The sequence below is a fragment of the Dichotomopilus funicola genome, assembly GCF_033296635.1.
Source record: "Dichotomopilus funicola strain CBS 141.50 unplaced genomic scaffold C8A04scaffold_31, whole genome shotgun sequence".
In the NCBI taxonomy this organism is placed as follows: Eukaryota; Fungi; Ascomycota; class Sordariomycetes; order Sordariales; family Chaetomiaceae; genus Dichotomopilus; species Dichotomopilus funicola.
This window is the reverse complement of record NW_026944052.1, coordinates 251525-363670: the sequence shown is the minus strand read 5'-3', so window position 1 is coordinate 363670 and position 112146 is coordinate 251525. Positions and strand designations below refer to the sequence as shown.

Sequence of the window (112146 nt, the reverse complement as noted above, 5' to 3'; positions counted from 1 at the left end):
CCCGCGGTGGGGTTGAGAGCCGTTTTGTTGTTGTGGTCTTTTTTTTTTTTTTTTTGCCCAGAGAACCATTTATTTTCATAATGACTGTATGCTGTGGAGATGGCTTGGCTCCGTGTATGACTATCTTGTCCGTTCTTGTGGTGTTTTTTGTCTTTATCCACCCCCTATGTTTTCGGACTTGGTCTGTTTGTTTACCCCCCTGGCTTAGGAGGACGGCTCGTGGGAAAGTAGGAAAGAGAACAGGGTTGCTTTTGCCTTATTTGACGATACCTAGATCAGACGGGGAATGAAAATAGCAAGATTTTGAGAGAGTGTTTTTTCCACGTTGACAGTTGGCACTTTATTTCAAGGGTGGTCGGTAATGAGAGGGTTTAGTACGTAGATGTGAACCACATGCTTGTAATCCGTAATGTGCATTTCAGAAACCACGTTACAATTCCGCGTTGACCTAATTTCTCTTGTGGTAAGTTATTTGGGTATCTCTGTATCCTTGAAATCTTCGTCGCCTTCTTTTGTTTTCAATATTCCTCCATGGCTGCCAATGGGTCAGGCTTTCTGGAGCGCCCATAGATAATCAGCTATCGTGTAAGCCACCACCGCCCATGGTCGACACCTTGTTTCCAACGCTGCGAGCAACCACACTATACGCTTCCGTCAGGACACAGTGCCCGGAAGGTTATAGCAAAGCCATCCTTTAGCGTGTCTGTCCTAGGCCGAGGAGCGTGTCCCACAAACAGCAGCAGTTGCGACCGAGGGTTTGGTTCATATCTCTCATGCAAACCGCATACCTGCCCTTGACCCTGGAGAAGCACGTTTCCCCTTGAGCTTTCGTATTGCGTCTCGCATACCTCTCACATCAGTCCTCGGACAAACTGGTCAAGTCCTAGCTCAAATAGCTCGTTCTTCACACCGGCACCAGCCTTGTGCTCGACCGGCGAGAGAGGATTCTTGACCACTGGTAACCAACCAATGTTAGCTTTCTGCCTCTCAACTCCACCCCCATCATCAATGTCCTAAGCCGAGAAACGTACCATATTCCACCCACAAGTTGATATATATCTGATGCAGCACATTCCGCATGCTCAACGTCGCCGTGTCCGTCAACATGACCAGACGCAGACTGCTGGCCGTCTCGTAGAAATGCAGCTTGTAGTGTGCGGTGCGGTACGATACGAAGGCGTCATCATCGCCCCCGAGCTTGCGCACCATGTTACGTAGCGAGAAGACGGTACCGAAGATGAGCTTGGCGTCGTCGGCTGTTGATGCCCGGAGCTGGTGTGACGCGCCGGTGGCCTGAGGATCATGCGCTGTGGCGGTGGTTGGAAGCCAGGTCTTGGAGTAGATGCATTCCGCTAGAGAGAGGGTGCATGGTCGTGGTTAGTCTTGGCTTTTTTGGTGGGTTTTGTTTTTGGATTCGGGGGGAAGGGAGACGCACTATGCCGGTCGAAGATGTAGAATGAATAGACGACCATGATGGCGGGTTAGGTCGGGGGGAGGTTCCCCCCTGGCGCGGAACGACTTTGCAACTGGCGACGACGTGTTTGAACGAAACAGCGAGATGGACGGCAGGCCGGCAAGACGGCAAGATACGGGGAAGGATGGGGGCGTGCGATGTTGTCGCCAAGGAGATTGGCAGTCGGGCTTGTTGAGGGACCGCTCGGCGCGTCGTCGGGTTTCTTCAAATCGGAGCGGCGTCGCGATAGATGCCCTGATTAACCTCCGGACCACGGGATGGAGGTTACGGTAACGTTTGCGGGAGCTGTTGCTGGCAGCTGATTGATCAGTGGTGCGAGGTGTGTTGCCGAACCCCTGTTTTCGGGTTTCTGCGCTAGTGTACGGGTGTTTCCACCCAATAAGGTCCGTGCGCTATCCCTATGAGGCTCTGAGTCTGCGGGGTCGCGAGTGCTGTAGTGGGGTACCTCTGCTGTTAGAGGGGTGTGACCGAACCCTCGACGGGACGCTCCATGCCCGGCAGGCGCCTGCTGAATGTCGGGTATCGGATAACCCAACACGCTGGAAAAAGTTAAAACGCAGCAGGCGGGTCAAATCGCTCGATAGGTACCGGCCTAGATCTTGAACTGATGCAGCCCGGTCTACGTGGTTCTTTGGGTACATAATTACTTTACTTGACACTCCTCTTTCGCTCATTTCTTGGTAAAAGGCCCCTGAAACCCGACCCCAACACGCCGGTGCAGTGGTGTTACTTCGTACCCTACAGAATTTCCTCTTGGCCTCTCGTTTGGTGGCCACTCCGCGGCCACCGCTGCGTTCTAAGTTTAGCAGCGCTGCAGATTCGATCGAAGATCGTGCCTAACGGAAAGACTCCGACCTTCTCTTGAAGACGCGGATCGAACAAAATTCATTTTTTGAATCTATCATCCACCACCCACCCCCTCGTTCCCAGCCACACGCCAAACGCCACCACCTCGGGGTTGCTGAATTCTCGGTATCGCAAGACCGCTAGCTCTGTCAACTCCGAGACGTCTTGGATATCAAAAGCCCGGACTCGTTGTACCAGTGAACCACCCCCGCGCCATGGTAGAGTCTTGGAAGACGGATATATGTGTTTGAAGACCCCTGCCGTTTTCTCATCCCGACTTTCACCTCCAGTCTTATCTGCGCAGTGATCTGGATCAAATCTATCATGGCGGAACCGAACGATTCTCGGATTCGAGAGACTACCGTGACTCTGCCTCCACGCCCACGGCCGGCCGGCGACAGTGAAACGACTCCCGCGATCCATACCGCCATGCCCGCGGGCGTGCTCTCACCAGGGATTCAGGTTGAACTATATGGCGATCACCATGACAGGCCGTCTCCAATTCATCCCCGGTGGGTTCAGTTCCCTCCACACCTGAGGCTTGACAAGGCTAACAATATCCTCTCAGCTCGGCGCCAGCAACTGTGCAAAGTTTCTCAAGCCCCATGAGACACCATAAAAGGACCCCTTCGGCTCACCGCGAGATCAAGGTATGTTATAGCTACGGAGAACTCCTCCCCCTGAATACAATACAAAGCAAGCACACACTTACCTCAACCCTTCTAGGAAACCCTTAACGCGCGATCTGAATACACCAATGAAGACGCCGAGGGCCGCTCGCATCACCACCTCAACCAGTACGTTATCAAAGACGAGATTGGCCGGGGCTCCTACGGCGCAGTCTACTTGGCCAACGACCAGTTCGGTACTGAATACGTGAGTTCTTACCTCCTTTTCTGGGCAACTTAGAGGACTACCCACTCACTCACCTTCTTCCAGGCTGTCAAAGCGTTCTCCAAAACTCGCCTCCGAAAGCGTGCCCAGTCCGATGTACTCCGCCGCGGCCCACGACAAATTGGGCGCTTCCACCGGGCTGGTTTTGGCGCCCCTGATGCCCCCGTTGCGGGCTTCACGGCCCAGCAAGCTAAGGAGGCGAAAGATGCCCTTTTTCTGATCCGCGCCGAAATCGCCATCATGAAGAAGTTGAATCACCCCAACCTCGTCCAGTTGATCGAAGTTTTGGACGACCCCGATGACGACACCTTATACATGGTGCTCGAGATGTGTAAGAAAGGGGTCGTCATGAAGGTAGGCCTCAGTGAGGCTGCAACGCCCTATGAAGAGGAGCAATGCAGGCACTGGTTCCGAGATCTTATCCTCGGTATTGAGTATTGTAAGTCCTTTCTCACGGACTCGCATTATTCGCACTGGAAATGCTCACGCCCACCGCAGTGCACTCTCAGGGGGTTGTCCACCGTGACATCAAGCCTGAAAATCTTTTGCTCACCGAGGACGACGTCCTGAAAATCGTCGATTTTGGCGTGTCTGAGATGTTTGAGAAACCTGGTCAGATGCGGACCGCCAAATCGGCAGGCTCGCCGGCTTTTCTCCCGCCCGAACTGTGTATGGCCAAGCATGGGGACATCTCGGGCAAGGCAGCCGATATTTGGTCCATGGGGGTGTCCCTGTACTGTCTTCGTTACGGCAGAATCCCTTTCAATCGGGACGGTGTGCTCGAGATGTATGAGGCCATTAAAACGGAGACGCCTAAGCTGCCCCCAGACGAAAACCCGGATTTTGTTGATTTGATGGGGAAAATGCTTGAGAAGGACCCCGAGAAGAGGATAGAAATGGCCGACCTGAGGGTAAGTGTTTTCGAATCCCAAGCTGTCCATTATACAAACCACTCACCTCGCCCTAGGAACATCCATGGGTGACGAAACAAGGGACGGACCCCCTTCTCAGCACTGAAGAGAACTGCTGTGACCCGCTCACCTCACCCAACTCTCTTGAACTCAACCACGCCTTCACTCGCAAGATGAGCCACCTCATCTGTGTGGTATGTTCTTTTCCGGGCTCTCGATCGCACACGCCCCGCCATCCCACGTTTTTGACTAACGACTTCGTTAGATGAAAGCCATCCACAAGTTCAAGAGCCTCCTTGCCCCACGCCAAGTCCGCAAACCCCCAAACACCCTCCACCCAAACAGTATCACTCTCACTCCTCCGTCTTCTCCGCCTGGCGAGAAAGCGCGGCCCGAACCAGCCATCTCCAACGCAGACCTCGCTGCCCAACTGCTCCGCCAGCGTCGAGAATTCCACGCCAAAGGCGGTAAAGCCAGCTTCGATCTGCTGCTCGGCCAGCCTCTAACCGCCTCGCCATCCCTGATCTCAACCGGCTTCACGTCAGCCACCGCGACCGCGACCGCGACCACGGCCACCGGCACCAGTACAGCATCTCCACAGTTACCATCGGCCAATCATGACAGTAGCCAGATCCAAGCCAACGAACAACACCCAGCAACGGGCGCTCCAGCGCATCCACCTCCGCACCTAGGCATCGGAACAGGCGGCATTGATGACTTCCCCAGTCCCAACGGCGCCCCACACCCCTCATCAGCCAAAGACAATAACACCACCAACAACAACAACACCACTACTAACAGCAGCGAGGACGCAGCCACCTACGTCGTCTCCGACTCCCCCACAGTCGTCGACTTCAACGTCTACGACCGCGCCTTCGAAGCCGAGGTCGAACGCATCAAGCGATCGACAAGCCGGCGGGGTAGGGGGGGTAGAGGGTTCCCTCAAAGAGGCGCCGCCTCATCGGTACCTGTGCCAGGGCGGGGGCCTGGGCAAGGCCGGGATCATGATAGCCAGTGTGATGGCGCCGGCAATGCGGGGCCGGAGGAAACGGAGGAGGAGGTTGGGGCGGGCGTGATTTACCAGACGAAATTTAGTGAACGCGGTAGAGGTAGTAAGTACGGCGGCGGCGGCGGCAGCACGGGGAACGTGGGTCGCCCGTGGGGTCTTGGTCTCGGCGGTAGTCTCGGTGGTGGTTTCGGTGGACGAGAAGGGGTAGGAAGGGGGCCGGGGCCGAGGAATGGTCTCGGGATGGGCCTGGCGGAACTTGTTGCCAAGGCTGTGGCTGCTAATGCTGAGGGAAATAAGCAGGAGAGTGGGAGTGGGAATATCGCGGAGGAGGTTAAGAATGACGGCGATGTTGACATGGAAATTCAGTAGAGTATGGGGGGGGGGGGTATTACAAGTTAGGTAATGGACCGAACATGCCAAGGATGAAGAGAGGCGGGCTATGGAATGAGACATGAGAATCAGGATATGGAGTACACTACACAATCCGTGTACTTCGTATGGGGTCCAACAAATGTCGTGATGGTGGTTTCATGGGTAGGTCGGATGAAGAGAAGTAAGAATTCTCGGGTAAACCCGGAAGTGGGCAAAGTGTCAACTGTCAAATGACAGAACTTGGAGCGTGAGATATGACGAAAGAGATCATCCCAAAGGCTGCAGCGAAGCATTCAGGGTCTCTCTCAAGTGGGAGAAAGGAGGTGTTGATCTTTCCTAGCCTCTTACATCTCTCTCTGTTGTCGCATTCCCCCCCTCCCCCGCATTTTAGTCTGTGGTTAGCGTGACTTTTGACCAAGATTTTTTAAGGTTTGCTCAAGCCGAAATGCCGCATTCCGGAATGGAATTCCTACCGAATACACTAGTGTAGACGAGGGAGGGCTTCCCTGCTTCCCTTCTTTTTTTTCTTTTTTTTTTTAAAAAAAAAGGAGAAGTCATTTTTAATGGCCACTGAGACTTGTTCCGAGGTTAGGTGATCTGAATTACACTAGACTCTGCGCTATGTCGATATCGTTAGCCCGATATGGACAACTCCGGACGGCGTACACTACATTGCAACCCCAGCCTTCAATCAAGTATACCATGGTGGTCGGCGTGGGGGGATCTGAGAAGAGGTTCCGCCACCCTACGGATACACTACAGTAGCTCTATTCCCGCCTCGTTTCTTCCCCTGAGGAAGCAAGCCACTCATGCCGCTCTCTTTTTTGGGATTGCGGTTCGGTAAGCAACGGATCAGATAAAGAAAAGAAGGCGCCATGTCTGCACTGTTGCAATGGACCCTGCCCCCACCATATCTATCTCATTGTTCCCTGGACGCTTTACCGCGCACTTGGCGTCTCGTTTGAACGAGCATCAGGGGGGTTATCTAGAGGCTACTGAATGGTGTTTATGGGGAGGGTTTTCCGTCGAATCCGAGTGGACGGACAAGAAAAGCTCTGGGTGTCTCTCGAGAACCCATATCTTCTCGGTGCCCGGTGTGCTTTTCAACTCCCTCTACTAATTAGCTCGAGTTGGAGGTTTCAACACGGAGCCACTTAAACCAAGACCAGTATCAGCCCCACCATCCAATTGACATCAGTTGATAATACCTGATATTACCGAGCCTCGCTATGGCCAAAAAAAGCGGCAGACCAAGTCCCTGGATAACTTACTTTGCTACAAAAGTGAAAAAAGACAAAATGAAGAAACCAAAAAAAAGTGAAAGAAGACAAAAAAGAATAAATCTAGAGAGTGACAAAAGACAAAAAAGAGTAAATCAATCAAGATTTACCATGATTTGATCGAATGTTAATGGATTGGACTTGAGCTGTCTGTTCGCTTTTTTTGGCCACAGCGAACGAGCCGAGCCGCTGGAAATCTTTCCGCCGCACCTGAAAGGGGTTTTACTGCAGTGTAAGCGTCTTATTGCAGGCTTATATTTCCCCACTGATCCCGGATATGGAGGTTGCGATTTCACATCATTGACCAAGCAACTGATTAACTGACCAACTGTCTGGCCCACTCCTCGGGATGTCGGCATGTCTCACTTCGGGAGTGAGGCAAGAGGTTGTGAAACAGCCATCTTCCGCATCTTGCGGTGTACACGCCTCCCAAAATATCAACAATGTCTTGAATATTCCCGAGCCCAGGCCCTCTTAGCTGAGACAGTCGACGAGTGAACACTTAGGGATCTAGAAGCCGGGTCGAGACTCTCTTGGATGAGACAACTCGGGAATATTCTTGGAGGCTCGGAGAGTGAAGATACAGTAAAAGGCCTAAAATTGGAGGAAGCTGGTTGCACGGTAGGGGGACGCGAGTGACAGAAGACCTTTTCGTGTGTATCACCAGGCGTTGAAGGGTCTAGCCGCTCGGCCCAAAGGTATATCTCAAGACGGGGTTTAACAACATGGAATAATACCGCCGCTCGGCAATGCCGCCCCCGACTCATTCTTCAACCGAAAAGTCTCGGCGAACGAGGAAGGGGAGAAAGTGAATGAGAGCCAAAACCCCATCGACTCGGTGTGCCTGCCCCTTCACCTGGCGGCCGCCACAGTCTTGGCAAAAGCTTATCTGGGGTGGAAAAGAATCGATGAGAACCACAAAAAAAAAGAAAACAACTCAGGGCCAGCAAGTAGAAGCAAGGTCTATGCAAGGCCCCATAGCCGGAAGTCTGATGTGTTTTCCGCGGCCGCAAGCCAAGGCTGAAACAAGCCTGTGGCGTCACCCCGCGCGCGGTTCAATATCGGAGACATGGCGAATGTGCGACAGTGAGGTACACAGTCCCTTCGGCGGAGGGGAGGATCTGCATCAATTATCACGAGCGACGTCGTCGAGTTTGAACGTGTGCTTCGACCACGTGTGAGCAATATTCCGCACCTCACCTCGTTCCCGAAAAGCAGGGTTTAAGACAAGGATTTGAGGCTCCTGCGGCCTCATTTGGGCCGGCGCATGTGTAGTCCGGAGTTTGTCTGCACGTCTGGCGACCGTCTACACCGGCCATCTCTTTCCCAAAGTTGGGGTTTGACCGAGGACTGCCAGTTGTCAACTTGTCATTGCGGGCATGCGGCTCGGGCCACATCCTCGATCATGTCAATATCCGAACCGGACTGGTGGGCATCGCCGCGCCTGGTTTCGGGCGTTTGCAGACAGCGGCCAAAGCTGCGGTGAAACGGCCTGGTGTGGTCATTTAGCGGCCGCCCCTGCTAGGCCCAGGTATGTGGTGACTCGGCCGAGGGGAAAAAAACAGGGCGGAGGACTCTGCCCAGGACCGCACGACGTGACGGTTGGCGGTCGCGACGGGAGGACGGCACCAGTATGGTGGAAACTGGCGGCGTCAACACGGCTGACAAGACACGGCCAAGCCGGAGCGAGAGAACTTTCTCAGTAACCACATCGGATATCAACAGGCGGCGGCGGTGACAAGCGGGACATGTTCCAAGGACTGCATATGTATGCGCTTTCGCGTTGTTGAGCTCTTGGCGGTCCTGGCATGTTCTCGCTGGTGTGTTGGAAGTTAGCCAATGGAGGAGTAGGCGGGTGAGATTGTGCGGTGCTGCAGCGACAATCGCCGAATGGAATCCATGTGTGTCCCCATCTGCGCCTGCGTCTGCGCCGAGTGGTGTGGCATGAAACGAGAATCAAGTCAAGTTGTCAACCCGATAGGAGCAACAAACCATGGGGAAAACAAGCAGTCAGGAAAATGCCTCATAGCAAAACCAACGGCTGATCCTGAACTCCAAGAGTGGCGGCGGGTTGCTGCACGACACTCGTCGACCTGCGCTTGTCCAAATGTGCAGTCCCAGCTACCAGCAGCCCAGAGGGCTTTGACCATTTGGGCTAAGAGAGCCATGGGAGCCGTAGTTATTTTGCAGATTGCGTCTGCAATGCACTCTGCAACAAGGATGCTTGGTACGAAGGGACGGGGAGGGAGCAGGAGAGCGGTGTTGGATTGTTGTGAGCGGGGTGGATTTCTTGGCCAATTGCAAGCCAATGGAAGCAGAATTAGTGAAGCAACCCTCCTTCAGCAGTTGTGTGAGAAGCTCCGGCTCACTGCACCAACCCAGCTGGTAGTTTCGGCGGTCAGCTCGTGATACGGTTGCGGTTCGGGAGCGTAAAATGGTTGGGTTCTTGACACAGCGCCCTGTTCCGTGTGATGCTGGTAAAAGGAGACTTCAAACCGATTGTTAAAGGACAGGAAACAGTTTCACGACGTTGGGTTCTCACAGCCCTTGGATCCTAACACCGGAAGCCGACGGGCAGCTTCGGACTCTTCGCCGGTCCAAACACGGGCTGGCTGGCCGTGCCCCGGGAGGCCGCCAACGCCGTGACCGGGGAGAAATCGCACGATGGGGCCGGTGGAAACAAAGCCTCCAGCGAACGGCCGCAGTGGGGACAAAACGGGGGTAATCTGCAAACGAACGCTGGCCTGCCAAGACAAGGCTAGTACAGAGTACATGCAATGTCGTGCTGCTGTCGTGGCTTCTGCCCAGAGCGTTTCGCTCTGTTGTTGTTTTCTAGTTTCCCGTTTGTAGAATCGAAGAGGTCGAGGTGCCGACTATCCTGGCATTCCTCCTCGCAACCATTCCGAATGGAATAAACGTCTATTGTGGGATACAGTGGCGGCCAATCCAGCGCGTGCGAGAACTCATGGGCTGCCGAGCCGACAAAGAAACGGAAGAAACAAAGGGCGAAGCCGACAATAGCAGCGAAGAAGGTTTTCGATGGAATTTTGCCAACGGTGACGTTGGTGGGTGGGAAGTTGTGCGACATTCCGAGGAGCAAGCAACTCGAATGAGGAAACGCGCGGTGTCTCGGAAAGGCAACCGCCAAGTTGTGCCGAGGCCAAAACCAGCTGGCTGGGGCTCCGGCAGCTGGCAGTGAGACAACTGAGACAGCAAAAGAAGGAACCCCCAGAGCCTCAGGCCCTAACCTTACCCTGAGACCTTGGGCCGTTTCGCCCTGGGCCTGCGTGCGCAAACCCGTGAGGTTCCGAGCTCCCTTGACCACAGCCGGGCTGGTAATGGAATAGTCTCTGGTTCACTTTCTTTCGGTGTATTTTGCTGGCTCCTTTGAACAACAAAACCGAAGGGTCGTCGACAGGGGCACAATCATGCTGCAGCAACACACTGCAGCAAGATCGGGGGTTGGGAGAACCCGCATACTGGATCCATCTGATGGGCGTGGATGACATGCAACCTCGAGACATATTTGTCAGTTCCCGATTCCGTATGATGCATGTGGTGCTCCGGTTAGGCGGTACATACATTACACCCATGAATATTACATAAACCCCAGCCACGGTCTGCGCTTCCATCTTGCAGCGTCTCAACCTGTCACCTGTCTCAACGCTCGAATCTTCGTGAAAGGGCCCGCCGTAGCGAGAAGAAACCCGGCCTCCGCGCCCGCAGTCGTATCAGGAACCACAACCCGGCTCGCCTGGGAAGTGGTTCTCTGCAGATCGGCCGCCTCCATCCCATTACCTAACCCTCGCAATTCCTTTGGGGGTTGCGTACCTGCTATTGTTAATGACCATCCATCCATCCATTTGTGCCATTCCGCTTTCCGCCACTCACGGGCCCTCTTTGTGGTTCCCTGTTTGGTACTCTGGTACATGAACCCTGAGCCCTCGACTCCCCTCCCGAGGTCGTTGTGCTGACGTCTCCTAGGCCCTTTGGGCCTATTCAGCCCTGTTTCCCCCGCCCCCCCCAAACCTCAACACGGTACATACGGGCACCTCAGCCCAGGTTCACACTTGAGGCCGTCCCAGCAGGTTAGTCCACTCAGAACCGTGCGGGCTTGTCTGTTTGTGGCCGCGGGGGCGGTCCTGCCCGGGCTGCCCTGGCTTGCCCGGGCCAACGGTTGCGCCCGTTTTCCGACTTGCCAAGTGCTTGCTCTTTCCCTTCTTAAGTTGTGTTGTTTGTACCGACGCTTTCCACCTAGCGTTTTCTTCGCGCTTGGGGTGCACAGCCAAGTCACACACAAAAACGGGCACGCGGCAGTGCTGCAAGAGAGCCCTGTGCTCTGGTCAAACAAACACTGGGGCTCCCCACCGCCATCTCCGTCATTCTTTCCCTCTACGATCAGCAGACGTTTTTTCGCCTCTAACTGAGTCGCCCCGTGCCGTGGCCTAGCACTTTCCTCGGCAACAAGATTTCTTTTCTCACAACCTGATACTACCGTAAACGGCAATCAGCCACCAATTCCTGCGATCGGCACCTACAGGGCCTCCACTGCCTTAGCTTGCCAATACACACCAGTCCTTCTGTAATCCATTTTATCAACAAAAGGGCCCGCTCGCGATACAAGTACCTCTGTAATCGACACTCGGACATCATCCCATTCCCTCTTCACTTTTGCACCATGTCGAGACGCCGCCTGACTACGCAGAATTCCGCTCTCGGCTGCCGCTACTAGCAGCTGCAGGATCCGCCCGCTCGCCTCCCCAGGTAGAGTGTAAGAGAAAAATAAATAATTATACAACAAAAAGAAAGACAGAGGAGAAGACGAATAGAAATCGAGATCTCGAACCGGACCAAATTTTGGAAAGGGAGGAACAATATCCATCCGCCTTCCCAATCCCCCAAGCTCCACTCCCCTCCACCCCACTTGGCTCACCCTCCAAGCGTCTGGATTTTTCTCCCACCTTTAAGTCGAGCCCTTTTTCCGGCCGATTTTTCCTCCTCTTTTTTTCTCCCCTTTTTTCTTTAAACAGAGACCTAAGGATCTCTTCAACACCGGACAACAGCCGTTTTGTGATCGGTTCAGGCAACACCCCGGGCTTTTGCCCACTTTCCAAGGCGTTCCTCGCCGCCAAGCTCGCTGTTGCTTGCATAAGCGCAGTGACTTAAACCACCCACGGCTCGCTTGCCTCGCCTCGCCTGCGCTGCACGGCTCAACCGCAGTGACCCAACCCTTGCATCATCGACATTTCCGAACCATCAGCCCTCTGCACCACCGCGAAAGCCGCTCCTGGATTCCGAATTTGCCAAACCGCCTCTTCGTCGCACTCCCTTCCTTCTCTCCGAGGCCGTTCCGATCCTACCAGCCTCTAGCCCCTATAATTGTAGCTTCGCCCGCCATGACGTCCTCCGCGCAGTCCATGGTATCGACCTCCCCGCGGCCGTCGCCGCGGGCCTCACCACACTCGTCGCAGCCCCCGTCGATCCGATCCGTTGAGGCCCCCACTAAATCGCCCAAGTTGAACGGCCAGAACGGCATCCCGCCTATTCCCGGTGGTGTAGCCGAAGCGCTGCAAAAACCACCTAGCGAGAAGGGCTCTATGAAGGACCGACTGACTCGCATGTTCTCGACAAAAGAAGCTGCCCACCGCGCCGTGGCAGCCGACGCCAACGGCACCTCGGCGGTCAAGAAAGGATCTCAAGATGTGACTCCGGCCACGGCCTCCCCACCACCCGTCAAGCCGGTCACCGCTAAGGAGCCGCCGGGACGTTTTGTCCTCAACCTGGAGGCTCAGGGCGGCCACGAGCATCATCTCAAATCGAGCCGTCGCCAGGAAAAGCTCGTGGACCTGATCAAGAACTTCCTCGGTAGGAAGCCAGAACAAGCGCCTGAGCACGACCTTTCGCTTGTATCGAATTGGGTCGACAATCTGAGGAAGGAGAAGGATGCGACTTTGCCAGACAAGAAAATGGCCTCCAATCCGTCGGCGACGTTGGTTGAGAAGTATGGCAAGTGCCAGGAGATCGTCGGACGCGGCGCTTTCGGCATTGTGAGGATATCACACAAGAAGTTGGAAAACGGCTTGGGCGAGAAGCTATATGCAGTCAAGGAGTTTCGCCGGCGGCCTGAAGAGACGGAGAAGCGGTACAGCAAACGCCTGACGGCCGAGTTCTGCATCTCGTCGTCGCTCCGACACCCCAACGTCATCCACACGCTCGACCTTCTCAAGGATTCCAAGGGCGACTACTGTGAGGTGATGGAATTTTGCGCGGGTGGTGACCTATACACGCTTGTCCTCTCGGCCACCAAACTCGAAGTCCAAGAAGCCGACTGCTTTTTCAAGCAGATGATGCGTGGAGTAGAGTACATGCACGAGATGGGTGTCGCGCATCGCGACCTGAAACCCGAGAACCTGCTCTTGACCACGCATGGCGCGCTCAAGATCACCGACTTCGGCAACGGCGAGTGCTTCCGTATGGCTTGGGAGAACGACGCCCACATGGTGTCCGGTCTATGCGGCTCGGCTCCGTACATTGCCCCCGAAGAGTATACCGCCAAGGAATTCGATGCCCGTGCAGTTGATGTGTGGGCATGTGGTGTAATTTACATGGCGATGCGGACGGGTCGCCACCTATGGCGAGTCGCGCGAAAGGACGAAGACGAGTTTTATAAGCGGTATCTCGATGGTCGTCGAGATGAGGAGGGCTACGCGCCGATCGAGGCGTTGCATCGGGTAAGTTGTCTCGGACACGGCATAAGCGAAGAGATCGGCTGCCGATCCGTAACGATGATATTGACTCACGACTCTCAGGCTCGTTGCAGGAATGTCATTTACTCCATTCTGGACCCCAACCCGTCTCGAAGAATTACTGCATCGCAGGTTCTCAAGTCCGAGTGGGGCCGCGAGATACAACTTTGCAAAGCTGGCGAAGAGGGCCTCTAACACACGTCCCGCCAGATGGCTAGCTGATGTGTAACACCCCTTCTCTCCATTTAATGGGGAGTAATGGATGTGAACCATCGGAAACCGTCTGGCGGAACATTATATGAGCTCCGTTCAGGTTGACATGTTTGCCGCCACGCCCGGTCCATTTGACGGGCCCTGACGGAGCTTAGCACAGTATATCCAGCATGACCAGCACAGGTCGCTCGCTCACAAGAAGAGTACCTTGACCTTTTATGAATACCCTCGCAACGCCCTGCCCAACGACAACAGGACTCAACGCCAGTGCAGGGACAACGATGATCTAACATCTATCACGACACGGAGTCCCTTGGTTGGGACGAGCATAGGAGTTTGGGAGTTTTTCTTATCGCAGTTCATTCTCTCGCTTTTCCTCCATTTCTTTCACTTCTCGGTACCCGGTTTTGTTTGTAATAGTGGGCGGCTTTTGTGCTATTTATCCTATGTTTAGTTATAACCACGGTTTCTTCGCCGTCCCTTTCACTCGGGATGTGACGAGGACAGACGGCGGGATGGACGGACACAATGGCTGGCAATCTGCTTTTCTAGAGCGATAGGTGGGGTGGCCTAGATACATTTTAAACGTACAGCATTCGTTCAGCGACTCCCTGTTCCTCTTTAATGCTCCTTATCTATCTCTTATATGCTATATACCCGCCTCATTGCTTGCCCTCCTTGGGGCTGTCGCCAACTGGGCCGCCTAAACATCGTTTAGTTCTATTGGCTAGTATCATCTACCCTCGTCGATACTTACATAACCCATGAACAATTCAACATGATCTCCCTCTCCCCGTTTGACATTGTCAAGTTTGTAAGCCATAACTTCTTTTTTACACACCACCGTCTTTCTCGAGGCGTCAATTCCATACCTTGAAGGAGTTTTAGACCTTTACCACTTCCCCTGCTGCAAACAACACAGGAGAGGTGTGTCAGTGTAACGATCAAAGTCACAAATAAGAACGCTTGTTGTTTCCGTCTGTGATATTTTGTGTTCTTCGGAAATCGAGAACAGACATGAAGAAACGAGAACGGAAGAACGACAAAAGAGGGTGGGGGGGGTTATGGGATTTCGTGGTTGCCTTCTCCTTTGGCCTTCGTACCTTCCCTTCCTCTCTCGGGGGCTGTCAATCTCGTTAGCAGCTTCAAAAGTAAGGAACAAGGAAGCAAAAGTCAGGCCATGGTTTGACTTCTATCTTACGGGTTCCTGGGCGGGGCCTCGACTTTGAGGGTAGGAGGGTAAGAGGGTAGGGCAGGGTTCTGGGTGTAGGTGGTGACTTCCCCATGGTTTGCGTCCTCCTCATGGCTTTTGTCATTTTACACTCTCCTTCACGCCTCTGCCTCCTTTACACGTGGGGGCTCGTTAGGAGTTAAGGCGAGTCCAGGGCCGTACCTACCTAGAAGCAACGGGGAGTGGTAGGTCGAGGACGGCTGTTCGTCTCCGTCTGTTAGATGTGTAACGATCAAGACAATCGCTCTAACCATAATGTTGCCTCGATCGTTCTTTCTTCTGGTACAGCAGCAGCAGCAGCTCAAGTTACATCTCGCCTCACATCCTTTCCAACACATCAAATGGGGAGGGGACCCAACCAAGCCAAATATGAACCACGCCCAGCACACCCGCACCTTCCCTCCATCCCAAGAATATAACCCCCCCTCCCACTGCTCCAGTCACCATCTCCTCCCAATTCGCCAAACAGCGGTGTTTGGCGCAGCGGTCTTGGGAGGAGCGCTGGCCCCGCCAATTCCGTCGTAAATCGAAATGGCTCTGGGTTCAATCCCCAAGTCAGCGAAGAAAAAACCACCGGGTTTTTCGTAACTGCCCAACGTCTATCCCTCCGGATGGGGATAGGCCTTGGCTGTGAGCTTTATGGAATTTGGATTTTCTGGAGGTTTCTTCTTATCTTTCTCTCTTCCTTTTTCCCTTTTGTTATTTCTTGCTTGTTTTCTTCCTTGAGAACACAAAGGGGACCCGAATGGTTTGCGGGGGTCGCGACGGAAATCTCCAACTTGATGAGTGTGGTGGAGGTTATTGTGCAATCAGTACCTGGGGAGACCACGACATGATGTAAAACGGAAGGCGAAAGGCAGTACAGGCAAAGTGTCACACGGTTTATAGGGGCCCAATCTGCTGCGGCAATAGACGATTGTCTTTTGCCCTACAGAGGATATCCATTCACATTATCGATGTCAACACACCGAGGGGCAGCCGACCCAACCCTTCCCTTGCTTACTGAGAGAGATTCTTCTGTTACTCCCCAAAGATTGGCCCCCACGAGAAAGGAGGTCAGGAACAGCAGACAGTTACAACAGCACGGAAGCTTATGAAAAAAGTGGTGTGTTGTGACCTGAGACCTAGATACATACGTATATATATATCCCCCCATACCATTCATTCCTTGACGCCATCCTCCCATCCTAAACCAAACCCAGCAACAAACGACCAAATCCCAATAACACAAAGAGCCATCCCGTCCCCCCATCACAGCCTCAGACTGTGACCTAACCAACCAACCGTAGTCCCCTGTTCCATCACCTCCTCAACACCCATCACCTCTCCGCCCGACCATCTCCTAAGACCGCCGCCCGCGAAGTCATACTCAAAAGTCAGACACAGTCAGCCAGTCCGTCACAGGCTTGTCATCTTCCCGATACAAGTTATTCTCTCATGCCCGTTATTCTCAAGAGTTTGCTCTTTTTTTTTTCATCTTTTTTTCTTTCCACTTTTTTTACATGTCCACAATCAATACTATTTGTGACAACTCGAATCAATATGAACATCGCGTTCTCTTCGCGTCTCCTTTTTTTTCAAGACCCGCTTGGAACTACCCCCTTCTCAACTGTTATTTCCACCGGTATTTCCTTCCAATAAGGAGAATAATATACTATCCATCACCATATTCATCTCCTCCCATCCTCCCTCGCCTAAAATGCACGGGTGCAAATACCTGGCGACCCGAGAGACCGCCTTACAGGGCCTGTTTCATCCCACCGTGGACGCTCACGAGTGAATTAGATCCCATGCCCTAGCACACAGCGCCAAGAACTCTTCCTTCTTCGCCTCGATTGTCTCGGGACTGTCGCGACCTTCGCCAAAAAAGCCCCTCCGTGCACCTTGAGGGGCGCCAAAAGGAGGTAGCGGCATAGCTGATGAGGACGGACCGGGTACATGATGTTGTTGCTGCTGTGGCTGGGGCTGCTGCTGGTGTGGGTGCTGTTGGTGTGGCTGTTGCGCGTGTTGGTGATGGTGTGTCGGTGCCGGAGGGGGCGGACGCGCGCCGTTCCCTAGTGGTGGGCTGCCACCGTCTTCGTACTCGGCGCGTCGGCGCTTGTTGTTCCCGCCGCTGGGGCCAGGGCCCGGGGGCGGGGCGGGGTGACTGTTGCTTAGGCTTCGGCTGCTGGTTGCGGCGAGGGTTGAGTCAGCATGGTTTGGCTGGGATGGCCTGGGGTGGCTCTGGTGGTTATGGTGGTGATGGTGATGGTGATGATGGGCATCACTTCCACTACTGTGATGGCTGGGCTGGTGGTCCTGAGGGGCTTGCTGGTGCGGAGGGGATGGTGGCGTCGGGGGTTGGTGCCCACCGTAGCGTACTAACTTTGGTAGGAGTTCGGGCCGGCCACCGGCCAGCTCCGCTTGTGCTTCCTCGGCTGACTTGTACTCGCGCGCACGCGCAGATTGGGGAGGCGGAGGGTGGTGTGGCGACGGGAGAGGCGCCCGGCTTTGGTTAGCAAACATGGCATGACCGCTCGACTCGGGATGGCCCGAAAGATTTTGACCAAAAACATCAGCGATCGGGGGGAGTCGGTTGTTTGTCTGTGTCGCAGGCACATGGTGGATGTGCGATGTGCTGGCCAGGTTCGAGGGTTGGTTGGTGATATGCCGAGTTAGCGGATGCGGGTTGTGCCTCCCAGTAAATGTCTGGCCGAGGGGCGCCGATTGGATTACCCTCTCGTTCGCAAATTGTTCGTGGGACGGGGCGACGATGCTGAGACCTGGCGGAGCGCCACGCTTGCGCGCGAGCCCTGGTGTTTTAGCAGCGAACGAACCCGGCTCCCTCTCTCCCCCAGGTCCGTCTCCTAGCTTCGCTGATTGTTGTTGCAGCCTCGCCTCGATGATTTGTCTCTGGTGTTCCCTAACACTCATGCTACGGTTCAACTGCTCTTGCTCGGTCGCATCTTTTGGCACGAACCCCGGCGACAGGCATGCGATGCCCACCTCCTGAATTACGAGACCATCCCTTGCCGTCATAGGGCGGCCAGTGGCGGGAGACACGACATTGGTGTTTTTGGATAAATCCAGTTTCCTCGGCCGGTGCCGTGCTGTTTGCATTCCGGGTGAGCCGGGTTCCTTCTTCACAATTATTTTTGGTCCGCCAGCGTTGCGAGATCTGTGTGCCAATAAATTAGCTCAGAGTCCAAAATCAAAGAAACAAACAACCCCGAAAGCGCGAGAAAAGCGGCTGGCTAGGGTTCACTTACGCGCTCGGTGGCGAAGACTTATGAGGGTTCGCTGTCGCGCCGGTTCCCTTCGGACTGCTGCTACCGGATCGCGGTTGCGAACCAGACCCTGTGGGGGGAGGGGGCGGAGGGGCGGCTGCGGTTCGCTGTGCGCTGGGTGAAGTCGAGCTCGGAGGCGGAGGAGGAGGGAGGTCAGAGCCGTAGGACGGCCGGTCGTGGGGAGCGGGCGAGAGAGCCATCGCAACTGCGGTGCTCATGATCGGGATGGTGTTTCCAGAATTACGAGATTAGTGCCGTCGATGCGCTGCCAGGAAAAAAATAATGAGAAATCCGGTGGGATTCGATTTTGAAGCTGGTTGCTCGAAAGCTCGGATAAAATTAGGAAGCGGGATTGTGTCGGGAGACGGGAGAAGGCTGCCACGCCACTTTTGATGGAGGTGTGCCTGCAAACGAGCGGCTGAAGCGAGGGTTGCGGCGGCGGGAATGGAAAGGGGGCGTTGGTGTGCCGGAATGTTGGGCCGGAAACCTGAGAATTCTTCAGAGCGTTTTGTTTTCTTTTGGCCGCGTGCTGTCCCGAAAACTGTGTTGTTGCTCTGGCCTGGACAGGGCGTTCTCTCTCTCACACACTCTTTCAAAACGTCACTAGCTTCGGGGTGCGTGTGGGAAATTTTATGGAGGAAAGGAAATCGACGGCGCGCGAAAGTCGAGCGATCTGCGCTGGTTGGCGTTGATGAATCGTGTTGGTCTGAGATCCTCGGACAGAACCCAGGTCAGAGAAGCGTCTGGGCTGGGCTTGCTGCTGCTGCTGTGCTTGCGGGCCGGTTCCGGGTGGTGCCCTGCTTCTCTGGCTGCTGCTGCGGTCCGGGCGCTTCCACGGACTGCAAGAGGCTGGTGTCACAGTGCGAGGGCGCAGCACCGAAATGGATGTTGCTGATGGCCACCTGCCGCACTTGCCCCTTTTCGGCAGATGCAGGTGGAGGCCTGGAGACAGAAAGACTCGCGATGCCCCACGTTTCCTGGCGAGTCTGGGCTGGCGCTTGCTGCACCTCCTGGTCGGGTACTTGCTGCGCCGTTCAAAAAAAAATACTGTACACGAATGGCGTTGCAGTGGGCTGAATTCGAGGTCGGCGGGAGCGTTGGTCGTGGCGATGGAAAACGGTTGGAACACCACTGCAAACCAAAACTAGCACGTTTGACTCCTTTTTGTGATACTGATCCCAAGTGCCTCGAAAGGAGCTGCTTTCCTTCCTGGAGGGGCGGTCGGCGTCTCGGGTGGACGGTCGGTGACGTTCGTGTGACTGTGATGGGCGAAAAGGCTGGGCGATCCTGGCACGCGGAGGCGAGTGTTCGGATATACGTGCCGCAAAACTGGGGAGCCCTTTTTTCTCCGGCAAGGACCCAAGCAAAAACGACAACAGCAACGACAGAGGGAGAGGGAAAACCCAAAACCTAAGCTCTCCGCGCAAGAGGAGATGGCGGAAATATTTAACAAACGAGCGACTCGACAGACAAAAACACTCTTGCAGGCCAAGAAGGGGCAGAGAGGGGGTTCGTCAGAAGGGGTTACCAGGGGTCAAATAAGGATGAGGGGCTGTTGGTGAGACGCGGGAACCTGAACCTTTTTTTAGGGGGTCAACGCACACACAAGCGCCCACACACATGGCAACCTACGCTAGTCACGGCTAGTGTACACGACATTCATGGGAACTCAACTTCTTCGACCTGGCCTCTGACGACCGAGGACGGTTGCGGAAGTTCCTACCTAATTACCGGAACGCTTTGCTGCGTTTCCGTCGACTCTGTGTGAGCCCTCGGGATTTCACACGTCCGCATCCGGCTCTTGGCTTCTTTTACTTCTCACGCTCCCGTCTGTCGTTTTAAGAGAGAACTAACGACCAGTGTTTGAGGTTCACAGTGATGGAGCGACGAGGTGGAGGCCTGGACGCCTTGGCCGGCACCCACGTCCGCTGCAAGCTCCGCAACCGAAGAAACCCCTGGAGCGATCCATGTTTCCTGATGGCGGGTCCCAAGCTAGGAAACGGCTGGCGTTCAAGCTCGATTTTCCTGTGCCCGCCCGCCTCTTCAAAATTCTTGCCTCTTTGCCAGCGAGGTCTGCTGTGCCCCACGACACGACGCGGCGCTGTTCTGTGCTGCTGGGGCACGAGGACATATCGAAACAATCCTGACAATCTCGAAGTTCCTGTGACTGCTGGAGAAAGAAGGGAATAAAATGTGACTTGTTGCAAGGATGGCCGCGGGGTGTTCTTCACGTTTTGAATTGAGGTTGCTCTTCTGTGTCATTGGCCAGGCTGCTCAATCTCCCGTTTCTTCGACCCATGCTTCCCCATGCCCGGCCAGGTTCAAAGCAACCCAGCGCTCTCAGCTGAAACTCGCCTGTGCGCCAGAAGCGGGAGACAGGGAGGGGCGCGGACGTTCATGAGAAAGACGCGATCCACGCGATATCCAATTGGCGGTAATGGTGTTTGAAAAAAGTTGTCGCTTGAGAACTTGAGAAGCATTTCATCTCGAGGAGGTATTGTCTCGAGGCTATATCGAGACGAGGTCTAATTCTGGTCTTTTGTCGTGTTGGGACGGCATGGCTGCTTTGCAGGCGGCTGTGGACCTCTGGCTGGGGTAAATGCTGTCTCGTGGACATTATAAATCTGAATCGTTCAGCATTTCGGCCAAGACAGTTAGTCCAATAGAGGGGTTCGTTCTTTGCTTGATGACTGTCTCTTTTTTTCTCATCGTTAAGAAGTGGCTAGCCCGGCATCATGTTCCATATCGTCGATAGGGAAACCACTGTTGCCGTCCCCTGAAGCAATTTAAGGTTGAAACGGCTTTGTCAGTCCTTAGGGTATGGCATTGGCCGCCTTGTGCTTGGGCCCCTAATATCTCGACTTGCATCGCCATGGCCATGTGTCGCGACTGATGACATTTGTGGTGCATGAACGTGCCGGGTAGTCGTGCCAAGTGCATGTACAGTAATTCATCCTCTCAGTACACTAGAAACATGGAGTGGGGGTTGACATCACTTCAAAATACGAGAAAGGAGATCGGCTTGACTCTCTTGACTCTTGAGGTTGACAGCCCTTTTCCTTGCTCCCTTGCGTCATGATGTCGGGGAGGTCGGGGATGGTGTTCTGGAGCCAAGCCCCGAAACGACCAGGCAGCCAAACCCCTGGTTTATCGAATCGCACAGTATAACTATATTTCACACACGGTAAGCGCCAATCTTTCTGGTCCACGGGTACCACCAGAAGCACCATGAAATTCTGAAACCAGCCTAGATGATTTGGTAGGTTAACGTTCAACGGAGCTACCAAGGAAACCAAGGAACGAGGAGCTTATCGCTGTCGCGAAAGTCAAGAGACGAGCATGCTGTACTATGGTAGTTGACCTCTAACAACAAAGCGCGGACTAGCTCCTTCCTAGGCTGGCAAAAGCCACGTGGTTTTATGGTCGGATGGATGTATAGAAGTTTCTGCGCCTTCTGGCTCTCAACAATGTTGAAGTATTTTCTTGATCTGGTCAATCAATTGCTAGCGCTTTGGCCGCACCGCCCAGACCTTCCAAGCCCAGGCTCGACCCTCTCAACGGCGAAACAAGGGCCGGCCAATCAACGGCCCGCTGTCGCCCTGTGGTTGGTTCCCCTGAGACGGGCGGTGACGGTGAGCTGCAATTGGTGTTTTGTATTTCCCGAGAATCGATGAGGGCAACACAAAGTTTACCGATGTTCCCCAAACTGGAACCGTCACCTTAAAAATAGCCCAGGCCGTACAAAAGCCGGCAATGAGCCCGTGACATTTCCCATCCAGGAACCTCTTTTTTACCCGGAATGGCAAATCACATTTTTGCACTCCCCACAACAGACAAGACGCCAGCAGTGCCAAAAAGGGTTCCGTTGAGCCCACAAGAGAAACCCAGGCCGAGACTACAAGTATGATCGCCATGCCATGGACATCCCAATCACTCAACACGACGGTTTGGCATCGGGTAAAACTAGTATCGGTACCTACGGACCAGGAACAATTTTCAGCACATCCAATAATGCCAACAGTTTTCTGCCAGACGCCCAAATGATATAAATTGACTGTAACTATACTCGGCCTGAGGACATTTTACCAGGTGAACCGGAAACCTGGATGGTAGTCACCAAGGTTATTAAGCCTTTCAGTAGGCCATGAAAGCCTCTCGTCTCGCTCTCCGCGGTCTCGCTTCCGGTTCTCAATCCACATCCCCACCATCATGATCGTTGGGGCAAGGCCGGCAACACACGCCATAGCGAGGCCGACGGTGTAACCCGTCCGATAGTCAGGCTTCTCGCGCTCCATGAAGATCAGCGAGCCCATGAGACCCGCAATCCCGCCAAAACTGACCTGCACGGCAGACCCAACGGCCCGCTTCCAGTGCCCCGACAAGTTGTTCGACAGCAGGACGATGCACAGAGGGCCTCCGGCAAGACCCCCGCCAGCGATGAGGAAGCAGCCTGCATACTTGGCGCCGCGCGAGAGGTGTTCTTGGTTCAGGGCCATGCCGTAACCCACAACAGTGAGCAAGAAACAAAACATGATGAAGCTGTAACGATGCTTGAGGGCGTCGGAGGCCCATGAGAGGCCCAGGGTTAAGGCGACCGCAACCAAGTAAACCGGAACCGTGTGTACCTGCGCATCGGTGGAGGCCCAACCAAAATCGTTCAGAACGGTCGGCAGGAAGAATGACATGGCCAACCCGCTCGTCGTAAAGCCCATGTAACCGAGAGCGCTGCAGGCCGAGGGTTAGCAGCCGAGATACGCTGAACTTCCAATACTTTCACAACACCAGCATGATCAGGCATCAGGGGAGCAGAAGAGGGGAGCAGAAAGGGGGGCTACGTACCCCAACCAGATCTTCCAATCCAAGATGATCCTCTTCACTCCAAAACTGTCGAGCTTGTCCATGCGGAACTCGCCGCCGTCGTCGCGCAGTCGGTTGCGGATCAGATCCTTCTCATCCTGATTCAGATGGCGACACTGGTCTGGCCAGTCCACGACGATGAACGGTGACACCAACCCGATGAAGGCAGTGAGAGCTCCCTCGATGATGAAGATCCATCTCCATCCGGCATAACCCTGCTGGCCGCCGAGGTGTGCAATGCCGTAGGCGAGCAACTGTCCATTTTTGATTAGATTCAACTTCTGTTCGCCCAAAAAGTACGTCCAGGAAGCCCACTTACACCGCCAAATGCGCCACCAATGGAAGTAGCGACAAACATCAGACTCAATCGCTTCTGATACTCATGCCTGCGGTAGTACATCGAGGTAACGTAGATGACACCTGGTACGAGACCCGCCTCGAAGATTCCGAGCAGCACTCGAAGGACATAGAGGGTTTTGTAGGACTGGACGAAGCCGGTGCACATGTTGATGATACCTGACAGAATAGAATCGTTAGCCACAGGCAACCTAATCCAGCTTCAATTTATATCCGGGAGGGTAGACTCACCCCAGAAGAACACCAGGCCCGGCAGGAACAGCGACGGCCGGACATGCTTCAGCAGCATATTGCTCGGGATTTCAAGCACAATGTAGATGGGGAAGAACAGCTGAGAAATCCGGTCAGTCTCTAATTATCGATAACTCCCCACTCACGTCATAAGAACCCAAAAAAAACAGGACCCAATGCTACGAGCGTGTACCTACGAGAAGGGCAATATTGTATCGATTGTCCACATTCAGCTCGAGCTCCTTGTCCATCCCCTGAATCCGGGCATTGCCAATGTTGACCCGGTCAAGGTACGACATCATGTAAAACAAAAACAGGATGGGCAGGATCAGGAGGTCGAGCTTCCATAGCAGCTTCTTTTCGGCGACCTTGTCGATTTCGATTTCTGTATGGATGCCGCTGCCGCTGCCGCTTTCCGAGTCTTCGGCGCCGGTCGCGGACACTTTGAACTCGGCGGCGTTAGAAACCGAGAGGTTTCCCTTCTCGTCGTCGGCCATTGTGGCGGGTGCACAGCGGCGTGGTGTGAGAAGGAACTGGGGGAATTCGAAGATCGGAAAATGGGAGAGAGAGAGGGAGAGCGAGGTGATCAACTCGTATGGCACACCAAGTCAATGAACGAGCTCACTGGCAAAAGGGAACCGACCCGCAACGAGCGGAATAGTCGTTTTCCGAGACGGTCATTTTGACGCTCCTCCGATAATCTTATGGAAGAATATTCTTCATCCCCAGCCGCATCTAGCCACTGCCGGAGAAGCTCCCGAAAATCGGAATTGCATTCCTACCCCGCAAACCGTTGTGGTGGTACCCCGGTCTCAGCTGATGGCTGATGGCTGATGGCAACTTCCTCTGGGGTTCAAAAATTCAAAATAGTCTCCAGAGGCTTGCCTCAAGGGAGAGTGCGGAAAGTCGCCGGTTGGGCGGGCTGACTGGTGCTTGCAGGGGCGGACATGCATGTAACCTTGCTCTGAGGTATTAGCGGAGCAAACTTTCTTTCCCTGTCACCCTCCACGTGTGCAGTGGCTGACAAGCTGCGGGGAGAAGGCTTGTTTGTTTGACGCAGAGCTTCGTTGGGGGAAGAGTGAGGGGCTCACCCGATAGTGGTGAGGATTGGTCCCGAGGGTCAACGCCGAAGAATATTGTGCCCGTGATAGATAGCCGCGAAGCAAGGGAGAGGAGAATGAGGGCGTGTGGCTGGACGGCTTCAACGACGGTAGTTATGGAATGTGGGATTTTGGAATTTGTGTTGACTTGACTTTGTCCAGACTCTCGCTCAAGGCAGTAACTATGAAAAACATCTCATGTACTGAATTATCTACCTAAGGTACCAGCTACTGCTGGAATTCTACCCCATTTCTCAGAGTTCCAATCTTGTCGATCCGCACTTCCATCTGGGTCCCAACGCATAACCATCTCGGCGGGCTCATCCGAGATCCTATGCCTGCAGGTTGCATTTTGCGGTTAGCAAAATTCGGGTTCTTGGCTACCAGTCTCCGACTTGCACTGAACGAACGAGAGCGAGAGAAAAGAGCAAATACCTCCAGGTGTCCCAGTCATGATAACACTTCCCTTCTGCAGAGTCGTGCCACTCGACAGAAAGGCGATCAAATGCGGCACCGTAAACGCCAGGTCACTAAGATGCGCCTGCTGCCTTAGCTCGCCGTCCACGGTAGTCGTCAGAGCCATGTCCGTCGGATCGGGGATAAGGCTAGTCGACACGAGGGCCGGGCCTAACGGAGCAAACGAGTCGAATCCCTTGGAGAAATCGGCCTGCGGCATAGGCCCGGCAAAGTGCGGGTGAAGCTGGAGCTTGCGAGCCGAGACGTCGTTGCCGACTGTGTATGCCGCGACGTAGTCTAGCGCGTCGGCTTCTTGCACGTCTTTTGCGTCTTTGCCGATGATCACGCACTATTGATAGTGTAGGCAAACATGAAGTGCCGTTTGTCAGTTTCTAGTTGTAGTGAAGTGTAAAAGTCCCTTGCATACTTGGGGACTGGTCGGTATTCATCGGCACTCGGGGGCTCACTCACCAGCTCTCCTTCGTAGTCGGCCTGCTCATCTTGAGCGATCTTGGGGATGACGACGTTGGTCCCGTGATCATGCACTGTTGTCGAAGGCTTGAAGAACATGACGGGGTATGACGGGGTTGGGCGGCCAGTCTCGCGGACTAATCGACTGGTTAGCCTTCACCGGTGTACCAACTAGGGAAGCGTTGATCGGCCTCTTGAAATTTCAAACTTCTTACTATGAGTGAGGTAATTCAGGCCGATGCATCGCAAGATGGGGACATCCGCCGGTGTGAGCGGCCCCAGCAGTTTCTTGACCGTCACAATCTCTTCAGTTACTTTGGTCGCACCGGTTGTGTCGTAGAGATCTGCCCCCGTGATAACTCTCGCTTTGAGTTTTGTGTCCTCCGTGGTAGTCCCCAGATCAAAACCTTCAGAGGGCAAGATGGGCTCGCCATGGAGGATCCGGTCGTCGGTGGAGACGAAACGGATCAAGCGTTGCCAGGCGGTTTTCATGTTGTGAGGTTGTCAAAGTTTGTGGATTGGGGTGAATTGGAGAAACGCATGCTCGACCAGCGGGGGCGGGTTTAAGGGATTCTTATAATTATGATCATAACTCTTGACACGCAGATGCGGGGCGTCACGAGCCTTGAAAAAAAAAATGACGGGACAACTCTCCGTCACTCAGGAGGTTTCTGGGGATCCCAAAATTCGTGTAAACATCGATTCACAACAAACGGTGTGATGAGAAACGAGGGCATTGACGTGCATGAATTGCGGATTTCGTATTTTTTAGTCTACAATTCTATGTGAAGGTGCCTGTTGATTAATCGGGCATCTCGGTCAAGCAGCTAGCAAATAACACAAACGCCATCTATATGATGCCCAAATTACTCCTTCAAGTACAAATCAAACCACTGAACTGCCTGCGTAAAAGCAGCCTCTTTGGCGGCCTTCTGCCGGCGCTGGGTCAAGTCGCAGCGGACGGCGAACCCGTGGTCGACGTCCGAGAACAAGTTGATCTGGTACGGCACATCCAGTTTGGCCAAAATCTCCTCCGACTCGTGACGCTTCTCCGTGGTAAAGACAAAGTCCTTGACTAAAGGTAGGATAACATCGATTAGTATTCTCTCTGGCCCTGAAGGTGGAGATCATAGATCCGCCGGCGGATTTCCATTCACTTACCCGCAGCAGCAATGCTCAGGGGGCCTTCAATGCCCGCGAGCTCATCCGGCCCAACCATGGTCGGGTGGGCAGTGTAAGCCACCTCCAGCTTGCCGGTCCCAGGCTTCAGGTACCGGCAGACGTAGCGGCCGCCGAAGCAGTAGCCGATACCACCGATCCGCTTGACGCCAAGCTTCTCGCGCATCTCCTTGATCACTTCGTCGATGATGGGCTCGACGTGCTGGGGCAGGTGGTTCTGCAGCCAGTCCATGATCTTGAAGCCCTCGGGCCTGTTCAGGGGCACGGTGTCGCCCTCAAACAGGTCCGGCATGACGACGAGGTAGCCATTGGCGGCGAACTTGTCAGCCAGCAGCTGGGCGTTGATGAACTGGTGGCCAATGACATCCGTCAGGATGAGGATGGCGTTCTCGGTAGCGGACTTGTCTGGGGGGTAGGCGAAGTAGGTGGAGACTTTGATGAATGAGTATTAGTCGAGAACTTTGAAAAAGTGCGAGCCAGAACGAGTGTTGAGCAATAGTGCCTTGGTGACTCGCCCCGGCGCTAAGAATAGAACGGGAAGGACGGCCGAGCTCAAGGGAAGATTGCAGGGTAGGCAGGCACACGACTCGGGGGCTTACTTTTCCCAATGTCCCGGATTTCGCCTTGGGCTTCACCTTCGTGAAGGTTGCCAAGAGTGCAGCAGCGAGCGGGAGGCAGCGAAGTCATGATGCCAAGGAGAACTTGCAGATGTGCCAAGTCGGGTGATGCGGGAGTGCAAAGGTGGATGAGAGAGTGAGGAAGGTTGAAGACTGATGAAAGCTGCTTTGGTAATGGGTAGAATGGCTGACGGCTTGGCTCTCAAATAGTTCACTTCTTCGTCCACGACCCCACCCCTGCGTGCTTTACTGAGAGTCTGAGACAGTGAGACTCTGACTTCTCAATGGGGATCTTTGTTTGCTCCGGGATTTAAAAACGGGATTACGCGGACTTAAGCCCCGACTAACAGCCGTTTGCTCTTCCCGATTTGAGCCCCTCTTTAGGCCCCCCTCCTTCAGCAATTAACGTCATCCCCTTGCAGGCGGCTGCATTGCGCGCGCATCCGAGGCAGAACAGATACGGTTGGTAGCACTCGGTTCTTCGCGGCTCTGCGGTTGGACTCTCGATTCCGCTTCAGCTGCGCCGATAGCGGAATTAATTCATCAATTCGCCGCGAACGGCTGACTGCCTCGCACCAACCGCAGCCCGCAAGCCGCACAAGCCGCAGCCGTCGTCATCCGGGCCGAGGCGGCAAGGATCGGAGTACAATGATACGCGCGACATTGAGTCGCCCAGGCAGTTAAACGCCGATTGGTCAAAAGTCGCCGTCACGTCCAAGTTGGGAAAATTCGCCAAGTGGACCCGCACACGAACTTCTCGAACGAAGTGGAACCTTGACAATGGAACATGGACTTGACATGGACTTCGCGTGGACCTGACAGCATACGACCCACACACCGAACCACACCTTTCACGATCTGACAGGCGCCGAGGATCTCGTACAGCCCGATCGAAGGTGAAATGGGAGAACTTAGGCGGGAGCTGAAGGCGTCCGCGCCTCGCAGCCACGCCAGGAACAGCTAGCGAGGAACAAATGGTTCTCCCTTGATGACAGATGACAGGCCACGCAAAGGCGAGGCAGGCTTCTCCTGAAAATTGGACTCTTTGGGAGCTCGCCTAGGATCAGAAAGCCCAACGAACGTAAATAGGTACAAGATGACCCGAAGTTCGAGTAAAAGGTCGTTTAAGAAAGCCACGAGGGACCGTGAATCCGTGATCATCAGTGTCTCAGAGCGACGCGGTCATCATCCCATCTCAGCAGCTCTCGAAGAATCCTAGGAGTGCCACGAGTTTAACTTAGTCTCCACAGCGAACGACATTTGGACCTACCTATTCGGCCTTGCTTGGCGCTGATTTTGAATCTCGCCATGCTGCATCAGAGGCTCATCCAAGCGGTGAGCGTTGCTTTGTTGGGCATCGCCCACGTGGTGGCCGACCCTTCTACCACACTTGGCACTTTCTCAGCACCAAGATACCCGATATGTATCACCGACTCGGTAGGTCGCCTTGCCTCTCGGTTCCATTCGTCAAATCTCTTGGTGTTCTCTAGCTGGTTGGCTGGCTGGTCGGCTGCCGGTGGTCAGCATGTGGAACGACTCGAACGAGTGATATGAGGGTGCATGCAGAACCAGACGTCGGTTCGTGATGCAACTCAGCAGCTCATGCATACACACACACATAGTCCCACGTTCGATATTAACTCCAAATTACGTCCCTTACCTTACCTTACCATACCGAGCTCGTAAAACATGCATTAACAGCCCTGCAGACCACTCACAGTTCCGCAAAAGATGGGCCGTGCCCATGGGGCAAGCTGACCGCAGATCGCGCCGACCCGCATGATATCCCCGAGACCGGAGTTACGCGGCGTTACACCTTCAACATTGCGCGAGCCGAGTTGTCTCCGGATGGTGTCAAGCGGCAGATGCTGGTCGTCAACGGCCAGTTCCCGGGCCCCGCGATCCACGCCAACTGGGGCGATTGGATCGAGATCACGCTCGTCAACAACATCACCGGGCCCGAAGAAGGTGCCGCTCTCCACTGGCACGGGATCCGCCAGGTTGGGACGCCGTGGATGGACGGTGTGCCGTCTGCCTCGCAATGTCCCCTCGCCCCGGGCGAGTCGTTTCAGTATCGGTTCCGAGCCGACGAGTTTGGGTCGAGTTTCTGGCACTCGCATGTGGGATCTCAGTACTCGGGCGGCGCCTATGGCGCCATTATCATTCATGGGTACGTCCTGTTGTTTGGTCGTATTTAACGCCGAAATATCCTTTATGCCGATATTGATATTTAAAAATGCAGACCGCAACACCCCCACGACCACTATGACGAGGATCTTGGCCCTGTATTTTTGGTACGTTTTTTACTTGGCTGTAAAGCCTATACAACCAATTCCACCCAATATTCTTCGGTTCTGGAAATTAACAAAATCTTAGACGGATTGGTACCATGATACATACCAGGTTGTCACCGAGGGCGTCGTCGGCCTTCCGGCTCCGCTTACGCAGCCATACTCGGACAACAATCTTATCAACGGTCTCATGCCGTTTGACTGCACCAACCCCAACATCACAATCTTCAACCGGACCTGCTCAGACAATGCTCCGTACGCTGTCTTCAAGTTCACCAAGGGCAAGACCTACCGGTTGCGCTTGATGAACATTGGCAGCCAGGGGATGCAGCGGTTCACGATTGACGGGATGAAGATGAAGGTCATTACGCAGGATTTCATCCCGGTTGTACCGTACGAGACGGATGCGGTGACCTTGGGCATTGGGCAGCGTGCCGATGTGCTGGTGAAAGCCACGGGCCGACCGACGGATTCTCTGTGGATGCGGTCCGACATCAGCCCGAAATGTGCCGTCAGCACCCAGGGGTTCTCCAAGGCCGCGATTTACTATGACAAGGCCGATACCCGGGTTCTGCCCAAAACGAAGGCCACGGTGTATGATGACTCGTTCTGTGGGAATGTGAGTGGATATTTTCTAAGGCCTTCCTAACCCTTTTTTTTTCATCCATTTGCTGACCATAACTAGGTGCCCCTGAATATCACTACGCCCCTTTACGCGATGAACCCACCCGACGAGCCGGCCACTACCATTGAGCTCAACGTTAGATTCGGAGCTAATGCCACGGGGAATACCTTGTGGTGGGTCAACGACGTAACCTACCGTCCGGACTTTGAGTAAGTAATGTTCTTCACCACCCGGGGAGAGAAAGGAAAAATCGACCACAAAAGACTCGTTCGCTGACCATTCACAGCAACTCTCTCCTTTTCCACGAAAACGAAGGAAACACATCCTACGCCCAAAATCCAGAGCGGATGACCTACAACGTCGGCAGCAACAGCTCGGTGCGCATCATCGTCAACAACTACAGCATGAACAACCGCAGCCAGCACCCGATGCATCTGCACGGTCACGACTACTGGATCGTGGCCGAAGGCGTGGGCAAGTGGGACGGCGTCGCCAACCGCAACAACCCCATGCGGCGGGATACCCACGTGTTGCAGCCGGGCAACAAGAGCATTGGCCCGGCTTACATGGTGCTCGAGTTTATGACGGACAACCCGGGGGTGTGGGCGTTCCACTGCCATTTGGCGTGGCATGTGGACGCGGGGCTTTATGTTAATATCTTGGTGAGTTTGCTTTTCTCTCTCTTTGCATTTCTTCTTGACGACGATGAGGTAGACTTTTTGCTGATGCTGCTTCGAATAGGAACGTCCTGATGAGATCGCTAAACTCAAGATTCCCGACGCCTCTCTTGAGACGTGTCTAAAATGGAATACCTACCAGAAGCGACTCTCGCAGCCTCTTCAGCCTCGGCAGGTCCGAGAGGCCATCAGCGTGCATTAAGGGGTGGTGTATTAATTAGAAGATGGACGGTAAAGGCGCACAGGGCGGATTTTTGAAATTGTATTATAGCGGGCACCTTGACCTTTTTGCTTTCACTTTGTTTACTCTTCTATTTTTGGTTTCAATTTTTGTAGATTTCGTTCTATTTTATGTTTTCTTATCGTTTGACTTGTTTCTCTGGGAGATCATAGATCAAATACGGATAGTTACAGCTGTACAAATCCAACGCCCATACTCAGCGAAACATCGCCGACTTTGACGAATTATTAATTGTGTTAATTACGATGTGTGGAACCCGGCATTCTTCATTCAGGAGTTTGAACTCCAAAGTCATCAGCCAAACTGACTAAGCATGAGAGTTCAAAGTCGCCAGCTTCACGAGAGTAGTGATAATTGGAGAAGGATTTAAGATTCTAAAGCACAATAAAATCAAACAAAATAACAGACATGAATTCCGCTACTGCTAACTCAGATCCAACTGCAAGTAACTAATGATGCCCAGAAACTGAAACCCGAAAACACAAAAGGTCGACTTCAGGCGGCTGTAAATACAGTCAAAGAAATAAGAACGTGAAATTCTAACGTATAATATGATGAAGTGGGAAAAAAGAAAGAAAACCATTTACAACAACATCCAACTCCTTCAACTGGCCCCCTTAGACCCCCCGAGCCTTGAGCCGAGCCGTCAAGGTCTTCGCAAACGACGCCACATTCTCCGGCGCCAGCAGCGTGTAATGATGACCTCGCACCTCATGGAACTGCACATCATCAATCAGCCCCTCCCACCGCGACAACTTAACCTCACGCCACTCCTTCTTATCCTTCGCCACCGCCGTAATAGGATCACCATAAAACACCTCCAAGAACGGCACCCTCCCGGGCTGGCCATCCGGCTCATAATCCCGCCCGATAACATGCGAGTTCAGCGCCAAACTCGTCCAGCGCGCCAACCGATCCCGATCCAACCCAAACTCGTCCAACTTCTCCATCTCCATCAACCCCAACAACATCTCCACCAGCTCCTCACTCGCCTCATCCCCCTGCCCGAACTTTTCCACCGCATCCACAAACGCGGCCTCCCGCTCCTGATCAGGCAGCAAATCAAAAAACCGCGCCAGCGTCAACAACACATCCCCCCACCCACCATGCCGCATCCGTTCCTTAATATGCGGCGGCTGGTCCAACACCCCCAAGAACCCCAGCTCCCCTTGCTGTGTCCCATTGCTCAACAACTTCCCCATCTCGTACGCCACCGTCCCCCCAAACGAATACCCCAACAACGCATACGGTCCCGTCGGCTGCACCCGCCTTACCGCCGCCAGATACGTCTCCGCCATCTCAGGGATACTGCCAAACAGCGGTTCGCCGTCGAACCCACGTGCGCGGAGAGCATAGATGGGCCGGTCGGGCAAGTGCTGTGCGAGGTGCAGGAAGATGAGGATTTCGCCGATGCCTGGGTGGATGAGCCAGAGGGGGGGATTGGAGGAGGTGGAGGTGCGGAGGGTTACGACTGGGTTGTAGGAGGCGATGGAAGGAGAGGGGGAAGAGGGTTTGATGAGGGTGGTGAGGAGGGAGGTGATGGTGGGGTTGGTGAGGAGGGTGGTGACGGGGATGGAGGGAGGGAAGATGCCCGAGGGGTGGGTTTGCAGAGCCCATTTGAGACGGAAGATCTCGACGGAGGTGCAGCCGAGGTTGTAGATGTTGGTGTCGGTGCCGATTTCCTCGGCGGGGACGTTGAAGACGTCGGCGAAGATCTGCTGGAGGAGGATTTCATCCGGGGTAGTGACTGGGTTGATCAGGGGGCCCTGGGCTGTGGCGAGGAGTTGCTCGTCAAGTTGGATGGCGTCGGCGTAGATGCCGGCTTCGAAGGCTGCGCGGAGCTTGCTGCGGGAGAGTTTGCCTAGGGCGGTCTTGGGGAGGAAGACGCGCTCGAGGGGGATGATTTTGTACGGGCGGGTCATGCAGTGCTTCATGACGACGTCGCGGATGGCGTTGCGGGCGGCTAGGCGGGCGTCGGCATCGTCTTGGGCGTTGTAGCTGGGCAGGTAGACGACGCAGAGGGTTTCCGAGTCGGCGCCCTTGGGCCGGTGGGGAAAGACGGCGGTGAAGGAAGGGGTTACACCGGGGATGTTGGCGTCTTCGAGGGCGCCCTCGATCTCGTGAGGGAAGTACTTGACGCCGTTGATGATGATGGTTTCCTTTTCGCGCCCGACCAGGTGCAGGTTGCCGCCGTCGTCGAGAAACGCCAGGTCGCCCGTGATGAACCAGCCGTCCTCGGAAAACGATGACGCCGTGGCCTCGGGGTTGTTGTAGTACCCCTTGAACACATTGGGGCCCTTCACCTCGAGGATGCCAACCTCACCAGCGGTCTGCACAACGCCCACGCCGGCGCGTGACACCCGCATGTCCATGCAGGGGATGCACTGGCCGAGCGAGGTGAACTCGCGCGCGTGGGCAATGTCAAAGGTCGGGCACTGCTTGCCGTAGATGCTGCCGGCGCAGGTCTCAGTCATGCCGAAGCCAGGCCGGAGGAAGTGCCGCTGAGCCCCGAGCGGGGCTAGCAGGTCGGAGAAGGCGGTCGCCAGCGCAGTCGGGTTGGCTTCACCACCCGAGATGAGGGCACGCAGCGAGCGGAGGTCCGGCAGCGGCTCGCTTACAGACGGCGCGAACGCCTCGAGGGCCTTGCGCACGCTAGCGAGGAAGAAGTTGGGCGCGAAGGTGTAGCTGGCCCGGTGGCGGTCGATCAGGCGCAGGAAGGTCATGGGTTGGGCCAGGAGGTCGACGGCGTGGACGTGCACTTGGTCGGCCCCGAGGCTCATGGCGTGGAGGTGGATCTCGGTCAGGTTGGCGACGTGGTCCATGCCGATCCAGTTGAGGAATACATCCCGGCTGGTGGTCTCGTGGAAGCTGGCCTTGCCTAGCAGCGCTTCGACGACTTGCCCGTGGCGCAGGGAGACTGCCTTGGCGTGTCCTGTGCTGCCCGACGTGAGCATGAGGGCGAAGAGGTCCTCGCCGGCCTTGGAAAACCCGCGTGGGCAGTCGGAGCTCGGCTGAACGGGCTCTGTCAGGGGCTGCTTCTGCTTGCCTAGCTCCTCGATCGTGTGAATCTTCATCGCGCCCTCAGCCACGGCGAAGTCGGACACCAAGCCTTGGCGGGTGATCACGATGGGCTCCTGGAGCACGCCGTTGAGGTGCAGCAGATGCTTCTTGCGCTGCTCTAGGTCGTTGGTGAACGGGGTCGAGATGGCCGGCACAAGGCCCGCTGCGATGGTCGCCCACAGCCAGAGCACATTGTGCAGGTGCGAGTCGAGATGGATCAAGATGATGCTCTCGGGTGTCACGCTGGGGATGTTTGCGACCACTTGTGATAGGGCGGCGGCTTCTTGGAGGAGACTGGCGTATGTGAGTTGTTGTGGTTTGGTGGCTTTCGACTGCCCAGAAGGATAGATGAGAAGTCCCTTATCCGGGCTGTTCTGGGCTGCCCGGACGAGGACGTCAAGAATGTTGTGAAATGGTGGTGCCATGGTCGACGAGGGACTAGGGAAACTCGGGAGCTGCGAATCCACTCTTAGACTCTCGTTATCTCTGTCTCTCTCTTCTTCAGGGTCGTCTGTTCAAGCCAGGCTGCTTTGTTATCAAAGAGATGTTTATACAGTATCTGCTCTACGAACGAAAACTCTGGGGTAACGCGCATAAATATCTACTTCTGATACCAAGTAGTCTCATTTCTGTTTACAAGGGCTCATTAGGCATTTCACCCTAAAACTGTGCTGACCTTACTCTCGGCGGCCCTCTTCCGCCCATCACCGCCCTCAGACGCCTTGTCAACAGAGCCATGATGCCATCTCTCGAGCTTCAGAAGCCGAACATAGCCGCTTGAAGCCTTGAACCAGCATCGGAATCAAGGCCGCTGCGGCAATGCGGCTGACGACTGGGAGCTTGCGCAAGCTGCCTGTTCGTCTGACGACAACGTCGTCGATTTGTCGTCCCGACTCCATCTGCCGGGACAGGACGACGGAACCGGCGAAGCTGACTGATCCGGAGCATAATCTCGAATGGGAACGCGCGGAAGCCATGTGCGTCTGTGACAGGTAAAGAATATTCGGACGATACCAAAACCTAAAAAAAGTGACACGCCGAACCCACGCGAGGATGATGTTACCCAACCGTCTGGAATGTTTCCAGGGGGTTGTTGTCCAGGGGGGAAATGTAAGATACATCGTGTATCCGATGTGTGTCACCCTGTCAGCCTATCACCCCCTTGCTGGAACAAGATAACGGAATTCTGGAAGCCTATGTTGCTTTGCAAGGAACATTCATCCATCGAAAAGCCTTGCCCGGATGCTTATCCGCGCTGCAGTTGTTGGTGGAGTCTCGGTCTCGCTCACGGAGCCACCCGGCGACTTTTCTAGTTTTCGCTTCTTTCGCTATCGTTTTTTAAGGCTGCATGTCTGACTGGAGAACATGTCCATGTAAGTGACAGGGGGGGTCGTATTTACCGTCTTTTCAGCGTTGCACCAGGTAACGCCGCAGGAAGCCGCACTGCCGCAGGCTTCTCTCTTTTCCGCCCAACCTTCTTGCACACGACCACGATGGTCTCATCGTCTTTTCAAGGTGATCAAGGTGGGAGGGAACCCCTCTCTTTGTCGTTAACGAAACGATCCCAACCACCCCCTTCTTGTCGTTCCTTTAGCCTTTGCTTGGCGGTGAGCCCTTGAATCCACTAGTCAAGCCCCACAAACAAACACGACGATCAGGACGATCAGGACGATGGGAGCTACAGAACCCAACAGCAGCATCACCGAGGGTGAGGATGAGGCGTTCCTCGTGGTAAGTAGATCAGTGCTGTTTTTGATCGCCTCTTGATCTTAATCGACTTCCCACATTCAACCTCATCACCAAAATCATCAACATCAAGAACTGCACCTACCCAGACGAAATTCAAAGGAAAAAAAAACAACGACTAACACACATCCGTTGACCACAGTCCTGGGACGGCCCCGAAGATCCCCAACACCCTCGCAACTGGTCAGCCCTGAAAAAATGGCGAAACGTGCTGCTCATCAGCATCCAAGCGACCTTATCGCCCATGGCCTCCGTTATCCTCGCCGTGTCCGCCCAAGCCGTCGCTGACGACTTCGGCCTGACAGACACCTACACACCCACCCTACCGACCGCCCTCTTCGTCTTAGGCTTCGGCCTTGGCCCGCTCTACCTGGCGCCGCTCTCTGAGCTGTACGGCCGTCGCGTCATTTACCTGGCCTGCTTCGGCATGTTCACCATCTTCAACATCTGCTGCGCCGTGTCGCCCAATATCGCCGCCCTAACCGTGTTCCGCCTGTTCGCGGGGATGGCAGGCTCGGCTGGGCCGAGTATCGGTGGTGGGACAATTGGCGATATGTTCAGCCCCGAAAAGCGCGGCCGCGCGCAGTCGTTTTACAGTTTTGGGCCGACTGGCGGATCGGCGATTGGTGGCGTTGTGGGTGGGTTTATTCTCCGCGGGACCGGCAACTGGCGCTGGCTCGCGTGGATCATGGCCATTGCGGCGGGTGTGACAAGCGTGGTGTCGATTTTCTGTCTGCATGAGACCTATGCGCCGTTTCTGTTGCGCCAAAAGGCCGCTGGCTTGCGAAAGACCACGGGTGATGAGCGCTACTGTAGCCAGTCTGAGAAGACCGCCACGGTCCCCCGTTCGACCTTTCAAGTGGTTCTGCGGACCATGGCTCGTGCCTCCAAGATGCTGTTTACCTCGCCCGTGTGTGCTGCGATGAGCGTCTACATGGCCATGTAAGTAATTCCCCGCTGTCTTAAACCCGTAAGGGCACTCTCCGTCAGGATCTCGGTATTAACCAAAACCACCAGCATCTACGGCATCCTGTACCTGCACATGGTCACGCTCCCGCTTCTCTTCTCATCCCAGTCTCTGTACGGCCTGCCCTCATACCACTGGCCCGACGAGCTCACAGGGCTCTCCTACCTCGGAGCCGGGCTGGGCTCGGTCGCCGGCGCCCTCGTCAGCGCTGTGTTCCTGAACCGCTCCTTCGTGAGCATGAAGACGCGGGCAATCAGCAAGCACGGCGAGACCATCGCCGCAGCGCGGAGCCCAGAGTATCGCATGCCCTTCATGCAGATCGGCGCCTGCGTGGTGCCCGCAGGCCTGCTCATCTTTGCGCTGACGGCCCGTCCCGACGTGCATTGGATCGCGCCCTTGATCGGCGCGGCCGTGTTCTCGACCGGCATGTTGATGACCTACATCTGCGTGACAACGTACATGGTGGATTCGTTCGAGACATATGCGGCCAGTGCCTTGGCGGCCGTGACGGTGAGTCGCAGCGTCTTGGGCTGCATCTTTGCCTTCATTGGGAATGGGCTGTACAAGAAGCTGGGCTATGAATGGGGGACGCTGCTCCTAACATTTATTTGCCTCGTCGTTACGCCCATGCCGACCGTTTTTTATTACTTTGGTCCGAGGTTGAGGAAGATTGGCGGGTTCAGTGATGGTCATTAAATTCAGGGAAGACAACCCCCCGTGGAAATGCGGGTTTTCATAACGAACATGTTGAAATGATATAGAAATTGGTTATAGAGTTTGATAGATAATTAGAATTTTGAATTTAACGTGATTAAATTCTCGACACTCAGGCTCTTTTTTCGCTCTTTCCCCCTCGTTTCGCTCAATCCCGCCAATATTGTTCACATGCAATGGAGAGCGTGGTGCTCCTTCCGTTGCACTCACTCGACCCCCCTTCTCCCCCACTCGGTAACACGTTCTTACCTTATTTTTACCTGATGTTGGATGTCAACCTGCAGCGGAAGCTTCCGCACACGTGTAATTAGTGTGAGGTCGAGAAGAGTCGAATTGTCAAAACCACGCTTTCTTGCCACCTTTGCTTGCCATCGTTGCGTTGCGAGCTGAGCGCGGCTCGCAAGCCTTTTTTCCCACCCTCCCACTCACTCTCAGGTTGTCTTGTCAGTTACTTTTCTTCGGCGCTTCTCTGCTTGAGGCAACCGAGCACTTGGCGAAAAAAGGCCGGCTCCCGTCTATCCGACCGATACGGCAGATACAGTCCCCAACCAATGAGAGCTGACTTCGGAAAAAGAGAAAGGGAAAAGACAGGCGAAAAAATTGCCGGTATAATCTCCGGGCTGCGCCGAGATCCCTCAACACCCTGGACCCTGAGCTGCAGGCAGACCTGAGTACCCTAGTGCAGTTGTATCTGAGGATGAGGTGCAGGATGCAGGGATCAAGCTTCGGCTGCCATGGCCGCGCCACGGCTTGGGCGATCAAAGAAGCTTGTTCGGAGGAACCGAAATCTTATCTTACTTTGGACGCGGCTTTGCGGCTTGGCACCAAGACGGGACAAGCCGGCTGGTGTGTAGTACGAGACACGAGTATCTGTAACAGGCTCTTGGGGCTCCGCTCACCGGAGCTACGGATAGTATGGAACGTCTCCCTGTGCGATGGTAGGGCGAGCCCGGAGACCAGTAGACGGCCACGTTTTCACTGAAGTTTCGTCTCAGACCATCAAGCTCCGCAACAACTCCCCACTCCCCCCAGCCCCTCATGTCATCTTTGTCCGGAACATTATTCTGACAGCCACAGCCCTTTCACGATGGTACCGAGCCCCTGGATGATGAGGCTCACTGCGCCGGTGAATTTCTACCTGCCCCGCCAGGGGGTTGTTGACTGATACCGTGAAGAGGTGACGGAAAGGGCCGAAAGAGACTAGATTCTCAAGTAGACAGGTTGAGACTCGAAGGTATCTACCTGGTAGTTACCGAGAATATCAATGAAAGCATCCCGCTTCACAACGGGACGAAAATAGACTCCACCAACTCCAAGTCTCCAACTTCTCCAGACTCTCGTCTCCAACCGCTTGCTACCTTTGGTACATTCGCTTCCCAACCCACACATCCTACCCCAGATATTCGGCTCTTTGATTTTCCTTTGAAATCTTCCTTGAGACATTTTTGAAAATTTCCCAATGGCGGTTACTTCAAGCACCAGGCTCGCACCCGCAACCGCCAAGGCGGCTCAGGTTTTGGTATGTCCGGTCGTTTTCCTCTTTACACTCCAAAGCCCCTCTCATATTCCAGAGTTCGTCTAACCATGACGAAAGACACCAGAGGCAGCTCGCCATGTCGAACAACATCGTCGCGATATTCAGCATGCACTGTCCGCTGACGGTCTCGGCGAACGCCTGCTGGTGGTGATTGGCCCATGCAGCATCCACGACACGGCCACGGCCATGGATTACGCAACACGGTTGGCTACGGCCGCCGAGAAGCATGCGGATGAGCTGCTTGTCGCCATGCGAGTCTACATCGAGAAGCCGCGCACCACCGTCGGCTGGAAGGGTCTCGTGCACGACCCAGATCTGACCCAGTCCCAAGACTCGGATCTCCAAAAGGGCTTGCAAGTGTCGCGAGACATCATGCTCCGCGTAGCCGAGCTTGGCCTCCCCGTCGTAACCGAGATGCTCAGCCCCCTCGTGATCCCCTTCCTCGACGATGTCCTGTCCCTGGGCGTCATCGGCGCGCGCACCACCGAGAGCCAGACCCACCGCGAGCTCGCCAGCGACGTGCCCTTCCCCGTCGGCTTTAAGAACGGTACCGATGGTTCCCTCGGCGTGGCCATCGACGCCATCAAGGCATCCGAGCGCCAACATACCCTCCTCAGCGTGGCGGAAGACGGCGGCCTAGTCCAGCGCGTCAGCCAGGGCAACCCGGATACGTTTGTGGTCCTGCGCGGGGGTAAGGCCGGCCCGAACTACTCACCCGAGCATGTGAAGCAAGCCGAGGAGGCCATGGCCAAGGCGGGCAGGCCTGTGCGTCTGGTTGTGGACTGCAGCCACGGGAACTCGTCGAAGGATTATCGCAACCAAGGCAAGGTTGCCGCCTCTGTTGCCCAGCAGTTTGCTGACGGCGCGCCTATTGCTGGCCTCATGATTGAGAGCAACATTCGGCCTGGTGAGTTACCCTTGATAATTACTCCGCCTCCTACCCAAATAGAAACAAAAAGAAATTTGTGCTGACGGTTGGCTTTTCAAAAACATTACAGGGAGGCAAGATATCCCTGCATGCGGTCTGTCCGGACTCGAATATGGCGTCAGCGTCACCGATGGTTGCGTGGGCTGGGAAGAGACGGAGACGATCCTGGAGCAACTGGCCAACTCCGTCAAGACCCGCAGGGCCGGGGCGGAAGTAACGGTTCAGGAAGTGGAAGTGGAAGAGGAGGAGTTGGAAGTCGAGGCCCGTAACACGGTTGTCGAGGTGGTTCAGGCCCGGGATACCCGCCGCTCTTCCTTCCACCAACTCATTGAGAAGATCCGCCCGGCGATTACAACGATGGAGATCCCGTTGTATGCGGTGGAATGAAAAGGGGGGTTTTACCAGCCCCCACATGCTGTAATGACCTTTCTTATGCTTGTTATTTTTATCTCTTTTTCTTCTCTTTTTCTTCGCGCTTCTATCTAGACTTTTTTCTTTGCTCGATACTGAGTCTTGGGTCAACGGAATAGCTTTCGGGATATTTACAGTTTACACACATCCAATCCATGCTTCATCCCGGCCTTGTGATATCTTGATTCCCTTTCCAGACAGGGCTTGACCACTCCCCTGGAAGCTCGTCGTGTGGCTTCATGTGCCAAGCACCATGGGCGTTTACCCGTCGCCTTGGCATCAGGCACAGAGGGAGAAGTGCCGACGCTGGGTATGTGAATCTCCGAGTTCAAGATGGCAAAGCCGTCTTATGTCCCGTTACTAGTTAGTCAGCTCTATCCTGTACACATCTAAAATCTTAAAGGTTAAAGCTAGTGTACTCTGTAAGCTTAGCTAAGTAAAGATGTCATAAGCATCCAATGGGGTGCTGAAGCTCGGATCGGGCCGTGTTATTCCGTGCGGTCTAGCAGGGTTCTCAACAGAAAATGGCCGATCTTTACTTTGTAGACAGCGCGCTTGACAGCGCTTGACAGCGCACTGTTCCTTCTCGGGGTATATTCATTCGCTACTTCGTATTGTAGCTCGCACTCAGGAAAAACATTTATCGCACTCTTGATTCACCGATTGTCCGCCTTTTTCTGAACGCGACTCAACGGGAATCTCCGATACATAGTATGCAGCCTGAACGATAGGCAAACTGGAACTTAGGTAAGGCGGCGGCACGGCCTGCCGGGCTTGTGCCACCTACTAATAAGGTATTAGGTAGTTGGGGGCCAGCCGGAAAAACACTTTTATCGCCATGGTTCGCTCGGGCATCGCTTAGTTGCGGCTCTCTAGTGCAGGGATCGGGGGCGGAAAAATCTCGTTCGGCGCCGACTTGGAGTTTCAGCTCTCTCGCCTGCTCATGGCGACTATTGGTGAAGGATCCTGGGGTTGGCCAGAAGCGAAATCTTTTACTCAAACAAACTATGTCACGCTCGTGCGGGACAAACGCTGCCTCGGTGGCTCTCGAGTCTCGCCTATTGATTCGCCTCCCCAAATTGGCACGTTGATTGCATTATCATTTATCAGTCGCCCAGGCTCGGTTGACATTGCCGCTCTCGAACATCTACATCCGCCTTGGCACCGTGGCATCGAGCTGACGATACCCAACGAATGCTCCACCGCAGCAGTCAAGCTTTGGGCCAAGGCGGGGGCTCCCGGAATAGGTTTCGATCGCGAGAACCAAAAGAGAGGCCGCAGAGGCGAGCGGATGGTATTCCGCCATAGTTATCGGCATTGCCGGTTTCCCAAAAGGGAGGGGAGGAAAGGACAATCACTGGCTAGAATTTGCCACAACTCAGGTCTTTGATCCCACTACAACCACGGACGACCCGGATCACAAACGCCCGGCCGACTGCAGCAGCCGGAGAAAGGCTCGCGACCTCGCCTGAGTCGGAGCAAGCGAGTCCCCGATAATCGGTCATTCACTTGGTTGGGGACTCGGTGGAAATTTCGCCAGAAGGCTGTTGCATCCTCCTAGTGTCGAGATGACACCTTTCCCAATCAAAAACCTACACAACCGAGCCAACCCCGCGCACGACGCGCAAGAAGAATCCCACAACACGATCCATGCAGATAGGCCCGCAGGCGACAATCTACATAGTATATCCATACCGAGGGAGCCTGGTTTGGTGGCTTGCTACCTACCCTGGTTGTAATTTAAAGTATGAACGGTCCGGGCCCAACGGAGAAAGCCATTCGGCCCCCACCGAGATCGATCGTCGGTCCAGAATCGCAGCCGGTTGCCGGACCGTGAACTGAAATCGTCAGAGCACATTCTGCGGCGTTGGCGCGTTGCTCACCTCATGTCGCATTCTCACTGTTCGAGAAATGATCGGCCGAGACATTCATCCATCTTGTGGAACGGGTCGGTGGGAAACCCCAACCGAACCCACAACTTCGTATTAGTCGGCTTGGTCGGTCAGCCTGAGAACAAGCTACACATCCGTGTACATCCACCACGCTGTGGCGGATGCTCCTCGAACGAAGGCAAGTATCCCGAAATCAGTTTAACTCTCAGTCTGACTGCGTAAGATGCACACCGTTCGGTTTATTCTAAGCCCGACGGCTGGAGGGGCTGTAACACTGAATCCCCTCGTCGCTCCACATGGTTTTGCATATCGAGCCCCTCTCCCAAAGCTAGGACGATGGTTCAATGGCCAAGACAGGCGTGCATTCCTCGCATTTGGTGACATAGCGATAAGCCAAGGGCTTGGGTTGTGGCCATGAGATCGCCGCTAGCCCCTTCTAGTGAGAACTCTGGACCTGCAGTGAGATGACAGGGGTGCGTGGATCCCACAGAACTCAAATTGTGTCTCTTGAGCCGCCGACTCGCCGACGTCGCATCCGGACTAAATTGCTGACATCGGGTGCTGAGCGTGACGCCAGCGCCAAAGCCCCGCGCAGCTTTGGATGCGCTTTATAGCGACCCCCACGCACGCTTTGCGAATGCGATGTTGCCCTTTCGAGGACCCCAAGGCTTGGGGCATAGTTAATTGGCAGTGTCGGCAGCGTTGACGGTCTTCACGCACAGGATCACTACGCCGCATTCTAGCCGGGGCCGACGCGATGGTTCTCGACGGACAAAACACCACCACTCAAACCACCACGCCAAAATTGCGATCCGCATGTAACTCGTGCCGTCAACTCAAGGTACGCTGCTCCGGCGGCAATCCATGCCAGAACTGTGCTACCTCCAACACAGCTTGTGGCTACGGCGTCTCCAACCGCCTGGGTCGTCCAAGGGGGGCCAAAAACAGACAGCCGTCTAAAGGGCAACTTCTAGCCCCCGCGCCGACGAGTTCCGTTGTGCATGATGGGCAACAGACGCCAACCTCCGCCAATACACCTGTGTGGCTGTCACCGTCAGCAGACAAACCTACGTTTGTGTTGGACTCGTGGCAGCCCACCACGACCACGGTAAACCACCAGGAACGCCAGAGGGAACAGGCGCACCAACACCAACATCACCAGCAGGAGCCACAACATTCGCAACGTCGTCCACAATACCCCGGACAACATACGCTGGAGCTGCCGGAATGGCCGTCGCCTCTGGAGCTACTGGATAGCATGTCGTGCATGGGCTCAGGAGATCACGACCTATTTGAGTTGGACCACGAGGCGACCGCGGCCCTCTCGTGGACGCCAAGCCCCAACGACTTGCCATGCTTTTTTGGCACCAACAACCCGGCATCATATGCAGCACCGAGCCACGCTGGTATCCACGGCCACGTCCCGGGCTCGTCCGAACCACCCTCTGGAAAAGGCTGGCCAGCGTTGGCAATGGAACCACCCACGCCGCCGGCGCCCACCGCCGACCTCGTCGACCCGCGGCTGATCACCTCCTATCCCCCCACCGGCCGGACACACAGTCAGTATGGAGACCTAGATCCAACTTCTTCTTCATCCTCCTACGTCGCGACCTCAGAAACGAGCAGCAGCAGCAGCAACAACAGCAGACACCCGACCGGATTGGAATGCTCTTGTCTCCAACGGCACATGGACCTCCTCTGCTCTCTCAAACGGCCCCATGTCCCCCATCGATCATCTGGCGCATCAACACCACGAAGCACCACGGCAACCGCACTCCCAGTCGACTTTGTCCTGCAAAACGCCCAGGAAGCCTGGCACGCCTGCCGAGCAGCGGCCGACTGCCAGGAGACAGCGGAAGACAACCACGACCACGAGGTGATTGAGCTCCTGGTCATGTGCCTACGGGCCGTCGTGGCGCAAGTGCAGCAGCTTCCGGCCGTCGCGCCGCTGGTGAATTTCGAGGGCAGCGCCGGCGCTAGCGGTGGTGATGATGATGATGACGATGCGAGGAGCCTGATGCATTTGCGCAAGAACGGCGGCGGCGGTGGCGGCTATCATCACGGGCACGATGATGTGTCGTCGGTCTTGTACAGCCGGGAGTCGTCGTCTTCGCCGGAAGACAAGGTCTTCGGTGGTCTGGGCAGGGACGGCGTGCCGATCCTGGTGGGAGAGTTTGAGGTCAGTGGGGATGATAAGGACTTGCTGTTGCGGTCGTTGCGCATGATTGCGCTGCGCAAGTTGGCGAGCGGGTTGAGGTTGCTGCGCGGGATCGTGGATGCAAAAAAGGCAACGCTCCGCGGGGGTTCGGGACGCGTTTCGGGGAGTGGGAATGAGGACCGGCCGCCGCGCATGGCGAATGGGTTACATGATGCGGGGGATTTGAAGCATGTGGAGCGGATGATGGATGGGCTGATGCATTCGATCAAGGTGTTGATTGGGTTACGAGATGTTGATAGAGAGTATCTGGGTTTATGACATTAGCGAAAGAGCATATAGATTACAAAGGTTTTTGGCTTGAATGGGTAACCAAATTTTGACAACATTAGCCCCTGTCGTGTGGTTTAAAGTGACCAGGCATGTGCTGAGTCAACCGTTTTCAACATCCCGGCTCAAACAACGTTTGTGGCCGCCGTCTGCTCTCACAGTTATGGAATTGACTCTCTTGTTGTTTAAGATTCCCATGCCCCTAGAAATGATATTTTAGTAACCTCCCGAGCAGACATACAACGTTTACGAGTTAAACTCCCATTGTGTGTTTATTCTTGCAAGGGGTTACTCGGCAGCTATAACGGTTGTGGAGTGACTCGGGAAGCATGGGTCGGTGGTAAAAAAAAAAAGGGAAAGAAAAGAATAAAAACTTGGCTTGCGTTTGTTGATTAACTTCGAGATTTCGGTGATTTAAAATTTTCACACTATTCATCTCAACAAGACGACCCTAGGAAGTTAAACTTCGCATTGGCAATCATCTCTGTTGAGAGCTTGCTGTTTTGGGTGTGGGGTATCTTTTGCTGGGTCTTTCGGTGCCACCCAATAAAATTTTCCGGTGACATGCCGCATGCAGACATTTGAAATTCAATTTCTTGAACCACCACCTCAACATCAATTAGCATATTTCTGAGAGACGCCACACATCGGAAATTTACAGTCATTCGATATGCCCAAAGCAAGGACGAAGAAGGATGAGGCCATCGAGCCCGGGTCCGACATCGTGATGGACGAGGTGCCGACTTCTCACCAGCCGGAGACTCGGGATGGCATGTCTGTGGATGATGACGACGTGGATGAAGAGGGGGGCGACCTTGAGATGGACGAAAATGAAGAAGAAGAGGAGGAAGAGGAAGATGTCCAAAGAGTGAGAATTGTAGGTCAACTTTTACACAACTTACCGTCTCTTGCCCACTTTGGGACGCCGTGTATTTGTGGCTAATCATGGAATAGCTCCCTGGCTCAACTCCTACCGCTGCCTCTTTTGAGTTTCTCAACGAAGGGCACACACTCGGCAATGCATTACGCTACATCATCATGAAGAAGTAAGTTAAGAATACCCATGTCGTATCCATTTTCAAGGCTAGTACTAACCCACGTCGCAGCCCGGATGTTGAGTTCTGTGCATATGCTATCCCCCATCCTTCTGAGGCCAAAATGAACGTCCGGATCCAAACTTTCGGTAAGTTACACTGTCACTCAAAATGGGAGCCCGTTCCTTACTAAGACGTCGCTTTAGAGGGCACAACGGCCACTCAGGCCTTGGAGAAGGGATTGCAGGACCTGCAAGAACTTTGTGACGTCGTGACGGACAAGTTCGTTGAGGCCAGGGACAAATTCAAGGCTGCTGCTTGATTCTTACATTTTTGATCTTTCGACATGGGACGGCGTTTGGGTTCTCGGCGCAGTTCAGGTTAGGCACTACTGGGCGAAGTGCAGTTGGGCATCCCCAAAGAGGTTTGGTGTGACTTCTTTTATTGCTTTATGTACGGATCAAAAGATAACACCGCGACATGCCACAATTTAGTTGCGGCCCTAAAATGGTAAACAATCAACAAAAAGACCTCAGAGGGGGGGGGGCAATAGAGTATCAAACTCACTTCCAAGAACCCAGTAACGAAATCGGATGGGAGCCGCTTCTCTCCCCTGAAGTTCTCATCTTTGAAGTAAGACATAAGGTGGTTCGTTTGACGCCAGAAGTTCATGGTCTCCTACAGCAAGAAAATATCAGTCTCCGGTAGTTCGATACGGTGACCCGGCATGATATTCCAGTTCTCCCCCTCTTGTAGTCCACCGTATGCCCCCGCCCAGATTTCCCACCCCACGAATAGCTTACTTGATAGTCGGCGTTGCTCTGTAAAAGGAGGACATCGACGGCGGGAAGCTTGTTGACGAACCGGTTGCGCTCAAACTCCTGTCGGATGCGGGTGCGGATCGCTGAGACCGGGTGAGGGATGGCATACATCGTTTGGATTTCCGGCGCCTGACAACAACAACAAACACATGTCAGCCCATCACCGCAACCTGATATTCTTCCCCAACCGCCCTATGACCTAGCAAGGTGTTCGTACCGCCCGGATCCAGTCGCGATATGCCGTCAGCACCCTCCGCCTGGCGTCGGACCAATTGGCCGCTGCATGCGTTCGTTAGTTGCTTGCTCCGGTGGCGTCAGGTATTCGACGGGTTGTGGGCTCACACTGCCTGGTGGTAACGGCGAATTGGGTCGGTGAAATCGCCATCGCGCGGGAATTGGTCGTGGTCGTCAGGGAAGCTAGTCGGTCGTCGGCTTGGGAAACCCGCGACCCAGGTCGGCGTGCGGTGGTTTGGAGTGCTAGAAGCTTGGACCACCTCTGACGCCCCTCTGCCAATCTGCGCAGGAGGCAAAGACTTCTGGAAGAAAAACCTGCTTAGTCAGCTATTGATTGCCAAGCGTTCTACAGTGGGGTTAAAGGTCAGGCCCAGCTCTCTTCCACCAGCTTCGATACCGAAACACCTGCAACCGATACCACGCTATTCACGACTTGTCGCGCAAATTCAACCTTTCGATCAGCGAAGTTTCTACTTAAGACTTAGCCGAAGGACGATCATTAGTTGGAACGAAGGAGCAGGACAAAAAAAGAGGAACAGCAGGAACATACGGCAGCCCGACGGAGTGGGATATAAGAAGGACGGATCAGAGCAGGAAAGAGTAAAGAGCAAAGCGAGGGTAAACCATGCCCGCCATTCGCCCCGCCTCCAAGCGCAAGCCGCCCCCGGACGGCTTCGAGGATATTGAAGAGGACCTTCTCATCTTCGGCAACAAAATGAAGGACGCCCAAAACACCCCGACGGACAACATCCCTAAGCACCAAGCGCAATGGCCCATCTTTCAAATTTCCCACCAGCGCAGCCGCTACGTCTACGAGCTTTACTACGAAAAGGAGGCTATCAGCAAGGCGCTGTATGACTGGCTGCTCAAGAACGGTTACGCCGACGCCATGCTCATCGCCAAATGGAAGAAACAGGGGTATGAGAAGCTCTGCTGCTTAAGGTGCATCCAGACGAAGGAGACAAATTTCAACTCCACTTGCGTGTGCCGCGTACCGAGGGCGCAGCTTAAGGAGGATCAAGATGTGCAATGTGTCAGCTGTGGGTGTCGGGGTTGCGCGTCGACGGACTGAAGGGAGGCGACTTGGCGGCGTTAGGGAACGGAATTCAAGCATGTCTTTTACTACGAGCGAGCTCTGTTTGGGATGTTGTTGGTGGAAATATCGACAAAATTGTAAGAGTTGCCACTCGCCGCCTGCTTGTCGTCAGTTACATACCGGAGGTTGCTCACTACGTTAGGAACAACGGGTCCCTCCAGCCGACTTGGTTGGCGGGCGCAGATTAAGTATTTGGGCCTACGGGCCGTGGCGCTGAAACCCACCAAAAGTGGCCCTCGAATAACTAGTATGTTTCATCTCTGCCTTACAGTGCCTGGTTTTGCTATGGTCGTGCTCATGTAGCCCTCTGCTGCTTTCCCCGAAGATCGCACCCAACTAAGGGTTTACCGTTTGGCGAACCCAGCCGCCTTGCCTCGTCCGAACCGAACACTCATCGGAACGAATTTCAGCGACGACATGGCACTCGACAGGTCATCCATATCATGATCAGGCCGCTGCACAGGGCTGTCTTCACTTGATGGTTCCGTTGCCGATTGGTCTGTCTTGGCGGCCACAACCTTGTCTATCGGGCCGGGCGGCTGTGTTGGCGGAGGTTGGAGCTTTGGCCGCAGCTCCACGCTGCTGCTAGATTTCCGTTGACTTGGGCGACTTTCTAGCAGCAAGGACCGCCGGCCATCAATGCCATCGCGTGTGATGGAAAAGAAAAAGTTCTTGGGATACATGTGCTTATCGATGAGGTGCATCTTCCGTTTCTGAGGTGTACTGCATTTCCGCTCGCAAGTCTCTACAAAGCAGCTATACTGAGAGATCATGTTAGCGGGACTGTGACGAGGGAGAAACAGGCGCGGAACTTACAGTACGCTCCCCCCTTTCCCTCTTGACCTGAACGAAGGAATCATGCCACTCTTCAATATGGAGACCGAGAAGGTGGGCGGAAGGGAAATTCTTCCGGCATTCGGCACATCGGTTGGTGTGCTGGTCCCGGTAATGCGTTTCGTACTCTTCGTACGATGAAAACACCAACTGCTCCCGATGAGGAGGTAACAAACAGTGCATCTTGATATTTGAGCCGCTCGTCGACTCGTCGGACAAATCCAGCCCAGCAATTTTGGCGACAGGCGGCGCAACCCCATTCACATCACCGCCCACATCGCGTTTTAGCCCATCGTTGCTACCTGCAAAAGCGGCTTCTGAATCCTGATCTGCAGGTGCGACTACCCCTTGAGAGTCCTCTTCGGGTTCGCGTGAGCGCTTCATCTCTAGAATAGAAAGTAAAAATAGTGTCGTTCTTAAAAAAGTTACATTCAAGCCCTTCAAACGGTGAAAGTTGCTGTTTTCGTCATAGTGATAAAGTCAACGCGGATCGACCTTTTGTTGGAGTAAACTCTTAAAAAGAGGCCGTTTAGTACTACTGCGTATAAAGATGGTAGTGCAGTGAATTACTCATTACCGGCTTGTTGTTGGAAGTGTTGGAAGATCTGGAACATGCGATGCTGCGGCTCCCATGCTCTGTGATGAAGATCTGGAATTTGAGATGATGGATACTCGTTCAAGGCAAGGCCCTCCTGCTGGGACCTGAGCTTAAAGCTGCACGGACCACGTGTGATTTCCATGGGCGCCGGGCAGGTCGAGATTGAATCCCTGATTGGCGGGGCATTCATTCTGGTCTTCAACAGTGGGCAGGGGTACTTGCTCATCCAATGTGCTCTCGTTCTTGTGCACGGCGGGTCATTGTGTGAATCGCTTCGATTTTTGGGGAACCTGCCCTCCCTTTCTTGCGCCTCTTTGACCTGCGCACCGTGCCTCGCGCCCTCTTGCTTGCTTTCGCACGAACGACGCGACTTGCCGCCGCTGCTTGCTGGCCGAAAATTTTCTCCCGTCTTTTTATTTCCCTGTGCGGCCCCTCCTCCCCAATGCACTCATCACCCGCCGCCATTCTGCCCGCCGGAAACCGCAGCATTTCCACCCCTCCCTGCAGGACTGCTGAAATCAGTGCGTCACCATCAAGTTATGGACCGCCTGCGCAACACCGGACCTCCTCCTGCTGCGTGTGATCTTTGGCCATAGGCACCAACTCTTCTCCCTACATCTGAACTTTATTTTCGGCTCATTCTTGCGCTGTCCCCGCTCGTCGCCGTGGACGGCGGCCAACCAAGAATGGCCTCAACTACCGAAGCTGCGGTTCCGACCGGGGCGACCCCCGAGGTTGCGCTCTCCGTCGATGAAGCTTGGTCGTAAGTACTTTTGTTCTATGGCTTCCGGACCAGGCTTCCGGACCAACCTAAGTTCAGAGCGCATCAAGACATGCACACAATATGCGAGCAGTGTTAACGTAGACATCTAGGCACGCCATCAAGTTGCGCGCTGCAATCGACAAGGAACTCGAGTATGTCCAGAAAGAGAGCCCTGGGACACGCGAAACTGCTCGATTTGAGAAGGTCGAGACACTGTTGCAAAAGTTCGTCGCCGTGAACATGACTTTGCCCTTAGTTTCGAGGCCAGAACCCAGTTGACTAACTAATTGCACACAGCTATCGTCTTGCCTGCATTGCGACAATTTGGCCCGATATCCGAGCTGCGACAGACAAGAAGGCTGAAGAAGCGCTCTGGGGTACCCATAACTCGATCACCAAGTCCTACCGAAAGGCGCTCTCCAAAATACAGGGCCCCAACCATATTGTTGCCCGCCGTAAGATGGACAGGTTATTTACGCACTATCTCAAGACGGCTCAATACTTTTACCGGGGCTACCTTCAGCGGATTTGTGCGCGCTACCAAATGACCGACCTTCAACGCATTGCACGCCGGGCCGATCTCGAGGAAATGCCCGTGCCAGATGAGGACAAAGTCGATGCCGAAGCAAAGAAGCTGGACGAAGTTGTTAGGACATCATGCCACAAGACTCTCATTTACCTTGGTGATTTGGCGAGGTACAGAACGACCCGGGGCAAGGAGCCAAAGTGGGACAATGCTCTGGCATATTATCTCTTGGCGGATGAGCTGATGCCCGACTTGGGACACGGCCATCATCAGTGCAGTGTCATCTATTGCGAGACCGGAGACCATTTTGAGGTGGTATACCATTTATACCGCTCATTGGCCTGTGCCACACCGCACCCGAACGCATTGATGAACCTCGAGCGTGAGTTCCGGGAGCTTTACAAGCGGAAGGACAAGGCTACTAAGCATGCCTTGACTGCTTGGTTTGTCAAACTCCACGCCTTCTACTTCCGGGGGAAAGAATTCAGCGAGCGTAAGTCGCTCGAAAGCGAGGTCGAACATCAGCTCGTTCTCGCGATGAAGACTGGCTCCGGATACGGTTCGGCGTCGGACCTGCTTAGGATTGTTCTCATCAACATCACGGCGTATATGACAGCCCAAAACAGAATCAACGGTATGTGTTCGTGATTTGACTCACCTACTCTCAAGAGAGCCGAGATTTACTGACTACGTTGCAGAGAAGTGGACTGACGCAGGTTCTTTGTCCTGTCAGTACATCTTATCGTTCAATCTTCGTACGATCACTACCATTGCACGCTATCTTGGAGAGGTCATAGCAGATATGATCAAGCGTAGGGGCAAAGAGACTGCCCTTGAAGGTTCTGAAACCAGTGGAACGCCTGGGTCTTTCTCCCAAGCCGAACCCCAGACAAGCTTCAGCCCTTCCTTCAACCGAATTTTACCCCTCCTGCGCGTCTACATGACGTGGTTCTGCTTTTACGAATCGCAGCTGGTCGAGTTCCGTCCGCACCTGGAACCGCAGTTTGGAGTCATGTGCACAACACTGGGCGACATGTTGAGCCTCCTTTTTGATCTATTAGGAGGGGAGCACTCTGGCAAAGCCGTTAGCTGGCGCTTCCCAGAGGATGAGATGACCGAGGGTGTCAGGTGTCTCAACGGGACCGATCTTAAAGCTCAATTCCGGCTGTCATACGACTCGTCGACTGGAGAACTCAAGCCACGCGCCGAAGAGGTCCTGGAAGCCGCCAATTGCAGCGAGGATGACCTCGCCTTTACTCGAGGACTTGATGTTTTGTTTTGCGCCATACACCTGGGCTCGACCAACTCGAAGTTTCCTCTGCTTTCTCTCGATTTAAAGAAGGGCTCCCGTGAGGTCACCACATTTACCTTCCTCGAAGGTGGAAAGCCCATGCCTCCTCCCGCGGACCGCTTCGTCCGGCCTCCGTCCAGCACCCACACCCCCACGCAAAAGGTGGCGAACCAACCAGCCGTAGCTCCGAACTTTGGGGTCCCGAATGAAGCTTCCGACAACCGGGATTCTCACGACTCAGCCCCGCCAAAAGCTGCGGCAAAGGTGGTCCAGCAGAAACAAGCTGCCAATGCAGAGCCTCCTGCCCCTGCTGCTCCGATCCGGCGTTCAGAGTTCCCTATTGATCGACAGATGTTCAACATTCTCAATGAATTCATCAACCCGCCCGAGTCTACCGCCTCTGTGTCCCAACCCGTCACTCCTACCGGCCGTCCTGTTCCAAGCCCATATGGTCCGAATTTTGCATCTGGAGCGGCTCCTACCGCCAGCGGAGGCCCCAACAGCCCCGCGCGGGGGGCGACTGGTGCTGGAACCTTCCCAACCTTGCCATGGGAGTACTTTTATCGACCTCCGGTCAACTCTACTTTGCAGAACCCCCTAGTGAGTAGCACGGGTACAAATTGGGGTGCGACGAACGGGAGCGGGTTGTCCCGACCAGCGAGCTCCGGGAATTTAGGCGGGACTCAGGGTGCCGGAGACAGCATCGGCGACCGTTATGCGCGTCGAGGAGACCAAAAGGACGAGAGCGTGGCTGGATCGAGTACCATGGAGGATCAAGTCGGGGTGCTTCGCTTCCTCGACCTAGGATCGGGGGACGTAGGATCGGGGGACCGTGAAACCTGGCCGAATACGGCCCCTCCAACGCAGACTGCTCACGTTTCCGTCCCGCTCCCAGCCCCGTCGCCGCAATACAACACATGGGGTGCCTCTAGAGGCCCGTGGCAGACCGCATATGGCAACAACCTGGGAACGGCGGATCGCAATGGCATATCTAACTCGCCCTTCTCGACGCTCAATTTCTCGGCCGGCAGCTCTGGCCTTCCGCGGGTCAACAGTCCTTGGGGCCTGCCTCATCCGAACAACTTCAACGATCAGGCTTCCGCTAGGCACTCGCCATCGTATTTTGGTCAGCCCGGTGCCACAGCCCCTCCTGGCCCTCAGCCCCGTGGTCAACAAACTCCCCGGCCCTTCACGGGTTCTGGGCTCTTGGCGGATGCCAGCCCCCTCGACAGCACCAGCGCATGGCACGATGCTCGGCAGCCGCGTACCGGTCCGGCCCAGCCGCGACAGGTCGACATTTGGGGTCAGCCTATCCAGAACCCGCAGCAGTCTGCTTTCGACGGAAACGCAAATGGCAACCCGTCGACGCCTCAGGGTATGCACAAGCGCTGAGAGCGCTGTCTTGGACAGACCTCCCGTCGTTTCTTGCACCATCGGCAAATTCCTGCCGTCGAGCGTTTTGGCTCTGAACCCTTCGTCTAGGAGGCTCAGGTCTGCATTTGCATGCACGGCCGTTGGCTGTTCCATCGGCGCATGGAGCGGTAACATTTGACCGCCTCACGAAGGGTTTCATGAGGTGATTAGTCGCGTGTTCTTTTTGCACACAGCATACAATCGGTATCGGTTGGATGCTAGCGATGCAGAACTTCACCTCAGCTTTTGTCGCTCCGGACCTCCCACCATAAAAGGTTGCTCATGGAGTTGAACGGTTGCGCCTGGGGCCAAGCGGTTGCACCTGGAGTCGTATCACTACTGGTACAGATGACGCCCGCACTGCGATAGCACCCTGACTGATATGGTTGAGGGCAGCGTGAGCGGCGTATCGGTGGGCGGAGATAAGGGTAATACAGAATAATGTTAGAAGCCAGTGTAATGACCTCCCTTTCTCCCAGTATTTTTACTACTTAACCGTGAACACCAGCTATTTGGGCCGTAATAGGTAAGTAGCAGTGAGCAGCTAACCGTTCTCCTCGTTACAAAAGGCCGGACAGCGATAACTAATACGTAGCTGTGACCCAACGGGTAGTTGTCATGAAGATGTACGCCCGAGGGTGTAATATCACGTTTGAGCCTCTGACCTGCGATGATACAAGACCCAAAGCCAGGCTCCAGACAGGGCATACCATGGGGCTGACCGCTTAATCCACTCAGGAATCCGTGTGTTGGTTGACCACGATCACTTCTGGTGTTCTTGGCGCAAATCTCGTGGGGCCGAATTCCTATGGACATGAAGAACAGTTACCAACTGCCCACTAATGAATGAGAATCAGAACCAGGTCGAGACATTCGTTCTGGTGGATGATTGATCGTTGGGCCACAAGATCCAGGAAGCATGGGCAACGCCCAGGCGGGAAGGGCCAACTGGCCCAGCGTCCAACAACGTAGATTCTCGACAAGACGTTGATGTACTTTATATACGCACCTCTGCGGTAAGTGTTGTTCAGCCCCTTTCAGCTCTCCTTCTCCCTTTTCCTCAGCCATAACACCACCGGGAGCTTCAAATTCCCAACCCTCTTTCCAATGTTCCGCTCACAACTGACAGTGGCCCTGCAGGCCGCTGCGCTCCTCCTCCCCCCCCTTCCGCCTCTTTCGCGGGTGACTATGGTGGTGCGGGCCTTCCCAACGGGCCATGGTACGTCCCACTCTCAACCTACAATTCCTTACTCGACTCGCCCAACGCCACGACCCGATACTCCCTCAAAGCCCCCGACATCACCGCGCGCTTCCCCGCCAGCAACAGGTTTGCCAACTGGACTCTGACCGTTTCCGTCACCGCCGACATCCCCGTTTCCAACATTAACACTAGCGTCCGCGAATGGCAGGGATGGTCCCTCAACCAGAGTTTTACGGGCAGTCGTGTGCAGCTCACACTTCCGAGGGGCGGGGATGACGATGACGACAACGACGAGGAAGAATTCGAGCCAGACCGCAGCTGGGAAGTCTGCGTTATCAACTGGGACGTAGATCTGAAGCAGGACCAGGCACGGCTGCGCGGTGATGACGGCACCTGTTACAGCGTTTTGAGTGGGCAGTGTATTAGCGATATGGAAAAACAGGCTGCGTCGTTGGTACGATGTACCTGTCCGAACTTGCGGGAGATTGAGTCCTGTCAAGGCGACCAGGCCGAGACCTGGATTTCCGAGACGTTCGGCTGTTCTGCGAAGTGTATGTTCCCCTTTTGTCACCTCTACATCCCTCCACCGGCTTTGCCATGCTCCCTGGGTAGGCACCTTTCATCCTAACCCACCATTTCCACCCCAGCATTCAACGACACCGACATCACCACCTGGCGCATAGAAGGCTACACCATCCGTTCCCTAGCCGACGATCCGCACCCGTATTCCCACGGTGAGGTCAACCAGACCGCGTACGAGGAGATCGGTCGCCTTACCTGGCCGGTACTGGTCCGCTGGGGGCCTAGGCCATTGCCACACACCGGTCAGGTGTGGTCTAGTGTTAATGCTCCCGGAGCCAGTGCCAAACTCACGTGTGCGCGTTCCAAAAATGCGGTGGGTGAGAGTCATGTGCCTTGGGAGAATGGTGCGGCGGGGAGGAGGATGATAATGATGAAGGGGTCTGGAGGGTTGGCGCTGGGGGTTGCGGTTGTTGTCGGGTGGGTTGTTGGATGGTGAGTCGTCACTAGGTGGTTGCATTCAGCAATTTGCATGTTCATGCGTGGCCCTGAAGCCTGAGTCACCCCTGAGCTAGGTAGGGCAAGACCATCTCCTCTTTCAAGCCACCAGTCGGTACTGCCGCTTTGATGATAGCAGCTTTGACCCTTTCCGTTAGACTCAATTCATGATATTCTTCAAGTACTGTCTCTCGAACGATTGCGGGTACCTGCCGCGATGTTTCTTGCTTTTTAATCAAGATGGTCGAATAAGACTTCATGCCTTGGTCGTTAACATGAAGTTAGTTGGATGACAGAATGTTCAGACCTTGATAAACAAAGGGCCTGACGTTGGGAAATACCGGCCGAGGAGGAACACGACTGCGTACACTGAGGTCCGTAAAAATTGGGTATCATCGAGTTGGACCCCCGCGGTCTTAACTGTGGATTCTTTGCCTGTACCCAAAGTGTGAAATGCAATATATGCTCGCCAGTCTATCCTTTCCAAAGCTTCTTAATAAGAACTTGGGAAGGAAGTCTCGATCCGTTAGAAGAAAATGTGACTCGTGTAATTCAGATGCAGCTCCTGCGCCCTGTACCGCCCACCCATCGGACTTTGCCGTTGTTGAAACCTGTCTACCGTGCTCCGTTTGTGCAAGTATTGTATTCTTTTCCCTTTGCCCCGGCCCTGAATATGCCTGCCTCCAACGCCGGTTCTACAAAATATGATGGAAGGTGGAACTTCCTTTCTCTGTTGAGATGAGAAATGGGAAATGGGAAAAGATTTTTCGTGTTTGTTACCGCTCACCAGCTTACTGCTTGCGAGTGTAAGTCTGTTTAGGGAAGGGGTACCTGTGTGGGGGTCTGGTCAGTGTCTAGATCTAGAACCAAATGACGCTCTTGTCTCATGGTTAAAGGGGGAGAGGGGTAAACTTACGAAGGACCAAGCTCCTGGATGCTCAACAGAGCCAGCCACTGGCCAAGGTCAATGGACTCGTCCAGAGAGCGGCCCTCGACAACACCGGCGACGAAACCGCCAGCAAAGGCGTCGCCCGCGCCGTTGGTGTCGTTGATCTGCTCCTTGGAGATCGCATGCACAGGGTACTCCTTGACCGCATCCTCGCCCTGGACGGCGACGACGGTGGGCTCGGTACCCTGAGTGATGATGGCCACACGCTTGCGCTGGGTGTTGGCCTTGGGAAGGTTAGCCAGGGCCTTGGCAATCTCCTTGACGTCCTTGGTGCCGAGCCCGTGAGATTCAGCGTAGGCCTCGGCCTCGGTCTCGTTGCCGATCACGTAGTCCCAGTACGGAGCGGAGGCATCGAGAGGGTCCTTGAAGAACTGCGGGATGAAGGGCGCCGACAGCGAGAGGATGAACGGCTTGTTCTTCGCCGCGGCCTCCTTGGCCAACTCCTGAATGGCGGGAGGGCAGACTTTCAGATAGTTAGACACGATCATTACTAAAGCGTCGGCGAATGCGGTCCACGCTCACCGGTAAAGTGGTAGCCGCCGATGTAGAAGACCTCGGCGTTCTCGACGAGAGCCCAGATATCGGGACGCTTCAGGTGCTCCAGATCGTAGTGGTTGGCAGCGCCCAGCTCCGTGCACATGCTGCGGTTGTGGCCGGTGATAACAACACCGCACCGCCCGGTCGCAATGTTTGGGTCAACGCGGTACTCGACCCGGAGGCCAGCCTTCTTGCAAGCATCGCGGAGGATGGCCGAGTACTTGTCGTCACCCGCACCACCAAGGTACACGACGCTATTGTCCGCCAGGATGTACTGGGCACCACGGGCCGTGTTCTGGGCAGCACCACCCGCAATCAGCTTGGCATCGTAGTTGTTGAGGAGGTCCTCGTAGATATCCAAGTGCTTGGGCTCGGCGAGAATGGCATCGTTGGCCTTGAGCCCATACTTCTCAAGCAGGGCCTCGTTGCCGAAAGCTTGGATGTCTAAATGAAGCTTGTATATCAGCCAAATACTCTTAGACCGGCTGCTACCGTCTGCTGCCTCAGGAGTGGTGTGAAGGGGGGTAGAAGCTAGCAGCATGTGTGAAATCGAACAATCAATTCAGTGTCACAAGATCTGTACATACCGAGGAGAGGGTTCTCCAACACGAGGAGTCTGTAGTCCTTGGTAGAAGCCATGTTGCTGAGCTGGCGAATGCTATGGTGTGGTTTGTGGTGAAGGAAAAGGTTTCTGCCCCTCTTCGCTCGCCGAGCAGTAGTTAAAGAGTTCCCGCAGCTAATGGACGGGCGGGGCGGGATAATGGTGGGGTTCGGGGTTCCGAAGCCGCCATCGGCGGGTTCGCATTTCGCAATCAAGGCCCTGGTTGGACCAGCTGCGAAGGGCTTGGCAGAGACGCCGAACCGAGAAGAATAAGCCGGCCCTATTCGGAACATGGTGAAAGACCGATAGGGGGCTGGTTTGATGCCGAACCTGAGGCGGTCAGTCAATGGCAGGAGACATGGTGAAAGTGCAAGAAGGGAGGCCGTTTATAGCGCTAAAACAACGTTCATAAAGACAGGTGCTTGATATCGCTTGGTTATTGACGTCAGCGAAACTTGATCTTGGTCAAATCCTCTATTACTGGCTACGAGACGGTGTTTGTATCGACCATTTTGATTAAGCTATGCATTTCTGGTTCTGGGCGCTGATTTCGTCCCAGTCCGGCTCACATAACCACCTACGTAGTTATGCTACACCAGAAGAACACCTTGATGGCACAGCCTGGAAGTCAAACAGCCACGTTGCTTGCTTGCCAGTCCTCGGGGGACGGGATCTCCAAGTGCACAGGCATCCTGCTCAGGCGCACCCCGAAACCTGGATTTCTCTGCGGAAGAGCACATAGCTCGCTGCAAACAATCCTGGCCCCGACCGGATTTTGGAAATCTTTTATTCATTTTACGCCCATGACCGCTTGCGCAAATGAGCAAGTTTCCCGGCCGCCTTCGCAGTCCCATAACTACAAAGCAGCAAAAGACCAATGCAATCCGATGAACCCCTTGCCCATATGAAGAACCATGAACACATCTAATCCTTTGTCTTCTGGGTACCACGGAGCAGACCCGTCCGCCTCGCAGCAATGAGACCCGCCTTTTGACCCGGAGCGGCGTACCTCGAGATGGTCGACGCCTTACCAATGTGTTGATGGTTACCCTGTCGTAGTATGTCAGATACGCAACATCCTTAGCTCTATTGTGGTTTTCGGTACTTACACCACCGTGGGGATGGTCAACGGGGTTCATAGCAACACCACGAGTCTTGGGCCAGCGGTTACGCTTGACAGCAAACTTATGCTTGGCACGCGAGGCCTCTGTAGTCGTATTGTTAGCACATTGCCCCAGGCTCTTCAAGTAGGAGTTTTATGCCGCTGGGAATCGGATCTGGGAGTACGCACTGAGAAGGGGCTTGTCTGTCCTGCCACCACCAGCAACGATACCGATCATGCCACGGGCACTGCTGCTGACAACCTTCTTGGCGCCCGAAGGGAGCTTGATGCGGGTCTTGCCCTCGTCGGGGTTGTGGCCGATAACGGTGATGTAGTTGCCGGAGGTGCGGCCGAGAGTGCCACGGTCGCCAACCTTCTCCTCGACGTTGGAGACGACGGTACCCTCAGGGACGGAGGCGAGGGGGAGGACGTTGCCGACGGTCAGGGCGGCGTTCTTGCCGGCGTAGACGAACTGGCCGGTGTACATGCCCTCGTTGGCAATGAAAGTCTCGGAGACCTTCTTGAACCGGTAGGGCGAGTTGAAAACGACGCGAGCGAGGGGCGCGCCACGGCCGGGGTCGTGGATGATCTCCTTCACGATACCACGGATGTAGCCGTGGCGTTCGGCATAGTCGAGGCTGCGGAACTTGGCGGGGTTCTTCCGCAGGCGGGTGTTGGCAGTGAAAATGCTGCCAGCGCCCTTACGCTGGTTGCGGATCTAATGATTGAAAACCCATGGTTAGCACCCTCTTCCCATGACTTCCCAACTTCTCGCGATAAATCCCCCAGTTCGCTCGATCGAGGTATCGTCGCAATCGAGATATCGGTGTTGAGTCGGTTCGAGAGATTCGGAAGAGTGCAATGGCGATTGTTACTTACGACGCGACCCATCTTGTCCTTCCTACCTGAAAAACGTGGAAGTGACGGGTTGACTGGGTGGTTGAAGAAGTTGGAGGTTGCGACACACAGGGAAGCTCCAAATGGGCGAAGCGATATTTTTCCAAATTTCTGTGTGGATGCGGCAGCCACACGTAATTGGTGTGTGGCTTCTCTGCAGGTGCCCTAACGCGGGGGAGAGTGTGGCGTCGTAGAAAGGCTTGGCACTCAAAGTAAGCCTAGACCAACTGCTTACTTAAACACAGTGTCTCAACGGCCTCGCCTCATTAGGTTGCCCCGCGAATCACCTAAGGTGATACTAAGAGTTTTTCCGGGATTTTGCTGTGAACTATTGATACATCCAAGAAATTGACTCCCGAAATTTGGATCTATTGTCAAGACTATTCTAATAAACATGAAGTGGGCCGGAATTTCTACGAAATCACATGTTTAAGCTCTCAATGGACCCTGCGCAGACTTAGCTCTATTTGCACAGTGCGCTGTCAGCCCCAGTCGAAGGCGAGCGCGTCCCGTCACGTCCTCAACCCCCAACTCTCCGTCTCGCAACTTAAACCAACCAACGAAAGTCACGAAACAACACCCAAAAATGGCAGACGACGACTCTTCCGACCTGTCTTCGATTTCTTCGCTCTCGGAGCCGCCTTCTGACGATGAATCCGAGGTTCAATTGGAAGAGCGTCATGGAATCCTGAAATTCTTCCACAAGGTCGACAAGAACTCGGCCTTGGAGCCCAAGGAGAAAACCCCCCCGAGACCTAAGCGCGAGCCTTCGCCGCCGCACGAATACGTTTTAGCGGACAATTCAGACATTGCGGTATGTGGCGACGCCTTGGTTTGCGTCCTTTGCGCGCAGAGACGTGAGACGCGCCTACGGAGGGAGGTCTGAGCTAATCTCCGCTGTATTAGTTCATCGTCATGTTCCGCGCCCGGTTTACCGATGCTTTCCCAAAGAGCCTAGCGAATTTCGGCCCCCAGGAACTTGAGCGCGATGTTGTTGAATCGATCCCAGGAGAGCGCGTCGAGCACTTTCTTTGCGCTCTTCTCGGCTTGCTTCTCAACCGCAAACAAGACGTCAAGTGTGTTTTCCGCATCCCGGCATCGACAGTGATACCCAGACGGCGCTAACACACGAACTCGCGCATAGACCTGGTCACTATAACCGTGCGTTAGAGGAAGCTATTCAAACTCATAAAGGGCAGTGGGCGAAGGATTGGGAAAGCAAGAACCCGATTGCGGGGCAGGCGACTTTCGCGTCCATGACCCCAGTGCAGCGTGTAGGCGACCCTCCGGCCCTCCAACAGGATTACCTGCTACGGCGATACGATGACTTTTTCGAAATACTAACTCGGTGTACCTAGCTCACCCTTTTACGCACCCTAGTGCAGTGGACACTTTCCTCGTCCGACGCCGTCAGAACGATCATTGCCCAATCCTACAAGAACCGACACGATGAAGATCTCAACATCCCGGTGAGCGTGCAGCCATGGGGCGGTGATGGAGACAAGAGGCGATACTTCCTCATCGAAGGGAACGACGACACTTCCTTCCGAGTGTACAGGGAGAGTAACCCGGCAGGAATCAACCGAACTTGGTGGAGCGTGGCTGGTAGCATTGAAGATCTCCGATCTTTAAGCGACAAGCTAGAGACCCAAGACGGTGGGCCAAAGGCCAAGGTGTTCGCCAAGCGAATCTTGAACAGCATCCCCCGGTTCGAGGCAACCGAAGAGAAGCGACGTCGGAGGGAGTACCGTCAAATGCGCAAGGAGCAGTTCAGGCGCCCAGACCCTGGCTTCTCTCTCTACGAAGGTCGTACAAGGGGAAAACGGATGAAGTACACCTATTCCGATGACGAAGCAGATTTCTACTCGGATTCAACTAATCGCCGCTCGACCCGCAATACCCGGCATCACACTCCGACAGAACCTACTGGCCCCGTTACCACAGCAAGCGGTCGGCAGGTCAGGGCACCAACCCGGCTCAACGCAGAGAATGCCAGTAACGGCGCTTTGAGCGCGTCTGCAAGCGTTCAGGGAGATGGCGAGGACACAGATGCGATGCCCACCACCCGGTCGGGCCGCCCGCAAAGATCGGCCGCGGCCAACCAGACTTCGAACGGCTGGGCTGGTAAGAAGCGGAAGAGCGAGGAGTATGAATCAGACGTGTCGGATGACGAGGGCAGTGAGCCCGGTTTCGGCGATGATGAGGAGGAAGACCACGTCCCGGATGATGAGGAGGAAGATGATGAAGAATTTGAACAAGAGGACCTGATGGACGAAGACCTTGACGAAGTTCAGAACCCGAGCTTCGTCTTCAAGTTTCCTATCAAGGTTTCGTTTGACGAGAACGATAAGGTGCAGCCGGTCTCTGGGGCGTCCGGCGGAACCGACAAAAGCAATCACCACAGGTCAGCGCACAGAAATCTTGTCGTGAGTGACGACTCGGAACCCAATACTACTGGCCCCGATGACGTCCCCGCGTCGGAACCCGAACCACCGGCGGCCGACGTCATTGCGGTCGCGACGAAGACTGCGACGGTGCTGGGACCCACCGTTACAACGCCTGCGCCTGATGCCAGCAAGCCAACTGAACCAACCAGGGAGGCGGATATCGGTGGTCAACCCACGGCGCCTAGATATGAAGCTATCAAGTCACCCCCGACGCCGACAAGCGAGAAGGCGACATCCTTGGCTCTTAGGGGAAGCCCAGAAGTCACCAAGTCGCTCCCCCGAGTCGTCGACATTGCCCCATCGGAGTGACTGGCGTCTTGGGAGGAGACACAACATGTCAGGATTTTCATTACGATTTTGCTATGAAACGGGGAGTTCGGAGCCATGATAGGACAACATAGACGAAGTCAGTTAGCCGGTAATGTGCTTGGACCACCGGTTACGCTTTCTACGGGAACAGAAGAGTACACTTCGAGGAGAAAATATGCAAAACAGCGAATTATTCGCGATATTCACCGAGGCTCTCGGTCCCGTAATACAATTGTTGACACAAAAAAGGGGGTGGTCACATAGGAACTGCCCGTGGTGCATGCAATACAGGGCCTCCCACACGTTGAAGGGGGTTTGCTCGCGAAACCCCATTTCTACCTCCATCGCTTTATCTTCCTCTCGGGCGGTATTGCCCAGTTGTTTACACCATACCACCAGCGCCGCAACCGCGCTCCAATCGATGAACCGTGGATCTGGGCGTTGCGGTTCCAGTAATGCCACCCACAAATCCCTAGATTGTACACAATCCCTTGCGTAAAGGGCATCATAACCTTTGTCACCATCATCGTTAGCCTTCTCACTGCGTCTGTTCCTGTTTCGCTTTCCCTCAATGCCCCAAAAACACCTCCATACATGAAGAAAATAGCTGCCTACCTGGTCCCGCACCGTAATCCACCCTACCTTCCACCACGTGTCGGCATTCCGTATACTCCATAGATAGCTCTGCTCAAAGCGCAGGTCGGGCATGGGCGGCAGTTTATGTCGCCGCGGGCGCGGCTTGACAGATTGTGCGCGGTAGAGATCCTCTTCTTCCGTTTCCAGTTCATCTTCCACATCTCCGTCATCTCCTGCTACAAATTCCTCGTCGTCGATGCTGCCGCCATCATCATCGGGAGAATTGGGACCGGCTTTGGCCTTCGACTTCCGTAGCTGGACGGGTTCTTTTCGGGAGGCGGCTGTGGAGGGGTTGATGTCGTGTTCGGGAGAGGGATTGCGGTTGATGTGTGCTGTTTGCACCGTCTCGGCGACTTGTGTGGGGAGGGACATTGTTGTGGATGGCGGTTGGAGGACTGTGTCGGGTGGCAGTCCTCAACTGGAGAGATCAAAGTCACCGGACTTGGATTTGAAGAGCGAAATGCTGTTCGTCAGTGCATTTAAAGTCGGCACGGCACCCAGCCCGAAGGATAGTGAGGTACCAAGTGCCCCACTCATAAAGTTAGCACCGCTGATGGAGCGGCGACCACATCCGACCCAGCATGGTTACTTGGCAAGGGAAAGACGTTCTCCCCGGTTTAAAATCAGGATCTAGCTATAATTTTACTCTTTGGACACCACGTGTACGTACTAGGTAGGCCGGTAGATGCGCAACTGCAGTTGAATTGTATTTGTTTGGGAACTTGGACTCGTGGACAGAAGTGCACACACCTCAAGTTGGAGGACGGTTGGACGGGAACCTTCAACCCCGGCCCCACCTCCAGGGCACCTCAATTGAACCCCAGCGCCTGGGTGCCGGCCAACAGGTCTTACCGGGGCATCTGGCGGCCAATGGCCAATGATGACGCGTATGGGCAGGCAGAAGCAGGCACTGTGGGGCGGACAGGGCGCCACCTTGCCCCAAGCCCATAAAAAGCTTCACCACCGCGAAACCCCTCTTGCGCTTAACCCCACCACCAAATTCAAGAATTCTCCTTTTTCGAAAACAACAAGGCCTAACAGCCCCAAAAAAAGAGCTCTTCCTCCTGCCGGGAAGAGTTGGGAAAATCAAGCCCGATATTTTGTTTTCCCTTATCTCTTTTTTCCCCTGTTAGTTGGTGACGGCCATTCATCATGAGCGACCCCAACGCGAGCGAGGCGGAGAAGAACGTGAGAACGCGCACCACACTCCGGCCTCGAGGTAATTGTGCCCACTAACGACGCGGCCGGCAGATCGAGATCTGGAAGGTGAAGAAGCTCATCAAGCGCCTCGAGGCTGCGCGTGGAAATGGCACCAGCATGATTTCTTTGATTATCCGTATGTTAAACCAAACGAACAATCAATTAACAAAACGCGCACCGATTGCACGTGCTACCCAGCATTGATTTTTGCTGACAAAGTTCACTCGGGCAGCGCCGAAGGACCAGATCTCCCGTGCGGCGAAGATGTTGGCTGAAGAATACGTACGTTTCTGATTCGCCGGGGATGTGTTGACAGTCCGGCGGCCAGTAAGGGTATGTCTAACACATGCTAGGGCACCGCATCGAACATCAAGTCGCGCGTCAACCGCCAGTCCGTCCTTTCCGCCATTACCTCGACCCAGCAGCGCCTTAAGCTTTACAACAAGGTCCCGCCCAATGGCCTGGTCGTCTACTGTGGTGAAATCCTGACCCAAGAAGGGAAGGAACGCAAGGTCAATATCGATTTCGAACCGTTCAAACCGATCAACACGTCGTTGTACCTGTGCGACAACAAGTTCCACACGGAGGCTCTCGCCGAGCTGCTCGAGTCAGACCAAAAGTTCGGCTTCATCATCATGGATGGTAACGGGGCGCTGTTTGGTACCCTCAGCGGCAACACTCGCGACGTCGTCCAAAAGTTCTCGGTCGATCTCCCCAAGAAGCACGGTCGTGGTGGTCAGTCGGCGCTTCGTTTCGCCCGTCTGAGAGAGGAGAAGCGCCACAACTACGTCCGCAAGGTTTCTGAGCTTGCGGTGCAGAACTTCATCACCAACGACAAGGTCAACGTGGGCGGTATCGTGTTGGCCGGTTCCGCCGACTTCAAGAACGATTTGAACGCTTCCGACATGTTCGACCAGCGTCTGCAGGTCAAGGTCATCAAGGTCGTAGACGTGTCGTACGGTGGCGAAAACGGCTTCAACCAGGCTATCGAGCTGTCTTCCGAGACGCTCGGTAACGTCAAGTTTATCCAAGAAAAGAAGCTGATTGGCAAGTACTTCGAGGAGATCAGCCAGGACACGGGCCGCGTCTGCTACGGCATCGAAGACACGCTCAAGGCTTTGGAACTTGGCGCGGTGGAGACGCTCATTGTGTTTGAGAACCTCGAGATTACACGATCCGTGCTCAAGGACAGCAACGGCAGCGAGATCATCCTCCACACGACCAAGCAGCAGGAGCAGGCCAGCCGCGAAAAGTTCATGGACCGGGAAACGGGCCAGGAAATGGAGGTGGTGACGCAGGAGTCGTTCCTGGAGTGGATTGCGGAGCACTACAAAGATTTCGGCACGGCGCTCGAATTTGTTTCGGACCGTTCGACCGAAGGGAACCAGTTCGTCAAGGGATTTGGCGGTATCGGCGGCATTCTCCGGTACAAGGTCAACTTTGAGCAGTTAGCCGAAGTAGACGACGATGATGACTACTACGATGATTGACCCGTTGATTCCCTCGTCAACCACGAGGGACCGGGGAATGAAGCCATCACGTCCGAGCCGACGACGACAGCACCGCTTGTTGGCGAACAGCAGCAGGCGGCCGGTGCGGCGCCGCGGAGCCTGGGGAAGGTCTCACCGGCGCAGCAGCGGCTGATGAAGGGCTTTTCAGAAAGCCCCAGCCGCGAGCACCAGGTGTCGCGCCCCAGCCCGCTTCGCTCTGTGATGACGGCTTCTTGAGTTGGAGGCAGACAGAAGGTACGCACCCGAGGGCATGTATATGTTGACTCTGACTTTTTGCTAATGCTTTGTTAGGAAGATGCCCGTAGGATCGGGAAGTCGGACAAGAACAAGTTCATTGCAGGGCATCAATCGGCAAATTGATAACATGTTTTAAGGACACATGCGTGTTGGTTCGGGAGAGCGGTTGAATCCTGGGTACGCGGACATCGCACCCCGGGCCGCGCAGGAGTGTCCATCCGGTCTTTACTATCGTCGGGAGGATTATTCAGGTTTGAGATAAATCGCTAGGTAGTTGCGAATCCACGCTCGTTTTTACTGTAGATCAGCCGGTTTTTGGTGGGTGGTAAGAAAGGGCATCTGCTGCGTGATCCCATTTTGTGATGTGAAAAACGTCCACCTCCACAGTAAGACGAGCCTCAAACAATACTGAGCGAGAAGAAAGCCCGGAGGGCTGCTGATGCATCCGCAGGGCTTTTGCGGCCCGCCGAATTCGGCACGGTTCCACGACGGTTTTGCGGGGCTATGCCGGAGCATTTTATTCAATCGGAGGTCCTGTTTTCAGCGCAACCAAGCAATTTGAGGCACAATAGTGGGTGGATCTGTCCGTCGTAAAGGGGCATTTAGGTTGTTACAGTAAGCTTCAAGCTTGTCGGTGGCCGGAACAAACATAACGGTATTTTGTGCGCCTCTCCCGACAAATCCTTTGAGAGCTTCGACATCTGAGCGTCGGACCATTGTGAACCCGTTTCACAATAGCTATCAGCCGAGGCAGTTCTCTCATTTCGAGCAGTCAAAAGTTTTATTAGTCTAGGGCCGGCCCTCAATCCCAAGCCTGACTCTTACTTCCTCTCATCCAAACACACCAAGCATTTCATCCCGCCATTACGTCTGATCAACTCAACTCCAGATGACTTCAGGAAATGGGTCTGACAACTCGGCCACTGTCGCCTTCCTTGGCCCAGTCAACTCCTACACTCATCGGGTACGGTCTCTCTCTCATAACTCTTTCTACCCTTAGATTCACGGCTAACTCTGTTACAGGCAACGAAAAATGCCTTCTCAGACCCTAAGTGGACTTTTGCTCCAACAACAACAATAAAAGGTCAGTTCCACTGTCCCGTACTGCTTTATCCCCGTCGAGTCTCCCAACGACTGTATTATCACACCAGACTAACCCCCCCAAAGAAGTCTTCGACCGTGTCCAGTCCGGCCACGCCCCCTACGGCGTAGTCCCCTTCGAGAACTCAACCCACGGCGCAGTGACCTTCACCCTCGACAGCCTAGCCGACCGGGCAAACGAGTACCCCGACATTGTCGTGTGCGACGAGGTCTATCTCGACATCCACCATTTCCTGCTCGGCCGACTCCCCGAGGGTTCCTCTTCCTCTTCCTCATCCTCTGTCTCTCCAGATAAAGGCGTCCCCCTAACCCCCCTCACCCACCTCCGCCGGGTCTACTCCCACCCCCAAGCCTTCGGCCAAACAGCCGGGTTCCTCCGACGATACCTCCCCGGCGTCGAGACAGTAGAAGTCAGCTCGACATCCCGCGCAGCCGAGCTAGCGAAAGCCGATGAGTCGGGCACGAGTGCGGCGATTGCGAGTGAGTCGGCGGGCAAAGCGATTGGGTTGGATGTGTTGGCGCGGTGGATTGAGGATAGGGAGGATAATACGACGAGGTTTTTTGTGTTGAGGAGGGGGGAGGGGTGGAATGGGGGAGGGGTTCCTGGTCGGGATCAGGACCAGGCAGGGGAGGAGGAGGAAACTGTGGCGGCCGCCGGGCATAAATCGCTGGTGTCGTTTACGGTGCCGCATCGGCGGGCTGGGGCACTGGCGGATGTGTTGAATCGGTTTCGGGGGTGGGGGTTGAACTTGACGAGTATTAGTAGTGTGCCGAGCTTGGATGGGCCGTTTCAGTATCTGTTCTTTGTGGAGTTTGAGGGGGGCCGGTTTGATGACCCCGAGGGACGGGTTGGGGGTGTGTTGGAGGACTTGGAGGGCGTGGCGGAGCGGTGGAGGTGGTTGGGGAGTTGGCGGAACCGGAGAGAGTGATGTATCGTTCGGGTTCAAAAGGGGTATACAAAAGCGTGTGTGATTTTACCTCAGGGAGTGGGATATTAGGGTGGCCCGGAGAAGGATATAAGAACTATAGATTCGCCGTCTGTTTCCATCGTGGGTGGCGATTTTGTTGAAAGTCATATATTCAAACCAAGCAGTTAATTCCATCTGAGATTTTCTTTACTTCAGACTGGAACATCATATCAAGTGAAAAGGGGGCCATGGAAACTGTACGGTTCTAGGATAACCCTAACCCTACACCCTCCCTCAGCGTTACCGACAACAACCGAGGCTCCTCACTCATACATCACATTCGCAACTTCCACCTTCGACCTACACAGTTCCTACACAATTCGAAAATATCAGCATTCTTCCGCGACGACCAATCAACTCTACAAAAATGCGCCTAACAAACCCAGTTTCACTTCTCCAACGACATATCGGATCTCCGTTCCCAGTGAACACCCTCACCTCGATTCGGCCCATTAACAGCAAAATCACCAAAGCCAATATCAACATCAACAATGCCCCCTACTCCTCCTCCTCATCATCCCCCCCCTTCAACCCCGACACATACCTCGCCTCAGCCCGCCAAAAAATGATTTCCCAACCACCCACCACCATCCGCGACATCCTCTCACCAACGCCTTCCCACCTCCTAACCCTCTCCCTAGCCGACCACATTCCCTCTCTCTTCCCACCAGACATCCTCTCCCGGCCATTCCTCCCCTCCCCCCACTCCCATACGCAAAAACAACAGCAACCACCAGCACCAGCACCAGCACCAGCAGCACCCCCCCTCCCACAAGGCTACCACCTAGTCTACTTCCCCCTCCAACTCCCCCCCTCCCAACTCATGCCCGACGGCACCGACCCAGCCCACTGGCCCGGCCCGCCCTTCGAGCGTCGCATGTGGGCCGGTGGCGAGGTTATCTTTCACGAAGGGTGGGAACAAGCCTTGAGGCTGGATGGGCGCGGGGTTAAGTGTGTGGAGAAGGTGGGTTATAACGAGAATGGGGAAGCCGGGGAAGGGGTGGTTTTGAAGGGGGGGAGGGGGGAGGAGAAGGTGTTTGTTGACGTTAGGAGGGGGTATGGAGTGGAGGAAGGGGGGTCGGTGGTGGAGGAGGTGAGGAGGTTGGTGTTTATGAGGAATAGGGGGGAGGGGGAGGGGGTTGTTGTTGGACGGGCTGTGAGGGGTATGTCTCTTGTTTTTTGGTTTTTCTTTTCCTCTTTTTGTTTTTCGTTTCGTACATTTACTTTGATGAGGACCCTACTGACAAACTATTTTAGCCCCTGCCAACCCCGAATTCACCTTCTCCCTCACCCCCGACGCCACACTGCTCTTCCACTTCAGCGCCCTAACCTACAACGCCCACGCCATCCACCTGGACCCAGACTACGCCCGCCGCCGCGAAGGCTACCGCGGCCTGCTCGTCCACGGGCCGCTAAGCCTACTCTTCATGCTGACTGCCGTGCGTACCTGTCTAGCAAAGGTGTCTTCATCTCTACCCCCTACCACCACAAATGACGAGAACCAGACAACAACCGCCACTGGCGCGCCATACGTCAAATCACTCAGCTACCGTAACATCTCGCCGCTCTATGTTGGTGAGAAGATGACCGTCTGCGTGAAGCGGAAGACGAACTCGGTTCAACCCGGACAGCTTGGATGGGATGTGTGGATTGAAGGGCCCGAGGGCGGGCTTGCTGTGAAGGGGTCTGCAGTAACAACTGCTGCATAGTAGTAGGAATAAGTCCGACGACGAAGAAGAACATCAAAGAGGAAAAACCAGGAGTCGTGCAGCCGATGGGGCGAGTGTTGAAGCTGTGGACAGGACCTGTCACGATGCAGTACTCCTCGTTAAAAATACACACAAATAAGGGCAACTCATCTTCCGTATGTACATATTTCTCCCGTCACGATGGCAGCCATGATGACGGTGACGATGATGACGAGGTAAAGTTGAGGGTCAAGGATAAGTGTCACGTACGTTGCTTGGCCTTGTAGATAGAGATGACGCTGATTATTATCAATTACTACTAACTGGCGTTGTTAGTATAATGAAGAAACAAACACATGGGAACACATGGGAGGCAAAATAATCTTTTCAACAACCTCGCCCCCCTCTCCCCAAAAAAAAAAAAAAAAAAAGGGTTAAAAAAATTAAAAAGCTCACTGCCCACTTCCTCCGTGGAGGCCGTGAACAGCTACGAAAACCCAAATGGGTTTTGCTCGAGTGCCCCCTCCGTGAGTCGAACTCACGAAGGGGAGAAAGCGGGCAGACGCGGTGCTGCCCGCGCCCCCCCCAAATGCGCCATCCGCGGTCCGGGCAGGCATTTTCCCGGATGGGGGGGGGGCTGTTGGAAGGAGCAGCCGCAGGGCGTAGTTATAAAGGGCAATTGTGCAAGAAACGCTGAGGCCACTTGCCTTGAGAGAAAGAGGGACCCGACCAACTGCAATGGCAGGTTCAACCCGCGCTGTTGATCACTCATCTTCCGTATTGAACAAACACCAGCACTTTGAGATCTTCTCTGCCTTTCTTTTTGTGGTGTATCTATGGGTATCTTCAAGCAAATTGACCTACACTCACAAAACCAACCCAGTCCCCCAATCCCACCTAGGTATCCCGACCTGCAAACCCAGAACCCAAACCGATAACCCAGCCATGTCCCTTAGTATACAAGTAAATATTACACACCCAACTCATTAGCGCCATTAAACCCTTCCCAACCGCCCTGCTTTCCAGATGAACGATGAACGGTGAACGATGAAATCACCCCGCCTCACGCCGTCCACTCAAGACCACATATGAAGAAAATCCACCCTTAAACCTCAAACCCAGCCCTGCGAAAGTCGTCCACCAACTTCCGGAACAGCTCATCCGGCTCCCCTTCGTCTTCCCCGGATAACCTGCCAGTCTCAGCCTCGCCAATCAACACCTTCATATCCTTCATATCCATTCTCTCCATCTCCGGCCTAAGCCCTCTCCCCTCCTCTTGACGGACACCCCCCATCTCAACAGGTGTTTCAACCTCTGACACAGGATCCAACGTCTCCGTCGGGCTCTCCATCCCACCAAAAAACGCGCCACCACTACTATCACTCCGAACCCCCGTCCCCGGTGACCCCCCCTCTCTACCTTCTGACAACTGCACCATCACCGGCCGGGACAGGCTATTACCGCCGCCGCCGCCCGGATCAGAGTCAGTGAGGCTGGACGACCGACTAGGACCCCCCACGCCAATTCCCAAACCTAAACCGAGACCAGCCATCTCAAACGGTGGCCAGGTGTCGTCGTCTTCTTCTCCTCCGGGGGACGATAAGTGGCTGGTTCCTCCGAGGCTGAGGCCGGTACCGACACTAAGGCTGCTCCCGCTGCGTTGGTGTCGGTGGCGGTAGGCTAGGCGTTTCTTCTCAGCTGCAGCAGCGTTGTAACTCACGGAATTGGAGTTGCCACTGAGAAGAAGGGCTTGCGCGTTCGATTGTTCCCCGCTGACTTCCTCCAGCCTCTTCCTATTCTCCTTGAGCCGCTTCTCCAGTGTCGCAAACAACCCGTCTAACACCTCACGCAGCAGTTTCTCTTCACCCTTTGGCAAATCCCGCTTTGCGGCGCTCGCTGCCAGGGACGGTGCCGAGGTGTGGTTTGCTGCGCTTGTCGCCGCCATGGCACTCACCGTGCCCGGCGCCGCGGGTAGCGCAACACTGGATGGGGTGCGCTGCAGGCCGCGCAGGACATTACGCCAGATCGCGGCACGCTCGTCCGCGGGCAGTGGGAAATCGGTCAGGGCCGACGCTGATGTGGCTGCGCGGGAAGCCGGGGCGAGAGAGTCGACGAGGAAACGCAGGCTTGTTAGGTTGAAGTCGTTCCCGCGGGCGTCTAGGGCACGCAGGGTCGCGTTGGCTGCTAGCGCGCGGCCGAGCACGCCGGCATCGTCGTGGAGGTTTTGGTTGCGGATGCGCAGGTGGGTGAGGGTGGTGTTGTGCGCGAGTCCGGCTAGGGCACGCCCGGATCCGAGCGGGAGTTGGCCGTCGTCGAGCTTGCCGGAGAAGCCGGAGAGGTCGAGACATTGGATGGATGCGTTGTGGGCGAAAAGGTCGTGTAGTGCTGTGACGAGCTCTTCGCTGCAGGGGCCTGGGGAGGAGGGTGACGGGGCGGTGCCAGTTAGGCTGAGCAGGCGGAGGTGCCGCGCTGCGGTGAATGCGCGGAGGAGGGCGAGGTAGCTGGATTCGTGTCTGAACTCGATCATTTCGGCGAAGAGACCGGCAGGGCCTTGTTGGGCCTCGATGGCGGCTGTGAGGTCCTCGAGGCCATCTTCTATGGGGTTGCCGTTGAGGTAAAGGTGCATGCCGCGGTTCTCGCCGATCGCGTAGAAGAGCCGGGCCGCTTGGGTGCCGGTGATGCGGCAGTGGTTGAGGATGAGCTTTTGGAACCGGAGCGGGTGGCCCTGGTCGAACCGCCAGCTCCGGAACTGCAAGTAGCGCTCGAGGTCGAGGAAGGTCGCCTCGTCAAGCTTGTACCCCGACACATCCAGCGCTTCGAGTCTCTCCATGCACTCGAGGGCGGTGAAGGGGAGAAGCGAGCCTTGGATGTAGCTCTCGGCCTGAATGCTCCCGCTCAGGTTGAGCTCTCGGATCTCGGTCAAGTACCGGAAAAGCCCGGGAAGTATATGCGCCGGGAGACGCCCCGGGTTTCCAGACACGGAGAGAGACTGAAGCAGACCTGGGTAATCGGAGAGAGGCTCCACGATCATGTCCCGCAGATTAGAATCACCAAGGCCGCAGTACGATACATCCAAGGCCTGGATCGTTCCGCACTTCATCGTCTCGGCTGTGAGGGGTCGGGTCAGCAGTGGCCACCAAGAAACCGCGTGTATGTGTGTGTGGAGCGTAATCTCAAAACTTACCAAGGTCATCGACATCCAGCTGGGGAAGCTGGTTCCCAGTGAGAATAAGGCGGTTACACTTGGTCATACCGGACCTCAGCAGGCGCAGGATTGGACTCAAGAACTGTACGCTCGGGTTCTCGTCGGCGGTCCGCGCCAGTCGGGAGGGGAGTGACCTGGTGCAGTTGCTCAAGTCGATCTGGCGGATTGTCTGGGAGCAGAAGGCGAGGGCGTGGAATTCTTGGTGCAGAACTGGGCTGATCCGTAGGATTTCAATGTCGTCAGGGTCGAGGGTGACACCTGGATGGTGTTAGTTAGTCGACTTCCGACGGTGTACAGAGGCAACCTGCTGCGAGAGTAAACAGCATAGAGAGGCGAGGACTTACAAGTTCGGCTTAGGTAGGCAACATTTGCTCGCTGGGACGAATTGTCCCGCAGCCCATGCAACACGGACAGATCGACGTCTCGAAACGACAACGACGTAAAATAGTCATTGTACCGCAGTGCTCGGAGCACAGCAAGCAGCTGTAAGATCGTGTACGGCGTTCCCTTCTTCCCGGGCAGCAGCCGGAACTCGGGAGCAAACTGCGTTTTCCAGTTGATTTCCCACTCCACGTCGCGGCAATGGTAGGCCGCGAGGTATGCGTCCAGTGTCCGCTTGAAACTGCCAAAGTCTTCCTTCGGCACGAGGTACTGCGGTTCTTTGAGACCTGACACACGAAAGACCTCCCTCGTTTGCCAGAGTTGCGGCCAGGCGGGCTTGAGGAAGCGGTCGGCGGTGCCAAGGACGCGGATGACTTGACGGAAGTAGCGGCTAGCAAGCTCGAGAGTGACTGGCGATTTAAAAGGGTCGCTACACCACGCACGTGAGGTTAGTGTCTTGCTAGATTTGAGAGAAGGGGGGCTAAGGGCTGTTTCCCAAACCACTTACCGGAAAACAATGTTGAACCGCTCCTCATGGACCACCCATTCCCCCCTGAAGCTCTCTAATGTGACCAACCCATATGTTTTGTGCCGGCACACCGGGTTTGAGCCCTTCCCCCTCTGGATCTCGACAAGGTGGCACGAGTACGTGCCCACGACGAGATAAAACGCAGAGACCTCTTGAGCCTTCTTCGTTGCATCCTCGAGCTTAGGCATGTACTCCCGTCGTGTGGTCCCACGCGGTACAACAGGGATGATGTCGGCTTTCCGGTGGTGGAACCTGGGTTCCTCGACCTCGTGAACTTTATCTAGCGCCGCCTTGACGTCCTGGTAGTGGCGAGCTGGCCCGTCGTCGTTTTCCCGGTTCGCTCGCATCGCCCGTGTGAGGTGGTGTAGTTGCTCGTTGCGTACGGCTGGGTTGGTGAAGAAGAAATCGGACCGGCAGAACGCAGAACCAGCCAGCGGGCTCTTCCACCATACTTCGATACCGAACGACGTGCGAATGCTTTCTGCGGAAAATACAGATACAATTGATTCCATTGGGATGGCTAACGCTGGCTCGGGCAGCGCGCTTCTCGCTTCAGGTTTGGCATTCGTCGTTTCCGAGAGTTCGGGGAAAAGAGCCACAGCGTCCGCCCGGCTCTTCGTTTTAACAACGTAGTTCGTCGTGACCACCAGATGGGGCGTTTTAGTCTTCAACAGGCCCGCATCCGACTCCAACGGAGCCGATCCCTCGACACGCTGCGTCGCCCAGTCGACGGAGGTAGTCGCTGGCGAGCTGGGGGTACCCAGACTCATGCTATCGGAGGTCGAGAGCGAGGCCCGGTCATGGTCCTCGGAGAGGGTCGAGCCCCGGCGAGCAGGGGTAATGTCGACATGCGAGGAGGAAGATAATGGGCGCGACTTGGAGAGCCTCCGGGCTTTGTTGCGGAAGCTGTGGCCGCCGTCGGGCGTGCCATCTCGCTGCTCCTTGTTGGAGCTGAAGGGACGCCATGCCCGGCCCTTGATCGAGCCGATGGAGAAGCTTCGGCGGGCGCTGTCGAAGCTGGCGGGGGAGTCCGGGGTCAGGAGGGAGGGGCTGGCAACGGAGTCGGAGCTCTCAGACTCGGGGATGGTCACGGCCGGGACGAGACCGGGCCGCTTCTTTACCAACCGGTCGGGGGCCGCCATCATTATCTTTGACATAGTCCCATGTGCGGCCGAGTCCTCGTGATGCGGTACCAATTGAGTCAAGTTCCGGCTCGATTTCCGGTTGGAACTGAAGGGAGAGAACGCAGCGTGCGGGTACGTGCAGAGGCCTGAGGGTTGAAGACGAAAGACAGAGGAAAAAACAAGATCGAAGTTGCACGCCTTGCTGGCCCCGGGGCCGGGGTTTTTCCCACCGGTCTGCGTCTGCGTTTTTTTTCCTTTGTTTTGAACAGTTGCGGGAGTAGATTGGTGCAAACGAGGGGAACTCACTGGCGCATGCCTTGTCGGCTCGGCGCCTGCGTGTCGTCCCAATGCAGACCGTGTCAAGACTCCCTAGTCAACACTCACCAAGCTTAGCTGCGGTCGAGTGGGGGTCCCGGCCGTCAACACGAGAAGATGCGACCACACAGGCCGCAGATGGTGTGCCCGTGGTCCCGTCAGCCCGCCGAACAGACACAGTCTAGCACTGGTTCAAGTTCCTCCTAATAAAGTGAAGCCTCTGGCGTGTGGAACAAGGCAAAAGCTGCACAGGCAAAAAGAAAGACGACAAAGACACACGCGAGAAATAAATGAGGAGACGCAATGGCAGAGCTACGACTTCCTTGGAGGTTTGTAAGTACAGTAGTGAACTGTACCAAAGTGATGATGAAGAAAGTTGCAAGAAAGACACCGCCAACCCCCAACTTCAGGTTAATCCTCTTCCATGGATATTTCCAGTTTCTCGCTTGTTGGACGACATTCGAGACCTGATAGCGGCAGGACCCCCCTTTCGGAAGTCTCTTTCCCGGCTTTTTTGTACTGTCGATCTCGGGGCTGGGAACCAGGGCGGAGACTTTGCTTTGGGGCTGCAGGATGATGTTATCGTTACCAGCTCTTCGAGGATTGTCGTCCAATGGCGTGCCCGCCGGTTCTCAGGTGTTCAGGGGACCTTTACTCAAAAACCCGCCAATCGGTCCCGCTAAAAAGTCTCGGGTGGAGATGCTGAACCGTTGTCTTGCGGGCCAAGCGGGCACAAGAACTAGACGAGCGAAACGAGGCGTCGTTGATCAGCGTAACCTGAGAAACGTGTCGGCTCAAATGTCGTTCTCTCTCAAATTTATTGTGATGCATCTTCAGAGTGTGCATTTCAGCTGGTACAGCTAACGGGCTAGTGCCGTCGCCGGTTTACTGGCTTCGTTACTTGATTTTATGGGCAGCATTGGAGGGATATATAGAGTATGAGTATATCTAGGAAGAAGGCCATTGGTTAAGAATTTCAGAGAGTCAAGTGAAGGAAGGCCAAGACAACGAAGGAAAGCTCAAAAAAGTCTGCCTCCAGAATAAGGTGCCAGTGAGCGAGAAGGCAGGGTGGGATCAATCGAAGCCATGCAGGCCCGATCGCCGATCGTGCGGATGGATCGAGCTGGAGTTCAAATGAAGCCCGAACCGAGAACCCACCGGCTAACAAGTGGGGCAGGGCCAATATGTGGCGCATGAATGTTGTGGCGCATCAGTTATGTCATGTGGCTTAGCACTCAACTCAATCTGAACTGTCGTCACCATCCATTTTCCATTGGCAGCCGGCAGCATGTGCCCGCCCATCTTATCTCCTTTCTCGATAGGTTTCTCAAGGAAAAATCATTAGCCCCAGTTAAGTAAAAAAACAGCCATTTCTCAGTCAGAGAGAAAGCCATACCAATTTCGTGTAATGTAGATGCGACACCGATTGATAGTCGCTTGGTTACAGCTCAAGTGTCTACGACCACCAGGAGGGACATGGGCACCTTCGGGAGCAGTCGACACATGTGCTTGGAGAAGACCCCCCGAGATCCCTAGAAATGCTGGGGCTTCAGTGTTCATCAGCCGTTCTCGCAGATCGCCCCCTACAATGCCCATAAACTTCATTTGCCGCTGGTTAATGCCACGTGCCTGCCTGCGTTACTAATTGTTAGCATTGCCTTGGGAAAATCGCGTTTTCCACTAACAAAGGAAGCACAGTGGATGAAACCGCTCTTGTTTCATCGCCAGACCCCAACCCGTGTTCAGGTTGCTCACTAAGCCGACCATACGAAGTGACTGTTTTCGGCTCCCAGGGCTTGATCTTGGTTCCGAGGTTCCTTTCGTTGGGTTTGTTTATTCTGCACGTGTAATTACTACATGAATCCATAACACAATCGGCCATGTCGGGCGAATTGCAACATTATCCTCATCCCAACTGGCAATGGCCTGCGCCGTGGTCGGCCCGCTGCGTCGCCCAAAAAATGGCCTGGGTCTCCGCCAAGGCTGGCGGCACCCGCCTGGTGACGGACTTGATTTGGTCTGTGCCGGGCCAAACGGCTGGAAAAACCGAGCGTCGTTTTTCGGTTTGTTCACTGGCGGTGTGAGACGCTCCAGAGGCGCAGAGCGCCGGAAACAAGTTAGAGGCGCTGATTCGACTTCGTGGCTATGGACGGATGCGCCCATGGAAAAGGCGCAGACGGCCCAACGCCCTTCTCACCATCCATCCAAGACATCAAGACCTGCCACAGTGAATGGTAAGAGGCAACCGTACTGTACTGGCCGGAATTGTCGGGCTGAGTGGCAAGTGTCTTGGTGTCTTTGTTAGCCCTGACAACCACCAACTCCCGTCTCTGTGGTCCATGATGTCCGATTCTCCTAGGTAGTAGTGTATGGTCGGTGGGTGGCCGGCGGCTCCTCTGGGTGCTCCTGTGATTTATTTTGAGACGGCCCAAAAGCTTCCAGAGCTTCTTGCCACAGCACCCCCTGGCCACTTTGGGCTTTGGCTTTCCCCCAACAAGCGCCCGTGTTGGTCCGTGCTCGGTTTCATCTCGACGGGGGACCTCAAGCGATTGGCGAGCCTGTCCAATCCGCCGGTTGCGTGCCCCTCACTTCCGTCGCTCCTGCCCCCTCAACCGCGAATGGTGAAAGAAAGGGACTGCAAGGCAACCCACCTGTCAGCTTGAATTAGCGCATGGCCCTCTGCCCCCTGCGGCTGGCTGCCCCACCCAACGCTCGTTGATTCCCTCATCAGAGTGTGTGCCGCGCCCGACGACGCTGCTGAGCAAAACCTCCTCCTCATCACTCAACGAGTTTGCTCGCCGCCTTTGCTTCCGGTTGGGAAGAAGGCACTAACGGTAGCAGAAGCACCGGCAGGGTCGCACCGAAACGGCGTGTTGGACACGGCGTGGGTCCCCGTATTTTCGATTTTTGTCCGACGCACGCATCACGAAAGAATCCCTTTCCTTCTTGCTACTTAACGAAAAGAAAGCCGGCGGCCCGCCCACAACACCAAAGGCCCGGTCGGCCCAATCTACGGGCCTACATACTTTGCCTTTACCGAGCCAAGCGTTTGCCACACGGTCTCAATTCCGCCTCTAACCATCGGTTTCTTGACTTCAGGCGGCAGCGGGACGAGTCAAGCTCTGGGTGGTCGGAACGGAATTCGGAGCCTCAACTCCTCCCTCCCTCCCTCCGTAATACCAGCAGAGTACATAAACCCAACCGCCTATGCAATAAGCCAAGTCCCGACCGACAGGAGCTCTGCTGCCATGGCAATGTTAGCCTCCAAAGCCTACCCGGCTCCGTTAGGGTCGCAGTCTTCTGGTGTCGCTGCAGCCGCACCGCAATCGACATACCCAGCCCCACGACGAACCCCAGCCGCCCCGATGGCGTCGCAGAATTATGCCAACCAAGCCGAGTCCGATTTTGACGACGATGACGCCGACGGGCCCGACTCGGTCAAGAAATGGGATGAGGACCGCGTGTGTGATTACCTGCGAAGCGTCAAGTGTGGCGAGTACGAGAAGATATTTCGCAGGAACCACATCAACGGCGAGAATCTGTTGGAGATCGACAAAGAGGTGCTCAAAGAGATGGGCGTAGACAAGGTTGGGGATCGCGTCCGCCTATTCTTGGGCATCAAAAAGCTACGGACCAAGACATATGCGAGCCAACGAAGGCGGAATAGGGTAGGTTATCTTTGGTGGAAACTAGGATATTTCGACGGGGAAAAACCGTAGCTGACGCAGTGTTCACTTTGCAGGAATCGTTCGCTGGGCTAGACATGCATTATGCGCCCTCATCTTCCTCGCCTCGCCATATTGGTGGGCGTGCAGTACCCCCGACCCCGTCCAACAAGCGATATTCACGACAATACGACCTCCCGACCGCCGTTCCCATTACCGACCCCTCCAAGCCCTCATCGAGACCATCTTCGCCCCTCCCAAGCGCTGACTTCCGTACCCGCCAACGATATGCTCAAGCTCAGGCTCAAGCTCAGGCCCAGGCATATGTTGGCCAGCCGACACCCGCAACCGCGCGGTTCCCCATGTCCCCTCCGGACCATCCACACTCGGGTCGTCTGCATCAAAGGAATCAATCCAGCATGGACGGCTCCTTGATGGCCGCCCTGCCACCCGGGCAAGATGTGATTCGCGTCATCTCCACGGGAGGCGGGACAAAAGTCGTCAAAATCGCTGGTTGCAACACCATCGAGGAAGTCATGCGTGTCACGCTACGAAAATTCGCCCTGCGCGAGGACCACGAAAGGAACTATTGCTTCTGGGTGCTCAACGGAGTAGAGCCGGACCCGAACCAGTGCCGCCGCCTTGGCGACACAGAGCTGTGGAGGGTCATCAAGGACCACACGCGACCAGAACGTAACCGCCTCATCTTGCGGCGGGTACCTGCTGGAGAACCCGGGCAGCAAGAACTCGAGAGGGCCGCTGCCATCGCGCTAGAAGAAGCTCAGCAAAGCCACAACCGTGCCATGGAAGGCATGGATAAACGCAGCCAAATAAAGGCTCAGAAACTTTTAGGGGAGACTTGGGAGACGATTCAACAACCTCCTCTTTCCCCTGTATCTTACCAGGATCGAGAAAGAAACGTATATAATGCCGCCAGAGACCTGGAGCGCCCGGCCGTTATCGAGACCGCCCAGGCGGTGCCTCGCCGTAAGGGCTTGCTGCGACAGTTTGGCGGACTCCGGCCACCTAGCGAGCTCATTGCCTCCGATCTGACCAGTTATTTCCCGGACCACTCGCGCGAGGAGATCGATAGGACGGCCCGGATGTCCATGCGACGCTCTCAGCGCCTTAGCCGGGCAAATCACCGCCTCAGTGTAGCCAGCACCATCAGTTTTGCCTCGACCATCCAGGACGCGCCGCCCATTCCAACCATCGCCGACAGCTGGCTCACGGCCTCGAACCAGATCGCCAAAGTACGTGGCCGGGACCCACGCTTCCAGAATTACCGAGACTCTGTGGCCTCATCCGTTCTCGACACGTTGCAAGAAGAGTCGTCCCCCATCGAGCCGAACCGCAAGTCGTACGTCTCCTTTGCTGACAGCGGCTCGGACACCGCCGCGCTTAGCATCACAGACCCTGAAGGCAACATTGTCCGCCACAGCTACTTTGATGGAGTGGGTACCCTCAGCTCCGGAGGCTCTGGGTCCCTGGAGGAAGTCAACCAAGCGTTGACCCAAGACGGAGAGGATGCCGATGAGGAACTGCAGAGCTTCCTTAGTGGCGAGTCGTGGGACGACAGCAAGTGGATGAAGGGTGCCTTAATCGGCCAGGGTTCCTTCGGCAGTGTCTACCTCGCACTACATGCCGTCACAGGCGAGCTGCTCGCCGTTAAGCAAGTTGAGACCCCGGCGCCCGGCGCCAACAGCCAGAGCGACTCGCGCAAGAAGAGCATGATTGACGCCCTTAAACGCGAAATCAGCCTTCTCCGTGACCTGCGTCACCCCAACATTGTGCAGTACCTCGGATGCGGCTCCTCGGCCGAATACCTCAACATTTTCCTGGAGTACGTCCCCGGCGGGTCCGTCCAGACAATGCTCAACTCGTACGGCGCGCTGCCAGAGCCACTGGTGCGCAGCTTCGTTCGGCAAATTCTCAACGGTCTCTCGTATCTGCACAACCGTGATATCATCCACCGAGACATCAAGGGCGCCAACATCCTGGTCGACAACAAGGGCACCATCAAAATTTCGGATTTCGGTATTTCCAAGAAACTTGAAGCTACCAACATCCTTAACGGGGCCAACAACAACAAAAACCGGCCCTCCCTTCAAGGATCCGTCTTTTGGATGGCGCCTGAAGTCGTCAAACAAACCTCGTATACACGCAAAGCCGACATTTGGTCGCTCGGGTGTCTGGTAGTCGAGATGATGACGGGCCAGCACCCCTTCCCGGACTGTTCCCAGCTGCAGGCCATCTTCAAGATTGGCGGTGCCAAGGCAACGCCGACAATCCCGGAACATGCGAGTGCGGAAGCGCAGCAATTCCTAGCGCAGACTTTTGAGATCGACCATAACGCGCGGCCGAGCGCAGATGAGTTGATGCTAAGCCCGTTCTTGACGCCGCCTGAGTAGAGGGCGGCCAGCGGGTGCATTTCTAGGATGTCCTCCTCTTTAGCTCCCTGTTCTTTTTTTCTTTTTTTGGATCGCTCGTCCACCCTTTTACGCGATTCACCATCATCAGCGGGATTCATTTTTCCCCTTCTTCTTCTTCTTGCTCTTCCCCCCCTCTCTTCTTTTCTTCTATCATTCTCGCCATCATTTACAGCGTCCAGGATCTGGAAGTCGGGCAACCGGACAACTGTGTCATGTGTTGGGATGTTGTACTCCGTGGTATGGGGTTCATCGGATTCTTTTTATTCGCCTTTCCCTCATTAATTTTCTCATGATATCACGATGGATTTATGTATGAAGTTAGCTTCTGGTAAGGGAGAGTGCAAATTATGTGGACTGGGCTGAGTTGGGTGACGAAGGATCGTTGATGATAAAAAGAATTGATTTTAAACCATCAACCGTCTCTCACTTATCGTGAACGCCAGGCTTCCGAAGTCAAGGTAGCTGTGTGAACTGTGTATCCGGATAACTGATACCACCAAAAAAACGTCTAAATATCTTCTGCTCAACTAGGGCTCATTCACTGTTAGGCAAGTTAACTCTGATAGTGTTTCTCGAATCCTGGTGTGGTATCGGTCAACAATCAACTGGGCCGATGCAAGAGAGATAACCCATAAGTCCATAGCTCAAAAACACTAAACGCCTATGAATACTTTATCCGGTACAATTCAACCTAACCTTGGCGTTATTATGCCAATTAAGCCCAGTCCCACGAACACGAAAATTCCCACGCCACTCAAGTTACTTATACAAAGCCTGGCAACATACCAGGTCTCCTTGATTCGTCACCCCAACCTCAATCACCGGCCTCCTTTGCATCCAGCTTTTCTGCGTCCCATCTACGAGGACGTGCTGCTCTTGTGCAGCTTTGCCTTGATCTTGTCCTTGAGGCCAATCTTTTCCTTGCCCGGGCTCCCAGCACTCCCGCCGTGGCTAGTCCGTGTACCGGAACTACCACCGCTCCCAGTGTCGTGCTTTCCGTGACCGTGATGGCTACCGGCGCCAGGATGCACACCTTTTTCCTCGAGGAGACCTAGTATTATGTCAGCATGCACATAGATTTCACACAGGACTACATAGTAGAAAAAGGGTAGGTAAGCACATACGGTCAGCTTCCCGCCCGGCACCCGGCCGGCTGGCATCAAAGTCTCCACCGTCAGCAGCCAGCCCGCTCGACTTGACGTACTCCTCCCCGGTGCCCTCCTGCTTCCCCTTTTGCTCGCCGCCTTCTTCATTGTTCTCCCCGGCAAGCCCCTTGCCGCTATCCTGACGCTTGTGTCCGGTAGAAGCATCCTCGGGAAGTTGTTGTGCCCCTGGTTGTCCTGGCTGTTGTTGCGATTGTCCGGATACCGACTCGCCGCTGGCGCCGGCATCACCGCCGTGTTCACGAGCGACCTCTTCGAGAGGTCGGGGCCCGGGGCCATCGACCTTGACTTCCTCGTCCGAAGTCTTGAGGGACTCGTTCTTTTCTGCTGTCCGGCCGTCTTCCGGCTTTGGGACCTTGTCGTCGGTCACGTTGGTGGACTTGCCCGGTTCGGTGATGGACTCGTCTTGCGGCGATCGGGTATCATTCTGCGCTTTCGTCGAGTCGCCCTGGATGCCAGTAGCCGAAGGGGCAGACTTGGCCGGGCCAGCAGGGTCGGTGTCCGTTGTGCCAGTCTTGGTTTCTAGCGGAGATATGTCAGTGTGCGCTCTATGACGTTGAGCACTAACCAAGGGGCCATACCAATGTTACCGGCGTCGTATGGCTCTCCAGCCTCTACATTGCCCAGCTTGCCCGACACGGGCTCCTCGTGGGACTGGTTATGGTTCTCTCCCCAAATAGCCTTAGAGGCGGCGGACGTGACTTTGTTGATCGTATCCATGGTGGTGATATAGTGGGAATAGGAACCGGATGAGTTTAAGATAGTTTGCTTGTGGAAAATACGGGTATAACTAAGAAGGGCGAATCTTCAACAAAGTTTATGGATTACACGGAATCGTTTTCGTATGTTTGTTTATGCATGGTCTTCCAGAATTGGTGAATGGTGTAGTGAACTTCTCTTGCGACAGGAATGACCGAGCGAGAACCCCATCCTCTTTTATGCTTCCTTCCCTCGCAAGCACATCTGGGTGACGTATGGCAACTTTGCGATCAGGTTAGGTGTGCAAGATGTGCCAACCATGGAAGCTCTGTTCCCTCTTCCACCAGAGCTCCGGGGGCTTCGATTGGCCTCCGGGGCCGCACAGCTCGGGGGTTGTGTGCCGTTCTGCGAGCTGTCGTGGGCCACAAAGCTTGCATCATCCACTGAAGCACAGGCCGTTTGCAGAAGGTCTCCAGGGAGCAGGCATGACGTTGGTTGAACCCTAGCGAATGACGTCATGCTCCACGGGCTGCGGCAAGATGCGCAACCTCAGGCCTCGCGATTGCTTCAAGGAGCGCAAAAGGCTCAACGAAACAGGAAAAGCCTCTTAGATCCTAGGGTTCGCCTACTCGACTGGGAAATCCTGCGCCGGAAACTCCATCCTCCCAGTCCGCAACCTCTTCAATTATTTGCTTGCTTCCCAACTTCCCTTCCGTGAGGCGGGCTGATAAAAGTCAATCGTCTAAGGAAAGGGCGAGGGGTGCTGCCAATTGCGCATGGACAAAGAAAACTTCATAAATTGTAAAAGGAATGCTCACTATCGTCCTCGGATTCTCCTCCCATTAACCTCCTCGCTTGAACAATTCAATAATCCAGGGCCAAAAACCGTGGACAATAACGGAGGAGTCGCCAAAATGAAAGGTCGTGCCCGGAATCGAACCGGGGTTGCCGGAATGTTCTGATGTAATCAGAATCCGGAGTGATAACCGCTACACTACACAACCGTTGCTCGAACGGCTGATTGTTGTGCAAGGATGCCCCAACGTAACTTATAGACGCCCTAGACGCCCGCGTTTATTTAGCACCACGTCGCCTCTCTTGATGAGCACGCTGATTCACCCATCAACGTAGCGACTTGTGGTCGTGGGGCCCAGTTGCGCATCGCAGGATGGTAGAGACTGTATATCCAACCTTGCGTTCTTCAAGTCTCTGCCAACTAAGCTTCTAGTAACAGCAGGTAGCTAGTACTCAACAACCGATAAATGACAGCAGAGCATAGTTATTGAATTGCTACTCTCATAGTATACATTAATTCTACCGAGGGATAATTACAACGCAAACAAGCTATTCCTGGATCATGTCATCCCCGTGCAGCGGGACCGGTGGCGTGGACAGCTCAAATGAGCTTGTCGTATTTCGTGAACGAAGAACACGACGCCCTTATTGGGGACTCGTCAGCATTTGCTTGGCCCCCTTCCTAACCCGGGCCGCAGAAGCTGCCCGGCCTCCCGTGGCGTGACCCCTCTCCCCCAGAGCTCCCCTCTCGGAGCTGACAGCTTGATTCTCCGTTGACGATGAGTCTCTGCCTAGCTGGTTCAGTCCTGTCCCAGCTGAACGCCCTCTTTCTTCTGTACTGTTCTTAGATCTCTTGCTTCGTGATTCTTTCAGCCCTCCCGCCTTATCTCTCGGTTCTGTACAACCCTCGTTGAGTACCGCGTAGACCTGGGAAGACATTATAGGGGTGACATATCCTTCTCACTCGCTCTCTTGACACAGCAGTGGAAACCAACCAGCTCGTGCAGTACATACACAATGGATGAGTTCATTAACCTCGACCGGTGGTATGTATCTTTCCCTCTCCGTGTCCATCTTACCCCGAAAACCAGTTCGGCAGCTACTAACTCATCCACACGATTAGCCCGGTATATGCTGTACGCCCTCCCTTCCTTTCAGTCCAGCCCTTTCGGCGGTTCCCCCAATCATCCACCCCATTGTACCGAGAAATACCTACTATCGCCTAACCTCGACTTCCCTGTCTATCCTGTAGTCCGTCTTTGGAGCTCTCGGTTGTGCATTTGCCATCATCTTTTCCGTCATCGGCTCGAGCTATGGCACCGCCAAGTCGGCCGGAGCCATCTTCTCCTCGGGTGTTATCCGCCCGGACAGGCTGATGCAGAACTCGTGAGTATCCCCTTCCATGTTGAGATACATGTACATGTACCGTATGGGACGCTTTGTGTAGTTCATTATCCACACGTATCTCTTGTCTTCCCTCCGTGGTCAGGAATGCTAAAAGCCTCCGGACAACAACAGCCTCTGCGCCATCATGGCCCAGATCATCTCCATCTATGGCCTGGTAGCCGCCGTCATTATCTCCAACAGCCTGACCGAAAAGATGGCCCTTTATACGGGCTTTATGCAGCTCGGTGCCGGCCTGGCCGTAGGTCTCTGTGGGTTAGCCGCGGGGTTTGCGATTGGTATCATTGGAGATGCGGGTGGTGAGTGATCTCCTTTTTTCTTGATTTTCCTTTCACCCCCCCTCCATTTCCTACTTTGTTGTGATATCACTCCCCTAAATGTTGCCATACTGTCCGTCTGTATCCCGCATCTCCTTTCCGCACCCCATCAAGTTATGGACCCGCGCCCTACTACCTCATATCACCCTCCCCCAAAAATACCCTCCTCAAAATTATACGAATACTCGCTAACAAACAACTCACTCGTCCCTGATATTTGTAGTACGCGCCAGCACGCAACAGCCCCGTCTCTATGTCGGCATGGTTCTCATTCTTATCTTCGCCGAGGTTCTAGGCCTGTACGGCGTTATTGTTTCCATCCTGATGCTCACTCGATCGACTTTGGGAGTCACTCCGTGCCCCTACTAGACAAAGTTCTAGGACATGTCGACATTTGTATGGTGGATGGTGGAGGAGAGTGGGCAGCATTGACTGGTTGGACGTTCATCGGGTTGGGATGATATGGGTTGCGGTCCTTGGAGGAGGGAAATAAATCTAGGCAATGAAGGGGAGATGGCCCGGGTGCTAAGGCAGAAAGGCTTGCCCTCCCACCTACTTCCATCCCGTACCTGCCCTCCCCTCCGCCTCAAAAACACACAGCCTTTATAAACAGCCCCGGCGCTCCGCCTTTCGCCGTCCCTCCCATTTGTCACTGTCCCATTGAGTGGATGGTGTATTTGCGGGGGGCGTAGGTGTTAAAAATACGCCCGATCTTAAGTTCGACTCCCAGCCCAACCAACTAGTAAAACCCACCTCGGGTTTTCGTAGCTGTCTACTCTTTAAAAAGTAGGCGGTGAGCTTTTTGACTCTTTTCTTTTTCTGGTTTCCTTTTCTTCTTTTTGCCAGCATTGGAATCCTCGCCATTTCCACTTTCTCAAGGCAGTGAGCGGAGGGATAACAAGACGACCGGTTGTATGTATGTATGTATGTATACATGGGATCTTTGCAACTGTTCACTACATTATAGTTTTGGGGAAACGGCTTGGATCATCTTTGAAGGGAGGAGCATGGCTAGTTTGTTTACGGCAGGTTGATTCGATTTGATCATTACTTGGACATTGGGTATCAGGCCTTCGGCGTCCACTTCCTCACAACCTCACACACCTTTGTATACACTATGCAAAATGCTCATTCGTACTTCCTCGGTTCAAGGTCATTACGCGGTATGGTTAAACCTTTACATCCCTACAACGCCCACTCTTCCGTGTCCTCACTCTCCTTGACGAATGGCTCATTAATCCTCCGGATGGCGTACTCGCTGCACAAAATACTGGACGCCTCCTTGTTAGCACACACATCTTCTGTGACCAAGAACAGGACGCGCGGAGGGGGACTTACCACGCCGAAGCCACCAACGCATCCAACTCAGCAATCATCGCATCCCTCTTCTCCCCACTCACCAACCCCTTACTAATCTGCACCTGACACTGCCGTATCCTCTTCGCTTTCGCCTCCCCACTCTGCTCCAGCACCCTCCGGCCGAGACAATCCGAATGAAACGCGTGCTGGCAGGGAAACACAAAGAACTGGCGGCTCAGCAGGGGCAGTCCACAGGCATAGCACTTCTCGCCCGGCTCGACAATGGCATACCGCCGGTCGAGGGCGGCAATATCGACCTTGATGTTGGCAGCCGTCAGGCTGGATTCGTCCATCTCGCGGCGGAGCGCGTCGATGTTCCGGCTGTAGTCCTCGAGCGCGGCGCATATTTCCTCCTTGAAGTCGTCGATAACGACAAAGTCGGGGAAGAAGGGAATCAAGTCTTCGATCTTGAGTAGGTCACAGCGTTTGAGGAACTCGATGGCCGTCTTGATACCGCCGCCGGATTGTTGGGAGATGACTTTTTTGGCGACGGCGAGCCAGAGTTTCTTGCGTAGTATTGGGTTGGACATGGGCCGGTCGGCGATGATGGAAGCGAGTTCGACCTGGTCGTGGGACAAGGCCAGGGCGACGGCCTGTACATATTGACCCATACTGGTGTAGATACGGGCGCAGGAGAGCACACGGCGGTGCTGGATACATAGGCGGAGGGCAAAGTCCGGGTCGAATCTGGGCTCATCGCCTTGGGCTTCCAAGTACGACAACAGCGCAGACTCGTCTTTGGACGGATGTGAGGCATAAATGGAAACGAGGGTGTTATGGACGGCCGAGTCAGCGGAGCCGAGCTGGTTGACGACGTACTGGAGGTAGCGGATGGCTTGGTTCTGCGTCAGCGGCCCCTTGTAGTTGCGGTCGTACTCCAGCATGGCGGGGATGAGGCTCCGTGGGTTGAGATTGCTTTGCCGCATCAGAATCTCGACCAGCTCCGTCGCCGCATGCGTCATAAGCACGCTGCTGTACCGGTAAAACACTTCGGCATCCGTCTGCTTTTTGAGCACCTTGAGCGCCTCCGACCACCGCTCCCGTTGCACCCAGTAGGATAGGACATAATTGTAATCGCCCACGGCGTTGGCGTAGTATAGCAGCTCCTCCTCTCGGCCGTGGCTGCTGATGATATCGTAGACGGTTTTCTGATCGAGATCCGATTTGTACCGGTTGACAAAATCCTGAAAATCTGACCGTACTGCATCGAGCTGCTCCCTCGTCTGCTTGGTGTTCAGCGTGTCGGACAGCTCGGCTCCCGTGACGATTGTGTCGTCTAGCGAATTCAGCTTGGCCATGAACACCTCAACCAACCATGCCGCAATCATGATGCGCTGCATGATCGATGACTTCTTATACGAGCTCAGCTTCGTGAGGAGATACTTTCGCAGCGCGTCGGGTTGGCCGTTGTCGATGAACGTGAGCGCCACCTCCTCGAACGCCTTGCTACTCTTGCCATATACGCCCGCTGCCTCGCCATATTTCCCCTTGCCCACAAGGTAATCGCCCGACGCAATCGCCACGGCGTCTCGTTGCGCTGGTGTATGCGCGTACTGCAAAGCAGCGTCAAACTGCTCCAGCTTCAGCATGATCTTCCAGATATCCCGATCCTCATCGCGCGGCACGATTTCGAATATCTCCTGGGACGTAAAAAGCCAGAACGTGTTCTTCTGCAGGTCCACGCATAGCCCAACCGCCTTCTGCCCGGGGTCTAGGATGGTTTGGTCGTAGACAATCGACCCTGTCAGACGGTTAGCCACCACGACGCGCGTCCCGACCAGGCAGACAATGTGCCACTGTGTCAAGGCAATGGCGTCGATGTATTCGGTGGACACCGGCTGCTGCCTTTTGGCACCATCCGGACTGGTCAATTGCGCTCTGGGAAGCAGCTTTGCCTCGGCAAACACTTTAGCTCCCAGCTCCGGCCCGGCGCCTTCTACCAACAGTTTCCCGTGATACACACCATGGCTCGACAACCAGGCAAACGCCCGCTCCCCAACTTCCTCATCTCCGCGGAAGCGCGGCGCCTCCTCAGCGTCGGGCGAGATCACTAGCATAGAGGCGGCAGTGGCAGCCGATGCCCCGCTCAGTTCGTGAATAACGGGCCGTTCGCTCTCGAACAGATTGGTGTAAATCGACCCACTCCCATCGTGGCCGCGCGCGACCTTGCCCACGAAATGGAACAGCCGGCTCTGCGTCGCTATCACCACCCTCCTCAGATCTTGTTGTTGGTGGTTATGAGCGTTAGGATGATGGTTTTTCCCCTGCGCAGACCCCGGCCCTGACGACAGCGCATCCACCCACAGGCCTGTGACCGGTCCGTCGGGTAACTTCTGTAGCAGCTTGACATACTTGTCCTCTTTCCGGTAAAACTCCGTGGAAGTCTCGATCGAGGCTTCGTAGACGTAGCCGTCAGCGGCTCCAATCAGGATCTCGCGGGTGGATGAGGTCGGGAGGGCCGGGTTCCAGGCGACCGACTCGACGGACACACCGCGCAAGCGTGCGAGCGGGCGCGGTTGGCGCGACTGTGAGTGTAGGTAGTAGTTCTCGCCAAGCGTGGTGCATATGAGTAGGTGAGAGGCGGTCGGGTCGAGGAACATGCGCCGGATCGTCCCGGGATCGGCCGGCTTTTTGGGGAGGTCGATATCTATTCCGTTGGCTCTCAGTCAGTCATGGTCTTCTCCGACTACAGCGTAGGAAGCAAAAGGCTGATTGAGGGAGGAGAAGGGATAACGGATGAAAGTTACACACCATCAATATCCTCTGGTTTATTCAAATCAATCCTTAGGATCCTCCCATTCAACAGCGCTATCACTAGCACATTGTTCGCTGCCTGGCCCGCCACGAAATCGGCCGCAATTGAAAACTGCAGCTGTACTGGAAGCACGTCGAAGATGGGCAGAGCGGCGGCTCCCGCGGCGTCGGCGAGGTCTGCCACCGTGCCATCGGTTACTGGAAAGCCGCCGGGGGACAGCGATTCGAACGCCATGGTAGAAGGGACGAGGCGGAGTGGGGGAGGATGAGTCTCAGGCGTGGCAACGACGGGTGTGGTCAAGTGTTTTGCATCGTGGGAGAGGGCGCGACGAGATGGCGCTGTGTAAGGAATAGCCAGTGCAAGCAGGCTCGGTATTGAGTTGTAGTTCGAGGTCGAGCGTGCGAATGTTCTGGGCTCGTGACGGAAGAAGATCCATCCAAAGTGTTGGGTTGGAGCTGTCTGCTGTTGGAGGGAGAGCTCACAGCAGGGCAGCCACTGAGGTTGGACCAGTGATAGTGCGTCATTCATGCTGGAAACTCAGGAAAGGCCCCACTGCGAGTTGCCTGCCGCGACCAGGCAGGGGACCAGGAACCTACCATGTAAGTGGGCTCCGCAAGTTCATAACGGGACGGGACGACACCCGACGTTGTTGGTAATTACACGGCGAGTTCGAGAGTGGGATGTCGGTGACAGTACATGTAGGAATTTATTGGTGCATGTAACGGATGGTGTGTGGACGGTGTAAGCAATTTGAGAGGGGAAGGATCGGATATCCCCCCAAAACTCCGACAAGCGGCCGTGGTACTAGCCATCGCTTCATCATAGGTAGGCACGTAGGTATGCGAACGTGGTATCTTGTTTGAAATTGCTTCATTACCACCGACTATCACTACCCTGACGACTGGCTGATCCGGTCGTGCAAACCCTGAGGTGACCTATGTATGTACTGAGAAGGGTGAATCGGGTATCTACAGAACTGAAAAGGAAAATAAATCGCTAGAAATTATTCAGAAAATGGCCCCGGATGGGGAACTGGAACCCCAGTCGCTGGAGCCTTGGGAAATATCAATGCCTTCTCGGGAATCAAACCCGAGCTTGTGGGCTGTTGAGTTGCGTGTCGTTGCTGCTTTTGTACGTCATGGTCTCTCGTCCGCTTCGATCTCCTCCTCGACTGTTTCGTCTCATGCCGTTGCTTCGGATCGTATCGTCCTCGCCCCGATGGTGCTCTCATCTTCACTATTCCGCCCATTGCCCCCGCTATCCTCGGCCCTACTCCTCCCTACCCCAGCTTGATTCGTGGGTTTCCTCCCAATAGTAACACGGAGCTTGACGACAAAGGCTTCCGCCCTATCCGGGTCCTCGGAAATGGCCTTGATCTCGTCGGCAACATTCTCGCACAGCTCATGCACGTCGTTCGGGTCCCAGCCGAGGTACCTGGTCAACAGGCGCATCGATGCGGCCTCGACGCCCGTGATGATGGAGAAGAGCCAGAATTTCCCGTAGCTGCTGCTCTCGCGTGCGCCGATACCCAAGTCGTGCACTGTCTCCTGGATATCGATGAAATTTGCGGCCGCGAGCTGCTCTCGGCGAAGAGCCCGTGAGTCGCGCGGACGGCCGGCCACCTCGGCGGCATCAAGGATCGCACGGAACAGCACGTGTGGCGCCGACTTGTCCGCGAAGAAGGAGAGGAAGTTATTCGTGGAGAAGAAATCTTCCCATTCCATAATCTCAATCCAGGCTCCTGGTTTGAGACAGGCGAATGCTTGGCCGTAGATGAAGGGCCAGTCGGAGAAGGCGCCTTCCATGTTACGGAAGTGCACCAGATCGACAGCGTTGTTGGGACGGATCCATTCGTCCTCGGCGTTTTCGATATGGAACTCGATGTTGAAGGGGACTTGTTGGGTCGGTTGGATGGGGGCAATGTCGGTGCCGAAGACCTCGCACTGCGGATACTTCTCCGCCATACCAATTGCCCACTCGCCTATCCCGGTGCCGACATCGAGGATGTATGTCGGCTTGTCGAGCGGGACCGTTGTCAGCTCGAGGTCGAACACCTTGAGGAAAACCTGGTGGATGACGTACTGCCGCGTCTGTTCCGTTTGGTCGATGGGTAGGAAGTAGTCGCCGCAATATTGGCGGCCGTTTTCCATAACAAAGTCGAAGTCGTCGGCGTACAAGGTCCGTGCAGAATCACTGGGCTATCGTCAATATCCAGTCGTCACATAGTTAATCCCGGCCGGCGAAACGAGGAGGAACATACATAGTAGCTGCATCTTGCCCGTTCTCGTAACCGTGCTCAGCCTGAAAGGTAGACCCCGCGCCGGGGCACATGCTCATGGCGTACACTGATCGAGCTGCATCATGGTCCATAGCCTCTCCCTCGCCGTAATCACCGTCTTCGTCTTCGTCGTCGTCGTCGTCGTTGTCGTCTACTTCTAGCCCGATGTCTGCACCTTCTCTTTCTAGCAGCGCAGAAACTTCAGGAGATATCACGCCGGCGTCGTCCCTAGTGGGCCCGTTTTGAGATATTGGGTAGTCGGGGTGAGTGGTGGTATATTTTTCTGGTTGTTGAAAGGAGACCCGAGGCGGGTCGCTTGAATGCGCGGTCCTTGCCCCGCCGTTTTCTAATGTGTGCGCCGGGCCCATCTCTCTCCTATCGCGACAGACCCGGTGTCGATGTGAAGGTATCCGGTTGTCCTAGGCGGTTCTCCATTAGATTTCCGAGGTGGCACGGAAAGGGCTCTCAATTCGAGATGGCGCGAACTGGACACCGAGGTTGAGTCTCTGGCCGCGGACCAGAACGCGCGTTGTCGTAGGTGTCGTTGAAGCAGAGCATCCGGAACGTCTGGTAGTCCTTTTAGAGGAATGGATTGAGTGGGCTGGGGCTCGGTGTCTCGGTGTCAGCCAACTGCGATCGAGGGAAGCAAGCCAGGGGCGGCGGAATTGTGGTGCTGAGATCCGAGGAGATCGACACAAGAGCTGTGCGGAATGAGGAACTAAATCCCGTTCAAGAGGCTAGTCAGTTGGCGAGGTGGGTGCTGCTCGGCTAGCTGAGGCGCTAGGATATAAGACTGTGGCTTCCCCGTTCCTCGCCCATTCCTCGCCAAAAGAGGGGGGAGCCGGGCGGCCAACGGTGAGGTCGAATTGGCGGCGTGGACGGAGAGGGTGGTGTGAGAGACAGACAACAAAGTCGTTGAGCAGGTGAGCAGCAACCGGGAATGGGAAGAGACGGGTGTGGCCCACCTCCAGGGCGCACGCCTCAATTATGTGAAGAAACCAGGGGCAGCCCAGCGGGTATCGCGCGGCCAGTGACTGGACGTGCCAGGGCTCAATCGGCCCCACTGGTCCCCTGTCCCATCCCGCTGTCGAGCTCCACCGCCCCGGCGTGAACTCGCCCGATTCAGGTACCAGACGGCAGGCCCCCCGCCCGAATCGCCCGCAGAGAGTTGATGTTCACCTCAAAGCCCGGACCAGGTTCTCCTGCCCGGTCTCCACCTCTATCCGAGAACAGATGGGCGGGTCCATAGAAATTCCAACCGAGTGCCAGCAAACCGACAAATTCCTGTGGGAAAAGCCAGGATGCGATGCATCTCGCGATCCAAACCATGCACCCGCCTGCCCGCCGCCCTGGAATCGGAACTGCTCTCGCTGTGGTGGAAGCGGAAGGCCAAAGATGCCCCACTTTTCTACACAGGTGAAAGAAAACAACAAGAATAAGTCAAGCCATCGGTGGTTTAAAACCAGTTAAAAACAACAATACTATGACCACATGGATATTAGGCTTCTACCTAGGCAGCTATTACCGTTATAATCGTCAAAATCCGTCAAGATTTGGTTAAATGTTGACGGATTAGACTCAAGCTATCTGTTTTGGCCTGCCGCTTTTTTTAACCACAACGAGCTAGGTGCTATCCTCGCAAATCCGCTCTGTTCCCGCCCACCTCCATTCTCCTCGCTGCATTGTCAACGCCTCTGCGCCTCTTTACATGGACGACAACGAACCCCAAGACATACATAGTAATCAATATACGTTACATGGTCACCCGAGCCACCTCAATGCGCACTCGCCTCTAGCCTATCGTTGATGTGGGCGTGCACCATCCATTCCACCAGCCTTAACGGGCAAGTTCGCAGGAATTGAACGCAGGGTTGGAGAGGCAAGAGAGGTCACCTCCCTTCCAGAAAAATAGACGGTATTGCCAGGCTACCCAACCAGAACTCCTCCCAAGATGGATGCGCCGGCCCCAGGTCCTGCAGCACTACCAAAGCGGGCACAGCCGTGCAGCACCTGCAAGAACCAGAGTGAGAGCCTCCCGAATTTTGTCGGCCGTTTCGTCCGGATGCCTGGTTGAGATGAAGAATCCCACCCAACTCCTGCACTTCGCGTCATCCCCAGATCCCGTTCTCGAGGCACCAGGCGGCTGGGAACACTGGCTAAATCTACGTCGAAACGTTACGCTTCGGATGTGCTGCTCTCCTGACCAAAAAAAAAAAAACCACGAATGCGGGGCGCACTTTTCAACGGCTGCTGTGCCCCTCTCCCTGGCGGACAAACAGTGCGAGGTGGCTAGTTAAGACCCATCGAGGCCTAGACCGGACCGACCGGACAACAGTCACGAGAAATCAATTGTCTCGCAAAATCGAGGAGGAAATATGAGCTTCGGAAAAGAATCCGGGGATAACTACATACAAGGACCGTCCGAAAGGACGCAAATCACCCCGCGCCATGGGAGTACGTGGACATCCAATATGTCGAGTGGATTCGACCCGACGGCATGGCACTTACAGTGTCGTGTAATGAGAACGCGGTTCTGTTCGCCATGATTGGACAAGGCCCAGAAAGGAAGCTGGCCCAGCCGGCTCGTCACAGGCCTACCATTTCGCTGACGGCGCGTGCATCTCTCAAACCGGCGACGGCGTTTGGCTCTGACCACTGATCGTTAACCAAAACCCAGGAGCTTACGAAGTACCCCGTGGACCATCCGCGGATGGTGCAAGACGGCTTCAAGGTTATCTTCAGGATCCATGAATACATACTATGGTATCCAATGTTCCGGGCAGTTGGGGAGGAAGCGATGGAGAGAGACACACGCGTTGAACAATGCAACCCACGGGCACGCGCCCACTCGGAGGACGGGGAGGGGACTGCGTCTGTACACGTTACGGAACCGAGCCGCTGGATTGGAGTTCGGGGCGGACCTTGTTGATGCACCTACGATCCTCTCCGGCCCAACAAGAACATGCCACGACAAAAGCACGCATGCTCTCCCGTCCCGCTGGGGCCATCAGGATATTCCTCTCCCCTGTCCACGGTACCGGAAACCGAAGGAAGCGCTGCCCATGAATGCGCGTTCGTTTCTCGCTCCTGCAAGAAGGTGGAGCGAAGAAAAAAAATATGGTATCCAAGCGGGTGCTTCCCCCTGCTGTGCCCCGTTGGCCGCTTTTTCGCCCTCGTCTCCTGTTTTCCGGCCCGGTCTCACACCTATTCCGGGCGGCTAGCCGATCTACCTGGGTGAGGCGTTCTCCCGCTTCCACACCCCTGGCGCCTTGAACAACGAACTTCCAACGCTCATAACGCTTGGTCCCCAACCACTGGACCAGCCAACCGCCTCGGCAAACTGATGGAAACAGCAGAATTCTCCGAAATGCACATAGAGTGCGATAGAGCGAGGGACAGTCACAGCACGAGGAGAGGAAGGTAACACCCGGACCGTTATCGTCGCCCATGGTTCCCACCGTCCACGGCACGGTCCTCAGCCGGTCGCTTTTTCTGCAGGACCCCATATGACTCTATTCCTCGTCTCACGCACACCTCCAGATTGACAATGCGGACCCGTAGGCTTCCCCGAATAGCCTTGCCTCGCTTCCTTCTGGACAACAAAAAGTTCCTGATATGCTACCCTTCCCGCCTCTTCCCTCAGTGCTCCGCCAAACAGGCCCCCCATATCGAGCATCAGGTGGTCGGTCGACTTTATTGATCCCAGTCCAGATGACCCACCCTTAGACATGTATGTACATACACACATACATTCCCTACAGTACGTAAGGCGGCCAACAACAGCCCTCGTTGCAGCTCGCGGCCCCTCACCGCGCTGATTCCGGCCTCACCCTTTGGGGTTAAACGGAACCGACAGATCGGGACCCGGAATCCAGTCCGATAGCTCGTTGATGCTTCACCCGACCTGCCCCGCTAGGTCGCCGGTAGCCGACGTTGTGGGGAGGGGGACAGGGAGCGGGGAGAACGGCGGTGTTGTGCAAACTCCCTTGTATGCACAGCAGGACCAACAAACTTTCTTCCCGCATTCTCGCTTAGGCCAACTACCTCCAATAGCCTCCAACAACTTGAGCCACGTTGCGTTTTACATAGTACACTAGAAGAGGAGGCAGAGCCCGGCCCCGCGGTCACAATCCCGAGGAACCGGACCCAAGCTCCAGCTCCTCGGGCCCTGCAGTCGAGACAAGGAACGTGGCGAGTCCGTTGGTCGTCGGGGTCACACTGTCTTGTGCTGTTTTCTATGGACACCGTATGCTTGTTCCTCTTCAGTCTTTTGTATTTATTGGGGAAAAGTCCCAAGTTATGTAACGGCTTATGATCATGATATTTCGAGTGCCCGATGAAACAAAACACGGGATCGGAAAAGAAGAAAAAGGGAGAGAACCCCAAAGAAAAGAAGACAGAAAATAAGCAGTATAAAAAGCCCGAACATAACAAGCTTGGCTAAAAAAGAAGACAACAAAAACATAACCTCCCCTCCCTGCAACATCAATCCTCCTCCTCAAATCCATTTCTCCCATCCCACCCATTCCACCCATTCACACCATTTCCCTTCCTCCCCCCTTCCACCGCCACAACCCCTTTCCCCTTCTTCCCTTCCACTCCCCTTTCCGCCCTTACCTCTGGCCCCTGCGGCGTATCCGACACAGGCTCCGAGTCCGACAACACCTCCATGCCGGCCACCACGGGGAACGGACTAAGCACTTTACTGATGTCCCCCCACCAGCGCTCCCCAAACAGCCGGTACCACTCCACCGTCGCGCGCAGCCCGGTCTCGAGCCCCGTCTTTTGTACCCAGCCTAGCTGCTTGAGCTTGGTCGCGTCGACGGCGTAGCGGTGGTCGTTGAAGGGCCGGTCGTGAGTGTATTTGACCCAGCGGGAGAATAGGGAGTCGGTTGTTGGAGGGGTTCCGTTGTGGTGGTTGTTGTTGTTGCTGCTACTGCCGTTTTGCTCGCCCATATGGCCGTCGGTCTCCGGGATGATGTTCATGATGCCCAGCAGCTTGCGGCAGAGGGCAATGTTGCTGATTTCGTCGTGCGAGCCGACGTTGTATACCTGGCCTAGCTGGCCGCGGTGTAGGATCGTGTCGAAGGCGTCGGCTGCGTCGGCCGCGTAGAGGTAGCGGCGTGTTGGTGAGCCGTCGCCGTGTAGGACCACCGGCTTGCGCCGCGCTAGGAGGCAGGCGAATTTGGGTATGATTTCTGGATGGGTCGAAGTTAGATCCGGGCAGGAAAGGGGGACTACAAAGTGAGGTAAGGGGTAAGGACTCACTCTCTGGATATTGGTGTGGGCCATAAACATTGTTACTGCGCACGATAATAGCGGGCAGTTTGAAGCTTTTTTGATATGAATGAACTAGCATCTCTGCAGCGGCCTTGCTAGCGGCGTAGGGGTTGGTCGGAGCGAGGATACTGCTCTCCAGCAGGTCGTCATCGTCGTCCTTGACCTCACCGTACACCTCGTCGGTCGACACGTGGATGAACCGGCGGACGCCGACCTTCTTGGCACTTTCTAATAACACGTGGGTTCCGTAGACGTTGGTGTGGGTAAAGCCGTAGGAGTTGCCGAAGCTTAGGTCGACGTGTGACTGCGCGGCGAAGTGGAAGACGGTGTCAATGTTGTACCGTTCTAGGCAATCTAGCACTTCAGACGGGTTTGTCACATCGCCCTGGTAGAAGGTGAAGTTGCGCCGGTCGTTGAGGATGCGCGTGTTGTTGAGTGACGAGCAGTAGTCGAGCTTGTCAAAGGACACGATGTTGTAGGCGTGGGGATAGGTAAGAGTGAGATGTCGGACAAGCCAGCACGCACTTCAAATATGAGATTAGCCAATGGGTCAAGAAGAATCCAAGTGAGCGAGTCCTTAACTCGGGGCCAGGTGAACTCACATGAACCCGGCGCCCCCTGTGATCATGATGTTCTTGACATCTGGGAGGGGATCAAACTGGGTAGTACCAATGAGTAATGGCGCTTCTTTCCAGATGCCATAGTCCTCAAAAAAGCTGTTTCCTCTCCGGAAGCCTTGTTTTAAAGCAACTCGAGTCAGTATCACGATGGTAACGTAATTCCTCCCCTCATGGCCCTTTCTTGATGAACTCCGTCACTCACCATCGGTGGCCCCAATTGGCGACGTCGCCCCACTGGAAATGGTCATGACGGAGGAGATGCACTCCCACGTTCCGTGTGCATGTGTGGTCTTCCTCCTCGTAGGAAAGTGGAGCAACCAGGATTTGGCGCAACCGAATGAGCTGGGTACGTATGCGAGTGAGACAGGCCGTGAGTGAGGGTGAGAGCGAAAGTGAGAGGTTTAGTCGTCGTGAGACAGCCGTTCCACGGTGCGGAATTTGATGAGTCGTTCGAGGTTGGTTCTGTATGAATTGTTTGTCAAGGTTAAAGCTGGACTGCCAGACTGCGTCCAAGCATGGAAACTTGACGGAAGGTGGCCAAAAAAGGCAAGGAGTGGAATTGCCCGTCGTTTCAGCGCTACATGGTGCGTTGCGCACTGTGACGATCGTATTTCTCGGGACTAGAGCCCACAGGGCTTGAAATAAAGATGTGTTTCCGGCCGCTGCTGTTCTAATCTGAAGGCATGTCAGTTTGGCGGCGTCGGATATCCCCTTATCAATTAACCGCCTGATCTGGTCATGTTCAGGATTTTAAGGTTGGCGAAGATGGGATGGACCCGCTATCCCCTGGTCCTAAGTTGACTGAGTGCTGACGGTGTGTGTTGATAACTTAGCACTGTATATTCTTTTTTGAAGTGCCACCCGAACACTCCCTCTCAATTAAGACGTCGGCACATTGCAACTTGATTCCCCGTGACAAAACCGGGTTGTTTCCCGGAGTCGTTGTTTAAATTTAAACGATCCCACCCGAACCGTGAAAAATAACACTCATAACTGAGTAAACCAAGGCATCGGACACGCACTGTGTAGTTCAACTCTGCGAGAGTATTCGTATGGCAACATGTCTTGTAATTGATCAGCTTGACTCTGGGCTAGCTGGGCAACTGGTATTCGTTCGGTAATCGAACAATCAACCATGCCGTGGTACCTACGAAGCCGACAGGTAGAGTTTAATGATGCTAACGTTATAATAAGCCACATTTCCGTCTTGCCCCGTTGGGTAGGAAAAACGAAATCACAATATGAGTTGGTTCTTGGGAAGATTAACAGTTGAGTCTTTATACGAAGCGTCCAAAAAAAAAAAAACTAAAAAACTACGAGGCACAACACAATTCGGCCAAATATCAGGCGCCCTTCTCAAAACTTAGAGCCTCACTGTTGATCTCCTCACTTTGCAGAACACATAATGCGGTTCAACCTACCCTGCCAGGGCTGCTTCTCTTCATGTTCAAGCCAGAGGATGGAAAAACTGTCAAGACGGCCAATCATCTTACATCAAGACGACCCACCCAGCTGAACCCAACCAGAACAGGCAAAGTGGAAACATTCCGAATCCTCATCCGTTTCGGCGGACACCACGGCTCCGGGCCTGCGACCAACCACTTGGCGATGTGGCCCGTAAAGAGAACCCCGGATCCGTGAGCTTTGGAGAAACACAGATTGGGCAACACCATGAAAAGATCTCCAACTGTGTCTCCTTTACCCGCGTATACGCCTTGCATTTAGACTCTCGGGGCAGGTCCTTGAGTGCTTTGGTATTCTCTATTTTTGGAATCTTCCAACCTTTCTTTAATATTGAGTTGGCCCGGACACAGAAGCAACACCCTCCCTCCTCCAGGATGCCCACCAAAAATGGGGTCCTTGCTGTCTCGTCCGACAGAGAGGCTCAGGACCCCAGTCCCCGTTTGGCTCGACTGAGTGTTTTTGGGAACGATGAGGAGAAATTAAAGCTTTCTGACGACTTGGACCCTGCCGACCGCGATGTTGAAAACAACAAGCCCTCCTCGAAGGAGACCGAGGGGCGGGAATCACCATCAAAAAGCCCATCATACGCCTCCGGGCTCACTTGGATGGCCATCAACACACTCGCCACAATAGGAATCGTAAGAGTGGTCTATAATTCGCATGTAAAACAACATCCACCACTAACCCATCCCCCTAGGTCTTCACCAACAAAGCCATTTTCTCGGACCCATCTCTTAAACTCGCCCAGCTCACATTCGCCAGCTTCCACTTTCTCATCACCTTCCTAACCCTCTTTCTCCTCTCCCGCCCATCCCTCGCCTTCTTCCCACCTCGCCGCGTCGCCCTCCTCGACATCCTCCCCCTGTCGCTAGCCATGGCCCTCAACGTCATCCTCCCGAACCTCTCCCTTGCCTTCAGCACGGTACCATTCTACCAGATCGCTCGCATTCTACTAACCCCAGCCGTCGCCCTGCTCAACTACATCCTCTACCACGCCACTCTACCCTCACGTGCCCTGCTAGCCCTCGTCCCGGCATGCTTGGGCGTCGCCATGGTCTCATACTTCGACACCAAACCCGCGACAGCCGCCACAGGCGGGGTGCAAACCACCTCCCCAGCGGGTGTCGCCTTCGCGCTGGCCGGCACGTCCGCCTCGGCTCTGTACACAGTATGGATCGCGGCGTACCACCGACGCCTGCGCCTGACGAGCATGCAGCTCCTTTTCAACCAGGCGCCTGTATCGGCTTTTCTCTTGCTGTACGCGATTCCCTTTATTGACACCTGGCCGGTGTCATGGGGGGCATTACCCGCCGCGCGCTGGATGTTGATCTTGCTGAGCGGTGGGTTTGCGAGCCTGATTAATATTAGTCAGTTTTTTATTGTTGCGCAAACCGGGCCCGTGTCGAGTACCGTGGTGGGACACGTCAAGACGTGCGCGATTGTGACGCTGGGGTGGGTTGTCAGTGGGAAAGGGGTGGGTGATTGGGGGAGTTTGCTCGGCGTGGCGGTCGCGGTTGGGGGGATTATTGCGTAAGTTCTTTTTGCCCCCCCTTGTTTTGACTGTGTGCTCTCACGGGTGTTTTGTTAGAAGGTATTGACGATTAGGACTAGATATTCGGTTGTCATGTTGGAGGAAAAGCGAAAGCAGGCGCCTCAGAAAGGGAAGTGAAGTCAAAGGGCGAGTGCCAGGTGTTTTTCATTTTTAGTTTTTTTATTAGAAAAGGTTCCGAGTCGAGTCTTGGACACATGGTGGTTACTGAGAGCCGAGAAGACTTAGAACAGAAACCTAAAAGTGACCACACTGCCCCCTTTTGGCCCGGCGCCCGAATAAGGATTATGGGCAACACCTCAGAGCAACACTTGCGACATTACCAAAACCCCCTGACCAACCCGAACGTGGGTGGTCGCGTATTCCGTACAGAAACCGCCCCTGGGTATCACGACTGGCCTCTTACAGGTTGAAACGCGTCCGCGTCTTCTCCATCTTGGCCTTCCATTCCCACTTAAGAGCATCCTCGCCCTCGCTCCCAGCCCTGCCGATCCCCTTGTCGACTCTGCGAAGCTTGAGGGTCATCCCTACCAAAGTTAGCCTGATTATTCGACTGCGACGGGTGACGGGGAAACACACTTGGCCCAATCTCCTGCAACCCGGCACGAATCCCTTTCACTCCGTCCATCTCCTTACCATCTGCCCCCTGCACATTCTTCTCCGTTGCCCTTGCTTCCCGAAAGATGTAACGGTGGCGACGGAAGAAGATGTAATCACGCTGGTTGTGCAAGGTCAAAACCTGCCGTCCCGCCAACTCGGGTTTCGGAGGGAAAAGGGTGTGCATAGACTTGGCTGCAAGGAGACCTAATGGTGTTTTGAAGCCATTGAGTAGGAGTTCCGGCTGGCTTTGTATTAGCAGAGGGGACGAAGGACTAGAAGGAGGGCGCCTTACATAGTGATTCGTAGCATTTCCATGCCCGACAATGGCTTTCCCAGGATGGTAATTACGGATGGTGTAGGTGAGCGTAGGGCCTGGGGGAGCGTCCTCGCCATTCAAATGGCATACACTGAGCTGGTTTGGACGCTTGAGGTCTTCGTGAACCACCAGCAGTGCTGTGTAACCCCGATCTGTACAAGTGTTAGTCGCTGTTCGGGGCCTATAGGAGCATGACGGTGCTAACTCGTTGCAAACTTCGCAATCTCTCTGACGCTGTATTTGTGTCCGTATCGATGAGAACTCCGCGGGATGTAAGTAGCTAAATGCTAAAGTTAGTGCTGAATCTTGCTTCGCCAACCCGCAAATGGTAAAGCCTACCGTTCGGGAGACACGCTGCAATTTCCTGCGCCTCCTTGTGAATGGTGCCGTTGATCCCGGTAGTCACGAGAATCTTCGGCATTGTCGGTGGTTCTTCGCTAAATAGATATTTGAACTGCGCAGCCAGAGCGTCCGGTGTGATGTCGAGGTTGGTCGATACTGTCGAAGGGGCAATGCTTGGTTGCCTCTGTGCTCGCTTCCGTTGTTGTTCCATCTTCTCTTCTTCGTCGCCAGACCCAGCCGCCTCATCATCGGATCCCAGCATGCTGTCGACGTCGTCCTGTTCCTCATCGCCTCCAACCACACCGTCCGCTTCTGCCGCGGCTGCAGCTTCGGCCTCCTCCAGCCTGCGCCGCTTCAATTGGGCGACATCCACCACCGCGCCAAGGCTATCGTCATCGGCATCGTCCCATACTCTCTTCTTGTCAATGCTCGTGGGCTGGTTCTTCTCGAGTCGTTGTCGTCTCAGCTCTGGGTCTTTCGCCTCTTCCCTGCGCCGTCGGTGTCGTTCTTCATGGCGTGCCTTGCCGGTCGCTTTCTTTTGTTGGACGTACAGCTGTTTTCGCTTTAGCTTGTTGGATGTTTTGAGGGAAATCGATGGGCCTGACGAGCCTCTTCCTGAACCCATTGTTGCGATTGATTCTTGCTGTTGTTGTTATCACAAGATAGATACTGTTATCGGACGCTGGCTCTTTGATTTTTTTTTTTTTGGTTTCAATCCATGCAGTGCAGGGATGTCGGGGAGACTTGCAGGGATATGAAGGACGTTCCTCTTTTGGCGGGGCCTCGCGTGGCGGTTTTGGCGGTCAATTGAAGTTCCTTCCGGCACCCTGCACGCCCTGAAAGATAGCGCTTGGCGTGTGGAGGAGGGGAAATGCGAGATACCCCTCTATCGGCAAGCACCTTCCCAGGCCTCGAATTGGGCAAAAAGAGGATCTTTTTTTGGAGGAAAGAGCGTGACTCACTTGGCTGGGCTAAAACAACCACCGTCCGAATTCATGAAACCCTTCCTACGTGCCCCTCTCCCTTCACCACTTGCTGGAATTGCGCTCACCCTACACAAAGCCACCGTTCCGAGGCTCTTCCACTTTCCAGCACGTGGATTCAGATCCTTTTCTTCTTCTGCCCCTCGCTCCTACGCTTTCAAGGCACCCCCGCCACGCAACGAGAACAAACGGCCCGCCATGACAACGACGGCCACCACTCTCAAGGGCCAGCCCCTCGACAAGGCCGCGCTCGAGTCTCTCCTGCGCCGGCGCATGTTCTACACGCCCTCGTTCGAGATCTACGGGGGTGTTTCCGGTCTCTATGATTACGGTCCTCCCGGCTGTGCGCTGCAGGCAAACATCGTCGATATCTGGCGCAAACATTTTATCCTCGAGGAGGACATGCTTGAGGTTGACTGCACTGTTCTCACCCCTCACGAGGTTCTCAAGACCAGCGGCCATGTCGACAAGTTTGCGGATTGGATGTGCAAGGACCCTAAGAACGGCGAAATCTTCCGTGCCGACCACTTCGTCGAGGGCGCTCTCGAGGCGCGGCTAAAGGGTGACAAGGAGGCACGTGGCCAGAAGGTGGAGGAGAAGGAAGAAGATCCGAAGAAGAAAAAGAAGAAGCACAAGGACCTGGCAGCGGTGAAGCTTGATGATGCTGTTGTGCAAGAATACGAGCAGGTGCTGGCGCAGATTGACAACTACAATGGCGAGCAGCTGGGCGAGTTGATCACGAAGTACGACTTGAAGAACCCCGCCACCGGCGTGCTCCCAGATACCCCGATGCCCTTCAACCTCATGTTCCAGACCTCAATTGGCCCCAGCAGCAACCTTCCCGGCTATCTACGGCCAGAAACCGCCCAGGGCCAGTTCCTCAACTTTGCTAAGCTCCTCGAGTTCAATACCGGCCAGATGCCGTTTGCCTCAGCCTCGATTGGCAAGTCGTATCGGAACGAAATTTCCCCAAGAGCTGGTCTTCTTCGTGTCCGCGAGTTCCTCATGGCCGAGATCGAGCACTTCGTCGACCCCGAAGGCCACAAGAAGCACCACCGGTTCCACGAGGTTGAAAACATTGAGCTCGCGTTCCTTGACCGGAACATCCAGTTGTCCGGGAAGACGACCATCACGAGGCAGACAATCGGCCAAGCCGTGAAAGATGGTCTTGTTGACAACGAGACTCTGGGCTACTTCTTGGCCCGTATTCAGCTGTTCCTCAAGAAGATTGGCGTTGACCAGTCTAAGATCCGCTTCAGGCAACACATGGCCAACGAGATGGCCCACTACGCCTGCGACTGCTGGGACGCTGAGCTCCTCACCTCTGGCGGCTGGGTGGAGTGCGTGGGCTGTGCTGACCGGAGCGCCTACGACTTGTCCGTTCATGCGAAAAAGACTGGCGCACCACTTATTGTGCGCCAAAAGTTGGACGAGCCCAAGACTATTGAGGAATGGGAGCTTGATATCAACAAGAAGAAGTTCGGTCCGTTCTACAAAAAGGACGGCAAGGCTGTCGAGGCCGCTTTGCTGGCCACCACACAGGAAGATCGTTCGAGGTTGGCTAAGGAGCTAGAAGAGACCGGCAAGACTACTATTGATGTTCCCGACGTTGGAGAGGGCAAGGTCGAGGTTAGCAAGGACCTGCTCGCCGTTGAGTGGCGGAAGCGGGTTGAGCACACCAGGGAATACACCCCTAACGTCATCGAGCCATCCTTCGGTATTGGCCGGATTCTGTACTCGTTGATGGAGCACAACTACTGGACCAGAGCCAGTGACGGCGGCGATGAGGCTCGCGGTGTAAGTTTTCGCACTCCGTGCCCTCTTGACTTTCCCTAAAATGGAGCAAATTATGTGCTAACCTTCTTACCAGGTTCTCTCTTTCCCTCCCGCCGTTGCACCAACGAAGGTTCTCATCGTGCCCCTATCGTCCCACAAGGATTTCCCGCCCGCGGTGCGCAAGCTGTCACAGAAGCTCCGTTCTGCCGGTCTCTCCAGCCGAGTGGATGACTCGTCGGCTAGCATAGGCAAACGGTACAGCCGCAACGACGAGCTAGGCACCCCGTTCGGCGTGACTGTGGACTTCCAGACGGTCCAGGACGGCACCATCACTCTGCGCGAGCGTGACAGCACACGCCAGGTGCGTGCGGATGAGGACAAGATCATCGAGGCGATCAAGGCGCTGGTTGAGGAGACCAAGACATGGAAAGATATTGAGTCGGAGCTGCCCCTATTTGAGGGCCAGCAGGAGGCGGAGGTTCCCGTCCGGTAAAGAACGGTTCTTGGGAAATAAAAAAAAGAAGAAAAGACAGATAGACGAGAGAATACTCAAGACTTTTGAGCGAATGTCACACAAATTCTGTATCTAGACTTGTTGATTGAGTAGGCATATTTCACTACGCAATGTCACTCCAACGTTAGCTCATTCTCCGACCTCTCCGTGGACACAGTTTTCAACGGTGAACACTGGGTGTTACCACGACCGTTCAAAATTTCTTTTCCTGTGCATTGTACTCATCAACTACATATGAGTTGCATGAGCGTCTATTTATACTCTTTTCCCTGCAGGAGATCCGCTTCATTGCCGTCGACTGTGCCGGCTGAGATGCAGGCGGCTGGCGTGTGTTTCAATGCAGCGTCGAAACTGGGGCCACAAGTCGTTCAGCGCGTCGCAGGGCTTGCTTTTACAAGCCAAGGAAAAACGAAGCCTTCCGTTTTGCATTGTCCCTAAGGTTCCTCGACAAGGCGAGGGGACGATCATTTAAGCCGATTAAACCGATTCTTGTTCTTTTCTTTGGGTCCGAGGGAGCAGAGCTAGGGGATGGGACTTTGTGTGGCTACCTAGGTATTTCGCAAAGCCTGAAAATACACTTACAGCCATGGAGAACACTTTTCTTTGGGGGCAGATCCTCGCTTCCCAAACAAGTACTCCGTAAAACAGCGGGCATAGCCTAAATCTAGAACGCGAGGCTTTGGCGCTCGGTTCGTTTTGGCCCTTTCAGGCGGCCCGAGGCTGGTGGACGAGCTGCCCACCTGCCCTAAAAAAACAAGAAACCCCCAAAGCGGCGCGGTTGTACGGACAGGCTGACTCTCTTGCCGATCTCGTCTGCATTGTTGCGGCGGGTATCCAGCCAACTCTACTATGTACGAGTTGGTGGTTATCAAACCGTTCGACGTGTGCCGGGCAAGGAGCTGACGAACATGGGAAAATAGGGTGTAGGTAGAAGTCCAGACGGCCGCATGAGCACCGTATCAAACAAGGGGAGGAAGGTGAGTGGATGGAATCGGCACGGGGGTTTTCATCGATCTGCTGGTAGTGGGTTGCTTGTAATGTTTGAATTATGGACTGACTCGAGCAGCAGATCCGCCCCTCTGAAACGACATCCTGCCCCGGCAGAATGTAGGCGGTGATGCCGCCTATGCCGCCTGCAGATAGTGGAGGTTCATTCGTTCGATCTTGTTCCTGCCCTGTTCGGATAAGGATTGTGTTCCCAGCAGCCATGGGCTGAAATGCCAAAATTCTTCCAGTTGCTCATTGGAGGTTTGGTCTGTCCGTGCGGAGCTGAAATGGAGAGCGTTTCCGATGCACTACGACCTTAGAAAGTAGTTGCTAGGTGTTGGCTCGGTTGGATACCACCTTGGTCTTGCACTAATACTTGAAACAACTGTACACAAAAAGATGAAATGATGGGATGAGAGGGAATGGGGTTTGATAAACGACCGTAAACGGGTAAGAGCTCATTAGATTGGTCTAGGGCACTCGTTTGATCTGTTCAATTATTCGAATCAGTGAAGGGGGGAGGGGGCTGCACTGCGGTGGTTGCACAGTTTGGCCCACACACCATCCCTGGTCGGCAAGGAGGCGAACCTCCTGAATTTCTTTCATCTACCACCGAAGTTACATAGTTCTTTGCTTCCCTGCGTTGACTTCCTGTCGGATGCCGTAAACTTCACATTCTCCCGATACCGCCAACATATCCCGGGCTCTTCAAAAACAACCCGACCAGCATGGGTCAACGGGAAATAATTTACAATCCTGTACCTACTCGGTACATGTGTAGTCAACCTTGTTGCACGCTGACCCAGATCTCTAACAAGCCGTCAGCGACCGCGCTTAAATGGGCCAATCCTTGTTCAAAATCCAAGGTCGCATAGTGAGGGACCTTTTCCACAGACGCGTTCTGCGGCAACTTGAAGTACTTCCTTAACTATGACCTGAAATCCTGGCCCCAACTGCTGGGCCTGAGCGGGTCCCCGCACACCTACCCCTCCTTCCCCCAAAGTGGCCGAGCCATTCCATACAGTGTTCCGCCAGGCCCCTTCGATTCCTCAGAGATCCACAGGCACCCGACCTCCCTGAAGCAACTTACCCGTCCCTTTGTCGACCTTTCTTCCGGAGCAAACACACGACGCCAGCCTGCCAGCCGACTAACCTTCTAATCGTAACGCTTTTCTCGCGCCTACCGCATTACATACTAATAGGTGCTTGGAATTGCGATCCTTGACCGTTTCTTGGGCGGGGAATTGCCAGTCTGCCATCGTTCATTCGTCGCCGCCCAATAGCCCGCATTCCGGAGCTCCTGAGCGCTGCAGCGACACCACAACAACCCACAATTCCAGCCCCCGTACCGCCCATTCTCCTCGACTGACCGCCGGCCCTTTCCTTCGTCTAACGCGACCAAAACAAACTTGTTCGACTCCAAAGGGGTGAAGAACTCGAGCCGCGTGCCGACTCCCTTGATTTTCTGGGACAGAATCTTACACATGTCGCCTTCGGCATCGTGCCAGCTGTGTGTTCGCCCCTGAACCAACTGCTGGTACCACAGAGCACTACCCACACCACAACCACAACCCACACACCAGACCACACCCCAACCGCCCTCGAACGAGCGATCGCGACTCGGCACCTGGCATCGCCCTAGCCAGCTGCGTCTGTGCATCGGTTACGAGCTTCCCTAGCGTTTACACCCTCGGATTGCAGTCTCGTCAAGTTTGATTACAGGCACCCCTCTCAACCTCATCAACTCCCAGCCGTTATTACATTTTTGTACCGTGCCTCGGTCGATTCAGTCTCGTCGGTACGTTGGGGCAGACTTTAGAAAATGCGGGCGATGCGTGCTGATACTCAGAGCAAGTGAAACCATTGAGACATCTCCAACATCGACGCTCGGCCCCCTGGCGTTGTGACGTCGATACCCGCACCGCCACTTCACGATTGTATCTCTCCTAACATCGCCAAAATGTCGATGCATAATAGGTATGTGTCCTCCGAACTAGCGAATTGGGATGCGACTGGTGGACTGCGTACCGCAAACCGAGACCAGCCTCCCAACGAGAGACGGTGTTCTTGCGTTCCATCTTGCTCGCTTTCAGACGGTCGCGCCAGTCGACATTCTACAATCTTGCCCTTCCCAAGGCCAACACAGTTCGCCCGGAATAGCGAGTCCCTCATGCTGACGCGCCGTTTAATAGCGTCTATTCTAGCGGGCAGTTTATGAATCCTGGCCCAGCTCCGCGACCGCCAACAGATAAACCCCGTCTCGGCCTGATGCCGAACGTGAGCCTCACAAACAGCATGTCAAGCATGACCATCGCCTCCCCGGTCTCAAGCACCTACAGCGGGTCGACCATCGCTCTCCCCATTTCTCGCCAAGGATCTAACAACTTCGATGGCGCTGGGGGGGTTGCGATCATCAAGCAGGGCTATGTCGGCCTGCCGAGCAAGAACCCATTTCAGCAATGGAAGAGCAGATACCTCATCCTCCGCCAGGACATTCTCGACTTCCACAAGAATGAAAATGGCAAACTGCTGTACAAGATCCAACTTGCGGACGTGGTAAGCGTCGATCGGGTTCCTGACGATAACGGCGACCCTGTTTTCGAGATTCGGCGAAACATGACGAACTCGTACGCTGGCCCACCTGGCGACGACGACAACGGTGTGAGATCTTTACGCATTTGCGTCAAGACCGACGATGAGCTGTACGAGTGGATTGACTGCATCTATGCCCGCTGCCCAGGTGGGGTTAGTAACCCCTCGAACTTTTCTCACGCCGTCCACGTCGGCTTCAACCCGCAAACAGGTCAGTTCACTGGACTGCCGGAGGAGTGGACGAGACTTCTCAACTCCTCGGCCATCACCAAGGAGGATGTCGAGAAGAACCCCCAGGCTGTTTTCGAGGTTCTCGACTTTTACTCGGATATGACGAAGCGCGCCGAGACCCAAAATCCCGATCCATATGGCGGGAGTCCTGTCCCCAACGCTTCGCCAAGCACCCAAAGCGACCAGTTCGGCTATCCCGCCGGCAACTCGGTCGCGCCTCCGCGGCAACCAAAGCCCATTCAGCGCAGTCCTGGCTCTTATTCCACGACCCCGTCACCCCAGTCGTTCCCATCACCCACCCCGCGCCCGACAGATCAGCAGATTCAGCAGCTACAGGGCGTTTCACCCAACTACATCTCCGCCGACCGGATGCGGGAAGAACAACGCGCCCGTGACCAGGAGCGCCAACGCGCAGAGCGGGAGGAACAAGCTCGCCGGGAGCTGGAGGCTTATAATGCGTCCCTTCCCAAGACAAAGGTTCCCCTTGCCCAGCAAGAAATTGGCGGCGGCTACTCGAGCCCCTCTCAGCCGGACCGATACAATCCGACCAGGGCAGCACCCAAGGCGCCGCCAGCTCAATCCCTCAGAGCCCAGCGGCCTGCGCCCGCGCCACCAGGAAGCTCGTCCACCCCGTCTCGTCCTCCGATTTCACAACAAAACAGCTCCGCCTCGGTCCGTGACCCCACAGCCCAGGCGCAGAGAACCCCTCGGCCAGACCAGGGCGGCGCCCCAGCCGCTGCTCGCTACCCCAACGGAGCGCAAGCACGCGGTCCCAATGGCCAACCCCAAGTGCAGCAGCCATCTCGCCTTCCGGCTCCGGTGAAGCCCCTGAATGTATCGAAGCCGGGCGCGACCAATGACAGCGTCAAGGCTGCGGAAGCCGCGCTGACCGCTAAGCCTTCTCCCTCGGAACGCAAGCAGGATGTGCGCATGTCGACCATGTCAGAAGGCGAAGTGATGGCCAAGCTGAGGGAGGTTGTTTCTAAGGACGACCCCAACCGGCTGTATGCCAAACAGAAGAAGATTGGCCAAGGCGCGTCTGGATCCGTTTACGTCGCCAAGGTCATGGGTACGAGGCCGGGTGCGCCGGTCAATCCCAAGATCCGGCTTGGAACCGACCGTGTCGCCATCAAGCAGATGGATCTTGCGCATCAACCTCGCAAGGAACTGATCGTTAACGAGATTTTGGTGATGCGGGAGAACATGCACCCCAACATTGTCAATTTCCTCGACGCCTTCCTGATGGACAACGACAAGGAGCTCTGGTTGGTTCTGGAGTACATGGAAGGTGGTGCTCTGACAGACGTCATCGACAACAACCCCGTAATCACGGAGGAGCAGATCTCGACGATTTGCCTTGAGGTATGTGCAGGAGTTTCAGGTCCCCCATCTTGCGAATCACGTCTAACAACCTGTTTTAAATTAGACATGCCAAGGCCTCGAGCATTTGCACTCGCAGAACATTATCCACCGTGACATCAAGAGTGACAACGTTCTCCTTGATGCTCGTGGTAACGTCAAGATCAGTATGTAATCCCAACGCTAGTGAACCACACTGATGTGCAATGATTGATTGCTAACGTTCTTGCTCAGCGGATTTCGGGTTCTGCGCTAAGCTCACCGAAACTAAGTCGAAGCGCGCTACCATGGTCGGAACGCCGTACTGGATGGCGCCCGAAGTGGTGAAGCAAAAGGAGTACGGCCCGAAGGTGGACATTTGGTCGCTCGGCATCATGGCGATCGAGATGATCGAATCCGAGCCGCCCTACCTGAACGAGGAGCCGCTCAAGGCGCTTTACCTGATCGCAACCAACGGTACCCCCCGCCTCAAGAAGCCCGAGAAGCTGAGCAAGGAGCTCAAGGCGTTCCTGTCGGTCTGCCTGTGCGTCGACGTTAAGAGCCGCGCCTCGGCTCAGGAACTGCTTAACCATGACTTCTTGAAGCACGGCTGCCCCCAGGCCAGCTTGGCGGATCTCTTGGCGTTCAAGAGGGTAGCAAAATAGGTGCTTGATCTAGTGCGAGATGCGAACTGGTTGGGCCACACGGGTGGGGAGAGAGCGGTGAGCGGAGAGAAGTGGAAAGGATACTATTTTATGATGACGATGATGACGATTTGAGTGAAGTGGGATGTTGACTGACCAGCGTGGTTTTGGTGGGCTGAGTGGTCATCGTGAATTTGAGGGTTTCTGTGGATTCATTTCGTTTCTACCTGTGGCCAGGTATGGCTTGACCGATTTGAAAGATATGAGAAGATGGATGGAGGACCGTTTGTGTGTGAGAAAGAGGAAGCAACAGATCAGGTACATACACAGTGAGGGATAAACCATCATCCAATAGTACTTTGGATGTTTCTGTTGTCTTTGTTTCTTTTCTGCA

General features: G+C 54.9%; 34 protein-coding genes and 1 non-coding gene across 35 annotated transcripts; 18 read left to right on the top strand and 17 right to left on the bottom strand.

Moving 5' to 3' along the window:
• Positions 1-851: 851 nt before the first annotated feature.
• On the bottom strand, positions 852-1472 carry C8A04DRAFT_28701 (Longin-like domain-containing protein; the record flags this gene model as incomplete). Its single annotated transcript, XM_062780748.1, has 3 exons — positions 852-955; positions 1032-1352; positions 1436-1472. The coding sequence occupies 3 exons, from the start codon at positions 1470-1472 to the stop codon at positions 852-854; spliced, it is 462 nt and encodes a 153-aa protein (XP_062637079.1).
• A 1172-nt stretch (positions 1473-2644) lies between these two features.
• On the top strand, positions 2645-5503 carry C8A04DRAFT_28700 (kinase-like domain-containing protein; the record flags this gene model as incomplete). Its single annotated transcript, XM_062780747.1, has 7 exons — positions 2645-2832; positions 2889-2970; positions 3047-3196; positions 3260-3653; positions 3713-4125; positions 4182-4319; positions 4391-5503. The coding sequence occupies 7 exons, from the start codon at positions 2645-2647 to the stop codon at positions 5501-5503; spliced, it is 2478 nt and encodes an 825-aa protein (XP_062637078.1).
• A 6679-nt stretch (positions 5504-12182) lies between these two features.
• C8A04DRAFT_28699 (kinase domain-containing protein) lies at positions 12183-13727 on the top strand (the record flags this gene model as incomplete). The annotated part of the gene is made up of 2 exons (XM_062780746.1): positions 12183-13517; positions 13596-13727. The coding sequence occupies 2 exons, from the start codon at positions 12183-12185 to the stop codon at positions 13725-13727; spliced, it is 1467 nt and encodes a 488-aa protein (XP_062637077.1).
• A 3019-nt stretch (positions 13728-16746) lies between these two features.
• Positions 16747-18460, bottom strand: C8A04DRAFT_12194 (uncharacterized protein; the record flags this gene model as incomplete). The annotated part of the gene is made up of 2 exons (XM_062777245.1): positions 16747-18133; positions 18225-18460. 2 exons carry the CDS (start codon positions 18458-18460, stop codon positions 16747-16749), a joined length of 1623 nt encoding a protein of 540 aa, XP_062637076.1.
• Positions 18461-22324: 3864 nt separating this feature from the next.
• C8A04DRAFT_12167 (major facilitator superfamily domain-containing protein) lies at positions 22325-24184 on the bottom strand (the record flags this gene model as incomplete). Its single annotated transcript, XM_062777236.1, has 5 exons — positions 22325-22967; positions 23082-23353; positions 23419-23615; positions 23688-23787; positions 23885-24184. 5 exons carry the CDS (start codon positions 24182-24184, stop codon positions 22325-22327), a joined length of 1512 nt encoding a protein of 503 aa, XP_062637075.1.
• An 831-nt stretch (positions 24185-25015) lies between these two features.
• C8A04DRAFT_28696 (uncharacterized protein) lies at positions 25016-26206 on the bottom strand (the record flags this gene model as incomplete). Its single annotated transcript, XM_062780745.1, has 4 exons — positions 25016-25125; positions 25223-25592; positions 25715-25851; positions 25930-26206. The coding sequence occupies 4 exons, from the start codon at positions 26204-26206 to the stop codon at positions 25016-25018; spliced, it is 894 nt and encodes a 297-aa protein (XP_062637074.1).
• Positions 26207-26580: 374 nt separating this feature from the next.
• C8A04DRAFT_28695 (dienelactone hydrolase) lies at positions 26581-27580 on the bottom strand (the record flags this gene model as incomplete). Its single annotated transcript, XM_062780744.1, has 3 exons — positions 26581-26789; positions 26876-27325; positions 27493-27580. 3 exons carry the CDS (start codon positions 27578-27580, stop codon positions 26581-26583), a joined length of 747 nt encoding a protein of 248 aa, XP_062637073.1.
• Positions 27581-28818: 1238 nt separating this feature from the next.
• Positions 28819-31305, top strand: C8A04DRAFT_28694 (Cupredoxin; the record flags this gene model as incomplete). The annotated part of the gene is made up of 7 exons (XM_062780743.1): positions 28819-28947; positions 29220-29680; positions 29753-29804; positions 29887-30420; positions 30487-30635; positions 30713-31088; positions 31168-31305. 7 exons carry the CDS (start codon positions 28819-28821, stop codon positions 31303-31305), a joined length of 1839 nt encoding a protein of 612 aa, XP_062637072.1.
• A 656-nt stretch (positions 31306-31961) lies between these two features.
• On the bottom strand, positions 31962-34829 carry C8A04DRAFT_28693 (uncharacterized protein; the record flags this gene model as incomplete). Its single annotated transcript, XM_062780742.1, has 1 exon — positions 31962-34829. The coding sequence occupies one exon, from the start codon at positions 34827-34829 to the stop codon at positions 31962-31964; it is 2868 nt and encodes a 955-aa protein (XP_062637071.1).
• Positions 34830-36075: 1246 nt separating this feature from the next.
• Positions 36076-37813, top strand: C8A04DRAFT_37307 (major facilitator superfamily domain-containing protein; the record flags this gene model as incomplete). Its single annotated transcript, XM_062783833.1, has 3 exons — positions 36076-36135; positions 36293-37092; positions 37168-37813. 3 exons carry the CDS (start codon positions 36076-36078, stop codon positions 37811-37813), a joined length of 1506 nt encoding a protein of 501 aa, XP_062637070.1.
• A 1477-nt stretch (positions 37814-39290) lies between these two features.
• Positions 39291-40683, top strand: C8A04DRAFT_28691 (uncharacterized protein; the record flags this gene model as incomplete). Its single annotated transcript, XM_062780741.1, has 3 exons — positions 39291-39350; positions 39426-40275; positions 40367-40683. The coding sequence occupies 3 exons, from the start codon at positions 39291-39293 to the stop codon at positions 40681-40683; spliced, it is 1227 nt and encodes a 408-aa protein (XP_062637069.1).
• A 2673-nt stretch (positions 40684-43356) lies between these two features.
• C8A04DRAFT_28690 (uncharacterized protein) lies at positions 43357-45075 on the top strand (the record flags this gene model as incomplete). Its single annotated transcript, XM_062780740.1, has 1 exon — positions 43357-45075. One exon carries the CDS (start codon positions 43357-43359, stop codon positions 45073-45075), a length of 1719 nt encoding a protein of 572 aa, XP_062637068.1.
• Positions 45076-45754: 679 nt separating this feature from the next.
• On the top strand, positions 45755-46440 carry C8A04DRAFT_37305 (uncharacterized protein; the record flags this gene model as incomplete). Its single annotated transcript, XM_062783832.1, has 4 exons — positions 45755-45961; positions 46039-46130; positions 46191-46267; positions 46325-46440. 4 exons carry the CDS (start codon positions 45755-45757, stop codon positions 46438-46440), a joined length of 492 nt encoding a protein of 163 aa, XP_062637067.1.
• A 168-nt stretch (positions 46441-46608) lies between these two features.
• C8A04DRAFT_28688 (NADH dehydrogenase 1 alpha subcomplex subunit 6) lies at positions 46609-47324 on the bottom strand (the record flags this gene model as incomplete). The annotated part of the gene is made up of 5 exons (XM_062780739.1): positions 46609-46620; positions 46686-46796; positions 46922-47068; positions 47157-47218; positions 47282-47324. The coding sequence occupies 5 exons, from the start codon at positions 47322-47324 to the stop codon at positions 46609-46611; spliced, it is 375 nt and encodes a 124-aa protein (XP_062637066.1).
• Positions 47325-47798: 474 nt separating this feature from the next.
• On the top strand, positions 47799-48245 carry C8A04DRAFT_12133 (G10 protein; the record flags this gene model as incomplete). Its single annotated transcript, XM_062777227.1, has 1 exon — positions 47799-48245. One exon carries the CDS (start codon positions 47799-47801, stop codon positions 48243-48245), a length of 447 nt encoding a protein of 148 aa, XP_062637065.1.
• A 368-nt stretch (positions 48246-48613) lies between these two features.
• On the bottom strand, positions 48614-49487 carry C8A04DRAFT_28686 (uncharacterized protein; the record flags this gene model as incomplete). The annotated part of the gene is made up of 2 exons (XM_062780738.1): positions 48614-49030; positions 49086-49487. The coding sequence occupies 2 exons, from the start codon at positions 49485-49487 to the stop codon at positions 48614-48616; spliced, it is 819 nt and encodes a 272-aa protein (XP_062637064.1).
• Positions 49488-50387: 900 nt separating this feature from the next.
• Positions 50388-53673, top strand: C8A04DRAFT_12200 (uncharacterized protein; the record flags this gene model as incomplete). Its single annotated transcript, XM_062777248.1, has 5 exons — positions 50388-50464; positions 50575-50688; positions 50762-51624; positions 51689-53399; positions 53520-53673. 5 exons carry the CDS (start codon positions 50388-50390, stop codon positions 53671-53673), a joined length of 2919 nt encoding a protein of 972 aa, XP_062637063.1.
• A 3151-nt stretch (positions 53674-56824) lies between these two features.
• Positions 56825-59992, bottom strand: C8A04DRAFT_37299 (Ribokinase-like protein; the record flags this gene model as incomplete). Its single annotated transcript, XM_062783831.1, has 6 exons — positions 56825-57324; positions 57384-57842; positions 58947-59049; positions 59109-59206; positions 59291-59819; positions 59981-59992. The coding sequence occupies 6 exons, from the start codon at positions 59990-59992 to the stop codon at positions 56825-56827; spliced, it is 1701 nt and encodes a 566-aa protein (XP_062637062.1).
• A 592-nt stretch (positions 59993-60584) lies between these two features.
• Positions 60585-62754, top strand: C8A04DRAFT_37298 (uncharacterized protein; the record flags this gene model as incomplete). The annotated part of the gene is made up of 4 exons (XM_062783830.1): positions 60585-60812; positions 60905-61074; positions 61143-61272; positions 61357-62754. 4 exons carry the CDS (start codon positions 60585-60587, stop codon positions 62752-62754), a joined length of 1926 nt encoding a protein of 641 aa, XP_062637061.1.
• A 335-nt stretch (positions 62755-63089) lies between these two features.
• C8A04DRAFT_12129 (uncharacterized protein) lies at positions 63090-63762 on the bottom strand (the record flags this gene model as incomplete). Its single annotated transcript, XM_062777226.1, has 2 exons — positions 63090-63266; positions 63370-63762. 2 exons carry the CDS (start codon positions 63760-63762, stop codon positions 63090-63092), a joined length of 570 nt encoding a protein of 189 aa, XP_062637060.1.
• Positions 63763-64542: 780 nt separating this feature from the next.
• C8A04DRAFT_37296 (peptide chain release factor eRF1/aRF1) lies at positions 64543-66080 on the top strand (the record flags this gene model as incomplete). The annotated part of the gene is made up of 4 exons (XM_062783829.1): positions 64543-64578; positions 64642-64726; positions 64823-64872; positions 64944-66080. 4 exons carry the CDS (start codon positions 64543-64545, stop codon positions 66078-66080), a joined length of 1308 nt encoding a protein of 435 aa, XP_062637059.1.
• Positions 66081-67227: 1147 nt separating this feature from the next.
• C8A04DRAFT_12205 (Prephenate dehydratase-domain-containing protein) lies at positions 67228-68368 on the top strand (the record flags this gene model as incomplete). The annotated part of the gene is made up of 3 exons (XM_062777252.1): positions 67228-67302; positions 67362-67422; positions 67506-68368. The coding sequence occupies 3 exons, from the start codon at positions 67228-67230 to the stop codon at positions 68366-68368; spliced, it is 999 nt and encodes a 332-aa protein (XP_062637058.1).
• A 406-nt stretch (positions 68369-68774) lies between these two features.
• Positions 68775-70116, top strand: C8A04DRAFT_37294 (uncharacterized protein; the record flags this gene model as incomplete). The annotated part of the gene is made up of 3 exons (XM_062783828.1): positions 68775-68824; positions 68867-69570; positions 69665-70116. The coding sequence occupies 3 exons, from the start codon at positions 68775-68777 to the stop codon at positions 70114-70116; spliced, it is 1206 nt and encodes a 401-aa protein (XP_062637057.1).
• A 1084-nt stretch (positions 70117-71200) lies between these two features.
• Positions 71201-75352, bottom strand: C8A04DRAFT_12178 (uncharacterized protein; the record flags this gene model as incomplete). The annotated part of the gene is made up of 5 exons (XM_062777239.1): positions 71201-71338; positions 71381-73203; positions 73280-73558; positions 73645-74111; positions 74190-75352. The coding sequence occupies 5 exons, from the start codon at positions 75350-75352 to the stop codon at positions 71201-71203; spliced, it is 3870 nt and encodes a 1289-aa protein (XP_062637056.1).
• A 3545-nt stretch (positions 75353-78897) lies between these two features.
• C8A04DRAFT_28676 (uncharacterized protein) lies at positions 78898-81725 on the top strand (the record flags this gene model as incomplete). Its single annotated transcript, XM_062780737.1, has 2 exons — positions 78898-79317; positions 79392-81725. The coding sequence occupies 2 exons, from the start codon at positions 78898-78900 to the stop codon at positions 81723-81725; spliced, it is 2754 nt and encodes a 917-aa protein (XP_062637055.1).
• Positions 81726-82603: 878 nt separating this feature from the next.
• C8A04DRAFT_28675 (putative glycine-rich cell wall structural protein 1 protein) lies at positions 82604-83629 on the bottom strand (the record flags this gene model as incomplete). Its single annotated transcript, XM_062780736.1, has 3 exons — positions 82604-82797; positions 82871-83431; positions 83491-83629. 3 exons carry the CDS (start codon positions 83627-83629, stop codon positions 82604-82606), a joined length of 894 nt encoding a protein of 297 aa, XP_062637054.1.
• Positions 83630-84527: 898 nt separating this feature from the next.
• C8A04DRAFT_t74 lies at positions 84528-84612 on the bottom strand. Its single transcript has one exon. It is a non-coding gene; the product is annotated as a tRNA-Gln (tRNA).
• An 808-nt stretch (positions 84613-85420) lies between these two features.
• C8A04DRAFT_28674 (V-ATPase proteolipid subunit C-like domain-containing protein) lies at positions 85421-86493 on the top strand (the record flags this gene model as incomplete). The annotated part of the gene is made up of 5 exons (XM_062780735.1): positions 85421-85449; positions 85527-85539; positions 85656-85789; positions 85922-86106; positions 86348-86493. 5 exons carry the CDS (start codon positions 85421-85423, stop codon positions 86491-86493), a joined length of 507 nt encoding a protein of 168 aa, XP_062637053.1.
• An 816-nt stretch (positions 86494-87309) lies between these two features.
• On the bottom strand, positions 87310-90472 carry C8A04DRAFT_12179 (Pep3/Vps18/deep orange family-domain-containing protein; the record flags this gene model as incomplete). The annotated part of the gene is made up of 3 exons (XM_062777240.1): positions 87310-87394; positions 87463-90130; positions 90235-90472. The coding sequence occupies 3 exons, from the start codon at positions 90470-90472 to the stop codon at positions 87310-87312; spliced, it is 2991 nt and encodes a 996-aa protein (XP_062637052.1).
• A 947-nt stretch (positions 90473-91419) lies between these two features.
• Positions 91420-92884, bottom strand: C8A04DRAFT_12137 (S-adenosyl-L-methionine-dependent methyltransferase; the record flags this gene model as incomplete). Its single annotated transcript, XM_062777228.1, has 2 exons — positions 91420-92431; positions 92499-92884. 2 exons carry the CDS (start codon positions 92882-92884, stop codon positions 91420-91422), a joined length of 1398 nt encoding a protein of 465 aa, XP_062637051.1.
• Positions 92885-97001: 4117 nt separating this feature from the next.
• C8A04DRAFT_12173 (dTDP-D-glucose 4,6-dehydratase) lies at positions 97002-98664 on the bottom strand (the record flags this gene model as incomplete). The annotated part of the gene is made up of 4 exons (XM_062777238.1): positions 97002-97714; positions 97785-98320; positions 98399-98531; positions 98619-98664. 4 exons carry the CDS (start codon positions 98662-98664, stop codon positions 97002-97004), a joined length of 1428 nt encoding a protein of 475 aa, XP_062637050.1.
• A 1590-nt stretch (positions 98665-100254) lies between these two features.
• Positions 100255-101549, top strand: C8A04DRAFT_12154 (uncharacterized protein; the record flags this gene model as incomplete). Its single annotated transcript, XM_062777232.1, has 3 exons — positions 100255-100518; positions 100578-101410; positions 101492-101549. 3 exons carry the CDS (start codon positions 100255-100257, stop codon positions 101547-101549), a joined length of 1155 nt encoding a protein of 384 aa, XP_062637049.1.
• Positions 101550-101831: 282 nt separating this feature from the next.
• Positions 101832-103312, bottom strand: C8A04DRAFT_28669 (anticodon-binding protein; the record flags this gene model as incomplete). The annotated part of the gene is made up of 5 exons (XM_062780734.1): positions 101832-101956; positions 102009-102270; positions 102322-102497; positions 102551-102625; positions 102685-103312. The coding sequence occupies 5 exons, from the start codon at positions 103310-103312 to the stop codon at positions 101832-101834; spliced, it is 1266 nt and encodes a 421-aa protein (XP_062637048.1).
• Positions 103313-103868: 556 nt separating this feature from the next.
• Positions 103869-105939, top strand: C8A04DRAFT_12195 (uncharacterized protein; the record flags this gene model as incomplete). The annotated part of the gene is made up of 2 exons (XM_062777246.1): positions 103869-105467; positions 105541-105939. The coding sequence occupies 2 exons, from the start codon at positions 103869-103871 to the stop codon at positions 105937-105939; spliced, it is 1998 nt and encodes a 665-aa protein (XP_062637047.1).
• A 2968-nt stretch (positions 105940-108907) lies between these two features.
• Positions 108908-111773, top strand: C8A04DRAFT_37285 (kinase-like domain-containing protein; the record flags this gene model as incomplete). Its single annotated transcript, XM_062783827.1, has 4 exons — positions 108908-108924; positions 109140-111132; positions 111197-111296; positions 111364-111773. The coding sequence occupies 4 exons, from the start codon at positions 108908-108910 to the stop codon at positions 111771-111773; spliced, it is 2520 nt and encodes an 839-aa protein (XP_062637046.1).
• Positions 111774-112146: the final 373 nt, after the last annotated feature.